The 144,179-nt window shown below is 37.3% G+C and overlaps 3 protein-coding genes and 1 long non-coding RNA gene across 9 annotated transcripts; 1 reads left to right on the top strand and 3 right to left on the bottom strand.

Annotated features, from left to right (window-relative positions):
- Window positions 1-34,279: 34,279 nt before the first annotated feature.
- Window positions 34,280-71,214, bottom strand: LOC117428452 (E3 ubiquitin-protein ligase TRIM36-like). Of its 4 annotated transcripts, none has more exons than XM_034924768.2 (11): window positions 70,852-71,214; window positions 65,661-65,898; window positions 63,946-64,008; window positions 60,091-60,434; window positions 55,107-55,253; window positions 54,471-54,566; window positions 52,117-52,370; window positions 51,013-51,131; window positions 43,663-43,956; window positions 38,181-38,475; window positions 34,280-37,103 (listed from the first exon to the last, which is right to left on the bottom strand). In XM_034924768.2, exons 1-11 carry the CDS (start codon window positions 70,912-70,914, stop codon window positions 36,743-36,745), a joined length of 2,274 nt encoding a protein of 757 aa, XP_034780659.2. In that variant the 5' UTR covers window positions 70,915-71,214; the 3' UTR covers window positions 34,280-36,742. The 4 variants fall into 4 exon arrangements, with proteins under 4 accessions (XP_034780659.2, XP_034780661.2, XP_033904478.2 ...); XM_034924770.2 differs by having other exon boundaries at window positions 63,979-64,008; window positions 70,852-71,213; XM_034048587.3 differs by lacking the exon at window positions 70,852-71,214 and adding an exon at window positions 66,904-67,159.
- Window positions 71,215-74,561: 3,347 nt separating this feature from the next.
- Window positions 74,562-103,881, bottom strand: LOC117427849 (geranylgeranyl transferase type-1 subunit beta-like). The gene is made up of 9 exons (XM_034924764.2): window positions 103,689-103,881; window positions 102,175-102,293; window positions 98,346-98,413; window positions 97,296-97,447; window positions 96,623-96,755; window positions 91,983-92,028; window positions 90,439-90,623; window positions 89,262-89,370; window positions 74,562-77,071 (listed from the first exon to the last, which is right to left on the bottom strand). The coding sequence occupies exons 1-9, from the start codon at window positions 103,814-103,816 to the stop codon at window positions 76,890-76,892; spliced, it is 1,122 nt and encodes a 373-aa protein (XP_034780655.1). The 5' UTR covers window positions 103,817-103,881; the 3' UTR covers window positions 74,562-76,889.
- Window positions 103,882-105,872: 1,991 nt separating this feature from the next.
- Window positions 105,873-114,403, bottom strand: LOC117416584 (coiled-coil domain-containing protein 112-like). Of its 3 annotated transcripts, none has more exons than XM_059022694.1 (10): window positions 114,131-114,399; window positions 111,273-111,401; window positions 110,455-110,576; window positions 110,059-110,148; window positions 109,771-109,846; window positions 109,026-109,416; window positions 108,053-108,469; window positions 107,630-107,725; window positions 106,822-106,940; window positions 105,873-106,696 (listed from the first exon to the last, which is right to left on the bottom strand). In XM_059022694.1, the coding sequence occupies exons 1-10, from the start codon at window positions 114,169-114,171 to the stop codon at window positions 106,666-106,668; spliced, it is 1,512 nt and encodes a 503-aa protein (XP_058878677.1). In that variant the 5' UTR covers window positions 114,172-114,399; the 3' UTR covers window positions 105,873-106,665. The 3 variants fall into 3 exon arrangements, with proteins under 3 accessions (XP_058878677.1, XP_058878683.1, XP_058878686.1); XM_059022700.1 differs by having other exon boundaries at window positions 111,273-111,397; window positions 114,130-114,398; XM_059022703.1 differs by lacking the exon at window positions 110,059-110,148 and having other exon boundaries at window positions 114,131-114,403.
- A 309-nt stretch (window positions 114,404-114,712) lies between these two features.
- Window positions 114,713-117,575, top strand: LOC117394153 (uncharacterized). Its single transcript, XR_009328511.1, has 2 exons — window positions 114,713-115,643; window positions 116,564-117,575. It is a non-coding gene; the product is annotated as an uncharacterized LOC117394153 (long non-coding RNA).
- The last annotated feature ends 26,604 nt before the right edge of the window (window positions 117,576-144,179 follow it).

Here is a 144,179-nt window from a genome sequence, read left to right as displayed (position 1 = left end):
ACAGTGATCTGATTCTGCTCTCTAAAGTTAGGTGGTTGAGTAGGGGGAAGGGTCTTGAGCACTTCAATGCATTGCTTCCCCAGATCAAGGAATTCCTGGATAGCAAAAACATCTCAAAATATGATGAATTTCTCACAGATATTGAATGGATACGTGATCATTTTTGACCAATGTGAGCAAGTTTTGTTGTATTAGTTATCTTTCCGTATTGGATAATATTATACAATTATTACAACGGTATATTATTACAGGTATTTTAAAAAAAAAAAAAAAACACAAACTCATAACACACTCATAATAGCTTCCCTCATTTAAAAAAAATGCTTGGGCATTACAGGGTTAAATCCGGGTAATTGTTAGTATAGCTCTTTGGTGGATCGCGGCGCCCATTGAGAGGCGGATGCCATAGCAGGGTGTCCAGGAGCAAGGGGCAAGGGACCATACGTAGCAGCACCAGACTGGATCGCAGGGGTGGTGGTCGGGCTCTCTCTTCTCTGACTGGAGACTGCCTAGAACAAACTCTTCCGATCTCCTATATACCCGCCTGCTAATCACAGGCAGGTGATAGTCATTACAGATTGGAGCCAGGTGATTCTCATCCTGGCTCCCTCCTGTGGCGTTCTGGGGGATGTAGTATTTTGGCCCCTCCTGGACTACATTTTTTTCTCTTCCTCCCGCCAGTCTGTCACACAAGGTTTCCCATCTGTCTGTTGGAATTTGAATGCATCCCTTTTCATTTGACTTGTAGGTACAGTGATAGATAGAAAATGTTTTCTTTTTTTAAATGGTATAAAAACCTGAAGCATTAGCTGAACAAAAAAAAAAGATTTACACTAAGGACCGACTAGCTGGCATATTTCACTCCATAAACAGATTGCACAGACTGACTGACAGGAATACTCACCTTTTTATAAGCACTGTTGCATAATGTAATTATTTTCTGATTTAAAGATTACTATCAGAGATGATCATACTTACCCAGTACATATAGCACCTAAAAAATAAATATACCAGGGAAAGAGACAACTGTATTCATACAACATGCATTTTCAAAGAGTCCATCAATTTTAAATGTACTTCAGTGCTCGGTGAATATGAAATACTGAGTGGGAGACGCAAAGTTTTATGTTCACCTAGTAGCTACAGTACAGCATGTCTTTCATAGCAGTGAAGTGAATTATCATCTATCATTGTAGCCGGAGATTCCAAGGTTTCTCTGTTTTCTGTTGAGAATAAAACATGGCGCAGCTGTGCCTCTCAAGAGTACAGCGCTATTCTATGCTGCTGTTGTATTTAACATTGTTTAGCTTTGACCTCAGCTCTTCTCCATTTGAACGAGACTGCAAGATAGATAGAAATCCACTCTTTCACAAGAGGCCTGGAAAAGGGACCTAATGAAAATGACCGCAATCGTGCACATCAAGAGAAACAAGCACAAACCATTTGAGCTTGATGTAGTCTTGTGAATTGGGTACAATGGCACTGCGTTAATGCTTGAGCCTGCTCACACTGTGGGTCTGTTTTGATCTAAACAGTGACAGGTCTAAATACCACCAGTCTTTAACTCTCTAATAATCCAGCTGGGGTAATGTATTGACATTGCTATATATAGATTGTTTTTACCTGAGCATCTGTGCAATACCACTGAAAGTGTACATGGGAACATTTGAACTTCAAAAACGTTTCTGTTTCTGTGCCATGTATAGTTCTCTGCTGGGCTCCTGCCCGAGGAGTCCTTAGTTAATTGAGCATAATTATTCTGTAGCCTACTTTCAAATGCTACATCAGTTTCTCCTATCCCTGTAACCCAGTACGACTGAAAGCTCCAATTGTAGTCTGGTAGAGTACATGTGATTCCCCTTTCAACGGTTCATTTTATTCTGTAATAACATAAGCACTGTGTAGGGTGGTAATGATCTTTAAATATAGTGCATAATGGGGTGAATAAGCAATGGAAGTCAGACAGAGGTATTATTTTCAGAAACATGAAGAGCTGTTGACTTGGACACAAAGATTTATTTGCTGGTAAATCTGTCAGTAGCCATGAATAAGTAATTGAGGAAGTTGATTGGCAAGCTCATCTTAACCTGAAATCAGCAGACTGGTGGATGATAAGGATGCAACGGAAAGCTAGCTTTTACTGAAATGGAGACCTCATATACAGTATCCAGAATTGTCCGTCAGGACTGAGGTACCTCCTCCTGTAATCTGTTTGGAACATCCAGGTGACTTCTTGGTGTCACATTGCCACCTAAGTGCTCTTCTGTTTTATTTTCCTTGTGTTGATTCCAACACTTGGAATTAAAGCAGACTCTGACTGCAGGTTTGTTTAAGTGTATTTAGGCACTTTTTTTTAAGTTGTCCTAATTTACTGAATTGCAAGTTTGTTCAAAATTTTGCTCTGTTTACATGATGTGAGAAGGAAATGCACCGCGTTCATTTTTAAAAATATATATATTTGAGCGTTCATCCAAAAGGAGTGCTACTAACATTTTATAATAATTTTTCTTACTTCTTATAAGCACCAGCAACATTATCACTGCTGAAGATATCCCTAAAGAAACACTACAAAATTAAGTGGCTGATTTCTGTGCTTTTGCTCCAAAGGTCTTGCTGCAATTACACCCTATCTCTTTAAAGGTCATACATGATGATTGTGGCTTGCTACAGTATATATTTAATGTGGAAAATAATACCAAAATCAATCTCTAAATATACTGTACAATTGCATGGACGTTTCAGAAATAATGGGAACCTACAATTAAGTTTTATTTCCTCTGACAAAAATGACAATTCCTGAAGTCCACATTTTGTGTCTGATTCATGCAGCTCCTGAAATGTCTATTATTGGGGTTTAATGAAAGAATTACAGATTTATTGCTGTTAATCTCAGGCAATATGCAAAATCAATAAAAAATATGTATGCCTTTGTTGGATAAGGTGAAATGTTTCCACTCCTGTTGAGACATGAAGACCAACTGTGCACCTCGGAAAGATATATCATTAATAATGCAAAGATTGTTTTGTGGTATAAATTCAGCCAATCCAAATCGTAAATTGAAAATGGTAAGGCTGTTCACCATTAGCCTTGCTGTTTGCAACATTTTCCCATGTCTAAAAAAAATGTATATACAAAAACAAGATGCCAAAACAATAAACACATAATTACTTGATACTAATTATACCTCGAAGTGTTAAAGTGAATTATTTTTTTTTTTTGCTGTAAAGACTATACATTTAAAGCATAACGTCCATCATAATTACAAACCATCTAAATAATAATATCTACTGTTTTCTACTTCTGGCACAACTTGCTATACATATGTAACTTCTAATATTTAGTAAGCCACTTGTATATCTCACTGTTGGTCATTGACAATTATATCTGCTTGTTACCCAGCAGCACAACACAGTACATTCCAAAGAGATGCCTGAGCTATCCTGTTCTTATAATTGGCAACCAAGTTGGAAAGTACTGTAATGTGAGAAGTGTAAACTCTTCACTCTATTTCAAAAGTCATGTGCTTGAGTGTAAGCTCTACACACTTTGATGCTTTGTTTTTATTTCAGGAGTGCCAAAGCTAGCAGTGAAAAGTTCATACAGTACCGACATGATCTATCGTTGAACCTCCATAAATACCCACCTTTAGTCATTGCGTAGATTAATTATGTATATTTGTGCATGTTCACACACAGGGTACAAAGAGAGCTCTACAGCTACATTTTCAAGCTTTGAGGTTACAAAGTTCTTGAATTCTCATTGGCAATCCCATATACTGAACAATACAGTATATAATGTGTTGCTTTATGAAAACAGATTCTCACAGGAATACCTGCAGCTTTGATTGCACTGATTTGTGCAAAACATCATGCAATATAAGTGTGTACAGTTCAAGAAATGCATTGCATTATGCAGTCTTATATGTGTATAACTGTCTTTTCGTGAGCACTTTCAGTGGGTGCTTCTGTTACCTAAAGTATGAGTGAGAAGACAGTGTTATTCCACCAAAGCCTGAAACCTGTAAAACGTACAAGAACAACTAAACAAACAGCTGTAATAATGATAACTGGTGGTTTGGGGCATCTTGTGTAGTGCTTGCGAGAAGTATTACCACATAGTTGAGGTCAGGATTGAAGTAAGAACCAGTTGAGAAAACATGGGTGCACCTGTTTTTTGTGCATTTCATCTGACCTTTACAGCTTGTTCTGGGTTTGTCTCCAGTTCACATTGGGAGTGGTATATCTCTATATAGTCGTACCATGGCCCTTATCTGCAGCATTCCAAAGAGAATTCAGTTTCTCGTAGGACATTCAGCAGCACAGGAGGGAAAAAAAAGCAGAGACAGAGATTAAAAAAAAAAAAAAAACACTTTCAGCAACAATCAATGCAAGACAGGTTTACAACAAAAAAGGTTTCCGTAAGAGCAGTCCAAAGCAGTCTGTCTTGACTGATGTATCTTGGGGTTATTTATGGGGGATATTCCATAGGGAATTTGTGGGTGATTTTTTGCCTTTTACCTAGTGGCAATCTTGTTTATTTTCACTATACCATGATTTAATGGGTCTCCATAGATTGCAGTGAGTGATTACCTTTTATAAACTAGTGAGCTTAGTGATGTCTTTATTCCTTTTACCACTAGTGTCTTGGCTTTAGAACTGGATTGGGACACCTGTAAAATGAGCCCCCTAAGGAAAATGATCAGGATACAGTTTTGCACAATAGAATACATATTAAAAGCGTATTATAAGGATAATGGTTACTTCCCTTATTATTATTCCCCCCAAACTAAATTAAACACCAGGTAAACTCACCAGCTTGTTGCTGATGCTATACCAGTTTGCTGATCTTATCCTCCATCACCTCCACTTTATTAGCAGGCTGTGCACTCTATGGAAGGAAATGCAAGGGTTTGTCATGACATCATCAAGTCAAATCCTCTTTCAAAGGACAATGGCTTCCTTCTTCACATGATATGTGGGACCAGCATCCAAATAAATAACTAACACATCATATACATCCCAAAGAAGTGTCAATTATTATTTTTACACTATTTTGGAATAAAAATGACCATTTGATAAAGTTTCAACCAAAGTTGGAAGGTATATAAGGCAGAAAAATGCTAATAATTCATTAAATATTTAGTCAAATAAAAAATAACTAAACTAAGCCAAACAGTTGTTTACTCAACTAATGGCTCCATTATTAAAACATGAATGTATACTGTGCATTTAGTCTGCTCTTTTAATCCTTCTAGCAGTTTTCAATATCAGTCCCCATGAGCCTACCACAGAAATACATAATACTGCTTACTTACAATAAACAGTGCAGTATAATTTGTTTTATAGTAAAGATGTCTAATCCATCATATGCTGGAAACTGATTAAATGACAATCTGATTAAGCTTGTTCGATTTTTTTAAATGTTAATGTTCTGTCCTATTTAATTTTTGTTATTTAAAGTGCCCAATTATTTTACTCCTGATTTTCTCCCAAATTTAGAATGGCCATTTACGTTACCTCACTGCTATACCTGAAGGTCAGTGGTGGACCAATTGCCTCTTTAAACTAAGAAACTTGAAAAGCTACTGGTTTCTGGGGACAAAGGCCAGCCCTGCAGGTGTCCACATGGACTCACCAGGCACCTGGCCAGTAGGATCATCTGTAACCCAATCAAGAGAACAAATTGGTGCTGGTTTTGCCTCCTAAACCCACTGGAGCACCAGAGGCAATGCAACTCTTCCCTCTGGAATCCCCAGCTGTTCTCCTCTGAGTGTATAATTCAACCAGCACACTATGTGGTCATGCTTTTGGCAGGTGAGCTACAGGGGCCCTAGCCAATACCCTGTTTTTAGCATGTGTATGTCAGTTTAGCTCAGCTATCTCCCGCACCCTACTATTATTAATATTATTATTTATTTCTTAGCAGACTCCCTTATCCAGGGCGACTTACAATTTTTACAAGATATCACATTATTTTTACATACAATTACCTATATATACAGTCGGTTTTTACCAGAGCAATCTAGGTAAAGTACCTTGCTCAAGGGTACAGCAGCAGTGTCCCCCACCTGGGACTGAACCACAACCCTCCGGTCAAGAGTCCAGAGCCCTAACCACTACTCTACACTGCTGCCCTATGTCTACTATACTAACAGAACTCCCTGATGCATAGAATATTATACAGGTACAGTGTCTGTAGTTCAGATTCTCTAGATTAGCTAATCCTTTCTGTATCCCACTTTCCAACCAAATTGCTCCAGTGTCCAGTGTTCACTCAGTCCCAAATCACAACAGGGGACGATATGACACAATGCAAAGCAAGAACTCTTAAGATTGCACTTTGCTTTCCATTTTTTTTTTCAAGATTGGGCCCCAAGAGTTTTGTATATGCATCATTAGGATTTATTAATTGAAAACAGACTGCCACTTTAAGTAAATTATATTACATATGTCTGTATTTTATTTACAAATCAAAGGAATTTGCACTATACTAGTAGCCTATGTGGAGAAGCTGAAGTCTTCTTTAGGACAGGACAGCATTAGTGTTTCATTTTGTATACAGTATTAAACTACAATGGAGATCAGTAAAGGCACTATCAATGGTAAAATGTGAATCTTTAGAATACCACTATCTGTAATTTACTATAGGTAATGTGGTGCAAAGACATGACAAGTCGGCCACTGGTAGCTCCGTTATTGCAAAAAATAGCACTGCTGTTGAATAGAGGATATAAAAGGAGTTAACATTATCTTTGTTTCAGTATGTCTTCAACAATTACATTCTTGTTTTTTTTTTTTTTTTTACAGTGGGGGATAAAATACAAATAGGGTAGGTTTGGACGATAATGACATTTTCAGCTATAGATTATCTGTAAATTATCACGATAACCTGAATTATCGGCCAAATAAAATATTAAAAATTCTTGTTATGTATACTTGAGCAGCATTACAACCACCAGTCTAAGTCACTGACTTTAGAAGAAAACAAAAAAAAAATACAGTCTATGCGCATAGCTTTTAAATTTCTGGTTGGTGCCCTGAACAAACATGAGTATAAAAATACAACTATTGTAATTTGTATATTAATAAATGATGTCGCTTTCCTATAAAATTATATATATATATATATATATATATATATATATATATATATATATATATATATATATATATATAGGTTTAAAAATAATAATAATTTGTGTGTGTGTCTGTATGTAGAGTATACTATTAGGAACATACTGAGTTTTGCACATGGCTGCTTGTATGCAGACTGTTTAATAAAATAAACCACCTATCCTTCCAGTAAAAGTAAACTCTCTTCTATTTATGCAAGTACCCTTTTTTACAATAGCGACGCCATGGGAACAGATATAAGAGGGTGCTGAGCACCCGCTTGGTTCCCCATGCGGTGCAGAAGCTGCAGTATAGTACTCATTACTGTAGTTTAAAATAAAGAAGCAACAGAAACAACACAGTTGATCAGGCTATAATAAACATTTGAAACTGATGGGATAGCAGCTTTATCCTAGAACTATTCTTTGTTGTATGTAGACAACTATGAACTTTAACCCACAATGAAAGGACTGAATAATGGGGTTCCTTTAATCCCCATTATGTACCTTCTTTAATGAGTGTTTATCCCTCAAATACACAGCTTAATAGCGAGTTTCAGAGGTTTATTAAGGGTTATTAGTCCCTTATATATCCCTGACGTGTCTTAAGGTGAATATTTAAGGGGTTTATATTTCCTAATTGACACCTGAAATGCAGAATATATAAGGGACTGATAAGCCTTAATGAACCCCTTAAATTCACTATTAAGGGGTGTGTTTAAGGGGTAAATATCCTTTATAGAATGCATGTAAAATAAGGGGAAATTCAGATTAAATTAAGGGAAAAAATACATTACTTTTCCCTTAAATATGATTGGGGAGAATTTAGAAAGTAAGGTGAAAGGAATGTAATTTCGGAGTAGATTAAGGGCTTTGGGTTCATAGTGATATGGTTGTGTTTTTTGTTTGTTTGTTTGTTATTGGGGTTTTTTGCAATTACATTCAATTTACGAAAAAAAACGGTGTCAAAATGTTTAATAGTCAAAAGTTCCACTTTTCTACAGTAATTTTACAGTGAGCTAGTGATTTTTTGGTTTTATTTTACAAACTACATTTGTGTTTTTATGTTGGAAAACCAGTCATGCTTTGCCAGAGTACAACTTATTATCAAAATGAAACCATGATGTAAAGTTAAAACCTGAGTACATTGTTTAAAATCAATACTTAACTGCCTAATGTACGCAGTGCTCACAGTGCTGCTTACTGCTCAATGCAGAGACGCTTCCTGCTTCATTGGGTCACGGTCGATAATTATGATTAACGATAATAATTCTTCAAAAAATGATCGCTGTAAAAAAATTATCATGACTATCGTTATTATCGATTATTAAAATAGGGTCTACTGAAAGAAAATTTAAGTTTAAATAGTCATAGATTTTTTTTACAAACAACTATAAATTAATGTTCTAATGCACTCAATACCAGAGCTTCATAAACACAATAATTATATTCTGTAGCTGAGTGCTGGAAATTTCTTAAGAAAAAAAAATCTCATTGATTTTGGCATATCTTGATGTTTTCAAATTTGGTATTACGTTATTAATGCAGTACATCTAACAAATGTATAGCTCTCTAATTTAAACGTTAATCCTATTCATTAAGCAGTGATAAATGTCAGTTTATTTATGTTTCCATCTTCCAAAACTGATACAGATTTGCATCACTGCATTCAATGGCTGGTAAATTCTTACCAGCAATTTTTCAAGTGTATTTTACTTTCATGTTGCCATCCATAGTCCAGTGTGACTATTTTTTAAAATGATTTTCCCTTTTCTGCAATTAATTTTTTATCTTTTTTCCTAAAAGCCAAGTCAGAGCTTCCTCTCTGTTTGATTGTGAGACATTCCACCAGTAGAATGCAGCTTTTGATGTTTTTTCCCTCAAAAATGCATACAGAGTGACATTGATATAGTTTTTTTTTTTGTTTGTTTGTCAGAGCATTTTTAACATCAATGTCTGAAAGGGGATTGTGATGCCTATTGGTCTAAGGCGTGTGCGTGTAGCTCTACTCCGAAGCTACACGTGTCCTTGCGCCTGAAGTAAAAGCCACTGGGCTCATGTCTTGCATTAAACATAAGACAATGCACTGAGACATTCAAGGATATTCAGTCCACCGTGTTACTGTTAAAAAAAAAAAGTACGCATTTTAACTCTAAGAAACATATTTGCACACCCCCAACACTCATGCAGAAGAAGGCTACATGGAGCAACTGAACTTATCAATGGAACATAATATACCAATGCCATTTTAATTAATAGTGAATTGACAAAACCTACACACTAGATCTTAACCCGGGCCTCCAGGACCTCCAGAGGTAGAGTGCATGAATGGTTTGTGAATTAGCCCCCTGCACCAACTATCTCCACATGCTGTCTTGTTATGGTTCAATGGATAATAGCTTAAAGGTACTAAACTGTGTTTTGTAGGAAATTCAATCTTCCATTCTACTGTCCGGACTTCCCATTAAATGTCCTGCATCCTGATGCATGATATTTTTTCCTAGGAATTCATTGCAGCTGTCTCTTTCACACCCGGCTGGAATAAATGTTTACATGCTCATAATATGTTTTTATTTTTATTATGTGTACTTTCATCACAGTTTGCAGGAAGGCAGTCTCGGCAAGAATGTAACATGTGCAGACATAAAGTATAAAACATTAGCAGGTTAGGTGGCAGGTTTGCAATTCAGTTTAATTACGCACTGTACAGCATTCTTGTCAATCCTACACTTAAGTATTACACTATTGATCTGTATTCTGAATGGTACCCTTTATCTTTGCTCACTGTTCTGACAGTGGGTCAGGAGAGTATGGCCCTGCTTTGGTAAGCATTTTGTTTCATAAACATGCATTTCTTTTAAAGTGTAGTTTTCAAATTCCCTGAGCTTCTGAGTCAGTTGATCAGAAATCTGAGCAGTATATTCTTGAGATCATGCTATTATAAAAAAAAAAAAATCCTAACCATAAATTGTTAAATAAATAAATAAATAAATAAATAATAATAATCAGGACTTTAAGTAACTAACCTCACTTCAGTGAACAGCAGGGTTTGGTTACTTTTATCTCAAGAAATCTAGACAGCACTAAAAAGAACAAAGCACCCTTTTTTTACGAACACAAAAGACTTCCTTGTCAATTCTGTAAAAGCTAAAAAAAAACCCCAAAAAAACATTATTGGCTTTTTAACATTAACCGGCAGCAAATTAGTCTACAACTAATTAAAACTGTTTTTACAAAAAACTTAATCGCACACAATCATAAAACCGAGCCTGTGTCACTGTTTCCATTGATGGCAGGGCTTGGGTCACTCTCTTCACATTGCTTTTTCCTGTTTTTTAGATTTCAGGCTACAACAACAATTTTAAAAAGCTCTCTTTCTTTTTTTATGAATTACTATAAATAGAGAATAAGTCTCTGTATCTCCAACCCAAGCCTACATGTTTTGAGTTATGTTCAATTCACTTATGTTCTCTCACTCCAGCAATCCCCACAGCTGCTCAGGAGAACTGAAGGTCAGTGGGCATCCTCTGATCCCATGACCAAGCTAACTGCTTCTTTATACCCAGGAGCTCTACAACAGATGTCAGCAAGCCACCGGCCCCTAGAGGACAAGTATTGTTAGTTTTTCATATATTTTTATATATATATATATATATATATATATATATATATATATATATATATATATATATATATATATATATATATTACACACTTTTGTTTAAGTACTGTATGTGGTCTATACACTTTATCTAAACAATGGCACATCTAAAATTAAGCCATTTTGCTTACTTTGAAAACAAAAACACTCACGCTCTGTTAAGAGACTCACGCACTGTTTGAGTTCACTTCTTAAAGTGATTTAGATCAATTGAAAATACCCCTATGTGTATAAAAACTTGAAAGGTACAAATCCCTAACACAAGTTACATTATAGATGCTTTCATTGAGAAAGACATTGTAAACACAGTTTTTGACAGTTTGGGGCTCTATATGGGGTACAAGAAAACCAAGAACTAAACCGAAAAGTTGTTTAACAGGATCCATGGCAAATGATTTTTTAAATGTATTTATTTATTTATTTAAGTCCCATGGCTCCTTCTTTTAATTTTATGTACAGACAGCTTGTGAGACACAAACAAGCCTATGCCATACAATGGGATGGTAAGTGGTATTGCTAATGTATTTTGCCTATGTGCTGTTAGAGTGCTAGAAAGTGCTTTCCTAAGTGGGTATGCATACAGTGATTGAGTAGAAGCTCCTTCATACACACTTCTTAATAACAGATATCAAGAGCAGAACAGGGAACATCTGCCTTCCCAGACAGAGCCTTGTAAGTAGGATGGAAAACGTTAGTAATCAAGTGTAACAGAAATGTAATGACAGGATTCAGCTGGGGCTTTTGTTCAGACCCCATTTACTCCTTTTACCCTTGCTCCATGTCCCACTCTGTCCCTGATCACTGGTATCCTCTCCAGCCCAGGCACTGATTCCCCATTGCTGCTACTGTGACAAACAAATTGCAGGCTTGAGTGCCTGCAACAGCTGAGCTCCCCTTCTAGCCGAGAGCAGTTGGTTGTTCAGTTAATTTGAGGCAGCTTGTGTTAATGATAAGGTTCATTATTTTTCTGCCAAGGCCCGGTGGCAGTCGCTCAATAGTTCCGACTGTGAACTAATGGGAGGTTTGAAGAAATGGCAAAGGGTTTCTTTGGAGAGAGCACTAACGCACCCACACACATAAAGAGCCTCCCTGGGAAGGCTTCATTAACCTTCAGACACACTCCTCTCCCTGGAGAATTAGGCACCACTCATATTCTTTAAAGAATAATACAGTACGTGCTCTCACAAATTACAGTATGTACAGGAAGTTCCAAGCCAAGCAGATTCCCTGTGAATATAGAGAGAGCCCCTGTGAGGTACCTCAAATGTATGTATTAGAAAGGGTCAGTCTACATTAAGAATCCAAATGCATGGCTGTTATGCTGTAAAAAGAATCATATTTAGCATTTAAAAAACTATTAAGTCTCACAACATCTATAACTTAAGTCAAGCCTTACACAGGGAGTGCATAGGTGAATGTAAACTAGGCCCAGACTATGGTGGCCCAAAAGGGCAAGTCAGTGTCATCTTAAAAAGGGCAGGCGAATCTACAAAGATGCATGTCAAATTTACAGAGAAGGGTGGCGAATACAGAAAAACATAAAAATGGGGCAGCATTTCATACATTTATATTTCCGTCATGCTTTTTTGTATTCACCACCCTTTTAAGATGCTGCCAAAAGCATGACAGAAATAAAAATATATGACGGAAATGCTGCCCATTTTTATTTCTGTCATACGTTTTTATTGTCTTGCTTTTTTGTATTCGCCACCCTTTTATGATGCCTCCCATTTTTAGATTCACCTGCACTTATTGAGATGACGCTGACTCGCACTTTTAGGCCACCGTACCAGACTGACTGCTTCTTGATAGCAGCTCGGGGCCCTAAAAATTTTTTTTTAAAAAATCGACTAGTCTTTAACAAAAACGTGTGTAGATGCTATGGGTTCCTGGTTAGGCAGGGAAGAGACAGTTTAACTGTAATTCTGAAAATAGCCCTCTGTCCACAGGTAGTAAATATGGCTTTGTTGAAAACCTCAATGAATTTCAGAGGAAGCCACCGACTGTTTTAGCTCCTGCTGGAGAGAAGACATGATGTGCCACCAGCAGCTTAAGTTCATTGAAAGCCAGCATGGGAAATGCTGCCGACCCTTTGTCTGCCTGCCACCAAAGGGGTGCAAGATACAGTAAAGTTATTGTACCAGCAAACTGTCCATCGGGAACTTTAACTTTGCATTCAAAACCCTTACAAAAAGTATTATATTAAATAAAAAAAAAAAAAAAATAGGTTACCTGATCTGGCTGTGTGCTTTTCTATTAAGAATATGATACACAAACTGGCTCTGATGATATTATTATTATTATTATTATTATTATTATTATTATTATTACTATTATTAGGTAGCGCAACACAGAGGACTGTTGATTTTGGATAAAGCACAGATTGTTATTCCACCAGCTGTTAGTCCTTAACAAACCTACTGGGGTTTTGCAGTTCACATTGAACAATGAATGAACTCACCTGGATTCTGCATCAGCAGGATTTGCATTTAGAATTTCACAATAAGGAGGGAACTGTCATGTTGAAAAGGAGACAACTTGTTCTTGTTTAATGTGGAAATTTAAATCTGGGGCACAATTACCAGGGAACAGTTTATTTAAATTTTTTTCTGTAATCATTCCTTGAAATTTTAAAAGGGAATTGTTGTGTTATGATACAGTGAACATGTTATCCACTGCAAGCTGTCAAGCAGTAAAACAAAGTAGTAATATTAGAGACTTCCAGAGACATTAATGTGTCATTGATGTGTCTTTTATACAGTTATGATCATGTTTTGTTAAGAATTTCAATGATTTTTCATCTGATTCTTCAAATAAATCTCTCATTAAAGATATTTTTGGAAAACTAATACCCAGCAGTATTGCTTTGCAGTTCTGTAGATTGTAACAATTTACCAACAAATTAAAGTTTAATTATAAACTGCTAATGGTCTGTATTTTCTTTTAAATGGTTTTCCTTGTCATTTTAGATTAGGTTGTGTCTCCTTACACACAGCCATCAATGGGTTAAGGCCTGCATGGTGCTGCCTTTGAAGCAGTTGTTTGTGTTTTCTGTGCATATTCTGTATACTTCTTGGTAACCATGGTGCACATCCTCATTGAATTCCACATACAGCTGAATTAAAGCTTTCTTCCACCCACTTATACATGCAGACCTGTGTTCATGCCCTGTAGAGTTCTGAATTCTGTACTTGACTAATGTGAAAAATATGGATTTCTTGAAGGGGTTCTATTCACACAATAGCAACAAAAGCCAAACAACTAAATCACCTGCTTTATATATAAAAATGAAAGCAGAACGAGAACCGATTTTCCAACCAGTCGCTCGTGTAGAGACCATTTTTGAATCTCTGTTGTATCTACAGTACTAATGAATCTGGATTTAAGTTGAATTGCTGTTATTTTACTTTGTTCTTTTTAACTTTTTACCTTTTAATTCAGATTGTACAGTGCAGGGAATATGCATCTAGTATAATTACACTGAAGCCTCCATCCTTTTTTGAGGGGGTCCATAATGGAATCTCCAAGTATTCACACCATTAAGCTGTAGCAAGGGAAACTACTTTAATTTTGACCATAACATAAAAGGGCAACTTATCCCAACATGTTTTTGAATCTGACAGTTAATGAGAGAACAATCTGAATTTGTTACACTAGATAATAAGCATTTTGGTGCTAAGGACAACACATTCATTCATAAAGGAAGGCCTGTGGTTAATCCCCAGAAGAGTAAAGCAGGCCAGGCATAGCAGAATGAAGAGTGCATATATCTACCTTAGTAGTATGTCTACTACCACCTACTGGTAGTACACGTGCTTCTGCACCCCCCTTTGTAAAATAAATCACATGAATAAAACATAAGAACATACAGGACAAAGTCACTTGTGGTACATCCAGACATGCTTTAGCTTCTATATCAGACATACAGTGCTGTATTTTGGTGCTGGCAACATACCCTATAAACGATCTAAGACTTCAAACACACAGCTGTTTGATATTTTTCAACATTGAATTCATCACTCTGTCGGCTAGATAAGCAACAGCATGTGTGGGTACACCACAAGCCAAGCAACTTTCTGCCGACCCTTTGTAGTGACATACCAGTCAGGTTCATTAACAGTGTATTTAATGTCACTGATCTCTCCGTTTATCAGCATATATGTTATGCATTCCTCATCATCTCCCCGTTCCTCTGCAGAAAGCTCTGTTTTGTTTTTGGGTTTTTTTTGTTTGTTTTTTAATTTGTAAGTTTCTTAAAAGTAGAGTCAACATAAATGTCATCTTCAATCTGAATAGTATTGACAGCTTGTGTTGACAAAGTCTTGACAAAGCATCTGCTCTGCTTAGTTGATTCCTTACACCACACATATACAAATCTTATTAAACCTCATGCAAAAACATTGAATTCTTTAGGAAACTGGAAGAGAATTTGAAATCGGTCAAGTTAAAGCAGAAGAACAAGACTTACTTTCGCTTTATAGTCGTTCTTATAGATCTTTTCTTTTGATAGTTTGTGATATGCTATGTATTTATTTGGCTTACCCATGTTGTATTTTTTTTTTTGTAAATTGTGAAATTGTAAAATTCTATTTCTCTCTCCCTAGAATTACTGTGGAACAAATTGTTGCTGTATCCTCACTTGATATGAGTTATTGCTGGGTATTGCACATTTCTCATTCGTCAAATTAAATGTTCAGTATTCTTTTTCAATTGGCTAGTCTCCCCTAAATTAAATAACTTTAATTTGTAATTGAAACTCCAACTGAATTGTTGCAGTCAGATTACACTCTTAACTGTACTCGCCAATTAGCTGCTTCTATACCAACAGCATTTGCAACTTTGCTAAATATGTGTCTTTTCCCAGAATGTTTTCACTGTCAGATGCTTTCATGTTATCAAGAAGCTTTTAACATCCAGCACATAGTGAGTCACGGGGCTATTTGCAGTGTACAGTACATTAAAGAGTATTATTAGTCAACTTCAACTGGAGTGAGGAAGATTTTGAAAGGTTTTTAAAAGCAGTAAAATTGTATTCTGGTTAATCCAAAAGAAAGTGCAGAAAAACAACATAGTTTTTGCATTACCATCAAAGCACATGTATTATTTTCAGTTTTAGTTAAATGCATTTATATGCTTGAAGGTCATTAAATATAACCTAAAATATCCAGGTTGTTTGCTGTACATTTTGTTTCAGCGTTAGCTTTATTTTATGTTTAACTTTTGTTCAAACCCTTTCAGCTGAAAATTGGCACAGTTCAAAGGGAAGAATCAGCAAGAAGCTCCAATAGCTAAACCCATATCAAAGCATGCCATTAGTCTGAACCAGTAGTAGAGCCATACTGTACTGTTTGTGTATCTTGATTAAGAGAATCTGTCATAATCCAGAGCCAACCCTTGGAGACCAGCGTTTAAAAAGTGAACGGACTGAACAATTGAAAATCACGTGGTCCGTACTGCAGCATATTTGTTCGTAAGCATGGGCGAGTCGCCATTATGAGTAAGGCCAGGAACAGCACTGATTGGACTTGGATGTTAAGAGATTGCTTCTGTGCAGACATGAAAGGTCACATGGCTGGATGAGAGCAAGGGCATACGAGCATTTAAATATTTAATATAAAAACATGGATTAGCCATAAGCTGTTTCTTCAGTTTGCGGTGTTCATGGTAGCCTGCAACATATATTTTTAGGTTTTTCAAACAACTGAAATATTGAACAAACACTGAATTGCAGCAGTTTTTGTGTCAACATGTTTAATTTCTCTAACCAACAGATAACAGGATATGATCTGTTTTAAGCCTTTGAAATGATTTCTAGGGGTCTGTGGCAGCATGGAAGGGTGAAAGCCCTGCCAGTGCATGTGTGTGTGTGTGGCTCTGGCCACAGGTGTATTTAAAGGGTGATCACAGGTGTTATTGAGTTACTGATGGTGGTATGCTGTGCGGTGGTTTTGTGTGTTTGTTTTGTTTTGATGTATAATGTAAATAAATGCAGTGTAGGCTTAATTGCAACGTTTCTGTTCTTTGAGTCTCCTTGCCGACGCACCCCGTCACAGGGTCACAAAGGGTGACATAATTGTACCCTTATGTGTGGTTCGGGGAACAGTAGCTAGGGCATCCTCTGATCCCATGACCTTTTTAAACCCTGGAATGCCTCCTTATTCTTTGTCTTGCTTTTTCATTTGTGTATTGTCATGCAACTCTCCAGACCCCTCCTTTTTGTTTCCATTTTCTGCTGTACAGTGCCTTGCGAAAGTATTCGGCCCCCTTGAACTTTGCGACCTTTTGCCACATTTCAGGCTTCAAACATAAAGAAATGAAACTGTAATTTTTTGTGAAGAATCAACAACAAGTGGGACACAATCATGAAGTGGAACGAAATTTATTGGATATTTCAAACTTTTTTAACAAATAAAAAACTGAAAAAATGGGCGTGCAAAATTATTCAGCCCCCTTAAGTTAATACTTTGTAGCGCCACCTTTTGCTGCGATTACAGCTGTAAGTCGCTTGGGGTATGTCTCTATCAGTTTTGCACATCGAGAGACTGAAATTTTTGCCCATTCCTCCTTGCAAAACAGCTCGAGCTCAGTGAGGTTGGATGGAGAGCATTTGTGAACAGCAGTTTTCAGTTCTTTCCACAGATTCTCGATTGGATTCAGGTCTGGACTTTGACTTGGCCATTCTAACACCTGGATATGTTTATTTGTGAACCATTCCATTGTAGATTTTGCTTTATGTTTTGGATCATTGTCTTGTTGGAAGACAAATCTCCATCCCAGTCTCAGGTCTTTTGCAGACTCCATCAGGTTTTCTTCCAGAATGGTCCTGTATTTGGCTCCATCCATCTTCCCATCAATTTTAACCATCTTCCCTGTCCCTGCTGAAGAAAAGCAGGCCCAAACCATGATGCTGCCACCACCATGTTTGACAGTGGGGATGGTGTGTTCAGGGTGATGAGCTGTGTTGCTTTTACGCCAAACATAACGTTTTGCATTGTTGCCAAAAAGTTCGATTTTGGTTTCATCTGACCAGAGCACCTTCTTCCACATGTTTGGTGTGTCTCCCAGGTGGCTTGTGGCAAACTGTAAACGACACTTTTTATGGATATCTTTAAGAAATGGCTTTCTTCTTGCCACTCTTCCATAAAGGCCAGATTTGTGCAGTATACGACTGATTGTTGTCCTATGGACAGAGTCTCCCACCTCAGCTGTAGATCTCTGCAGTTCATCCAGAGTGATCATGGGCCTCTTGGCTGCATCTCTGATCAGTCTTCTCCTTGTATGAGCTGAAAGTTTAGAGGGACGGCCAGGTCTTGGTAGATTTGCAGTGGTCTGATACTCCTTCCATTTCAATATTATCGCTTGCACAGTGCTCCTTGGGATGTTTAAAGCTTGGGAAATCTTTTTGTATCCAAATCCGGCTTTAAACTTCTCCACAACAGTATCTCGGACCTGCCTGGTGTGTTCCTTGTTCTTCATGATGCTCTCTGCGCTTTAAACGGACCTCTGAGACTATCACAGTGCAGGTGCATTTATACGGAGACTTGATTACACACAGGTGGATTCTATTTATCATCATTAGTCATTTAGGTCAACATTGGATCATTCAGAGATCCTCACTGAACTTCTGGAGAGAGTTTGCTGCACTGAAAGTAAAGGGGCTGAATAATTTTGCACGCCCAATTTTTCAGTTTTTTATTTGTTAAAAAAGTTTGAAATATCCAATAAATTTCGTTCCACTTCATGATTGTGTCCCACTTGTTGTTGATTCTTCACAAAAAATTACAGTTTCATATCTTTATGTTTGAAGCCTGAAATGTGGCAAAAGGTTGCAAAGTTCAAGGGGGCCGAATACTTTCGCAAGGCACTGTATGTGCTTCCCTGTGCTTTACCAAACTTTCGCTTTGCATTGTTACAGTTTTCAATGTTTTTACTGTGGGAAACTTCCACCCCCCCCCCTGATAAACACTCACTTACTCAATCCTTCCAGACCAACCGAACCATTTCAAAGCGGGAACCTCTCCGCTCCTGGGGTATTTCAATTTAACCATTTGCATTATTCCTCCAGGCAGGACCTTCATATCTGGCCCAATAGAATATTGCTAGTATGCTCAGAGTGGCATCAGAGGTTTCCTCCCACGGAAACGGGGGTCCACATAAAATCAGTAAAGTTCATTGACAAATCTCCTCAATGATTGTTTTCAGTACTACTGCCATTGTATGATGCTCTTAAGCACTGCACACAAATGAGTACACCAGAGAAAGATCCATGTACACTAGACCCTACTTCTCAAACCTTGTTTCCATGGAAACCTTCTTTGACCCAATAATACAATAAAAAATAAGGAGAGCTCCAAGGACAAGTATAGTTCTACAATATGTCAATTCACAGGAGAATGCCAAGGCATGCGTCAGTTTCTCGGTTTCTATAGCCTACTTCAGATTTATATCTAATACAGATGTATGGCACGGCATTAAACTTTATTTAACCCCATAATGATGGGTTGGCATTTTTGAAAGTGACTGTCACTCTGTAAATATTGTTCTCTTATTTTCAGCCAAAACAATAAGGAGACTGATAGAAATATTAAAAGAAACAAGTATTTGTTTATTTAGCAGACGCCTTTATCCAAGTACATGTCACAGGGTATGCTTGAATTGACACAGGTATGTATTGTATTACAGATTAACAGTTCTCTCTTTTCACCTCACCGGTTGTTTGGATCTCGTACTGACCACTGGCCTGACCAAAGAGCGCACAGGAGCCACACGGACCAGTAAGTAAAAGTATGTTTCTTTATTACAATGATAAATGCAGTTAACAATAAAAAAAGGATCACCACTATACAGCATCTATAAATGAATATCCTAAAAATGTTATAAACCCCTAAACGGCACAGTACAAGACTAAACTAAAGTGTACAGATTTTCAGCAGCAAGGTAAGTATTACAGTTATTACTGAACCAGACTATTTCCTCCAATGTTCCGAACCATGTACTTGAAAGGCAAAAGTATATATCCACTATACCGCTGTAAATCACCTGGCCTTCCACGGCCTCAGAGTGTCCCGATTCTCGATTCTTGTGGTCGAAGTTAACTCTCCTTCACTCGTTCTGAACGTGATACCAGAAAACCCTCAATACTGGGGTTTAATTGCAGTTAAGACCCAGTTGCCAACTCGATCCTTCTGGGTCCATGCTCCACTTCCAAGAGGCTCCTGCTCTCTCCCTCCACTCCAACGATGTCAACATGTTCTTTACTGAAGGATCATATGTAAACAACAAGCAAGCTCAAAATTAATCTCTGTTGAATTATTCTCTTTTTTAGTACTGTGTAGCAGCCTTTTCTTCTTTCCAGCCATAATTACAGTTCTCTCCTTCTTAAACAAGTGGGCCAGTCTGTTTCCTTGGTCCAGGATCCTATACCTGCTTCTCCACAAACAAAATGGCCACCTGTTCCTTCCGGTGCTTCCCCTGTCTCCTCCCCCTTCCTGAACTTTCAGTTCATCTTTTATGGTGGGAATAATCAATTTGTTTCTGATGACCTGCACCTGGCCATCGTTTCAGGCTGAAAGCCTTGCAACCGTGCCTGTGGTAAAACAATTAAAACAAAATGACAGCACACATATTTAACCCAGCTATTTGGGTCTCCCTTTGGGTAATTAATATAACAGTTAAAAAACACATATGTAAAATATAAATAACAATAAATAGTGTCATAAAATACAATAAAAAAAGTGTACTAATTATAACCATAAAAAACACTGTGTAGTAAAAGTATAGTATTTTTGGTCACTTGTGACATACATTTCTTTGACATTTTGACTCTGTGTCTAGTGTGTCAATGTCTTCTAGTCACAATGTTTGCCAAAGAATGTTACTAATTCACAAATGTTAAGTGATTTAGACTAAGCATTGGTTTGAAAGAAAGATCTAACTATAAATGCAACATGTTCTGTAACATTCCAGAAACAATGGTCTACAGCTCCCTCTATTGAAAAAAAAAAAAAAGTACATACAGTCAGTTAACCTCTATCACAGAAGCAATGGTTGGACACACACATTTCAAAGAAGATTATTCAAAATTCTCTTATAGATTATTTATAATGCACTTGTCATAACTGAATCAAACAGGATTAGCAGAAGGTTTTAGTTTTTTTGGTTTACTAGACATCATGTTTTTTTGTAAGGATGTTTAAATGGAAAGCAACGTGAATAAGGAAAACAGGATAGAAAACTAAAACTGACCCAGGCTTAAAAAGGTACGCACGTGTATTTCGACAGGTACTTTACCAGCATTCCTGTGTTAGAATATCTTCACACTTTAGGGGAAGGAGGGACAGGTACTGTATGTGGAACAGAATACCAAGAGCTGTACAGCTGACTGATAATAAGACCTTGCAGCATCTGGGTAGAGTCTGGCAACAAGCTCTGCATTGTCAAATGGCTGGATAACAAGGCCCTTTACCTGGCTTTGTGTGAGTGGAGTAAAGGAAGAAGATGACTGAAAACGATGGTCATGTAAAAAAAAAAAAAAAGAAATACATCGAGGTCAAGCGTCCAGAGATTGTAACGCAATACAATAAAACAAAATGGGAGGAGTTGACATGGTTGACTGCATCATATCCTGCTGTAGCAAAAGCTATGACCAGGAAATAGACAGTGAAGGTGATCATTCACATGCTGGATTTGTCAGCAGCCAGTGCGTGGTTACAACATGGGCGCCAGAACTGGTGGGGCCAGAGGGCCATGGACCTCCCACTTTTTAACAAAAGAAACACATGTGCTGTTGGAAAACATGATCTCATAATATCTTTGGATCAACTCTGCCTTTACTTCCACCACGCTGTCCGCAAAGGATCCCTGCATGCAGAGTTCACTCGAGCTCTCTTAAACCGGGATCCTTTGTGCACAGCGTAATGGAAGTTCACATTGAAAAGTGGTAAAATTGCATTAAGTTTACATTTTTTGCTTAATAAATAATGTTTTGCTTCTATCTGCTATAGCCTGTTGATGGTGTTTGTTAGGGTTTTTTAATTATATATATATATATATATATATATATATATATATATATATATATATATATAAACATTAGAAACAAATCATATTATACTGTGGCTCTTATGGGACACTTGTCTGCTAGTTCGTGTTGCTACGGTAAACAGACTGTAGATGGCATTGTTACATGTTACTAATCCTGTTATAGGTATTGCTCTTAACCCCCGGATGTAGTGGAGTTGAGGAGAGTAAGTGTTTGTTCAGAGTACAGCGAGTGATGGAGAGTAATAAACCAGCCTGAGTGTTAGCAACGCGTCTTCTCTATTTTACCAGTCTTTGTTCCGATTATACCACAGACATGTTTACCTACCCTCAAAGTTGTTTATTATTATTATTATTATTATTATTATTATTATTATTATTATTATATTTGCCAACGCTTTTTTCCAAGAAGATTTACAATTTATGGTTACAATTATTAAAATACGATACATTATATATAAACAAAGACGATTATAATGTTTGCGCACTGTATGTTACAGTTCAGTAATAATATAGTAAAATGATACAATGCAAGTGAAGTACAGTACATTAAGTGCAGAAATAAAATGCAGTCCAATGTTTAGAACTAAAGTGTGTTTTTTTTTGTCGTTTTCGTTGTTCGTAAATATTATAACGTGGCTACATTTTGTATTCTGGTTATTTATGCTATAGTTGTACTCGGCAGGATATTTAAGTAGCATGTTAATATATTTCTGAGAACTCTCTGACCTCGAACGGACGCTACTCCACCAGCCCACCAGCACACACACACACACACACACACACTTTGGTCTTGGCCCCCCACTTCTACAAAGATTCTGGCGCCCTTGGGTTACAATACCGACAGGGTCGCTGTAGCTTGGGGGATAGAAAGAGAGAGGTTCTGGAGTATCTATACTTTAAGGTGGAGCTGGCCCATGCTCTGATTGCTTGCAGAAAGATTAAAAGTCAGACTACAAGCCAGTCCAGTGATGATTCCAATGAGGACCAGCTGGCACACCGGAGGAAGATCACACCATTCCCTGCAAAGGGGTTTCGTCTGCAGGACGCCAGCCACATGCAATGGTAGAAATAAAGAACTCTACATGTTGTCAAAATTTTGGTTGCAGGAAAAAAAAACAAAGGTCCGTTGTACTACATATAATGCAGACAGAAATTGTCGAAGAATTTCACAAGTAGGAGGTGGTAATGTGGATTTGACGAAAGTTCAATAGATCTGTGACTCAACTTCCTGTGAACTGAATCTACGTGCTGATAGATGGATGGATGTAACTCCTATAAATCAGTCTGCATTCCACTCAACCAGGGGCGCAGTTGAGGGGACGCCACTTTATTGGTTGTCAATTCTGATTTACAATTTAAACAAAGAAAATAGTTGTGGGATTCTCATGTACAGTGTTTGAAAACAGCTTTGATATTCTGTTGTACATTAGAATTTTTGGTTTAAATATGAAAGGAATTGTTAAACTCTGGACGCCCTGTGTTATATGGTTATGTTTCAGATGAATATTTAGATTCCTCTGGAATCTACCACACTCTCTCCCTCTTCCTCAGCTAAGAACCTTGGAGTCACCCTGGACCCCTGCCTCTCTTATTCCCAGCACATCTCCACTCTGGCATGCACTTGCCGATTCTTCCTGAGCAACATCCGAAGAATCCGACACTTCCTCACCAACTATGCTACCCAGCTCCTGGTCCAGGCCCTGGTACTCTCCCGCCTAGACTACTGCAACTCCCTCCTGGCTGGCCTCCCTGCGTCCGCCACCCGTCCGCTCCAGCTCATCCAGAACTCTGCTGCCCACCTGGTGTTCTCTCTGCCTCGCTTCGCCCACGCTACTCCACTACTCCGCTCGCTCCACTGGCTCCCGATCACCACTCACATCCAGTTCATGACTCTTGTACTCGCCTACAGATGCCTTGACCAGACTGCACCCAGCTACCTCCAGACCCTCATCTCTCCCTACACCCCCACTCGACCTCTCCGCTCCGCCTGCACTAGAAGACTAGCTCTACCTCCGCTACGCTCCCCTGCCTCCAGAGCCCGCTCCTTCTCCACCCTTGCTCCGCAGTGGTGGAATGACCTTCCTACAGATGTCAGGACTGCCCAGTCCCTGACCACATTCCGGCGCCTCCTCAAGACTCACCTCTTCAAAGAGCACCTGTAGAACTCCTCTGTTTGTATCCTGGGACACTATCACCCTTCATGTAAATGTGCTTTATTTTGCTCTTATCTGCCCCCTATTTTACTGCATTTAATCCTGTACTTCAGAATACTGTAATCTGCCAAGTGTTTAACCTGTAGTACTTTGTATTTAATCACATCCTGATGTAACTATCACTATTTAATCATATCCTGATGTAACTATCACTATTATCTGCTGTATTATTGAATTGTGGTTTGTCACACTTGTACTTTGCTTGAACAAAAGTTATTGTATTTCTTGCTCTTATTGTATTACTTGTATTGTAACACTTGAAATGTATTTGCTTATGATTGTAAGTCGCCCTGGATAAGGGCGTCTGCTAAGAAATAAATAATAATAATAATGTAATGTTGTGTTGAACTGTTGTGAATGCATTCTGGTGTGGTTTATTTGTATTAAACAGGGTTTTTATTAATCATTGGAAATACTGAAGCAAGGCCAGCTTATCCATTTAAAAGGATATCCTGCCCCCAAAAAGTAAATGTAGAAATGTTAATTTAGTGACACATATCTGTTAACTCACCCATTAAAGGTCAAGAAGATACAGTTTATTTAAACAAAAAACTAACACGGGACCTTCGGGTCTGATGTTAGTTTGATCACATTTAATTGGTGCATGTTGGAGATACAGCAAAATATATTCTAAAATGCCCAACCAGTGGCAGGTTAATTTTAAAATATACAGTATAGTATATCGCACATGAAGATGCCTCATTTGATGAGAACATTCCAATGAATGGTTAGTGTGCCAATAAAGTCTCAACCAGGACCGGCGCCGTCTAGTCTACTGGAATTGGAAAAAGCAACCATAGCAAGGTACTATTGGCGGACTGTCAATGAAAACACAGGAGCAGTTCCACAAGGTGAAACATGGCGGAGCCCCGCAGGTACAGCTATGGACAAAAGTTTTGCATCACCTACATATTTTCTTTTTGGATTGAGACATAATAAAAAACAGATTAACATAATGTAGATATTTTATTGAACATCATGTAATCAAATAAATTACAGAATGATATCACAAAAGTCTACCGGAAGCCAAAATAGTAGTACAGTACTGTATTTCATGTTGGATTTCGAAATGTCACATTTTTAAATTGTCAGTTTTTCATTATGTAGACTTTTGATTACATGCCCATAGTAAAGGGAAACAAATTAACCATGACAATGCATAAATATTGACTGAATGTAGAAAAGTAAAGAAAATAATATATATATTTTTTTAGACAGTTCCCCTTTAATGTCTGATAAGTGTTTGATCCCCATTCCTGCCATATAATGCCAAAGTAAACCTGGAAATATACAAACAGCTTAATGAATAAATCAATCACAGAGAGCTGCCCTATGTTATTTTTGGACAAGAATAATTTCAAAGTCTTTTTAATACACTTTATTCTTCTTTGATCTGCACACCTTTCATGAGATCGCATATTGTAATTCAGATGTAAAAATACTTCATGTAAACATGACTTCTAAATATCCAACTGCACATAATTAAAGGTTCCATTAGCCCATTATGTAATTTCAAATAGCAAAAATTGTAATTATTTAAGAAATAAAAACAATAATTTAATAATTACTAAGTATTTTTGATACCACTATGCAGGGAATTATGGAGCTGAAAAACCTACCACCAGAAAGTAGTTATATTTTGTAGTAAATTGTGTGTTTTATAATTGAGTTCTGTTTTTACCATGTGTGCTGATCAATTACTAGAAACAAAATACCCTGAGTTTCCACACAGCAGTTTAATTATAAACCTGGCAGTGTATGTTTATTAACTAGGTGTTCACTTGTTTGTTTTGCAAGGTAATATCTGTATTTGTTTTGTGGTATACCTAAGTGTAGTTCCTGTTAGGTGTCTTGGTTAAAGGTGTAGTGGCCCACACTGTTTTAAAATTTGGTTTTGTATAGTTAGAAGGTTGTTACCATTTAAACTGACACACATACACATTATTCTTTTCTTATGACTTTTCAGCATCTGTCGCAGTGGTTTGTAGTGCTATGGCAAGCCAAATGATCATTTAGAGATCTCGAAATGCATTTCAAGATATCTTAAACTAACTCAATTTCAAGATATTTCAAACTCATTTTGAGATATCTCAAATTGACTTCAAATTGACTTCCTGTCCTGACTGAAATGTCTCGAATTGAATTTGAGATATCTCAAATGGACTTTTTGTCTAGTTTGAGATATCTCAAATTGACTTCCTGTGAAAATGCTCTATGTTTTGAATGGACTTCCGGCCCATTTCAAGATATCTCAAACTAGACAAGAAGTCAATTCTAGATATCTCAAACTAGACAAGAAGTCAATTCTAGATTAAATGAAATTCGAGATATCTCAAACTATTGTCTACAAGGTGCTAGAATTTTCAATATGATAATATGATAACCTAATTCTAGAGAAGTCTGGATTGTAGGTGAACATTCTTAGAGTATAAAAGGGTTAGGCATAGGATGATTGCTGTCATTACCAATAAGTCAGTATGGAGAAAAGTAAAGAGCTATCTGAAGACCTTAGGTATAAAATGATTTATTGTCATCAAGCTGGAGAAGGATACAAGAGGATTTCCAAGCATTTGAGTATCCCAATTTCAACTATTGTTTCTATTATCAAAAAGTACAAGACTCTTGATACTGTCACAATGCTCCTTCGGTCTGGAAGAAAGAAGGTTCTTTCACCAAGAACAAGTATAAGAATTGTGAGGAAGGTTAATAACAGTCCGAGACTGACTGCCAAAGATATTCAAAGTGAATTGGCTGCAAGTGGGACTGGGGTTTCCATTTCAACATAGGTTGAGTATTGTATGATGAAGATCTTAATGGTTGCAGGCCAAGGAAAAAGCCACTTTTAGGAAAACACCACAAGGACAATAGCTTAAAGTTTGCAAAACGGCATTTGAATGATGGATATGAGTTCTGGTCAAAGGTTTTGTGGAGTGATGACAGCAATTAGCCTATACCTAACCCTTTTATACACTCGAAGAATGTTCATCTACAATCCAGCATTTTCTAGAATTAGGTTCTGCATTATCATATTGAAATTTCTAGCACCTTGTAGACAATACTATCATAGCATCAAAGTGTATGAATACTTCACAATTAGCATTTTTTGAGTTTTGCAAATAAATTGCTGAAAGAAACAAAAATGCTGACCAGACAAAGGTATACTCTGACTTTAGTCAACTTGTAATACAGCATTTCATTTAAGCAGTTCAGTAGTATTTTGATTTGCACGCACGGCTGAATAAAATGATATATATTTTCAAAGAGTGATTTATATCATGTGGTTGGTGCAATGTGAGTATTGACTGCAGGAGAAGAGCCCTGCAGCAATTGACATCCACTGTCTGCTTTGCACGATATTTGAGGACGAGGCAAGTTTAAATGGCAAGATCTCCAGTTGGCTTACAGTATGATTAGATAGCAAGTCTGTGCATGAAATCTGAATCTGGACAGATCTGGAAATAGATTTCTTTGATTCATTTTCTGTGGCATACTGTAAGAGGGGGCAGACATGACAATTGTCCACCCTAGTGTCATTGCTCTCGAGGTTGGTACAAGTAAAGTCATCAATGTCCATGATAAAATGCATTGACCTTTAAACTCTACTGGACACATAATAATAACATGGAGAACTTGTGGCGAATGGAGTTAAAAAGGCACCCAGTAATGCGATTTCGCCAGGGTGTACTGAAAGGGAGCCGATGACGACCATCGCTGCATTGGGATTGTATTAGGCACAGATATGTAGCTTCTGATGCAGAGAAACATTCTGAAAATCCAATACTGGAGCAACAGAACTCTCAGAATCTAGACTTCTTAAAAACGAATCTGGGATAGGTGAAAAAAGAAATAAAGTAACATTCAACGTTACCGCTTAAGTAAGTGCAGCGCTACCATGTGGTTGCTGACCGTGACTGGAGTTATGCCTCCCGGGTCAAAGGGACCCTATTGCTATTAGAAAATGATTTTTCTCTATTAAAAAAAAAAAAATAAAACTTTAAACCTTACATTTACCTTGAACTTGTCAGGTACCCTTTCGCTGAGAAGCGCTTTAGAACAATAGTCCAAACTTTTTATATAAAGGATCACATACCCCTTATGCAAGTTTACCATGGTATTTTAGCACAGTATTTTTACACTTTTCCCATGCTTTTCCCATGGTAATACTGTGATTTAACCATAATGTACCCTGGTTTACCATGTTAAGTAATACGTTTTACCATACCTCACTGTTCTTTACATTGCTTTGCTATGCTTTACCATACTTTCACTGTGCTTTATTACAATTTGCTATGCTTTTACTATGGTAAACTTTTCTAAAGGACATAATTAGAGAAAAAATTTTTATTAAACAAATAACTTTTTTACTTGTCAGAGCAGCTTATAGATACGTTCACTTCTGGTAACCATAATGAGCAATATTAAATAAAATATGTGTTGCACGATTAACTCTCTGTTCAATTATGTATGATACAGTACTATCAGAAGGAACGGACCCATTGAAACTTTCAGATAACTGTATCCCATCATACACACTTACAACTGCAAACTCCACAGTCATCTTGTGCAGCGGAACATTTGCTATTCCCTAGACATTTTTATCAGTGATTTTATGCTGACTCTAAAACTTTGTGTAGACATGCTGAAATCTTAATAAATGATCTGCCAGATAAAAATGTAAACATCAATTAAGACATTAGATACTGGTAACAGCCTATTACATGTAATATATTAATGTCAACCATTGCTCCTGAGGGCAATTCAATTCAGGATGTGGCACAGGTTCAATCTGTAAGAGAGTCGTTGCGATGTCATTCAAGTCATCGAAAATAAAGATTATTATTTCAAAACAAGAATCTACACAATCTACAGCTGCCCACACATGTAAATGGCCTTTTCCAAAGTAAACAGTAGGCCAGGCACATCTATACAATGTCAAAGCATTGTGCCAAGAAAATATAATTAACACCATAACCTTTTTCTTTAAATCGTGTTGTATATCCTAAAAAAAAAAAACCCTTTAAATAAATCACTATAGACACTTTCAACTCCAAGATCAGAAAAAATAAATAAAGCGTAAGTAATTACCTAGCAGTGTTATGTGTTGTTTTATATTTGACCCAAAATACATATGTACACCAAGGCTTCCTGTGTGCCCCGCTGGCTCACCTAAAAAAAAAAAAAACTTTGTTATGATAATAAATAGTAAATGTCGCAAAGTGAACAGCGAAAACCGGGCATTTAATCCAAACTGGATGGCAGATTTTCTTTTTATTATGCCATCTCATTTAAACTCAAAACATTTGTGTTTAAAATGCAAACCACTGTAGCAGTCTGCAAGGTCATCAACTTGAGGTGCTGCTTTGAATCAAAGCACAGTAATTTCAAAGTGTCCTATCCTCTTGGCAGTGTCTTAAGACGTGACAAAATTTAAAGTCTGAAGTATTCATATCACACGTCAAATTTGATTCTCACAACATCAGTGACTGTAAAAAGCAACAGCTGCTTCTCTTCGGGTAATAAAAAGAAAAAGCATTTCCTGGATTCTGAGCTTGTGAAGGAGTGCATGTTGGAAATGCTGGACGAGCTGTAGGCCGGAGATGAAAACAAAGACGACATTCTGAACCGTGTGAAGCAAGTCCCACTGTCTGATTCCACAGCAGCGCAGAGTGGTGGTTATTGGTGAGGGTTGTCTGTCAGCACTGCTTTCCGAATTGAAAAATACCAAATACATGTCTCTTGCAGTTGACGAATCGTGCGATTTTACTGACACTGCCCAGCTATCATTGTTTGTTAGATTTTATGATGGTGAAATCTTCAAGCAAGAATTGTTGTGCTTAGTACCATTAGAAACCTACACTACTTTGATTCTTAATTATTCTTAATGAAAAGAAAAAGAATGAAATCACATCACATTATGATTAAATATTAAATACATAATTTAAAATATGAATCATTTTTTTTTATTCCTAAACAAAATTAATCGCATCTGCGATGTTGACATGCCAACTTTCTTTGCAACAGCAGCCTGAGAAACCACAGGGGACTCCAGCTCCTTCAAGAGCTCAACGTGGTTTACGCAATTTACACAAGTCACAGTGTAGTCACGTACTCACTGCACTGCGCTAAGCGAACCTGTCTTGCTCTGAAAAACGATCTACGTTCATCATTTGAAAATACTGTGTCCCAATTAAACGACATAAATACCATTGGGAAGAACCATCTCCCAGTTGTATCCCATTTAAGCAGCAATCACGATTATCAATACAGTAATCTGTCACATATCCGCCCATCACATATCCACCCTAACCGTTTATCTGCCATGATCAACCTCTTCAGCAACGTTAGTTCATTATTGAACAGAGAAGATTAGTTCAGATATTGTAGATCCTACCAAAGTTTTCGTTCACTGTTGTATGTGCTCCGTGCGCTGCCATTGCTGGTAGTGTCACGTGAGCTGTTCAGTGTGTTGATATGTAAATAAATCCTGTGTGCCTGAATCTCAAAGCAATAATTGTGTGAATATAGTAATTGTACAGCTGTGTATAATGGTATTTAAAAGAGGATTCATTCATCTGACTTTTTACATATCCGCCCTTACTCTGGTCCCACCGCAGTCAGATATGCGATGGATTACTGTATCTCGATTAGGCAGCACCGACTGTATATTTAAAAAAGTTATTTAACAAGAAAGCAAAACATATATAGAACTAAATAAAGGACTTACTAAACTGTGAAAAAGGGTATTGAAAGAGCAAGAAAATGCTGTTGTATATAAGTAACAGCAGAAAAAGTACAGTACCAACAAACAAAAATTGTTGGATGAAAAAGTGGCTAATCAAAAAAGTGCTGGTAATTATTCGTTTTTTTTGGCTGTAGGATTTGAGGCAAGGCAACTGTGGAGCACTTTGATTTACATTAAAGTTTTCCGAACTGTTCTTATTTTTTTAACAGAAATCCAAATAGTTTTTAAACCATCAAAACTTAAAAAATCAGTATTTAAATGATTCAGGCTTCAGAAACAGATGAATCTACATTTGTATGTAAATGTAGATTCATACTGGCTTGTTTTTAGTAGAATGGTCTTGTTTAGGTCGACAGCCTTTTCCTGTTAGTATGTATAAATGATTTAGTGGTTCAGAAATACCTGCCAGGTTCTGTGATGTGATTTCTTCAAACTGTTTTTTCTTTGTTTTTATTTTCATACCATTAAAGTACTATTGTGTGTCGGTGCCAATCTCCCTAAAGCACACGGCTAAATACTATGCATGAACAGACTGATGTCTTGTTAATAACAGTTTCCCACCAAATTCCATTCTTCTTTGCTGCTGAGAAATGTATTGACCTTGTTGACTAATTGTAAATTGCTCTGAAACTACATGCTTGATATGAAATGTTTTATCTTGTTACAGAAGATTTGTTTGATGGAACTTTCTTATGGAAACCTGTTGTAATTAACTTGTCAAGTAGTTTCAGATTCACAGTGAAAGAGAAAAATATGAAAGGAGCCCATAAAATAACTATTGACGTGTCATGCAGAGCCTCCAACATGAAAGAAAGTTTTTAAGAATAGAAGATTTTAATTATGATTGTGAGGAGGCCATTCGGCTCGTCAGTGCTTGTTCAGTTCCAAGTTTGGTCTCAAAGGACCTCAATGATTCAGCATCAACAACATAGTTAGGTGACCCATTCAGTACCCTCACCACTGTGTAAAGAAGGTTCTCCTACCCCTTCAATCAAGTCCCCCCTGTTCTTCATCCTATCTTCATAGCTCATTCCTTTCAGGCCTTGGATTAGTCTGGTTGCTCTTTGCTGGACTCTCCAGTGCCACGTTCATTTGTTACTGTTGTTACCAGAATTTAACACAATATTCTAAGTGCCATGTCACTAGTGCATTGTGCAGCCTCATCATAACCTAGTTTTATTTGTACTCTAGACTTTTGATTACATACCCAAGCAATCTGTTTGCTTTCTTAATTGCGTCTTTTTTGTGTTTCTCTTGGTGGACCCGTTCATGTTTTATACCATGTTTTGACTTTTCAGTGTCGAAAAAATGTGTCATTGAATTAAAGTTTACTTTGGTATTAATTTGTGTTATGGATTATTAATAGTTATGGATGAGCATGTTCTATACCACCTCTTTGGTATATGGATCATACATTTTTGTGGCCGACTTGTAGCGGTCTAGCCATTGCACGCTTCTTTGTTCAGCAGATTTAAGGCTGTGCTTCTGAAATGCATCAGTCTACTTTGTATTATCTAGTTGTTTCTAACTTGCTCTCTGCCTTCAGTGTTCAGTTTTCCACCCTTGTCTGATATTCAATTTCGCATTCTGAATTGGAGCAGATAGACCAGATGACCCAAAGATGAAAACAAGAAGCCATAGCAGCCATTCAATTGCTCAAGTCATTCTCAGTTTATTGATTACAACACTGAGTATTTATCGTTTTAACTGATCTATAGAAACTGATGTTCTGAATAGTTTCTATCAAATTTTAGATAAGTCAAATTATTTTTCACATTTTGTTGGCACCTGAGTGTACTCCACGACACTTTCAAATTAGACTTTACATGTAGAAACTACACAAACTACTCCACATTGATAAAGTTAAAAAATGCCCTAAATCAGCTCAGGTGCAAATGATTTGTTTGAAAGGTCACACAATTAGTGAAATGGTTTCAGCCTGTGTGTACTCAAAGTGGTTTAACTTGTAGATAATTTCCCTCAGGTATATAAAGACTTTCAAACTGCAACTCACATAGTGATCCAACAAAGCAACCATGAAGACCACGGAGCTTTTGAAACAAGTCAGGGATAAAGTGGTAGAGAGGCACAGAGCAGGAGAAGAGTACAAGAACATTTCAAAGGTGCTGATGATCCCTCTCAACACAGTAAAGTCCATCATTAAGAAGTGGAAGATGCATCATACCACCCAGACACTACCCAGATCAGGTCGCCTTCCCAAACTGAGCAGCCGGGCAAGCAGGAAACTGGTTTGGGATGTCACTTTGAAACCAACAATGACCTTGAGAGATCTGCAAAGTTCTGTGTCTGAGATTGGAGTCAGTGTTCACACATCAACAATAAGCCGGTCCCTACACAAAGCTGGCCTATATGGACGGGTGGCAAGAAAGAAGCCATTATTCAAAAAGCCTCATCTTAAAGCACGTATGGAGTTTGTGAAAAAGCATGTAGATGATACTGCAGACATGTGGAAAATGGTTTGTGGTCAGACGAGACAAAAATTGAACTTTTCGGTGTAAATTCCAAGCATTACATCTGGCGCAAGCCCAGCACTGCACATCACCCAGTCAACACCATCCCAACTGTCAAGCATGGTGGTGGCAGTATCATGTAATGGGGATGCTTCTCTTCAGCAGGGACTGGGAAGCTTGTCAGGATAGAGGGGAGAATGGATGGTGCAAAGTTCAGGCGAATCCTTGAGGAAAACCTGTTTGAGTCAGCCAAGACTCAAACTGGGGAGGAAATTCACATTTCAGCAGGTCAATGACCCGAAGCACAAAGCCAAAGCCACACTGGAGTGGTTGAACAAGAAGAGAATTAATGTTCTTGAGTAGCCCAGTCAAAGTCCTGATTTGAATCCAATTGGAAATTTAAGGTGAGACTTGCAGTCCATCGACGATCCCCAACAAACTTATCAGAACTGGAGCAATTTTCCCATGAAGAATGGGCAAACATTTCACCATCCTACTGTGCAAAGCTAGCAGAGACCTATCCAAAAAGACTGCTTCTACCAAGTACTGATTTAAGGGGCTAAATACTTATGCAACCAGTAAACTTCGTTTTCTACATTTTCTTTGCCAGTTTTGCTTACATTTAACCTCCTCCTCATATAACAGTGTACAGTTTAACCACTACAGCTATAAATAAAAAAAAGTTTGTTTGAAAAACTGTGCATTGTAATTCAACAAAATGTGAAGGCTTTGCAGGGGGGTGAATACTTCTCCAAAGCATTATATATATATAAACACATAAATACATCTTTTTATTATGTCCATCCTACCCTACTGTTGATTCTATGTGCGTCAATATTTTAAGTGATGCCATTCAAGAATATGAGCATCCAGTACTTTGGTTTAGTTTATTCAATACAGTACTGTAAGAGAACACAATAAGCATTGCACAGATATCTATATACAATCCTCATGAGGGGGATACTAATCCATGAACTGTATGCAGACTACAATAATCTACAATACAGTATTCATTCCAAAAAACAGCCACACACAAATACAGCATGTAGTTTTTTTTATTTTTTTATAAAAACCCCAAACCATAAATTATGCAAAAATGAGTAACAGTTTTTTTTGTTGTTTTTTTTACAGTAAGAAATCCAAACTGTATCAGTTTTACAGACAAGGCTCATTTTTGTTAAAGCTTTTACACAACTGTTTTCCTCGTTATATAGTTCAGTATAACAGACACTAACAGAGTATATCAGTCTATCGGCCATATTGCACAAGAATTCACAAAGGCCTGCACAGCGGTTAGCGAAGTACATGCTATAAAGTGCTAGCTTTACAAGTTATAAACATACAATGTTGACATCCTTTGAATATTTCGGTGAGTATTACCTAACTGGTGGCCCAAAAGACAACAAACACCCTTAAAAAAAAAAAATAATAATAATATTGCAGCTGTAAAAAAAAAAAAAAGCACGCACACACACACAAAATATACACTTATTTTCAACTCACTAAAAGTTGATTCAAAATATAGTTCTCAAATAACTCTAAGAAAATGCCATGCACAAAGCACACTATGTTTATAAGGTTAATTGTTTTGTCTAAAGAATTATATATCCAGTTTGTTCCCCTGATCTTGTACAGTGTGAAACTAAAATATGAAAACAAACAAACAAAAGAAACCCTGATTTGGTATAAAATTGCCAGAGCTAATACAGTGGCAATACAGAAATCTCCAACTATACTATATATAAAAAAAAGACTTAAATATGTCAGCTATGTTCTGGTTCTCTTGTTGGCCCAGATGAGTATGACTGTTGTTTAGTGTTCTGAAAATCTTTTCTGGGCATCTTTTCTGTTCTTAAATGCCACAAAAACACAGCAAACCATAAAAAAACACAATAAAAGCAATGGTAGACTTCCGAGTATGTGTGTATCTATAGTTCACGTGAACTTTAAACCACGTGGTTACTGCTTTAACCAGATATGAAATGTCAGTGTTTAGTGAATAGTAAGCCCACCCACCTTAAACCATCAGATTTTAAAATCATGCCCAGCTTGTCCAGAAGTGACAAGGTAACCAAAGGATAACATTTTCCCTTTTTAAGTTGTGTATGCTTGGTCCCTCTGACAGCCCACATATGGTTAAAATATCAACTGATCCCGTATGTTAAGGTAAAAGTTATAAGTGAAGTTGCCATACATTTTGGCTAGTGCCTTCATGAGCGCATGTTTCTACAAAGATATCAGTGAACTGCGAAGTATAAAACTATACTTAAAAGAAAGGCTAAAAATCAGTTTATCACAAGCCTCCAGCATTGAAAGAGCGAATAGCTTTGATAAAAACCAATTAAAAAGTACATTGTTTCTAACAGCGGTTAAAAAACAAAAGAAGAGGTAGGCAGTGAGTGGCCCCCTAGGCCACATTGTGAAGCACCGCTATTAAAATAAAACAAGACATATTGTACTAATGTTCAAAGTCTTAAAATGATCACCTTTTTTACCCACTCACACCAAAACACACATGAATACTTTCCTAAGAAAGAAATGGCTTACTATTCCTATGCTTGATGCATACCAGTATCATATAGATTAATAGTGTATTTAGATTGGAAATGGACAACAAATGGACAATACCCTGAGATGCACGGATATGCCATTCTTTTAGGTTTTGGAAGACCATAGATCAATATATAAATAAATGATCTTGCTATAGCTGTGAATGACACAATAGTGGATACTCCATTGTGTTCTGCAGTATTCCTTAAGTCTCAAGTAGTAGATTTAACTGCCACAGACTTGATCAGGCTACTAATGAAACTAGTCTAGTTGTCCCTATACTTAAAGCCAAAAGATTTTTATTTTACATATCTTAAGTGTGTGTGTATTCAAGTAAAGCTTCCCCTTTATCTTTTATCTGTTTGGATGAGAGAATCCATGATATAACATTTAGTATAAACATGGATTTGACATCAATTTAGTGTTAGTAAATACATTATAATCAGTGTGCTGGCATTTTCTTCATTACTGATGTTACCTAGAAGACAAAGACCAATGTACTTTCCTCACTCAAGGTTTGATTTGTCTCCATTTGCTAATTTGCAACCATTTTTTAAAGGCATCATTCTTGTTGCTCTCCATTTTTGAGAAATAGGAAGGAGGAGTGTTCCCTTTATAACATTGTAAAAATGTAACCAAAGGCACGTGGTTCTGACCTCACACTTAATGAGCTGCATTTTAGATTTTGTGTCACTTAAAACTGTAGTGTTATAAAAGAAATAGACATAAATAGGTATCATATATATAGCTAACACATGTCACAGCAGCAGAATTTGTAGCACCAAATAGATCTAAAACATGCTTTTTTTCCCCACAAAAAGATTACTTAAAGTCACAATGTTTTTGCACATCTATTAAAAACAAAGTAATAATAAACGGCTTGGGAACTGGAGTTGTATGTTTTTACTACTAATGTTGCTCAATAAGGTGAGTGGTAGTGACTAAAGTTACTACTGAGCGTCTCCTGTATATCCTAAACGCTTGCCTAAGATGATTTCCTCAAGATGTACTCCTCCACTACCCATAAGGCCAAAAGCTGGATACATAGTGCCAGTGCAATCCACCTGACGCTCCCAAAGGCATTTCATGTTGTCTGCATCATAAAAGTAAACCCTCCCTTTCTCGTAGTCAAGACAGATACCAATACGTTGTGGCGTCGGCAGGACACGGTTGCTATAGTCACTGGTGGTGGCAGTCGAGCCCTTGGGGATGATGAACTTGCCCATTCCTATGGTGACCAGAGTGAAAGGCTGTGAGCTGTCATAGCAGGTATCTTCACTGCCGCTGTCATGACCACTGTCATGATCATACCTGGAAGACACAAAAGATCCCATCATTTAAATAGCTGGTGTATTTTTGTATTTATTGTATTACGTATTTTAAAACAGTACACAAGAAACGTGTATCCAACAGCAACGCAAGCTCAAGATGCAATGTTCACCAAATCAGACGTTTTCAATTAATATAAAAACAAATTCTGCTGTAAATTAACAGAAAGGCTTTGTTATCGCCGCGCCCTGCTCATGACAGATATTTTGTATGCCATGGTTTTTCATGGTTTGTATCCTCTATGAATAAAATATTGATGAACAAAGCATGCATTGCCCACGTCTCACTTAAAGTTTACTAAAACATACTTGAGCAGGTAACCCGATTACATTTTAAAACCTTTATTAGTAAATTATTCAAAATGTAAGTGAATATAGATTTTTCTTTTGGGTCATGGAGCAGTGAAACCAGTACAATTTAATCTTTAAGATTCTGCATTTTAACACTGCACATCAGTACATGATGAAATCGTTTTAAGAGATTTATTTTCAACAAATATACAAGGACTGTCAGTGAACTCTATTTTTAAAAGGGTTATTAAGTAAAGAAGAGTGAAGTTAAGATTACATGTGTAAATACTCCATTGTACAGGTTACTAACTGGAAATGTCAAGTTTTGAAGATGCAACACAGGCTTGATATTTTAAATTACACATACACAAGAAATGCATTAACCAAAATCAAATGTATTACTTACTGAAATTTAAAAAAAAAATACCAGGAACTACTGTAACCCTTTTTACCAGCATAATTGAAACTAACCCTGCTTAATGACTAAAGGCTGGTTTATACTGCAGTTTTTTCGACCACTGAAAGACGGCCATGAGAAAAGCCTCTGGCGTTCCAGTCTCCCTTGGATCGCCAGACAGACACCCAACTAAAGAGACTAGAAACTGCAGCCTGCAACGGTCACACAAACGTGTCAGTCAGCAATTCTGGGTCACATGTTTCCTGTGCCATCATAAAGTAAAATGCATCTTCAAGACAGGTCAGCATTGGTACATTAAAGTGTAATTTTGTATCCTTTACAGTTTATCTGGCCTGGAATCAAAGTACTTACCTGGGACTGCTGGTGTCTCTAGGGTTGTGGAACCATTCCTGTAGTTTAGTATCTGAAGCAACTCCTACTTTAACCAAGTAAGAGTGGGGCTCCACACGGAAAACCCAGAAGTGACTCCCTCTGTCGATGCCGGTGTCCCCGATAATGTAATCCAGACACATGTAGCTCCCCATCTGGATTCTCTCTGAGCCCAACAGCAGGGAGAGGCCAGCCACACTCTCCACAGACTGCCGTCTGTTCAAGATGAGGTGCTCCGTGTTGAAGCCACACTTATCATCAAAGAGAAAACTGAAAACTAAAGAAAGAAGGAAAAGGCTTTTAGTAAAACAGTACAGGTATGACATAGCACAGTTTTCTTAACTAATGTATTTCCTTTTCTGTTTCAATCATCAAATCATTGTAACTTTGTAACCCTCTTTTAAATTTAAAGCACCTGTGTATCCTCTCAAACTGCAGCTGGTACACCAGAGTGTATCCATTAACCTGCAACACCCTGCCATAGTGGACGTGAGCATATCTGAGAGCTCCGTTGAGTCCACAGGGGTGCTTTAGACTGCTGTGTTTTAAAAAGTCACAAAGCTTTGGTGACTAAAATAGAAAGGGATATACACTGGTTAAGATAACAAAAAAAGTTAGAAGGCAGTGATGATTGAAACAGAAAATTATATACCAAGTCAGTCTAAACAAATAGAATACATTAGTTAAGACAACTGATATTTCATACCCATTCCAAGTTGTTCATTAAGGTGATTAATCATTCATGACATTAAAGAAGAAATGTCTGGTTATCTACCACCTAATGTTACTTTGGATAAAGTAGTGCACGATTATTGCTAATGCAGTTCTGTGAAACCAGTCATTTGTTATAACCGAGTTTCTTTGTAGTACTGTTTAACGCGTTTAAGAACCCCGCCCCCCATCTGAAGCCTAGTTGTCACTAATGATTCAACATTATTTTGTTGGTATTGTGTCCTGTAGTGCTGAATTATAGAAGCATGCTGGTTTTGAGCATGTAAAATGCACAACTTGTTCATTGTATCATTGTAACGGCTTTACAAACTAAAGGTTAACATCAATCCTGGGGTTATAAAAAATGTAATTCAACAAAATTGTATGTGTGATTTAACGAACACACAATGCCACCAGCAGGGGGCGCTCTTGTCTATAACTGTAGAATGGTTTACATCCAATACCTTGAGAACAAAGAAAAACTAATTTCATTTAAGAGATAGTTACCATTGCTAAAATTTGACACAACTCTTAACGTGTGATATAAAGCCAGTCATGTATGTGTCTAAATAAAATGTAGTTCATAGAAGACCTATGCAGTTTATGTCTAGTAGCATGTTTAATGGTGAGTTTTTAATAGGCTTGCCCTTATAAAAGTGTCCCATGGTAAATTTGCAGTTCACCATGCTTTTTTATTTACATAGAGTTTTATACTATGATTTGCCATACTTCCATTACATTTACAGTGTTCGCTTGCCTGTGCATTACTACTTTGCTATGCTTTACTTTGGTTTATTGCAGTTAAATCTCTGGATATTCAGTTTTTTCTGTTCTAGTATCTTCTTCTTCTGGACTGGTAGTGAATTTGCACCATGGAACAGAACTGATTTAAGATATACAATCAGCCTATAGTCAGTGAATCTCTATTTTAACCACTATTTGACTAATCAAACTACTATATAAATAATGAATCAGTGTCCTTTATTATAAAGCCAAATGGAACATAAGAATTGCAGTGAATGAATGCTTCACTTAACATGGAAATCGTTTATGTCAACAGACAGAATACAATGGATGAGAGAGACTTGTTGAAACCACAGCAGAAATGCAACCATCACTCTTGCATTGTCTATGGAAACTTGGGGTCAGTAGGGAAGCTTCTATGCATGATTGGCAAATTCATTGTCATGGTAACATGATTGGGCATAAGGGGCCCTGGATGTAGCACACTTAAGCACCTAGTAACCCAATTTAAATTTTCCATAAAGAGACACATCTTCCATCACATTCAGATCAGTATTCAGGCACTTATATATATATATATATATATATATGTATATATATGCTAAAAAAAGCTTATTATTTTAACCACTTCTATGCTGCCTAACATATCTGTTACATTCTCAAAAACGCTTGCTCAGTGCTGCCCAACGTAAGAGATATGTCCTAATTAAAAACATGTTAAAAAAAAATAATAATAATAATAAAAAAAGGGAATTGCCATTTTTTCACTCAGGATCTATCTTATTTTTTTCACTTGGGATCGATCATCTACAAGTTTTTACAGATAATATGTGGTCTGTGGTTCTAATTTCATTACGTTACAGTGATAAAATACCTTCGACGAGACACAGTTGTTAGACCTAATTTACAGCCTGCTTGAATGTTAGCGCTGGCCAGCACTATGATGCATTTGTTTCTCTGCAATGAGGATCGATAATAAAAAAGATCTCCTTTGATTAGGAGCTGTGTTACCAGCTTGTGTTTCGTGGAATTAGCTTTGAAGGGAGGCACGTGCATTTCTCTGCACTGTACTGCATTCTCTTTTGTTGACAATACAGAAACACCCTCCTACTTCTGAGGTTGTCATGTCGACATTATTGAAGCTTCGCACATGTGTGGGGAGGCACTTGAAACATGTGTCCAAAGATACTCTATGATGTGGCTTCATTATTTTTTTCTCCAGTGATGTTTGAGGTCAGCAATCAGAGGCTCAAAGGAACCTCTTGTTTTTTTTGTTACAGTCCCTATGCTTGCATTGAGTCTGGTTGAGTTGGTGTTGGTCCGCTTATGTAAAATATAATTTGACTATTTTAATTTTTTATAATTTTATATTTGATTATTGATTTTTATTTTTTTTCTCCTCTCCCCCACCCCTCTAAACCTTTCATGATTACTTTTTTTTTCTCCCTTCAAATAAATAAATACATAAAATAAATGATTGTAATTGTTGGTTTCAATACATGGGTGGCGTGGGTAGGTCAAACCAGATGCTGGAGCCGTACAATGCTGCAGGAAGACCATGGCATGGTATAGAAGCTTGGCAGGTACATGGTCCAGATCTCATTTCTTGAATTTCAAATTTGAAATTCCTTCGTTTGGAGGAGTGTTAATTCAAAATGGTGAAATTGACTTTCAACTGCACATCCGGCTTTCACTTGGTGATCAAAATACGCATGCGCCAGCGTGCAGTGTCGAAGCTCATCAAGTGAGGAAATGTCCTTGCAGTGAACATGCAGGCTCAAAGAAACTGAAGACAGACAAGGGGAGAGAAGAAACAATAATAAAACACCAATGAATAAAGAGAAGCAAAATAATAAACTTGTGTTTATTTTTACTTTCTCTTTTTCTTTTCGTTTTTGTTTATTATTCGTTCTTCAGTTCATTCGGGCCGCAAAGTGTGTGTCACCCAGCATTTCACCGGAAGCCACACGTGAACTGCCTGGGAGCCGTGGGTTGGCCACCTCTGCCTTAGATCATCTTATGCACTCTGATGCTTGTTGCACGTTCACAAAAAATGCACAAAAAACAAGCAGCACTTCCTTGCCACAAGCTAGTTTCTCATTTCGTCTACCTTACCAAGCAACCTGTATACAAATGTATACAAATCTAATTTTGAAAATAAATCTAATCAAACCAATCGTGGATTACCATTACCACCAGTTGTACCAATTTAGAATTTCAGGTCCCTGCTCATTTGCTCTTACAAGCCTAGAGGAATGAAAGAATTTGGATATGCTTCTAACTTAATGAAGACTGGGCTCTGCTCCAACCTAAGCTCACAGAAACCCTGCCAGGCACACAATTAAAAAAAAAAAAAAGCATTTTTGTTTTTTGTGGGAAGCCCAAATCTTTAAAAGGTGCCTTTTCATTATCCCTTTGTGTGTCAAAAGAAAGGAATTGCCGCTTCACAGGATCCACATTTTGACACAGCTCTCTAAAGGCATGAGCTGGCGTCTGCTCTGTCCAGCCGCTCACTGTGGTGGTTTAAGTGAACATCCCTCCCCAGAGGCCCCTGGGATTCAGGGTTGTAAGCAAGCTATAGAGAGCAAGATTGCTTCGAGAGTTTTCGGGCAGAAATGCCAAGGAGAGGCAACCAATAGGTTATTATCTTTAACCCTTTGCCTATGTCGGACCTGGTCCAAAATTGGAATTTTCTCTTTCCGGTCCAATGTTGGACCCTGTCCGACATCATCAAAAAGACGTAAAAAACAGGTCTCTAGTTGTTTTTTCTCCGGAAAAAGCCGAGAAAACCATTCAATGGCCGAGTGAGACCGATAGGACCCGAGAGAAGCCAAAAAAAATAAAAAAAAATAAAAAAGGGGCGTATCTCACGAATACAGATAGCCCCGACACCACATAGATAACACAGACATAAACAAACAAGATAGCTGCTTCTGCATCCAGCGCTCAAAGAATATCACAGACATTTGCAGAGGTTTTTTTTTAGATGTTATAGTAATAAAATAATGACTTGGATCGCATTATTGAGGAGTTTGGTGATAAAACGAGTGATCAGGAGATGATTTATCGGTATTGTGACCGAGCTGTTGTTGCAGTGACGTGTGGGTAGTGATGTCACGGAGCAGGAAGTAACAGTAAACAAAAGGCAATGGATGGAATGGTGGAACCGTTTTATTAAATAATAGAACGAAACAAAAGGTTTAAACCAACAACAAAACAACACAACAAACAAAAAGGTGCGTTGGCCAAACAAATAAAGTTTTAGCAGTTGTTTGGTTTTTTAATTTGTTTTCTCTCTCCTTGCTCTCTCCGCTCCCCGTACTCTCCTCTGTACACTCTCCCCGCAGCACGGACAGCTGCAGGTTCTTATACTCTGGCCGAGGGGTTAACTAGCTGTTGATTATCTTATTACCCCTCGGCCACAGTCTGCACGAGTTTAGTAAGGATGCGTGACTGTCAGCTAGTTAAATAAATCAGTAGCTGATGAGCCACGCATCCTCACGAGATTTTTAAAATATAAAAACAATAACAAACACACAGCGCTTTTATCCGCGCCGCAAACAATAATACAAATAATAATAATAAACAGTGCACATATAAATATAGGGGCGGGACACTCTGCCACAAGTATGTACTATTATTAAGAGGTATGTGAAAAATATAGCCAACAAGCGGTGGGGCGGGGCTGGAGATGCAGTACTGAGTGTCCTGTTGATATGCAGAGCCTTTTAAACCTGTTTTACTGTGGAAAATACTCTCTGTTGAAGGTACATGTATACTGAAAACCAAAAAGGTTTTTTTTTTTAATTTTTTTTTTTAACCGAACCCCCAAAGCTAGAGAATTAATAAGGCATCTACAGTATGATTGCAAGGGGACTAAAGCAACTGCTGCAGTCCGGTGACAGTTATCCATGTAAGCTTTGTGCTAAACATTTTTATCTGCAATGTTATAAAATAAAAATAAAAAACAGCAAAATAAAAAGGAATTGGAATCTGTTACTGTCCATACCTGGTGCAGGGGGTGTGTGGAAAGCCACCTCTTGACTGTACGAACTGTAGACAGACTTCTTGCAGCTTTTCACCCTGAAGTTGTATAAGCTGTTAGTGTCAAGATCGCAGACCACTTTGCTGTTGCCGTATATTTTCTCAGTGGCCAGCCATGTGGTTTCTGCTTTGTCATCCAGCTTCTTGTACTCCAGGATGTAATGGTCAGTTGGAGAGGAATCTTCAGGTAGCAGCCAGCAAATCAGACCTTCGTTGTAGACACGGCTCAGGGATTGGTCAATAACTGGTACATCTGGAACTGAAAAATATATCACGTTAATGTTGGGGAGGTATAAATTCTGTCCAGGGCACTACTCCCAAATACAAGTCTGAGACAGCTTTTGGCATTTACACCACAGTTTTTCAACCAACAATACATGTTGCAAAATGTTATGTTAAACTAAACATTTCTTCATCTTCTCATGAAAACATATTAATAATTAAAAATAATAAAAAAAAAAAGAATATATATATATATATATATATATATATATATATATATATGTATATATATATATAATTTTTAGTTCCTTTCCAAGAAAACTAATTAGAAATGAAACAATGGTAAAAGTGGGATTGGACAGAGTTATGAAGTAAATTAAACTGAATAATTTAGATTTTCAAACCTTAGTTGCCACACCTTTAAACATATTATCAAAAACAAAATAGTCATTATTTATCATTGAAAGAGTTAGCCGATTTCAAGAAATGTTAAAAGAATCCAACAGCAATAATTCTGGGTCTCGGCCGTGGAAAAACAATTCTTTGTTGCAGAACCAATGTTTATATTGAAACCGGCTTAGACTGTCAGTACAACTTTAGAGCCAAAAGAATGAAGCTGCAGATGTAGCGAGTGTTCAGACTGCACAGCATAGCTGTTCTTTCATGGCTAAGGAAGCTGATGTTTAGCCTTGAGGCAAAGAGCAGGTAAAAGCCAACTTGGAAAACACCACAGATGCTCTGCCAGCCACATAGTTCAAACAAAACCCCATTAGAACATTTTGGACAGGAATGTCATTTAAAGGCCTAATCCATCATAAAAACGAACTGTAAAATGACCAGTGAGTGGAGGATATGAATACAAGTCACTTCAAACAACATTAGGTGAATGATTCATCAATCCAATTCAATTTAAAAGCTGATAATATTTCATTCCTATATTAAATTATTTGTTGTGAGCACTGTGTTTATGTGTGCCGCTTTCTCTCTATTTCTCTTAGTGATGCAGGGGATCAGGTCCCAATAGGTTTGCACTGCAGGCAATACAAACTCTCCAGCATCAGCAGAGAAAAGCAGCAGACTCATGGTACTGTAAATTTGTTTTTGTATACCTTGGAAGTGCAAGAAAATGGCCTGAAATCATGCACACTTTCCAATTGAACCTTCTGGCTTTTACTTGTGAGTATATATTTTTTAGAGATTGTTGTATAGCCTGCATACACTGCTTTCAATACAGTGTGTTAGGGGTGGCAAGTAACCATTACACCAGCCATCTTTCGGGTTATTTCATCCATAATTATATAATAAATGTATTAATTTCTTTGAGTTATTTCAGTAAATTTACCAAACAGTGATATTATCAAGCAATTTTCATCAAGTTGTTCAAACCAAAATATATTTAATGTTGTAGCTTAAACTTTACTTATGTGACAAATGACTAGGAAATGTTCCAGACAGCATTTAATCTTCCTACACAAAGAGCTTTAAGATGCATCATCGACTAAAAAAAAAAAAACTTGTTTAGTCAATAGTTACAGGCAGACAACTAAATGCTTGTTTATTTGATCAATAGTAACCTTTAAACTTAGCTATTGGCTCTTGTATTCTGTTTTTGTCTTCTCTGAATCACTAATGCACTCTAATTGCACCATTATTTCAGTAGCCCTGTTGCTAAATGCTGCCAAAGCAAAATGTTCCTGGAAGCACATGGCTCTCATCCAATGAAAAGGGTAGTACTCTTAAAAGCAGCACTAATCTAACTTCAGGTATTGATCTGAACTAGGGACACTTGAGTAAACAGTAACATGTGTGAACTCAAAATGAGTTTCTATTGTATGTAGCTACCTAGAATTACTGTGGTAGCAGAGAGAGCACTATTTTAGTTTAGGACTGACACAAAAGAAAAAAAGCAGAAATTAAAAGGGGTTTTCTTTTCCATGTCTCAATTTAGCAATGATGTAGCAATAAAGTGAAACTCCAATTTCCCGACACACTATCTTGTCGGCAACCCCTGGAGATTTACCAAAACAAGAATAACCCGTCTTAAAGAAGTATTCAAATTAACTATATACAGCAAGGTCTACTGGGATTTGGTTAAATTATATATATATATATATATATATATATATATATATATATATATATATATATATATATATATATATATATACACACAGTACTGTGCAAAAATGCTGTAAAGTAAGAATGCTTTCAAAAATAGACATGTTAATAGTTTATATTTATCAATTAACAAAATGCAAAGTGAGTGAACAGAAGAAAAATCTACATCAAATCAATATTTGGTGTGACCACCCTTTGCCTTCAAAACAGCATCAATTCTTCTAGGTACACTTGCACACAGTTTTTGAAGGAACTCGGCAGGTAGGTTGGCCCAAACATCTTGGCGAACTAACCACAGTTCTTCTGTGGATTTAGGCAGCCTCAGTTGCTTCTCTCTCTTCATGTAATCCCAGACAGACTCGATGGTGTTGAGATCAGGGCTCTGTGGGGGCCATACCATCACTTCCAGGACTCCTTGTTCTTCTTTACACTGAAGATAGTTCTTAATGACTTTCGCTGTATGTTTGGGGTCGTTGTCATGCTGCAGAATAAATTTGGGGCCAATCAGATGCCTCCCTGATGGTACTGCATGATGGATAAGTATCTGCCTGTACTTCTCAGCATTGAGGAGACCATTAATTCTGACCAAATCCCCAACTCCATTTGCAGAAATGCAGCCCCAAACTTGCAAGGAACCTCCACCATGCTTCACTGCTGCCTGCAGACACTCATTCATGTACCGCTCTCCAGCCCTTCGGCAAACAGCCTTCTGCTACAGCCAAATATTTCAAATTTTGACTCATCAGTCCAGAGCACCTGCTGCCATTTTTCTGCACCCCAGTTCCTGTGTTTTCGTGCATAGTTGAGTCGCTTGGCCTTGTTTCCACGTCGGAGGTATGGCTTTTTGGCTGCAAGTCTTCCATGAAGGCCACTTCTGACCAGACTTCTCCGGACAGTAGATGGGTGTACCAGGGTCCCACTGTTTTCTGCCAATTCTGAGCTGATGGCACTGCTGGACATCTTCCGATTGCGAAGGGAACTAAGCATGATGTGTCTTTCATCTGCTGCAGTAAGTTTCCTTGGCCGACCACTGCGTCTACGGTCCTCAACGTTGCCCGTTTCTTTGTGCTTCTTCAAAAGAGCTTGGACAGCACATCTGGAAACCCCTGTCTGCCTTGAAATTTCTGCCTGGGAGAGACCTTGCTGATGCAGTATAACTACCTTGTGTCTTGTTGCTGTGCTCAGTCTTGCCATGGTGTATGACTTTTGACAGTAAACTGTCTTCAGCAACCTCACCTTGTTAGCTGAGTTTGGCTGTTCCTCACCCAGTTTTATTCCTCCTACACAGCTGTTTCTGTTTCAGTTAATGATTGTGTTTCAACCTACATATTGAATTGATGATCATTAGCACCTGTTTGGTATAATTGTTTAATCATACACCTGACTATATGCCTACAAAATCCCTGACTTGGTGCAAGTGTACCTAGAAGAATTGATGCTGTTTTGAAGGCAAAGGGTGGTCACACCAAATATGGATTTGATTTAGATTTTTCTTCTGTTCACTCACTTTGCATTTAGTTAATTGATAAATATAATCTATTAACATGTCTATTTTTGAAAGCATTCTTACTTTACAGCATTTTTTCACACCTGCCTAAAACTTTTGCACAGTACTGTATATCATAATTTTAAAAAATAGCCAGTTGTTGTGGTGAATAAGAACACCCAGTTCCAGAATTGAAATCCCCCTAAACGGTCACCATGGATTGAAAAAATATTTATCTGCACATTAAAATACTGCCCGCTAAACCTACAGGAGGCTACAGAGCTGATTGTTAGCACAATACACAAACAAACAAAGACTACAATTGGTAAGACTGGTTCAAGTTTCCATTCTGTCACAATTTTCAATTATATTCAAAATTCGCTAAATTCTCCATTGAATTTCCCAGGAAGCCACTGTTCAGACAATTCCTGACAGTGCTGGAATCATCTTAAAACCCCACGAGCAGCGTTTCAGTGGTTCAGAGCAGTTAAAATGGTAATGGGGGTAGTCCCTTTTGTTGCAGATCTTTCAAAAGGGGTGGTGGAGGGGGGTAACATTCATTTTAAAAAGTCTTCAAAAGTCACACTGTAAGGGCCATTGTAAATGTATCTAACTTCAGACCAACTTCTGTGAGTACAATTTACCCAACTGTTTTGGATCCCTTCACATTTGTGACCAATAACAAAACTGAAAAGTATTCAAACTGACAAGCATTGTTTTTCTGAATCCCTTGTGTCTTTTGTTGACTTCAAAGTTCCCATGCTGTAACAAAAGAGACTGATCTTCATTTTCCCCTTCCTCTGTCTTTCTTTGATCAGGACAAAATAATGAAATGCTTTCAGGTACAAGAGAATGGGTGTCCATGTGCCTGCCAGTTCTCAACATCACTATGAAATAATTCATTTTGCTAAATAAAAAGAAAGACATAATCTGAAAAGAAAATGCCATTTGATCAGTGGCCTTTTTTTCGTTTGTTTTAAAATTAATTTTGGGAAACTGGTACAATTCCCAGAATAGCAGACAGGGTTGCCTAGCAGAAGGAATGGAAGCTGGGAGGTACTAATCCAGAATCCAAACTCCTGTTAATGACAGTCTTGTTTTTATAGCTTGAACCTTCTTAGTGCTTAGTACTATTTCCTAATTTGGAGGGTTTGGTTAATTCTATTTTTTATTTTCTAAATAAATTCAATGTTGTATGTTTTTTTTTAAAAATTATTTTTATTGGTTGTAGGTCGAACCATTTGTCTTTGTTACTTCCTCCCAGACTTGTAGTCGAGTCCTCAAACCTCGAGTCCGAGTACCGAGTATCGAGTCCGGGTCCAAGTCATCAGGGTCCGAGTCCGATTTTCGATTTATTTTTTCTAGCTAGATTATTCTATTTGCATGCCTTTTTCAACTTGTCTGTCACTGTCTTCTTTTCTTTTGGAAATGGAACACTGTTTGAATGTACCTGAAGTTTATAGATAAGCTTTAAGTTCAAGTTTGTGGACGTTGTTTCTCACTTTGATAAAAGCCATGATCTGGATTATAGAGCTGGTGTAGTGTTAGAAAGTGGTACGTCGAGAGAATGTGTGTGGTATGTGCACCAAAACTTGACTCGTGTCATATCAGAAAGTGGTACACAGTGATGCGCTGTCAGATTTTGGTACAGGTGCAATCAATTGCGATCTGATGGGTGTTTTCCTATTGTCAAAAAGAGGTACATTCACCACTAATTATACATTAATTTCTCTAAAAAGAAACAAAACAATTCACGAGAAGTCCACAACAAAGTTGCACAAGTAAAAAAAAAAAACATGTACAAGACCCAATGTATTGCATATGATAAATATGCTCATACTATTTTATTAATGGTGGAAAAATATGATAAATTACATTAAAAACAATGTAAAAGACTGGAAAATATGATAAATTCTATTAAAAAAAAGATGTAAAAGACCAAAAACAGCATAATGTACCACATTTGAATGGGCGCTTCCCTGCTGACTTAGCATAAGTTGTTTAGAAATGCACAGTGTGCCAAGTACCACTTTTTAACATGTACCTGAAAATAACACTACGCAGTTAAGAAATGAAAGTTACTTTCACCTCTGATTTATAGCATCTACTTTGACTTCAATTCAGGTAAAATCTGCCAATCTGATTTAGACATTGCCGGAACTGTATATGTATATATATATATATATATATGTATATATATATATATATATATATATATATATATATATATATACTGTGTTCTTAAATAGTAAATTTAGTATTATTTGTATTATTTGTTTTGCAAAACAGAAACGTTATGTTTCACTTTCACTGCATTCACACTTTTATTAAGTCTGTAATACAATGATGCATTTACGAGATTGTGCTTCAGATCATGTATTTTTTTTTATCTTTTCTCTTTTACACAAAAACATATCTGTGTGTATTCCCCTTTGTGTAGGTTCATAATGGAATGAAGTTCCCACAGACAGATTTCTAGGTTGATGCTGCACAGCACATTGTTAATGTGTTTTATCACATCCGTAATAAATTGTTTTCGATTTGGTAAATGAAGAGGTATTAAGTTATTCTGTCGTTCTTTTTTTTGTTTTTGCTATCAGTCAGTCCTTCTGTCATATCAGTCTGATATATCTGCCTGTTTGATGGTAGGCAATTTTTGATTTGAGACTTTAGTGCCTAGTTTTACATGGAATTTGTCAGGTGAATTCATTTACGTTGTTTGCAAACAGTGATGGCGTGTGCTGGGAATGAGTGGCTATTAGATGCAAAGCACAGAATATTTAACCATACAGCGACTTTCTGATATGAATTAAGAAGCTCTAAAAGTATGATATAACTTTTCATTCATTTTTGTTTTCAGTAAACTCAAAATTAGTAAGGTGACCAATGTTCTATTGTTTTCAGTGCAAACAAATACATTATATTCTAGAGATTCAGGGAGCTCAGCAAAATCAAATTACGTGTTTTTCAAGAATGCAGTTTTAGAAATGTATTTCTACAGGCTCATAATGTAAGACACAGAAGTCTCATGAAGTCTAAAAGTGGAATGGTTTTAGGACAATGACATTCAAATAAATCAAGGCATAAAACATGACAGAATGTGTTGCATGCCTTACTTCTTAGGGAAGCATGACCTCATTAGCTTTTTCTTTTGTACATTTTCATTTACTAAGCTCAGCATCTCTGACATAAAAAAGTTTTACCAAAGATGGGCACGAACTGCTAGATAGAAATGAATGAGCACCATGCCTTAAAGCAGCCATTAAGATGAGTACCTCTGAAATTCTGGCTTTAAGCAAGTAAATAGCTTTTCACCTCACTTTAATTAAAATTCTCCCAGCAGTGCAGACACACAGACTCAAAGGGATTTGGTGACTAAGTAAAAAATGCCTAACAGCAGGAGGTCAGAGTAAAGAAGATTATTTAAGGCCACTGCAGAGAACCAAGGAAACAGAGAAAGAGAGAGAAATGAGTTGTAGAGACACTTACTGCTGAAGCCCAACTCCTTTAGGAGAACTTCTTCCTTGGAAACATCAACGGCAAAATCACCAAAGGAGGGATCGGCAGCTGGGTGGAATGACCTTAGAGCCTCTGTGGCTTTCTGGATTCTGAACAGGAGGAGATGAACATTTTATTAGCAGGTTTTATTTGTGCTGGGACAAAACAAATAGGTAAGACAACATGAGGGTCTTCTCCAATGATTGAAACAGTGGAGGATATAAAAACTGTCACCTGTCAGCTCATAAGCCCGGTGTAACATGAACCTTATTACACTGTATTTGTTGTCTATGTATTTAAAGTGGGCTGATAATTAAACCCTGTGAGACAACTCAAATGGGATTTATATCAAGTTAAAGAAAGACAGTATGTAGATCTGCCACGGTTTAGATCATTAAACTAGACCCCACAGTTTTGTTATAGGTACACAAACACAGTAGTATTAACCCTTTAACACCAATATTTGACAGTTATCCTTTCAGAATTAACAAACAAAATATAAAAGTGCCACCAGTCCAACCTCATGCATCTGCTGCAACAAATTAATGACAATATAAAAATCCCCAGACCAGGGCACAAAAAATGTATTTGTACACCTATATGCAGCCATGGTCTGAGCTTTTTATTAATACATTTTTTTTTTCAGCCTTATTTGATTTACCAGTATATTGCAATCATGAAAGCAGAAGCAGGTATACACCATAGAAAACTAGACAAAATCAAGGGTGATGCTGCTAGACTGTCACATTAGGGGACAGACAGTAACGATAATGCCAATGGAATTTTATATTCAAAAGCTTTTTGTACTTTTGTACCTTCAAACCCTAAAAGAAGTAAATCATTAAGGAGATGTCTAAGGGCAGTGCTAGACCGAATGTAAAACATCGGATTGTGTTTAAAAAATGTATTGTTGTGATACGGACAACACAGGGTACTGGAGTTCTGTAACACTTTTAGAATCACCACTACTCATGAGCAAATCTCAAAATCTAGAGGATTAGCAGGCATTCGGAGGGAAGAATGTTTGGCCCCCAAGTGTACCACAAAGTTTACAGCATTCTAATGCAAACCTGCGGATCTTATTTCTTCCCCTACCTAGGGTACAGCTGCTTTGCAGTCTGGACGAAGCAGGACTGATCGGTCTCTTTCAGCACCTCCTGGGCGTAGCCCACCAGCCCGCTGTTCTCCAGCATGCCCTGGTACTCCTCCCTCTGACTCTTCAGCTTCTCCAGACGGGTGGTCTGGTTCACCTCAATGGTCCGGAGCATCTCAGTCTTCCTCTCTTCCAGGATGTTGAAGAGCGTTTCAAAATGAAGATTGGCTTCCCTTGTAGATGTTTCTCCATTATGCTGCCACCAAACAACACACAGACTTAGGAACAAACTGTACACACTTTTGTTAACTGAAATATTGTAAGACAATTAGAACCTGTTACTATCGGACCGTGTTCAGATTAGTAATTTGTTCTGGGTAATGACTGTAAAATGTACCATACTAAAAATACCCTGTCTATTATTGGTTTTATGTGTTGTTTGTTTTTTGTTTTTTTAATTCTTATATTTAATTAAAAAATAAGCAATAACCCATTTAAAATACAACACAGTTATAAATGTTATAAACGGTTAACAGTTCTGATATTGAAGTTTTATTTCGACAGCTGCTATCAGTATGCGATTCATTATGACAGCATGGTTCTGATTATATGTCATTTCAGATTACAGGGGTTCCAACTATTCTCTCTTTGTACACTCCATGTGCCTTGTACTTATCTCTTAAAGCCACTGTCAATGTGACCTAGATCAGTGGTACTCTACTTTTCAATGGCCATTCAGTTCTAGACAGGTCATACATTATTTACTTGAACTTTATAGGAATAACTAAATAATGTATAACTTGGAGGACCAGAGTTGAGTACCGCTGACCTAGTTTTGAATGCCCTCAAAAACTTGCTCGAAGTGTCCACATTAGTGAGGCACCAAATTCATGCTTCTTAATTGTTAATGAAAACAATTCAGGCTCACATGGTTTAGCTTTCTCTGAGTTCCACTCCCAACGTTTGAAGATTTGGTGGTGGCACAAACTAAATAATGAATTAGCATCCGAGAATGCATCCATTATGATGGCATCGGAGCATCCGGAGGTGAACCACTGTGTAGCTTTACTATCCTATTACACAGAGAACCTTCATGTGGCTTTACACTGTTTTGTCAAGCTTGGAAATAAGCCACACAATGTAAAATAATTTATCACATTAACACTTGTACAATAATGTTCATTCATGTAAACAATGCACATAGACAACTTTGTTATTTTTTTTTAAAGTATAGATCTAAAGAGAAGACGGTGTTTGAAATCCAATAATTGGTCAATTGATGCACTAAACCGATATTGTCATTATTGTTGTGATATTATCATCATCTAAAACTAAATATTCCAGTTTACAGCACATGTGTAACTGCAGCAGGGAGATGTGCAAGCCATTTAATTGTCTTTCGAAATCAAGTTTTAGAATTGATGATTCATACAACAGGTGCCAGGGATTAAAGCTTTGAAGTACATAAAAGCCTGTTTTGTAGAATGTATTAGACAAAGCGGCATCATCACTGGACAGAACCAGGGGTGGAAACTAAAAATATCAAAACACACCAGTTAAAAGAGCTGGCAAAAGCACGGCACAGTAAGTATAGCACAGTATTTCTGTACCACTAGCCCTATAAGAGATGCTTTTTGGTAGCTGACAATCTACTTTAATATTTCATACTGCATGGAAATATCTGTTTAACACCCACAGTAACCAGCTTTGACTGTACTGAATATACTTATCTAAGTATACACATATACCTAACATTCTCCTGTGAGGTTATTTGCATATATCTTTAGTCAAGCCATTACGAAACAAACAAGCCAGTTCATAAGACCTGGTTTATAGTAACTTGCTTTCCATAAATTTGGTTACTTACACTGTACAGCATATTTCCTCTTTTAGAGGTGCAAATACAGGAGTATAGATGGAATTTCCACTACACAGGACTGGAAAAATCCATAACATGGTAATTCAAATATGTACTTGGTCATTATTCTATCTAATCTTCCGAAACAAGTTTTGAAATATTAAGAAAAACACTATTTATACTTCTGTACATATTATGAAATGAAAGGGAGCTTTCCTAACAACAAAAACAAGAAATCATAATAAATAAATTCACCCCCTCCCAGTTTATCTTTATTTGACCAAATCTTTATCTGCAATTGCACTGCTGGAAATAAAGCACCCTTTATCCATGTCTAGCATAGTATCCAGAAATATTAACAGCTGGTTTCCCAGACGTTAATTAGCAATAAACTTGGACTACCTAATCTTGATTATCAGGGTCAGTGGAACCAGCTAAACATGTTCATGTAATCCTAGTCTCAGGAACACTGCAGAATCCGGTCTATATTCATCCTACCTGGGTATGAGTAATCAATTCATCCAGCTCGGAGATCTGAGTCTTCACTTGGTCCTCCTTACTGATGAGGTAATGGATACTCCTGGATAGTTTTTCCTGTTGGCATAACAACAAAGTACATGTAACATGACAGTGGAAACCCCACTGCTTCATTCGGACTGCATACAGTCAGAGCAGATCCATATTGTAAAGCAGAACTCAATATCTTGCAGGAGATGAATACTCACTATCTGGATGCAGCCAATACATGAAACATGATCATCTAGGGGAGAGGGGAGACTGGGTAGCTTAAGCATTTTATTATTATAATTAAATTATTATATATATTTTGTATGCCTAACACACCAAGCTATTAAATATTCAGGAGCTTAATTGTCTAGAAAAAGGAACAGATTAAGTTACAGAACAGGAACTTTTCATATGCTATTGAACTCTGAAACCCCAAAACCCATCAGGGGTTAACATTGTTCAGCAACTGTAAATACTATATGTAAACATGTAGCAAATGGAAAAGGCTATTATGTGCTCGGGATTTGACTGCAAATATTTATAATCAGATTAATTGTATTATGTTAAATAATTTGGAATGTCATCGTGCAACATAAGCAGTTAAGGACTCTGTAAGATGAAACCAACCTTAAGTAGTTTGTAGGCGCTGCTCATAGATGTCACTTTGTGGTTGGCATGAGAACCACCAAGTTTGCAAAGGTGGCAAACGGGCCTCCTGCAAACTTCACAGTACATGTTGACTTTCTCCATTTCATGTTCCGGGCACATCAACACCTGCAAAAATCAGCTTGCATTTTCACAGGGTGTCTATGGCTTAACTTCTTCAAAAGATTTACTACATATAGGCATTTATTCTGTAATGATCACATCAGTCCTGATTTATCATGGTCTTTAATATTACGATCATGCATTGCATTTTGATGTAAAGACCTTGATACATTTTTTATTTAAAATGTATTTTACCTGTATTCAAATAATAAATAATAACCTGAAAATCATCTGGTTTCCTGGGTAATGGCGCAGAATTCACAGGATTTACTGAACTTAAGCACCCAAATGCTTTTTTAATTTTTTTATTATTACACAAAAAACAAAAACAAAAAAATTATTCACTTTAGTTTTTTTTCCTATTAACCTGTATGTGAAGCCAACAACCAAACTCCAAGATACAGTTTACCATTAAAAGACTTTTGATAGTTTTTTAATATTTCTATAATGGCTTACTAAGACACGTTTATTTTTTTTATTTTTTATATATATATTTATTATTATTAGAATTGTTTCATTTTCGTCCTACTTTGATTAAAGATCATCCCATTTGTATAATCTATCATAACCCTATAATCATAAGACTATGAGCCACATGTACTAAGCTTTTGCTCCAGTGCATGGTGTCACCACTTTTAATATTTAGGTTTTAAAAAATAAATCACCCGCCCCCACCCCACCACCACCAATCAAAGTCCACGGCTGCAGGTCTCTTTAATAATCTGCTCAGCTAATACTCTTGTCTGACAGGCTGAAGGACTATGTTTGGCACACATCCACTGCTTTGTGCAGCCTGATTATTTTATGGTTGTCAGGGCGTAGGCGGTAAATGGTCTCACACCTAAACTCTCTGGTAACAGCAGCCCTCAGATCTGCACTCCTTTTTTGTGTTCCCCATTTTAAACCTCCGATTTATTATTCATTTGCTAACTACCCTTTTATATAAACTAATCAACAATAGTATTCTAGCCTGTCCTGCAGTTTAATTCCAGTCAAATCTGATGCACACTTAAAAAAGGGTTTTGGTGATCCTCCTATCCAAGCAGAAGGGTTATCATGTTTTTCCAACACGCCACTCAATTTTATATTTAAAAGTAACATTATAAAATTCAAGGATTTTGGCCCTCAATGGGATAAAAATAATTACTGCAGCTGACAAGCCTACATCAAGTCGATATAAATAATGATCTTGGTGTTTGGCTAGATCCCTTGCTGCACATTGCGCAGCCACAGTTAAACAAAAATGGGTCTCTTGTATAGAAACAGAATAGGGTATTAAATGCCAAGGCAGACTGGCCATCAACAACAGGCTGTCCCTTTTAATTACTTTGATTATGCTGCACATACATACCCTGGTGCCAAATTCCTGTTGGTAGATATTTCGTTTTACAGCATTGCAAGGCTTTATTTCAAACTGTGATTTTCATTTCTATTTGGTCCTTGAGACAGACCACTGGCTCAGCCAGGTCCGACAGGAGTACATGGTACATGGTACAGTAACCCGGATATAGCATACAAGCAGGAATGATTAAATCAGGAATAGACAGGTGCTGTAGACAAGATTACCCCCCCCCCCCTCCCCCACAGCTAAAAACTGATCAGCAGCTTCTGCCTTTCAAGCATTGCCCTTAGAACCGACTGCCCACTGAACAGACATTATTAATATCTACAAGTTCTCATGGGAGATGGCTGTTCAAAACCTAGACACATACTCTTAACTGTGGTTTGTCCAAGCTCATTTTTAGTTTGGAAATCTGTCATTTTATATACATTTTTATAATCAATTTACATTAGGTATGCAATCTCTTTCAAAATGTGAAGTAAACAGGTTATTTCCTGATGCATTTGTAAAGAACCAAACTGAGAATCCAGAAGCTATTGCAGTGGAATGGTGTGGATGAGCGATTGCCATCAGGAACACTTAAAGGTGACATTCCTGAGGAGTTGATTAAAACATACTGGAGAGCAAAATATTGTTTCATAAATGGATGTTTTAGTATTTTCTTCCATTACTGCATTACGGAATGGCCAAAATAAACAAATAAATCATATCACACATCCCTGGTACAGTACATATGTAAATGTGAAACAGTGACATACATATATATGTAAGTAACGACATCTCCTTCTCAGATGTTGATACTTTTAATAACCTTTGATAAATAATGTACACATCTAATGTGGGAATATACACTCCGCAAGTTAGTTGTCAAGGCTTGTACAGAATATGAAACCTTAATTTTTTTGTGAAAATGTTATTAAAAAGTTTCTCACATTTGTTTCTTTTTTTTAAACAAATTGAAAGACCAAACAAGTTAATCTTAGCCTTGGACAGTCTTCTCTGGTGGAAAATTGTAAAGAAGGCGAGGCTTCATTTTGTTTCATCTAGCCTGAATAATTAAATATATATTAAAAAAAAAAAAACAGTTTTCTATTTCCGCAAAGTGTTTTGTTTGGAAGAAGTCACCATATAAAAGTAGTTCTCTATTTTGCATAATGTATACATACACACAATTGTAGATATACAATTAACCCAGTGTTACTTTGGGAAGGCTTTCAGAGTCAGGTATGACATTACCAGAGGCAGTAAAACCATTATCTGAAGCTCTGTGCAGCACAACAATCTGTCTGCAACATCTGTTCCATGCAGGCTATACAGCTGCACTAAGTACATGTAGTATTGGCATGAGGGGAGAACCTAACAGCCATTCATCATCCTGATGATATGATCACTTGTTTTATATGTCTTCTCATGATAGGTATTGAATTCTACTTCATTATACAATTTGAAAAGTATAAATATGGATACATGATACATATCTCATTTGTTTATACTGTTTAAATATGTAAATGCCATTTAAAAAGAGATTTATTCAATATTAAGAATTTTAAAATGCAATTACTATTATTTTAAATAGTCTCGTCATTGTTGTTACCCGACCCCCCCCCCCCCCCCCCCAAAAAAAAAAAAAATTACATACCATGATTTCTTTATGAAGAATACTGTATGTATGTGTCTGGGAAATTTAGTTTCAAATAAATCATTTGTAGACAAGAGGTTTTAGAAAAGACATTTGAGAAAGCAAGCCACCAAGCACAAAAAAAACAAACAAAGAATGTGATGAAAAATCATATGCAAACTTGTTACGGATGTCTGCTCTGGGCAATAAACAGATGGCGATATCTGTTATCTTGGGACTGATATCCCATAGCTACATAATGGAAGGGTATTTTATTACACTAGAAGTCACTAATGAAAGCACGTAACTTTTTTCACAAAAGCGAACTGCCTCTGACAATGTTCCCCTAATTCTATTATCATGCCAATAAATGCATCAATGTAAATTTCTGGGGGTCTGGGAGTAACTGGCCCTCTAATTTTAACACAGAGAGTAAAACGTATTTTAGGTGGTAAAATGAAACATTACCTTGAAGTCATGAGTAATCTCGATAAATACTGTACAATCTTTAGTGGTCATAGGGTAGGCATTAAAAAAGAGCCTTCCATTTTAACTGCAATATTACTTTGAACTACTGTATAACCACATGTGTGTTCTACAAGGTTATTTATCGGCTCAGCGCATTTTTTCGAGGTATCACACTGACTTGACAAATTAAGTATGTTACTTATATTTTAACATTCATTACACTCAGCGAACATGTTAAACTGAATATAAAGCCATAAAGATAAATAAAATAAGGCAATGCATTAATAAGTTATGAAACAGTCCATTTAATATTATAGGCACCTTTTTTTAGTGGTTGCCTCTGACAGGTTCCAGTTGGATTTGTAGCTGGACTGGGGTGTTTATGCTTCAACCTGTGTAGCTTCGAATTTTTCTTATTCTTACTGTGATTGGCTGCAAAGACAACAGGGCTAGCCAGAAATTGGATAATGTTTGTTGGGTTGTTTTTTCTTGTGTACAGTTTCCTAGTAACTGAAGACATTGTTTTCTGGGAGATGTAGTTGTTAGTGGAATTTTTAGGGGAGGAGGGAGGGAAGGCAGACAAGCTGTGCAGCAAAATTGCTATGCATATTTTTACGCATTTAGTTTAAATTTGGTGTGTATTTCTTATTTTTTTAATGCATAAAAACAGAAGGTACGCAGCTTATCTGAACCACTGAGTAGAGGTTTAATTCACTTTGTTTGCCAAGGAGCTTAATGTGCTACAGGGACAAGTTCAGATCAAGTCCTGATTTTGGTTAGCTCGTCACTGGACATCTACTTGGGTATCTGAATAGGTTTTAACCGTTAAACACAGATAAATACCGTCAAAACAAGTAAAACCGTTGTTTAACATAAATTGTTCTGATCAGTGTTTTTATCCTACAGTATAAACACTGAAAATAACAGCAGATACTACTACTTATTTTGTGTTTACTTCTGTATTTTGTGGCAATACATGTATAGCATGCTCTGTGATGCCTGTTTTTTTTATTCAAGCAGTTATTTTGAAGCCATAACACGTCAACTCCATGAAGAGTACTTTTAGGACATTTCTGAAACAAAACCCAAACATTCAATTCACTGTTTAATGAGACCCTTTCTGGGGAGGGGGGAGTAAGTTTCTATGGCTACTAGCTATAGCTTTTTTAACATAAATAGTTTGTGTTTAGTGTTGGACACAGATAAGGCTTTCTGGAGACAAGTATCTCTCCACTTCAAAAAATGTTCCTATCACCTTCCCATACTACATAGCTGCAGTTCTTTTGTGGCAGTACTTTTGGTATCAATACTGGTGCAAGTAACCCACATGCACTGACCATGTGTCACCTACAGTATACATGTGCAGTGCATGCATGGCATTCCTCTGCAGTGAATACCAAGGCTGAACTCCATACCTTTGGTCTAAAGTTGGTGGTTGGTCCCACATACTCATGCTGGGCTTTTGGGGTCCCCCAGGGATGGTGCATCTTGAAACACTCGTTGCAGTAGCTGGCCTTGCAGTCCATACAGCTTTTGGTGGCTTCGACAGGAGGAGGCTTGCACAGGTTGCACATGATCGCCACAGCTGCCCTAGCTGCTTGCCTGTACCTCTCAACAATGTTCTCCAAAGTGAAGTTTCGGAAGAGTCCGCTGATCCCACGCTCCCCTAGATCAATATCATGTTGGCATCCCGGGCAGGGGAAGTTGGTAACCCGAGGAATCAGGGAGTTGCGCTTCTTTCCAGTAGGGGTACTTGATCCTAATTTAGCACAATAGCAAAAGAACAATCAAAGTATAGAAAACGTGTGGCACAAACAGAGAAACCTCATTCCCAGGCACCTCAGCTTACAAACTCTTTCACACAGGTTTTTACAAGATGAAAAATAGTGTTTCAGGTAGTCACAGTGATCTGGACTTCATGAGAGGTGTTGCCATTCTGTTTATTTATTTCAAAAAGCCTCCCAGACTTCTACCATTGTGAATTTCCAAGTTTCATCTCCCCACTTGGCTTGGAATGCAAATTAAAAGGGAAATAACTACATGTATAACTATAGTAAAGACTTAAGAGGCTCTGTTTCCAAAAGGGTGTGATATAACTTTATCCACCCCCATATAAACAAAACAAGGTAAAGTTTGACTTGACGTTAACATGTACTGTATGTTAAGTAACTAGGGAATCATCTTTTTATTACAAACCTACTTCCATTATACTTATTTTCAGGTTTTAAATGCATCCTTTTTTGTATTTTTACAACTTTTAGGTTTGTGTTTTTTTTAACCGCATTATTAATCCTGTGGCATTCAAAAGACATTTAAGTCTGTCACTAAAACACATGTCATACCAAACTACCTGTTAGAAAATAAAATATGACTGAAATGCACATTCTACTGTGAGCAAGCAAATTCACAAATCTAGATATGTATCTAAATATATATGTTTCGTGACAGTTCAGGATTTATAATAAAACAATACCACTTTATATTTCACGCATTAAACTCTTTCTGTTTCTAAACAATCAGATTATATGCTTCTTGCAAAACTTGTAACTTGCATTTAGTATTTCAAACGCAAGCAGAAACATAGCTCAAACAACATAATGCTCAGGAGAACAGCACATGTTTAAGTCTTAATCTATATATAGAACTTTGAAATCCCTCATCTCCTGGGGACCACCATGCACACAAGCTATGCTGTGGTATGTCACAGTGTTAACTTTAGAAAGATCTTTTTCACTTTCTTTCTCCTCAACACTGCATTAAACCAAATTAATATTATAAATAATTACAGGGTGTGGCCACACCCTAAATACTTGGTGAAAATCCAGCTTGGAAATAACTCCCTTCACACTGTTCTGGTCAATCAAGCTTTCTCATTCATGCATGCATTCATGCAAGCTTTTGGTTATCTCAAAACTGGTAAATATGTTCCGGGTTGGACCTTAAAGATGTGCAACAGAGTGGTCTGGTATTTTTTCTGGTGTAGTAGCAATCAGAGATAAATATGATCTGATGCATCATATACCCAATATCATGTCTTTTCAAAATACTGATAAATCATTGATTCTGCCATTTTACAGCCAACCATCAGCTCTAGTTCTCCATCGTGAAAAGATAGAGTCCTTGAGCTGTATTTAACCCTCCCATTGCAACTGTCCAGTTCATTGTAACAAACATACACTCAAAGTTTCTGTAAATATCGAATGAGAAAATGCAGTCTCCACACACAGTAAGACACACACTTCAAAAGTAAAAACAGTCCCAAATAAAAGAAATACAGGATACATGTTATCGGTAAATGGCACTGAAAGCACGAGGGTTGAGCAAACAGGACTGAGCAGCACAAAACCATCAAATAAATGGAGGTCTAACCAAGCACAAAAGCAGGAAACTGAAAACTAGCACTGCACAATATCACAACGCAAACATGCTGTGAACACAAACACCACAACTCAAGCAAGTGCGCATGTGAACATATGTGTGCCATGGATAATGACTCTGTAGTGGTCAAGTTGAAATAATGCCATATGTAATTAACAGATGAACAAACAATAGAGTGTACTTAGTCTCTTGGGTATGCAGCGCAGGAAATTGGCTGATACTGCTTACATCACACTGTGCTAGGGCTTTCTGGTGCATCTAGATTCAGTGGTGCTTTGCAGTGCAAAGAAAGAGTTCAAATCAGATACACAAACATGGAAACGCATGGCAGCAGTCCCTATGTAGAGCATTAGAAGTAATGAATATTTGGCATCCTGCGTACCTAATAGGCACTATATAATAACCAAAACAGTAAGGAAGGTTTTGAGATGGTTGGGGCATTTTAAGATATACGGTACGTATATTAATTTTGAACGCCTTTTCTAAACTCCTTGAAATAATGTTCTGGGATCAGTGCTGCCTACCTTCAGCCTCTAAGTAAAAAAAGCAATAACAAAAACCTTTAAACCTATTGTGTTATTTAAGCCATTAGACAGTGCGTAATTACAGAACATAATCTCATCATGTTTTGCCTGCTGTTTCCAGGCAGCTATTGCAGAAATCCTAACTAGAGTCAGACATTGCATCTGAGGTTTCACACTATGGCAATTGGTTTATTTTGAACTGCCACTACTTTGCCGTCTTAATAAGCCTCAAGGTATTTATTTTGCACAAATCAAGCCACTGAGATAACTTTAAACCAGTTTAGTTGTGAATGATTATTTCTATAATATTATAAAGTTAGAATCACAGGGCCCTATTTTATATGAAATTAAGGAATAAAATAAGTTGAACTGTATAAAACTAGTAAATGACTCTCAGAACAACAAACAACAATGTAACTGTTCCTCCTGCACATTAACTGTTTCCTCTTAGTTTTATACCATTGCAATTATTATTTCCTCTCAGAAAATGTGCCCGCCTTTGCACTTACACTAGTTTAAAATACAAAAAGGTACAAATCTAATTATGTCAAGACCCCATGCACTACTTGAAGAGCAGTTTGCATCCTATAATTGGTGAAACATAACAAAAAGCCAAGACTTGGCAGCCTTATGTTCCAGAAAGCTATAAATGCCCATCCCAATCTAAGAATGAATGGGCTTTGATTATTTTAGCACACACTGTTTATGTGCATGTTCATGGACCTAAAGCTAATAAATTTTACTTGAATGCAGTGCTCTTCACTACTACTCAAATCTAATTCTTAACTGTGAAACAGACTTCATGGGAAACCTGGATTTATTTAGATTAACCAGCAATTTTATATGAGGAACTAGCCCCATGACTTCCTGGCTGCTAGAAATCACAAGAGTGACACAATCACATCATAGGAGACAGACCTGGGATTTAATGTATATTTCCCAGGACTCACTGAAAACAGCCAGGTTATAAAATAGATACCATTCCCATAATATCTGAGACAAGCATACTGACCAACACTGCATTCACATTAAGATTTATTAAAAACAGATTTATTAGCTTCAGTTCCTTTGAAATTATTATTAGTCAGGTGGAAGGCAAACTATATTTTACTACATTATCATAAACTACATACAAGATACAAAGTGTAATAAATAAATATATTTAAGACTTTGGCCTTCCGTTAAAGGAGCGAAAGCCTGCAAATGGGAGCACAGATACCCCAGAAAAGAAGTTAATGGTTCACACCTTGGTTCTATTACTTGACCACTGTTAGTTTTATGAGATAAACTACTGTGTCAGTTGTGTGAAGACAGATCTACACAGTTTATCATGTGGGTGTTTACAGGAATTTTAAACACTGTACTCACTATAGCTACTAAATAAATGGAACCCAATTCTACCTCTCCTTCCAAATGACCTTCTCAGTGAGGCTGCAATCAATGGACAGAAAGCTGGAGTAAGATGCAAGCAGATCTGTCAGCACAGTTCACACTGATACAAGAGTCCCCATCCCCCTGTGATAAAACTTAGCAAAGGAAGGTGAAAGCAAACATTTCACATAGAAATGAATTGACATGCGATTACATTTGTGATCTTTAAACAGCCACATTTGTGCTCATTGATCTGAAACAGGAAGGGTGTTAGTGGTGAACTGCATGCTGCATTCCACTCAGTCTCTGTGATACACTACAATGGTAAGAGTTTAGTAAGCTTAAAAACAGAAAGTCTTAATAATGTTCATGTCTTCATTGTCATTACGAAGATCCGTTTATAATATAACAAACAATGGAAGCTAGACTGTTAGGTTGTTCAGTAGGTCCTATAACTTTGAATCAATGACATTTGTTATCAGAACAAAGGTTATATCGGTTACAATGAAGTACTGAATATAAAAAAAGTTTGTAAACACAGGCGAAAAGATATAACCATTCTATTATTTTTGTAACCTTTCACCATATCTCAAAATAAACATGTGGGTTGTTTCACTGGCAAGTAATTGTGATTAAAACAACTTCCCTTCCAGGTCATATGCACATGTATGCAGCTTTATTGTTTGATGAAACACAGCTAGGTTTTGACTTTACTGTACGACAATTACATTTGCATTTATTTCCATGTCTTGTAAAACATTATTTTTATTAGTTTCTTTACTAATGTAAAAGTGTCAAGGAAATAAACAGAGTGACTGGACTGCCTTTTTATACATACTCTGAAAGCTGTTCACTGCAAGCAATAAATGATTTACAGATACCAGCATAATTAACTTCTGCACCTGGCTTCTCAACATCCTGATACACACCTTGACCTTATTTAGCACTGTACTATCTACAGATGTGTTATTCCAAGGTATTATTCTGCACTTTAAATGTATTTTTGGTATAAGGTATTCACATCCAATCTATTGAACTAGGTAGACTCCATGTTCCTGTATTGTTAATAACATACATTAAATGGGAAAAACAAACAAACTCAGTCTCTACCACTAAAAAAACATTTTGGTCCCTCTAGACTCCCAGTAAATAAGTGGCAGCCTTATTAACAGTTGAAATGTGAAGAATGAGTGTATTCAGGTTGTGCTTGTGTAGTTTGTTTTCTCTGTATACTCTGCAGCTGTGGTTAGTTGGGTGATGGCAGACCCAAGGCTCAGTAAAAGGCTGCCCTGTCTATCACAGACCCACACTGTTCTGCAGCTGTACCAAGACACATATAGTGAAAAATCTACATACATATTAATGTGTTCAGAATCTCATGAAATGGGATAAACTGTATGCTCAAGTCTTTTTTTTTCGGGAAGTGTAAATCTGTTTTAGTTTCATTCTTGCTATTATGCAATAGACACATACAGTTAGGACAAACTTCATTTAACATTAAACATTAAAATTGGAGTGGACATAATCGACATGAAAAAGGCTTAAAGACTGTGTAGCTAGTAAAATATGCAACAGTTGTATTAACAGAACTGCATGGCACATAGAAACAAGCTGGTAGGCATTTACATACTGTTCAAAATAATATGATTTTTGATTGTATTACATTTTTTTATAACACTGTATTCTAACAAGAATACAAACCTGGCACCCACCTGATCTACCAAGACGGTCAAGTCTGTCAATGCTGGGAGATGAAAGGCGCGAGCGAGGGCTACCCGAATTGGAGCATTCTGAGCCCGCATCTGTAAAGGAGTCCTCATGGGTCAGAAGGAGCACCTCTTTGACACACTTGTGACAGACACTGTGCTGACAGGGCAGAATCAGGGGATGCGTGAAGAGCTCCTTACACCCTGGGCAGATCAGCTCCCGCTCAATGTTTTTAATGGGAACCTGAAGAGAAGGAGAGCATGCACAGTGAACACTGTTACAGGAGACAGAGCCAGGCCATTACATTGGCACACAATCGACTTGTCTTTATATACAGTAATGTACAATTCTTTCTTTCAATCTGTTTTTTTTTTTTTTTTTTGGTTTAGGTAAATGAAAAAGTGTATTGTTATTGGTTTTATTGTCATGCTGTTTTGTTATTACTGTACTTAATATTGAAAATACATTTTAGTTGTTTTATGTAAATGTTTATGACAGAACAGCAAGTTTTCTTACTGGATTGTCCATAAATTCTATCCTGGACAACAAAGTTGATTTTTTGTTTGTTTGTTTTTTTTGTATATAAAATAACTAATACACAACACCTTTATAACAAGTTGCAACAGAATGGTTAGAAGTCTGGCTATTTGGATTACAAAATGAATAAACTTTAAATAAATAAAGAGATACTCTTGTTGGCACTATACGTTCTTTTTAGCAATGTGGGAGTTCTTTTCTGGTTGTGTTGGTCATTTTAAAAACGCTCTTCCACAAATAGTAACAATGCTTCAGAAACAACGGCTTTAAATTAAAGCAAAAGGATGGCTTTTACAATTATAATGGTTTCATTACAAATACATTATTTACTTGTCTTATGTATGTATTGTGACTCACGGTTTGTTGAAATGGGAGTATTGCGTTATGAAGATTAAAGGGCGTCCCATGTACAGAATTAAGAACAAACAGAGATTTGACTATACAAAATGAAACTAGATCTATGAACATGTTGTCCTTATTTTGCCTTTTTATACTTATCCAGGTAAACTGTTTTTGTCAACAGAAACTTTTCAAGAACACCTTTTTCAAAAAATGTTTACATTTTTTTCAAAGCAGCGTTAAAAAAAAAAAAAAACATTCAGTGCATATTATGTTTAAACCACTCCTGCGGTTTATTGCAATACTGCTTTTAAAACAAACAATACAAGCCTACCAAGTCAATTTAGGATTATAAAAATAATCGTTACTTACCGATGACTGGCTACTTTGTACAGACCCAACCGACATTGTAGATAATAATAAGGCGAAACCATATAAAGTTTCACAACGCAAACAAAATATACAGGACTGGATTCACGTTCCCATCAGCAGAAAGAACTCGAATGAATTAAATAATCGATGAAGACCCAAGGCTGAAGCGAGCGAACAGTCGTGATTCAGCACTGAAGACAAACTGGCTGTTTAAAGAGACAGGCAGTTGCAGCAGATACTGCGGGCAGACTGGGTGGAGACACGCCTAGGAATCTCCATAGAAACAGCCACTCTCGCTCCAGCGCTAAGTAATGAAGCAAGGGGGTTCCTAAACCAGCACGTTGACTGATGCAGCTTTCAATCACAACCGGTGCTGTAATTTTACATGTTTTATTTATTTATTTTTTAAAAACATTTGACAGTGCGTCATGATTTCGTCAAAATGGCATGTGACCTGGGAGCTGTCCAACAGTACTGAACTTTTCCTCTTACTATTTAAAGTATGATGTTAAAAATAGCAGAAAATGTGCCACGGCCGAGACAATTATCGTTTGCTACTGCAGTGTGGAACGTGTAAATCTACCCCCACCATTGTGATGTATGTGTTTACTTCGTTCTACACAACTGTGTTCTGTAGTTCTTACACACATAATAGTACTAGTACAGTATTTTCAGTTTTTGTTAGTTTTTCTTTAAGTATATGGAAAACAACTAAATTCAATATGTAACGTAACATTATGCAGCAGGTTTCATTCGTCTTTAAAAACAAAATTGTTTAATTATATAGGGTGATGCAAAATTGCTGGTCATATCTGCATTTAACGACTGGTAGACTGAAAAGACGAGCAGGCTACAGTAATCTAGATACATAAATAGTGTACAGCCTATAACTTATAAGAAACCTCGCAGGATCACCTTCGTGTAATTAATGATGGTTTTAAATGAGTGAAGTGACCGTGTTGAACTGTGACCGGCAGATAAAGTAAAGATGCGTTACATGTGACATAACAAAACAGTGTGACAAATAACAGGTTATACCTTGTTCAAGTCACACCTCCTCGAACTCCAGCCACACACATCCGAATTTATTAGATGGCTACAAGTTTGTATTTTGAATTGCTGCAAGCGCTATACAATTATCAAGTTGGATGCATACACATACAAATATATAAATATACAATACATTGAGAACGTGAAATGTAAAAACACAAGGGCACTGCTAATATTAAGACAAATATTTTATCACATGATCCAGCAAAACTCTTCCCCTGTTGTAATTAGTGCATTCTACATGCTGCATATTTGAATGTCTCTTTTTTTTGTTGTTGTTGTTTTTTAATTTTAAGATATTTCATTTTACAGGAGGATAAAACAAACTTAAATATACTATATAGTTGGATATTACAATTTGTTTTATTATAGGGTTGCAGGAAGTAGCCTTTGTAAGCATAAATTACATGTGACAGGAGGTATTATAGTAATGCAGAAATAACACCTTGCCTATATCGGTCAAGGATTTTTAAATAATCTTCCCATTGAAAAAAACCCTGTCCTAGGTTTACTTTCCCACCATTTATGGGATAATAGTCTTAATAGAGAGCTAACAGGAGGAGATTTTCAAGTTGTCTCCAAATCGAGACAGTGAAGCTGGTCTTCATGTGGACCCTGTCACAATGCTAAAATGCTTTTTTTTTTTTTTTTTTTTTCTTACAGGTATACAATTTGTAGAATTGTATTATCCAGACTCGGAGATACTGTTAAACATTCTCTCTGTATAACATTGGTTATTATATAATCCTACACAAATTTGGTTGAATACTTTTTTTCAGTCACTGTACATGTTTCAAAGAATACTTCTATGAGCTAAGAAAAGTGGTTGTGACCTTATTCAGAGAATGAATATATATATATATATATATATATATATATATATATATATATATATATATATATATATATATATAGTTGCCTAAAACAAAACAAAAATGTCTGGAAGGAGAATGGTATCAATGTTTTTATATTTTATTTGCCAAATGCTGACCTATGGCCAAACAACAAGATGTTCATCCAAACAGTTATGACTTTCACTTCAATAAAACTCCACTGCCTGCAAGAATTGCCTGTGAGCACATTCAAATTATATGAAGCAGGGTAGATAAGGGACATAATGTAACCTTACAAATGGCAATTCACCACTTAAAACCACAACACATGTGGTACTAAGATGCATCCTTTGATCACACTCCCCAAGCTGTTTTCTTCACACAGAAGGGCATAAAGCAAGCATTTGAATCCCGTTACAGTGCAATACTAAGATCCTTCCAAAGCCTGCAGGCTCTCAGGACAAGCACTGTTAGCGATGTTTCTCTCCTTGGCCTCAGTACAGGCCGGGGGTGACGTGGCGAGTGTCATGACTGATTACCGTAGACCCCTCCTGAAATGCAACAGGGAGGAGCAGTGCAGCAGTAATAGGATCTGGTCTTTCACCTCTTTTCACAGATTTGTTTCCATTCCAGGACATTCACAATATATTTTAAACCTTGAAAGAAACTTAGGGGCTGCACTCCCTAATTTCCAAGTTGATTTCTAATTAATGTACTGTTAGCTAAATGAGACAATGCCATGTCCTTGTAAGACAGCATCAAAGACCCTGGTACCTTTCTGAGGCTTTTCATCGCAGTCAATAACTATCCTGGAGAGAACTCATAAACAAACACAATTGTGGACAAGGGCCAATGTGAACCAGATCACAGGGGTCTCAACTCAGTTAAAGGAAACCAACTTGTACGACCTAACAATGACAGGCCGTCGATGAGAGTGCAGTCCCTGCAGGGTGTGCCAGACAATGAGGATCCTCACCCTGCTGGCTATGGCTAAGCCCAGGACTGCAGTTATTGGTTTCTTCACATAAAATAAATAAACACTTCCCTGATTCAACAGCAGGTGTGCATTCTTCATTTTGACAACTTGGGATGGGGTCTTCTTCATTACAGTTCTACTGCATTTTAAAATAGATACTTGACTTTAAATATACTTTACTTCATATATATATATATATATATATATATATATATATATATATATAGGCCTAAGCATGTGTGTATATATATATATATATATATATATATATATATATATATATATATATATATATATATATATATATATATATATATAATCGCCTGCACAGTGGCTCCTTCTCCCAGCTTCAATTGGTACTTTTTTTTCACAAACCTTTTGTAAACGAGCCAGTCAAATACTGCAGGACTAACATTTGTAAATGCATTTGTTTTAGGTTTGTTATACGATGTTAATCGGTGATGCTATACAAAATCGTTACATGCGTGTCCAAATTGAGAAGTTGACACATTCTGCAATGGGTTTGGTTTTTAATTTGCATTCTGCTTGTTATATGGATGTATAATTGTGCGTATTTGCTATTATCTTACTGTAGGCTACAGGAGAGAACTCGCCTGTAGAATAACATCATTACTTAATTAATAATCATGTGAACTACACTACTGCAGCATGGGCGGCACATCTTCTGGTGTTTCAGAATTTAACTGTTGTAATGAACCATTAAACTATAAATTGCTCAAAAAATGCACGTGCAGCAGCTTAACTGACTATTACATTATTCAACAGGTAGAACGCGCTTTACCTCGTGAATTTTGATTACGACCATATTTAGTAACTACAATAAAAATACAATTGTGTCAAATGAAAAGGTTTTAATCTGGTGTAAAATATATTTCACAGTGGATGGACGCAGAATTCTGATCTTACATGTCAAAACAGCTGCATTTACTATTACAAACCACAGCAAGAAAAACACACTTGTAGTCAACCTATAGATATGAATCAGAAGACAATTGAATTAGATATTGCGTTCTGGTTAAGTAATTGCGGATTTATCTGTAATTACACAATTCTTACAGTTCCACTTACCTCGTCTTTTGTTATCCTTTCAATAATAGAACCAAGCTCACTCATGTCATCTGATTCAGACATTTTGAAGAATAAAAAAGGTTATACAGTAGGCAATGTAAAAATGTATAAATACTGTCTGCTGTGTTGTCTATATTCAGCACTAACTCTCTCGTTCCACCTATGTGCTACTGGCAGCAAGGGACTCAAGCGCTTAAAGATGATGAAAGTCCATTATTATATGTACTATAAGATGTAATAACGGTAAACTGTGCTATGCTGTCATGACGCGAACATTTTATTAGAAAAGGAATCATTTTGCTCAAGAACCTCTGCAGTCGAAAGGGGCGTGGATTTCAGCCTGTCCGATCTAATCAACTGGATCCAAGAAAGCAGCAACCAGGAGGAGCTTGTGGTAATTGTGTGGATTACCTTTCAAGGTAAATTAAACCAAACTCTGCAACTGACATTAAACACATGGAAACGTATTGCTATACAAAAATAACGCTTTGTCTCACCTCAAGTGACACTATGTTACGTAATTTAAAGATGACGCTACTAAACCTATAGACTAGCAATTTCAACTATTAAAACTGTTAAAGTGATAATCATCCTTACACACTTAATTGAAGTAAGACATTTGGTCCAATGTAAGATGTATTGGTCAATTTGACAATCGGTTCTACATTGCCGTTGCTGTTTTTAACTTAAAACATATAAATCGTACAAGACGCATTATCTCATGCTACACCGGTAACGATGAATGAATTTATATTAAAAGTGTACATACAACCAATTCTACCCTCGAACACATTTCAGTTCTCTATGGGGAATAGTAAACTTGTGCATTCTTGTAGCTTGCGTCAAAGCCACATTGAGCAATAAAAAGATTAGGCTACTATGCAATGTTTTAACACGACCTAGTGAACTTTGCATCTATTGCAACATTATTAAGAATGTTTTTAGAAGCTCGTGCTTAATATTGCATACTAAGCAATTTGTGTTGTGAATTACTTTTTTAATTTTTTTTTTTTAGTTTCCAGTTTTTCACAATGTCATTTTAAATGTTTTGTTTCTAAATCAGAATATCTTACCCTGATTGTAGAGTGAAACCAATGGTTTAGCACACACATAGATTTGACTCAAGGCTCTGGACCAGGACAGCAGATGGTACATTTTAATTAAAGGGGTGTAAGATGTTCTCCAGCAGGTTGCAAAGTATTACTCCTCTTACATTGGTACAGGGAATAGCACTGTTGGAAACACACACATATGTCCATGGTTTAAAAGTATTTACCTTCAGAAAGATTTGTTATCTCTGGATAACGGGTTTAAAGATCTTACAGTGGCTATGTTATTAATAAATACTACTCAGCATGTCTGCAGGTTACACTTCTTGCATACAGAAGTAAAATAGATCTGTACATGTAAAAGTATTTAACAAATGCACAGTTTTTTAAAGGTTTTGAAACTCACATTTTAACCAGTATGCATATACCCTTTTGTCTTTTCAGAATGGTGTGCCTTGATCTACTGTAACATAATAAGGCACAACACACCAATGGTATAACATTACTATTTAACTGCAAGTCAGTGCTATAAAATATTTACACCAGACTCCTGCATCATCAGATCTCTTTTTCTTTATTGATGTTTCTTTTCTTTTTTGGGAGAGAACTCCAGTGTAGAATTATATATATATATATATATATATATATATATATATATATATATATATATATATATATATATATATCTGTGTGCATTATGAGTGTAAAATCATTTAAAATTGAGACACACATTTTCATAAAAGGGATCAATCAAGTTGTTATTCTTCCTCGAAGGTTTTTCAAATATGACTCTCAAATTTATTTCTTTACTTATGTTTTATGAACATGGAATCATCTCTCTGCAACTATAGGGTAGCCCTCTCCTTAATTCACTTTTCTGTGTGCTTATATTTATCTTATCAGATTCAAGCTGCCTGTTCGAGGAACCGATCCCCAAATCCTCTGTACAGTATGTTCTGCATGTAAACCAGTCTGAGCTGGAATCAGGTTGCGGGTTCAATCAGATTTAAGTGCACGCAGGTTCAGAAGCACTGATTCCTCCAAACCCAGTTGGGTTTGGCATGTAAAGTGGTCTGTATTTCTTATCAGATTCACAACAGTAGGTTAGAAAACGACTGGTTTCTTGTGCATGTAAACATAGTACATGCTGGTCTACAGATTCTAAGTGTCGCCCGGTGATCTTTGGGCAGGACATTCTCCTTCCAGTTTAAGAAAAGCAGGCTAGCGTGTATTTTTAGTGGCGTTCTAAATGGGAAAGGAACTACCTGGCAAGACTCTCTGTCCAGCATGGAAAGCATGGGGGACTAGACTTGGATCAATGTAGGCGAGAGGGCTGTTTTATAGAGGTGCAAAGGCAAACTGTCTGAAATCAATATCTTGCTTAATTCATCAATACCCCTAAATATGTACACCAGAAACTCAGTTCAGTTAAGTCATGTTTAAAGTATTTGCTCAAAGTAAAGTCTGTATCATGCATGTCATTGCAAAATCTAAATTTCACATGTACAGCAAATAACTTGAAGTTGCCATATTTTACATATGACTCGCACACAATTGTAACGAAACATTGCTATAAAATTAAATACAATTATTTTAGATAGCAGAGCTAGAACAGGCAAAAAGCTGTGACAAGTTTATATTTAGCATGTGGTGATTTGAAGAAAATAAATTCTTCATTGTTTGTTTTACTGCACTGTGTGCATGTTAATCTATATACAATCAATGAGCTTGTGGCAGGCTAGACTGTTCCAACTTAACCCTCATTAAGCTTTTGAGTGTTCTTCTGTTTTTCAATTTTTTTTTTTTGTCAGCTTACTTCCCAGGCCCTCAGAAGTTTCCAGCAATACTACAGGGACACTGAATTATTCGTGCCCCTTTGGAGTGCTTTTGTGAGCAACATGTGAAATACAAACTTTTTAGGAAGTGATGGGAGTCACCTTCGAGAGAAGGTTAACTACCACCCCATCCCTTTTTTGTTTTAATAGTCAGTCTAGTTCTTAAAATTTGGTGCTTCTAAACACTATTGGCAGTAGAGTTATTATTCTACATATAGTTTCAGATTTGTGCATTAAGTCGTATACATTTCTGCATTACCAACAATTTACATACTTTGATTTCTTAACTAAAGCTTCTGTGAGGGCTGTCTAGCATTCTAATTTATATCAACTGGAAACATATAGATTATTAATTACATACTCCCTCATAGCTTAGTTAAGTGATTATTTTTTTTTTTCTGCTGACTAAGAAGACATAGACAGAGGCGCTGTCAATAGCCTATAAAAGATGGGAGAATCTACTCTATATGCTAACCCAAGAACACAGCAAAGTCCTAATACTAACCTTAAAAGGGTATATGAATCAATTACCTACAATTCATGGTTAGCTTATTTTTTTATTTTAATTTGTGTAGTGTAATTAATGGTGTTAAAAGTAGAACAAATACAACAGTTCAAATACGGGTGAACCAATTGTTTGTTCCCAAAGTAAATAGAGCAATATGGAGATAGAGTAGAATTTCTTAGTAATTACATTTGTGAAGTACAATAACAACTAGAATGAGGCTTGTCTAACATGGCAAATCACACCAATAAATGATGATTCTTATTCCCCCATTATGAAGCCAGACACATTTTCAGGTCATTCCAACGAGGCAGTCAGAAATGTAAGGCCACACAAGCTTTATTAGAAACAAACATGGAAGCAATAAAATGTATAAAAGCAGATATGTACAGTGACTGTCGTTTATTGAAATAACAAGGTCCAACATGGAGGAATTGTCAAAGTTCATTCTACTTACTCATTGGGCTAGGATTTAAACTGAAGTACAAAAGGTGGGATTTAGTGTATCTTTTGCACTTTAAACACATTTGAACCACTTTAAGACTCAAGTGGTACACACATTCTTGTGCATTGATTCCTGTACATTGATTGGTTCATTTACTTCTGACCCGTGCCCTGAATCTTGTATTCCATTAAGATTATGCCTGCTGCCATGGGAAGACCATATGACTTTGCATTTCCTTTTTTGTAGACCATTACTGTTTTTTGTAGACCAGACCATTTTTTCCATGCGACATGGGATCTTGGTTGTAATATTTAAATATATCAAAAAGTTCCTGAAATACACAAATTCAATTGGGAGTTTTTGTGGATAAGGGGATGTCATATTAGATCAAATGGTTGGGAAACATAAAATAAAATGGACATGTGAAAACGATCATATCCTTGATATTTTTTCAGTGGCACTGATAGTTCACTGGATGCTACCTGTAATGGAACTTTATTGAGAGAATAATACAATACAACTCTGTGTACCCACTATAAAAGATGTCAAAGCTTGTGGTCTCCATCATTGATAAAGCCTGAATTTAAAGCAATGCAGCAATGAATAATTACTGGACAACACTGGTAATGGAACGGAAGTAAGACCAATCAAAGAATATCCTTGTGTGCCAAACATTAAGACAATGGTGGTGTTTTATTCAAGCAGATTCTTGCAGATCTGTGCAGCCAAGAGCGAGTCATGGACAGCTGACTGACATCACACACAGCTCAAATAAGCTGGCTGCAAAGATCTTGGAGGAGAACACTTCGGTTCTTTGCTAGTAATATATCCATGTACAATATTTTGTATATATTCTTTTATTATTATTATTTGTTATCTAAAACAGGTCAAACTGAAGGTTGCTGCTTCCCCTGGCAATGGGTTGACAAGCTCATATAATCTCATATTATAGGGGGTGGTTCATTAAATAAGAAACCACTTTTCTATAGTTCAGAAAGCCTTTTTAAATGTACAGTATATTCTTAACATTCTACTGTTACAGAGTTAAAATATACTGCATCTCAGCTGGGCCCTGACTGATTTCTAAATACATGCAGTCAGTACTCTCTAAAGATAAGTCTACATATACACTCAGAATCAATGGATATGACAAATGCTTGCCTCTTAATTTCTTACAAAAGTTTACTAGAAGTTTTTTATTAAACAAACAGACTAGTTTGAAAACCTATTGTTTATACTAATTTTCTAAAGTAATTTACATTGATGTAGAATAGGTAAAAAATAATGTTTGTTATACATACCACTAATTGGAGCAAAACATTTGCATGTCTATTAGGAAAAATGCCTAACAGTAGCAATACAGACTAACCCTTTATGATTTACTTTGGGTAGCATGCATGTCATTATTTCTGGCTGAGGCACATTCAACATTAAATACATCATTTATATTGTTATCGTAGGTTATTTTAGGAAGAGCTGGAAACAAAAACATCCTGTATAAGTGCCTCAGTGAAATACTGTATGAGTGATTGAAGTCAATCAGCTTGGCATGCTGTCTAGGCTGTGTGACCCAAGCTTGCTTACAAAAATAAATAAGGTATGACTTTGGGACAAACTTCCAGGATTGAGATTTTTTTTTTTTTTAGATCGAGAACACAATCAGGTTTTTAAGCCTATTTTGTTTGCAAAAAATGAAAATGTTTGGCAAAGTATTTTTGACACAAATGTTTAAACAACTAAAATGCTCTTAAGAAATGTATGAAGGCAGAAAGTCTGAAAACAGACTCAAAATTAAACTGCCAGAAACTTTTACAGAAAAATTAGGTAGATCAAGAATCCTGAAAAAATATATATTCCTGGGTCATAAAAACTTTAAGTCATGAAAGATCCAGACCATGAATCTAATAAGTTTGTCAGGTCACCAAAAGGCCATTTTTACCTACAGTACACTTTCATTAACCTATAAAAGACGTTGCATACATGTTATTCATAATGTTCACTCCTTAATTTCAATCACAAGCAATTATGAACATGCCACCCACTAACCCTTGCAATACTGATATTATTATTCACAGTAATTGACTTGGTACATAACAAAATCAAACGCTAGTGAACTGCACACTTGGTTACACATGGCTTTTTAAATTGTTGCTCTAATACATTTCTTATTTAGATTTTCTCGTTCTCATTAGTCCATCGAAGTGTCATGTGCAGATGGGCACAGATTCTGTATGGGGGTTACTGTTCTGTGCTCTCCATGTCTGATGCAGGTGCTGAAGATGTTCAAAAGCCCTTCTGCTCACATTCAAAGCAGGGTGCACTTTACGCAGGTTGTACTCGCCAATCAGAGACAGAGCACAGATCCCAAAATATGCATGCAGCGCATCTGAAAAAGACAGGAGCTCAAATTAGAAAGCATTCACTTAGGTGCACATTCTTTGTAATTAATGCACAACTAAAAGTTGCCAGACAATCATAAAACAGGCAATCAGGAATGGGACACCTAGTATTTGAGATTGAAATTATGTCTAAATCCTAATATTCTAGGCGATACAAAACTATTGGCCATAGCTGTACATATATCTGCAGATATATTATACTGGGCAGATCTTGTGCACCAATACATACTTTGCCAGTATGGTGTCCCTAAAATAGAAATAAAGACATTTTACATTTTGAGTGAATTCTGACCTACATCATGAACCTAACATAAAATGAATGGAGAATGTCATTTTTAATTTCATATTACTTTTGTAACCTCAAAATTACTTGGAGTTCCACTGAAAGGTTATATAAAAATGAATTACTATAATACAGTAGATTTCCATTACACGAGAGTAGATGTTAAAACTTCATGCTGATTTGAACTCGGCTCTCGCCAAGATAAGCACCAACTAAGACGTAGCTTTACAGTAAACTAATGTGATCCATATGCGTCTCCATCCATTTACGTTTCCTTCCATATGATGATGTAGATATCCTTCTGTCTGGTGTTAATGGCTGAAGTGTAATGCTGGCTCCAGGGATCAGCTTATTTTGCCTCCCTGGCGCATCAGCACACACAACGGCTGCGATGCTGGCTCCGGGGATCAACCAAAGTGCGGCCTCCCCAGCGCATCAGCATGACAACCGTCTGGATTGAGCTAAGTAGGGTACATCTCTGGGGTTTTCAAGTGGGCACCTTCCATCCTCAGTGTTTCGTCGACTAGCCCACGACACCTCAAGAGGGCTCGACGGTGATTCTGGCGTCCCAGCATCACCCCCCTCCGTCCCCCACTCAACTCAGCCCAGCTTACTTACCTGTCCCCAGCCAGAATCTTTCCGTCTCAACCACAGCCAGTTGCTGCTCCTCTCTGCTGCTTCAGATAAGTTCTTCACTGTGCGACGCAACTCTTGGCCACTGAATCCGACGTCTCTGAGAAACCGGGTTGTAGAATGTGCCACAAATCCTCGACAACCCACTTCCACTGGGTAAACCCGAACTCTCCATCCTCGCTGTTCCGCTTCAGTGGCTAGTTGAGCATACCGCAGTTTCTTCCTCTCATACGCCTCATCTACAGCGTCCTCCCATGGCACTGTTAACTCTACCAGGTGAACAAGGCGTGCTGATCCAGACCACAAGACAATATCTGGTCGAAGGTTAGTGGTGGCAATCTCAGGTGGAAAAATAAGCCGTTGACCAACATCTGCCAGCATATTCCAGTCTCTAGCAGCTTCCAGTTGTCCTGGGCGAGGATTGGTTTTAACACCTTTTCTTGGTGGTTGCTCTCCTGGGCGGAGGAATGTTGTCTTTTGTGTGTAATGTTTTGATGGAACAGGTGGCAACTTATTGGTCATGTTACGCTTGTCTTCCAATGCTAAGGCCAAACATCGCAGCACCTGGTCATGGCGCCAAGTAAACCGTCCTTGGCTAAGAGCCACCTTACATCCTGTCAAAATGTGCCTTAATGTTGCAGGTGATGAACACAAAGGACATGAGGGATCCTCTCCTACCCATAGTTTTAGGTTCTGTGGTGATGGGAGAACATCATATGTTGACCTGATGAGGAAACTGATCCTGCTCTGTTCCATTGACCATAGGTCTTGCCAGCCAATCTTGCGTTGTTCCACATTCTCCCATCTCATCCATTCTCCCTGTTTGGCCTGGGAAATGGCCTTTATACACCTCATCCTCTCCTCCTGCTTTTGCACCTCGTTGACTACCAGCTTCCTTCTTTGAGCTGGGGCCGCCTTGAGCCATGTAGGAGGAGTTGAACTGAAACCAAGACCCCCTCTTCCATGCTGAACTTGCCCCATGATATCACCAATTCGAAGGGCAGCCTTTGCATCTTCCACAGCTTTCTTTGCCGCCCACTTTCTTCCAGTTTTCAACACAGGTGCTGCCTCCCTTACGCATTTATCGCGTGACTCTACTAATGTCATTTCCAGTCTGACCTTGGCGCACTTAAACTCCTCGGTTAGAGCAGAGACTGGTAGCTGCAGTATTCCTTTACCATAAAGTCCCACTCTGCTGAGGCAGCGTGGAACTCCCAACCATTTCCTGATGTATGAACTGATTAAAGCTTCCAGCTTCTCTACTGTTGTCAAAGAAACCTCGTACACAGTCAGTGGCCACAGCAACCTCGGCAGTAGACCAAACTGAAAGCACCAGAGTTTTAGTTTACCTGGTAGAGCGCAGCTGTCTATGCTCTTCAACCCTTCCACTGCTTGTTGTCTAACTTCTCCCACACGAACTGTGTCCTTTAGATCCCCGTCGTACCATCTCCCAAGACTCTTCACTGGCTTCTCAGACACTGTTGGTATTGCCTCACCATTAATGAAGAATGTTTTATCTACTACTTTGCCTTTAATTATAGAGATGCTCCTTGATTTAGTGGGCTTGAATTGCATTCGTGCCCATTCAATGTTATTGGTTAATTTGCCCAATAATCGATTAGTGCAGGCTACTGTTGTAGTCATGGTTGTCATGTCATCCATGTATGCTCGAATTGGTGGTAGTCGCATTCCAGAAGCCAAGCGCTCTCCTCCTACTACCCATTTTGATGCCCTAATGATTACTTCCATTGCCATGGTAAAAGCCAGTGGAGAAATGGTGCATCCTGCCATTATTCCAACCTCTAGGCATTGCCATGTAGTGCTGAATTCTGAAGTTGAAAAACTGAATTGCAAATCTCCAAAATAGGCTTTCACTAAATTTGTTATTGTCATCGGTACACTGAAAAAATCAAATGCTGCCCAAAGTAGTTCATGTGGCACTGAACCATATGCATTAGCCAAATCCAGGAATGTCACATGGAGCTCCTTCCTCTCCTTTTTAGCTGATTGAATTTGTTGCCAGATCACATTGATGTGTTCTAAGCAACCTGGGAAACCTGGAATGCCCGCTTTTTGTATTGAAGTGTCAATGAAGCAGTTCTTTAATAGGTAAGCTGACAATCTCTGAGCAATAATGCTGAAGAAAATCTTGCCTTCTACGTTTAATAGGGAAATGGGACGAAACTGACTGATGCTTGTAGAATCTTTTTCTTTAGGTATAAAGACTCCACCTGCTCGGCGCCATGCTCTTGGTACAACCTGTTTTTCCCATGCCACTTTCATCAATTTCCACAGAATTCGTAGAACTCCTGAAGCACTCTTGTACACTCTGTACGGAACTCCATTAGGCCCTGGAGATGATGAAGCCCTTGCTTTTTTCACAGCTTGCTCTATTTCTTTCCACTTAGGTGCACAGTCCTCCATTTGGTATTCTGGTGGATTGATAGGTGGGATGTCTGACGGAATTGACATAGGCTCCTGCCTTTTTGAATCTGTATGTGTTTCCTCCAAATATCTCTCCAGCTCAACCTTAGATGCTTTTAGTGTGCCATTCTTCTCACTGGTGAATAACTTCTTTACAAATTTGAATGGGTCTTTATAAAAATTAGCTCTCGCACGCTCCTTCTTTTTGTAGCGTTTCCGTAGGCGCTCAGCTCTGCGCAATGTTGCAAGCTTATCTTTTATGACCCTTTGTAAGAGATTGAGTCCCTCCTTCTGACTTTGTTCTGCTCTTCTCCATTGGTTCCTCAGCTGTCTCCTTTCTCTAACTAAGCGTTCAATCTCCTGCTGCCGTCTAGACTTTCCAGGAATAGTTTGTACTTTTTCCTTCCTTTTTTCAACTCCAAACCTCTCACTTCCATATGCGTAGATGATGTCCCCAAATTTATCCAGCTTCTTTTCAACTGTTCCACTTAATCTTTCCAATGCAACGCAGAGATCTGTGTTTACTGTGTCCCATGCAGTTTTCTCACAAGCTCTTGGCCATTTAACTCCAGGCTTGTGCCCGTTGAGGTTCTTTTCTTTCTTATGCTGGTTTGTCTGACCAGGTTCACAAGGATCATTAGGTTCATCACTAACTGTGTCCATGCAAGTCCTCCTCACATCTATGACAGGGGTGCTGATATCCTGCGAACTGTGGTTTGCTTCCTGTCGCTGGATTTCATTCGACTGACTTGACTGACTTCGTAAGAAGTACTGATCAATGCGAGGCCCTTGTCCCTTCTCCCTCAAGCATTTCATTCTCCCTTGATGAATCTTCAAACCCCTGACCGTTGTCGCCTTGCTCCAGCCGCAGACACAAACCTGGAGTTCCATGTCTTTGTTAACTGCAGATCTTGAACTAGTCTTTTGTGAAGTACTCTCCATACTCATATCCGTTTCCGTTCCTAAGTCGTTAACCGTGTTGTCCAACGTTGAGTCATCTTCCGCCCCCGCTCTCGCAGACTCTAGGGGTATTTTTCTCTTTAATTTCTTAGAAGCCTTGGGCGGGTGTCTCCAGCATCCTGTAAACACAGAGCTGGATACTGCCGACAAGGGTAGCTAACCCTTACCAGCCCCAATGGGGTCTCTTTCCTCCTGTCAGCTGTCTCTCCAGGCTGTCACAAGGTCTTTCCCTTGTTGCCAGCTGCACTATTCACAGCAGTCACTGGACGTATCCAGATCTTCATGATTTCCATTACACGAGAGTAGATGTTAAAACTTCATGCTGATTTGAACTCGGCTCTCGCCAAGATAAGCACCAACTAAGACGTAGCTTTACAGTAAACTAATGTGATCCATATGCGTCTCCATCCATTTACGTTTCCTTCCATATGATGATGTAGATATCCTTCTGTCTGGTGTTAATGGCTGAAGTGTAATGCTGGCTCCAGGGATCAGCTTATTTTGCCTCCCTGGCGCATCAGCACACACAACGGCTGCGATGCTGGCTCCGGGGATCAACCAAAGTGCGGCCTCCCCAGCGCATCAGCATGACAACCGTCTGGATTGAGCTAAGTAGGGTACATCTCTGGGGTTTTCAAGTGGGCACCTTCCATCCTCAGTGTTTCGTCGACTAGCCCACGACACCTCAAGAGGGCTCGACGGTGATTCTGGCGTCCCAGCATCACCCCCCTCCGTCCCCCACTCAACTCAGCCCAGCTTACTTACCTGTCCCCAGCCAGAATCTTTCCGTCTCAACCACAGCCAGTTGCTGCTCCTCTCTGCTGCTTCAGATAAGTTCTTCACTGTGCGACGCAACTCTTGGCCACTGAATCCGACGTCTCTGAGAAACCGGGTTGTAGAATGTGCCACAAATCCTCGACAACCCACTTCCACTGGGTAAACCCGAACTCTCCATCCTCGCTGTTCCGCTTCAGTGGCTAGTTGAGCATACCGCAGTTTCTTCCTCTCATACGCCTCATCTACAGCGTCCTCCCATGGCACTGTTAACTCTACCAGGTGAACAAGGCGTGCTGATCCAGACCACAAGACAATATCTGGTCGAAGGTTAGTGGTGGCAATCTCAGGTGGAAAAATAAGCCGTTGACCAACATCTGCCAGCATATTCCAGTCTCTAGCAGCTTCCAGTTGTCCTGGGCGAGGATTGGTTTTAACACCTTTTCTTGGTGGTTGCTCTCCTGGGCGGAGGAATGTTGTCTTTTGTGTGTAATGTTTTGATGGAACAGGTGGCAACTTATTGGTCATGTTACGCTTGTCTTCCAATGCTAAGGCCAAACATCGCAGCACCTGGTCATGGCGCCAAGTAAACCGTCCTTGGCTAAGAGCCACCTTACATCCTGTCAAAATGTGCCTTAATGTTGCAGGTGATGAACACAAAGGACATGAGGGATCCTCTCCTACCCATAGTTTTAGGTTCTGTGGTGATGGGAGAACATCATATGTTGACCTGATGAGGAAACTGATCCTGCTCTGTTCCATTGACCATAGGTCTTGCCAGCCAATCTTGCGTTGTTCCACATTCTCCCATCTCATCCATTCTCCCTGTTTGGCCTGGGAAATGGCCTTTATACACCTCATCCTCTCCTCCTGCTTTTGCACCTCGTTGACTACCAGCTTCCTTCTTTGAGCTGGGGCCGCCTTGAGCCATGTAGGAGGAGTTGAACTGAAACCAAGACCCCCTCTTCCATGCTGAACTTGCCCCATGATATCACCAATTCGAAGGGCAGCCTTTGCATCTTCCACAGCTTTCTTTGCCGCCCACTTTCTTCCAGTTTTCAACACAGGTGCTGCCTCCCTTACGCATTTATCGCGTGACTCTACTAATGTCATTTCCAGTCTGACCTTGGCGCACTTAAACTCCTCGGTTAGAGCAGAGACTGGTAGCTGCAGTATTCCTTTACCATAAAGTCCCACTCTGCTGAGGCAGCGTGGAACTCCCAACCATTTCCTGATGTATGAACTGATTAAAGCTTCCAGCTTCTCTACTGTTGTCAAAGAAACCTCGTACACAGTCAGTGGCCACAGCAACCTCGGCAGTAGACCAAACTGAAAGCACCAGAGTTTTAGTTTACCTGGTAGAGCGCAGCTGTCTATGCTCTTCAACCCTTCCACTGCTTGTTGTCTAACTTCTCCCACACGAACTGTGTCCTTTAGATCCCCGTCGTACCATCTCCCAAGACTCTTCACTGGCTTCTCAGACACTGTTGGTATTGCCTCACCATTAATGAAGAATGTTTTATCTACTACTTTGCCTTTAATTATAGAGATGCTCCTTGATTTAGTGGGCTTGAATTGCATTCGTGCCCATTCAATGTTATTGGTTAATTTGCCCAATAATCGATTAGTGCAGGCTACTGTTGTAGTCATGGTTGTCATGTCATCCATGTATGCTCGAATTGGTGGTAGTCGCATTCCAGAAGCCAAGCGCTCTCCTCCTACTACCCATTTTGATGCCCTAATGATTACTTCCATTGCCATGGTAAAAGCCAGTGGAGAAATGGTGCATCCTGCCATTATTCCAACCTCTAGGCATTGCCATGTAGTGCTGAATTCTGAAGTTGAAAAACTGAATTGCAAATCTCCAAAATAGGCTTTCACTAAATTTGTTATTGTCATCGGTACACTGAAAAAATCAAATGCTGCCCAAAGTAGTTCATGTGGCACTGAACCATATGCATTAGCCAAATCCAGGAATGTCACATGGAGCTCCTTCCTCTCCTTTTTAGCTGATTGAATTTGTTGCCAGATCACATTGATGTGTTCTAAGCAACCTGGGAAACCTGGAATGCCCGCTTTTTGTATTGAAGTGTCAATGAAGCAGTTCTTTAATAGGTAAGCTGACAATCTCTGAGCAATAATGCTGAAGAAAATCTTGCCTTCTACGTTTAATAGGGAAATGGGACGAAACTGACTGATGCTTGTAGAATCTTTTTCTTTAGGTATAAAGACTCCACCTGCTCGGCGCCATGCTCTTGGTACAACCTGTTTTTCCCATGCCACTTTCATCAATTTCCACAGAATTCGTAGAACTCCTGAAGCACTCTTGTACACTCTGTACGGAACTCCATTAGGCCCTGGAGATGATGAAGCCCTTGCTTTTTTCACAGCTTGCTCTATTTCTTTCCACTTAGGTGCACAGTCCTCCATTTGGTATTCTGGTGGATTGATAGGTGGGATGTCTGACGGAATTGACATAGGCTCCTGCCTTTTTGAATCTGTATGTGTTTCCTCCAAATATCTCTCCAGCTCAACCTTAGATGCTTTTAGTGTGCCATTCTTCTCACTGGTGAATAACTTCTTTACAAATTTGAATGGGTCTTTATAAAAATTAGCTCTCGCACGCTCCTTCTTTTTGTAGCGTTTCCGTAGGCGCTCAGCTCTGCGCAATGTTGCAAGCTTATCTTTTATGACCCTTTGTAAGAGATTGAGTCCCTCCTTCTGACTTTGTTCTGCTCTTCTCCATTGGTTCCTCAGCTGTCTCCTTTCTCTAACTAAGCGTTCAATCTCCTGCTGCCGTCTAGACTTTCCAGGAATAGTTTGTACTTTTTCCTTCCTTTTTTCAACTCCAAACCTCTCACTTCCATATGCGTAGATGATGTCCCCAAATTTATCCAGCTTCTTTTCAACTGTTCCACTTAATCTTTCCAATGCAACGCAGAGATCTGTGTTTACTGTGTCCCATGCAGTTTTCTCACAAGCTCTTGGCCATTTAACTCCAGGCTTGTGCCCGTTGAGGTTCTTTTCTTTCTTATGCTGGTTTGTCTGACCAGGTTCACAAGGATCATTAGGTTCATCACTAACTGTGTCCATGCAAGTCCTCCTCACATCTATGACAGGGGTGCTGATATCCTGCGAACTGTGGTTTGCTTCCTGTCGCTGGATTTCATTCGACTGACTTGACTGACTTCGTAAGAAGTACTGATCAATGCGAGGCCCTTGTCCCTTCTCCCTCAAGCATTTCATTCTCCCTTGATGAATCTTCAAACCCCTGACCGTTGTCGCCTTGCTCCAGCCGCAGACACAAACCTGGAGTTCCATGTCTTTGTTAACTGCAGATCTTGAACTAGTCTTTTGTGAAGTACTCTCCATACTCATATCCGTTTCCGTTCCTAAGTCGTTAACCGTGTTGTCCAACGTTGAGTCATCTTCCGCCCCCGCTCTCGCAGACTCTAGGGGTATTTTTCTCTTTAATTTCTTAGAAGCCTTGGGCGGGTGTCTCCAGCATCCTGTAAACACAGAGCTGGATACTGCCGACAAGGGTAGCTAACCCTTACCAGCCCCAATGGGGTCTCTTTCCTCCTGTCAGCTGTCTCTCCAGGCTGTCACAAGGTCTTTCCCTTGTTGCCAGCTGCACTATTCACAGCAGTCACTGGACGTATCCAGATCTTCATGATTTCCATTACACGAGAGTAGATGTTAAAACTTCATGCTGATTTGAACTCGGCTCTCGCCAAGATAAGCACCAACTAAGACGTAGCTTTACAGTAAACTAATGTGATCCATATGCGTCTCCATCCATTTACGTTTCCTTCCATATGATGATGTAGATATCCTTCTGTCTGGTGTTAATGGCTGAAGTGTAATGCTGGCTCCAGGGATCAGCTTATTTTGCCTCCCTGGCGCATCAGCACACACAACGGCTGCGATGCTGGCTCCGGGGATCAACCAAAGTGCGGCCTCCCCAGCGCATCAGCATGACAACCGTCTGGATTGAGCTAAGTAGGGTACATCTCTGGGGTTTTCAAGTGGGCACCTTCCATCCTCAGTGTTTCGTCGACTAGCCCACGACACCTCAAGAGGGCTCGACGGTGATTCTGGCGTCCCAGCATCACCCCCCTCCGTCCCCCACTCAACTCAGCCCAGCTTACTTACCTGTCCCCAGCCAGAATCTTTCCGTCTCAACCACAGCCAGTTGCTGCTCCTCTCTGCTGCTTCAGATAAGTTCTTCACTGTGCGACGCAACTCTTGGCCACTGAATCCGACGTCTCTGAGAAACCGGGTTGTAGAATGTGCCACAAATCCTCGACAACCCACTTCCACTGGGTAAACCCGAACTCTCCATCCTCGCTGTTCCGCTTCAGTGGCTAGTTGAGCATACCGCAGTTTCTTCCTCTCATACGCCTCATCTACAGCGTCCTCCCATGGCACTGTTAACTCTACCAGGTGAACAAGGCGTGCTGATCCAGACCACAAGACAATATCTGGTCGAAGGTTAGTGGTGGCAATCTCAGGTGGAAAAATAAGCCGTTGACCAACATCTGCCAGCATATTCCAGTCTCTAGCAGCTTCCAGTTGTCCTGGGCGAGGATTGGTTTTAACACCTTTTCTTGGTGGTTGCTCTCCTGGGCGGAGGAATGTTGTCTTTTGTGTGTAATGTTTTGATGGAACAGGTGGCAACTTATTGGTCATGTTACGCTTGTCTTCCAATGCTAAGGCCAAACATCGCAGCACCTGGTCATGGCGCCAAGTAAACCGTCCTTGGCTAAGAGCCACCTTACATCCTGTCAAAATGTGCCTTAATGTTGCAGGTGATGAACACAAAGGACATGAGGGATCCTCTCCTACCCATAGTTTTAGGTTCTGTGGTGATGGGAGAACATCATATGTTGACCTGATGAGGAAACTGATCCTGCTCTGTTCCATTGACCATAGGTCTTGCCAGCCAATCTTGCGTTGTTCCACATTCTCCCATCTCATCCATTCTCCCTGTTTGGCCTGGGAAATGGCCTTTATACACCTCATCCTCTCCTCCTGCTTTTGCACCTCGTTGACTACCAGCTTCCTTCTTTGAGCTGGGGCCGCCTTGAGCCATGTAGGAGGAGTTGAACTGAAACCAAGACCCCCTCTTCCATGCTGAACTTGCCCCATGATATCACCAATTCGAAGGGCAGCCTTTGCATCTTCCACAGCTTTCTTTGCCGCCCACTTTCTTCCAGTTTTCAACACAGGTGCTGCCTCCCTTACGCATTTATCGCGTGACTCTACTAATGTCATTTCCAGTCTGACCTTGGCGCACTTAAACTCCTCGGTTAGAGCAGAGACTGGTAGCTGCAGTATTCCTTTACCATAAAGTCCCACTCTGCTGAGGCAGCGTGGAACTCCCAACCATTTCCTGATGTATGAACTGATTAAAGCTTCCAGCTTCTCTACTGTTGTCAAAGAAACCTCGTACACAGTCAGTGGCCACAGCAACCTCGGCAGTAGACCAAACTGAAAGCACCAGAGTTTTAGTTTACCTGGTAGAGCGCAGCTGTCTATGCTCTTCAACCCTTCCACTGCTTGTTGTCTAACTTCTCCCACACGAACTGTGTCCTTTAGATCCCCGTCGTACCATCTCCCAAGACTCTTCACTGGCTTCTCAGACACTGTTGGTATTGCCTCACCATTAATGAAGAATGTTTTATCTACTACTTTGCCTTTAATTATAGAGATGCTCCTTGATTTAGTGGGCTTGAATTGCATTCGTGCCCATTCAATGTTATTGGTTAATTTGCCCAATAATCGATTAGTGCAGGCTACTGTTGTAGTCATGGTTGTCATGTCATCCATGTATGCTCGAATTGGTGGTAGTCGCATTCCAGAAGCCAAGCGCTCTCCTCCTACTACCCATTTTGATGCCCTAATGATTACTTCCATTGCCATGGTAAAAGCCAGTGGAGAAATGGTGCATCCTGCCATTATTCCAACCTCTAGGCATTGCCATGTAGTGCTGAATTCTGAAGTTGAAAAACTGAATTGCAAATCTCCAAAATAGGCTTTCACTAAATTTGTTATTGTCATCGGTACACTGAAAAAATCAAATGCTGCCCAAAGTAGTTCATGTGGCACTGAACCATATGCATTAGCCAAATCCAGGAATGTCACATGGAGCTCCTTCCTCTCCTTTTTAGCTGATTGAATTTGTTGCCAGATCACATTGATGTGTTCTAAGCAACCTGGGAAACCTGGAATGCCCGCTTTTTGTATTGAAGTGTCAATGAAGCAGTTCTTTAATAGGTAAGCTGACAATCTCTGAGCAATAATGCTGAAGAAAATCTTGCCTTCTACGTTTAATAGGGAAATGGGACGAAACTGACTGATGCTTGTAGAATCTTTTTCTTTAGGTATAAAGACTCCACCTGCTCGGCGCCATGCTCTTGGTACAACCTGTTTTTCCCATGCCACTTTCATCAATTTCCACAGAATTCGTAGAACTCCTGAAGCACTCTTGTACACTCTGTACGGAACTCCATTAGGCCCTGGAGATGATGAAGCCCTTGCTTTTTTCACAGCTTGCTCTATTTCTTTCCACTTAGGTGCACAGTCCTCCATTTGGTATTCTGGTGGATTGATAGGTGGGATGTCTGACGGAATTGACATAGGCTCCTGCCTTTTTGAATCTGTATGTGTTTCCTCCAAATATCTCTCCAGCTCAACCTTAGATGCTTTTAGTGTGCCATTCTTCTCACTGGTGAATAACTTCTTTACAAATTTGAATGGGTCTTTATAAAAAGAACATGGGTAAACGTTTTCAGAGGTTTAAAATGAATTCTGGCGAACACCAGTACTTTACTAAGAATATGAATAAATTAAAGAAAAGCAGTACTCTGGTGTGGGTTTATTTGTCAAAATGTTTGTTCAATTCTTAAGACTGAACTTGGTTTCAAGCTAATTTACTACAGTAAATGTAATATGAACCAGTTCCTCTCACTTACTTATAATGGCAAACTATTTGACTCCCGCAAAGCATTCAATTACTCTGTGGCTTCAGTTGTCACTTTGAAAATGGAAAACTTCCTCAATTCGTTTTTGTTGTTGTCTGAACCATGATATTATTTTACCTGGATGGCTGTCCGGCCATTTTGCAAATCCACCAACAAGCCGGTCCTGAGTTGACAAGATGTAGTTCCGGTTCTTTTCAAAATTTGTGTACTGGAAAACTTCTAGCAGCTGAAAAACAAGTAGTTCAGAATTTATGTTACAACATTTTCTGTTGTTAAATATCATTACAGTACAATACAAATTTTCACAAAAGTTAGGTATGTTAAGCTTTTAAAATATAACGTTGACTAGTTACAAAAGTGAAATTTACAGTCACTTAACAAATGGAGTATGTAATCCCTAAACATAACACAGTACTTTTTGTTCTACCAATTTTAAAAGTCTTAACTTTATCTTTGAAACTGTCATTTTTATAAATTCACTTTTTATTGGGAAAATAATTATTGCTAGTCAGTTCTCTTCAAAATAAAGAGTTTATCATAAATGTATCAAATTAACCCACACAATAAACAACAATTGTCATGCCAGTCTGTCTAGTCCCTGAAATATTTATCCTCTTGGTCTTTCTACAGTATTGATTACACTACATATCATTCTCAGTAGTGGTAAACAAGTGGCTTTGTAATTCACTGGATGTGATCAGTTCATTCAGGTTTAACTGTATGTAAGTTTAGTAAAGCAACTGGTAAGAAAATGTGTAAGAGGATATGACTAAGATAAAAAAAATTGTGTATCAGCATGCCAAATCTGTCAGGCTCTACCTGTGTACTGTATAATCAAAATGTAAAATGAGTATTTGACATACTAGTACAAACTAGTATACATTGGGCATTTAAAGCCAGTAAGGAATTTAGAGTCAAAATTCAAAATGAGGTGATCCAGGATTTAAAGTGTGACAACTATGGTTTTAAAATCCATGTTGTTGCCTTCAGGTTAGGATATACAGAAAGACAATTCACTGTATTTGTTGTAGTTCCAAAACACAAATGATACAACTGCTATTAGACCATGTAACCTACAGCAAAGGTACCAGCATGCACAGCAGTTTATCTGCAGAAAAAAAAAACAGAATCAAAATATTCTCAGCACTCCTTTACAATAATAATAACCGATTAATGATAGGCAAAAGTTTGTGCCACTTTACCAGATACAAACTTGAGCAATAATTAGCTACACCTTAAAGATCGCAGTTCTTATAGCTTTGATATGAAGGTGGAGGCTTTCTTTGTGATTTACCTCAAGGGTAGCTCCAACCCAGAAAGAGTAACATGTATCCACAGGTTTGTTGGGCCGCCCATGAAAACCATTTTGCTGCCTCATAATGCACCACCTTCTTATCCTGTTCAGTTCTTTCTCTGTGAAGATCTCCTCAAGTTTACCCATGAGACAGAGGGTAGCAATGGCACAGAATGTAGATCCACCTGAATAAATTAAACACACTGTTAGTCTTATGTACATCAGGAACAGGCTAGGTACTTGAACTTAAATTGTATTAAACACGTTTAATGAACAACTGTACATTTCAAAGCTTTAGATCACAGAGACTACCAATATTTGGTCAAATGCTGCTGAAGCAACCAATAGTTCCCTGATGCAGACCACCGCCCAAAGTCAAACATACACAGTCAACATAAAGAGTCCAGAGAGTATCATGATATTATCAATATTGTTTTAAATCCTCTTGTGAAATGGGAGTGGTCTTCGTGGAATTGGGATGGTAACTCGACAAGAAAATGTGTAAAACTGATTGGTTGTAAAGTTGAAGTAGTATACTCTGAATAAAACTTTGCAGAAAGACTACCCTCATTTGCAGTTTCTTATACAGAAAATGTAATACATTTGAACATAAAATATATGTATTAGTAAATAAGATTAGTTTACTGATCTGCTACAAGAGGATATGGACGAATAAAGACGTTATACAAAACCTGTTAGGATTCATACTGTATATGCAAATGTATAATCAAATGAGTACTTAAAATAGGCAGAGCTAAATCGATCCTAGCATGTAAAAATTAGTATACATTATGTATTGAAAGCCAGCAAGGAATTTTGAGCATCTTACGAGCTAGAATTCAAAATGAGGTGATCGCAACATAACTGGAGGTCCAGGATTTAAGGCGTGACAACTATGGTTTTAAAAATGGAGTCACCTTTCCTAGTCTACTTGAGCCGTGTGCAGTGTTGAGTGGAGTCATCTTTCCCAGACCTGTATACAGGTCTGCAGGATACCAGAAAACAGCAATTTTAACACATTGGTTCTTGCTCTAACAGTAGTAATTACTTGGGATAACAGTATGAGCCCTTAAAAAGGCTTACCCAGATTATTAAGTGAACACATAACTAATTACAAATCTTGTGACATATCCAGATGGATTATTTTAAGCAATTATGTACTTAATCTGTCCCAGGTATAATCCTACATGCCTTTTTAACACTTGTGCAGAACAGCATATTAAAAGTAGAGAGAAACTGTTAAATGATATACTTTGTATATTGAAATAAGCCTGGCCAAACATTATTTAAAATTCAGTACAGTGACCTTTAATAAAAGCTCTCACTCTATGGGCTGCACACTTGTCAACAATACACATAAAGCATGGTTATAAAATTAAATGGCACAATGTAAGGTAGCTGACAGCCCGCTTAAGATTATACCAATGCAGTCACATGACCATACTAAAGCAAACTTTAAACTGTTTAAACAAATCAGATATTAAACAAATATTCAACTGTAAGGTAAATCCCATTAAAGTAGGCTTTCATAGCTTGCTACTTACCATGTGATTCCAATCCCGCTCCTTGTGAAACACCATTGTCATAGGACTTAAAGAAAATACATTCATATAATTAGACTATTGTGAAAGTGATATAGTACAGTATGTTATATAAATGAAAATCTATTAAAACAGACAAATACATGAAAAATAGATTAACATGTTTGTAAGGACAGACAAAAACAAAAGCACAAGCAAACCAAATCCCCACCCACCCCCAAAAATAAAATCATTTTTCAAATGGTATATATTCAATGCCTATTTAGTGTGTGGGTTTCAGATCGACAAAGTGAGCTCAGATTCTTTTATATTATATGTTCGAGGTGTTAAGAATTATTAGTGTCCATGAACCTGCCCTGCCCGATCATACTAAGCAAGCTATTTTCCCTATGTAGTGCCAGTACCAATACCCACTCATAAAAGCAATATCCATGGAAGGTATTCAGGTACTACGGGTCATTATTACCCTGTCTACCTGGTCCAGAAGGTTTTGAAAGGACAGTGAAGCTGCTATTTACAACATCATAAAAATATTGGATCAGGATATACTAAAAATGCAAAAAGACATGGGAGGCATCATCAACAAAATGAATAGGAATCATAAAAAAAGATTCACACAGGAATTTAGTATAAATAGGAGGCTGTGTGGTCCAGTGGTTAAAGAAAAGGGCTTGTAACCAGAAGGTCCCCGGTTCAAATCCCACCTCAGCCACCGACTCATTGTGTGACCTTGAGCAAGTCACTTAACCTCCTTGTGCTCCGTCTTTCGGGTGAGACGTAATTGTAAGTGACTCTGCAGCTGATGCATAGTTCACACACCCTAGTCTCTGTAAGTCGCCTTAGATAAAGGCATCTGCTAAATAAACAAATAATAATAATAGTATAGTCTGGTTTGACATTATAATAACCTGAAGGATAACTACATATTTGTGTTGTTTAGTAAAGCATTCATCCAGCAGGCTGAGTGAAAGCACAGGGCTCATATCCTTTGGGTTTCTAATTAAATACAGGTCTGCACCTTACTGCAGGTAGAAATTTTGTGGGTTCATAAGCAGTGCTCAACAACAACATACCTGAGCATGTGGACTGTGAGCTTTAGAAGTACAGCTTATATTTACTTCTTGTGCAGCTGGTATTTGGTTAATTTGATCACACGTTCAGTCCACTTTGCAGCACAGAAACAACTGGTAAGCTGAGGTTTGGTCCACAAGGTTAACGGTAAAGAATCAAAGTTAAAATAAAGAATCAAAGTTAAAACAATGTCTGTAAAACAAGCCAAATATTTTGTGAAATTCTACGATGAGAGGTATTTTTATAAGCCTTCATTATTCCTTTATGTTAGTTTTTAAATTATTTTATGTCCCATTGAGAGTTTACTCTCATATAGAATGGTGTTCTGTTCTGTCAGATATCAGCTTGCATGTAGTTTATAAAACATAACTAATACAAACCTGAACGAATACAAACTCCTGGCGTTTTTTTGTAATGACTGAAAACAGATTACAATGTATTGCATGGGACCATAGCTCGACAGCAGAATGCTTGGTGGTTACAATTAAAGAACCACCAAAAAACAGATATACTATGACGTTGAGTGATGTGAGAATTTCAATTAATTTGCTTATGAAAACTATGCTTTGTTCAAAAGTACTCTTCAGCTAGACAATCCTTCCAATTACCTCTTACAATAACAGCAATTCTGGTGCCAACAATGTACTCCCTCCCACTACTGGCTGCAAGCACTGAGGAGCACAATTGAATTACAAACTGCATTAGCCGGCATACTTGGCCTCGCCTGTCTAGAGCCATTATAATATATATATATATATATATATATATATATATATATATATATATATATATATATATATAAAGATAGATAGATACATAGATAGATAGATAAAGATAGATTTATATACACACACACACACACACAGATATAGATATATACATATATATATATATATATGGAACTTTGTTTATATAAATATTCATACCAAATATGATGCATGATGATAATCATTCACCTTAGTTGAACTGTATCATGTGATTTAATTTGGAATCAGGAAGAACTGAAAAGGAACCATCTACTACAGTTCTACAAGCACAGCTAGCGTAACGTTAGGCGACAGAGAGAACTAATAAATATTGGAGCACCTCAGAACTGCTCAGGATGATTGTGAACACAAAATAGTAAAAAAGGTGAAAAAAGAAAACAGCATTTAAACAAACTGACTAAAAACACACACTAGTTTGAATCGATTGAACAGATGCAGATATTGGGCAAGAACTTTGAAAGAAAAAAGTTAATTTAATGAGCTCAAGAAAAACAATTACATATTAAAACAATATACCTTTAGTGTAGGCTACATGAAGTTCTAGTAATAAAAAGAGAATTCGGGGGGGAAAAAAGCTTTTTTTTTTTTTTAGGACCCCTAAAACCAAACCATATTCACAAATTACTTATACGTGTGTGTGTGTGTGTGTGTGTGTGTAAAATAGCATGGGTAGGACGAATCTGGCTTTGAGCAACTGCAGTAGTGACAAGACTAAAAATGAACCCGTAACAGGATTAACACACTACGAGACCTTACACCACTGCCAATTAAGTCAGTGAAGCCTATTTATAGACAGCCAAGAATAAATCGAGATTATAACCTTGTTACTCTTTCCACACAATCACACATTTCCCTTCCCCAAAAAGTATGACAACAAAATTTGTAAACTCTACTGAATGAATTCCATAATCCTTTTTAAACAATGAAACTTCTTACATCTGAGATTAAGAACTGAAGGTCACTATGAAAGTTTCTTAGCCTGTACATTAAACCTCATGAAATATCCATTAATAAATTATTTTACTATGTACTTACATCCAAGCATTAAGTTTACCTGTAATTTACCTGTATATGCTTTCTAGACCTACAATGTAATATAATTTAAAAAGTTATTTCCCCCTCACCCAACCCAAAATCAGGTCTTAACAGACCATTTTGTAGCAATAGAAAGTCAAGTGTTTATTTAATTTAGTATGGCTTATATGAAATAATTAATTTTAAATATCAGTACCAGCACCAGTTTTCGGTATTGGATTTTTAAAGGACCACTATAACCAAGAATCAATGAAGAATACAGACCTAGATTAAAAAGAAAATATACATATAACTAGCCATTTAAAATGACACCTATATGCAGTGTTTTTTGGTGCTTGAACAAAATCAGGAGCAAGTGTTACTGAAAAAGGGACACATTTAATTCTAGATATATCCTTGAAAGGTGAAACGGTGAAGAAATACAACAAAAGAAAACAGGACAACCCCCACGGGAGATCTGTCTCTGCCCTACAAACTACCACAGCCACTCCTCTGCAGCTGCTTGTGTTCGTTTATACAGTACTGTATAAGCAAAGCTAAGGTTTTCATGAACACAAAATACATACTTAAGATACATTAAATGTGTTTATTATGAACAAAAACAAAAGTATCCCCCATATTGAAAGAAAATGCACCAACTTACTGATCCCTGCACCAAAGCACAGCAAATAGAGACATATATTGCATTTGACACAAACATTGGTAAGTTAAGACTACCATATTGAACATAATTTGAAGGAAATCCATTAACCTTTTTTGTAGCTGTTCAAATTGCCGGACTTAAATTATGATGGCTACCAACTGGTCATAAGTTAAAAAATAAATGCAGCTAGAACTTGGAAAACAGAATATGCACAGATCGAAAAACAGCACGCACATGTTCATTGCAGTTAAGTTTTTTTTTTTTTGTTTTTGTTTTTGTTTTTTTTTAAATCAGAACTAGGGGCCTACATGTCACAGACAGAAAATAAGGGTCTGCTGTTTATGGTCCCTTTTGCACAGATACTATCTGATTTCACGAAAGACGAGGGGATACGTCAAATTTAACAAATAAAAACCATCTCAATCTGCTGTTATATTTGTTTAGTTCTTTAACCACTGTAAGACTGCAAACATGAGAGAACGTGATTTATTTTATTAAATTTACTATGGGTAGCCAGTGTTAAGGATAATACTCCCTTTCCTATGACCCAACTCCATTCATCTATGTATGTTCTGAAACACTGTAGGCATCATATTTACAACCCAGAACAGTGATAGAATGGATAGAGGGTTGAAGAGAAAGCAGGAAAGAGGAGATAAGAAGAAAACTAAACGGGAAGGCTTGTTGGGCCTAATGGCCTTTTTGCTGTTCATTAGTTCTTTCTAATATCTACTGTTACCATTCAGTGGCTAGAAAATATAAATCAAAGTATAGGTTTCTTTATAGTATTCCCAATTTAACATTCACAGTTTATTTATTTTTGAAGGCCCTTGACATTTTTTAACAGACACTTAGAAAACAGGAAGCCAATTTTATAATGAATGTAGAACAGACTTCGCCTCACACAAAGCATGGCTTTTTGGTTTTAAATTGGTGGTATTTTGTGTATAAATCGATGCAGATGGGAAAAATATAATCAGCTATCAAACACAGAAAGTAAAGGTTGTCATTCAAGCAGTTACATTAACCAAAATTGAGCCTCTATCATTTACACAAAATAACTATCAGTATAAGGCGCCACGGTCTGTATTTTTAAACAAGCAAAAATAAGAATATCATATCATTACCATACTTCTCCTGATGTAATCTATTGCTTTCTTGATATCCATGCCTGACCAGTCATCAAGCATGTAGCATATACAGGCAGCACAGTAGACAAACCGCATGTCATTCTCACTTCCTTCTGGGACAGCGTAGAAACTAAAAGACAAGCAAAGTCATTATTAGACTGTGTAAAATGCACTGAAATACACTTCCGTACGCCTGTTTGAAAGTTTCCTTAACCTCGTACTAGGATTTAAAAAAAAAAAAAAAAAAGGCATGCGAGTTTCTGTGAACAAAAACAAAGCACCACATGGGGACATAATGTAAAGGGAAGGGCATATCAGATCAAATGGCTGGTAAACATGAAGTAAAATATCAATCTCATGGATATGTCTAGAAGTTAAAATTATGTGGCAAGTGCAGTGGTTAATTTTAATCAATGATAAGGAAACTTTATGGAGAGAATCAAAGAATACAGCTCTATAACCGCTATAGAGACCCAAAGCATCTGTCTGTATCATGGATATGGCCAGAAGTTAAAACAATGTGGCACCAAAACACGTTATATATAAAGTATGAATGTGGCGGCAGATGAATAGAGATTTTCTACCAGACATAAAAAGCTTTAGAGACAAGCTTTACAAGACCCCCCTGTGTATTAGCTGTCTGAAATCCATGAGGTCCTGTACACTCTACCTGCCATCCTCCAGCTGGAGTGCTTTTAGTCCTGACAAACATGCTTCTTTATTCACTCGACTCAGATCATCTCCCAAGATAATCAGGCAAGCAAGACCTGTATAGGTCATTGCAACATGGCCACTGTCATAGGGGTGATTCACTCCAGGACCCTGAAACAGAAACAACATTAATAAAGAACATGTATGACTTCAGTGGAAGTCTCTGTTGTAAAAGGTGTCTAACCATTGCCATAAAGGGCAATTCATTCCAACAAGGAAATGTGTAGCCCAATTAATTTTAATTTGAGATTCAAAATGAAAAAGGAATTTCATTTTGCTGTTTTTATGCTAAATGTAAATAAAAATCTTAAATTAACACACGTCTTGCCACAACTGCAAATACAAAATTAGAGCCACCATTCTACTGAAAAGTAGATCACAATAATTTACATTAAGAGTTTACCTAGTTCCACAACAACTGAATGTGCAGTTCTCTGTATATATCAACATAAAATGAGCACTTGCTGCATGTTCAAATAAAATGGCTTATGTTTATAACTTACAGCTACAAGGATGAGTGTAAACCCAATTGGAAAGTTGCTGTTGTTTCTGTACACCGAATACATAATCTCTCCTTTGCAAGACTGTCATTTATTTTTCCATCCCAGTAAATCTTGTTTTCAGGACCCTGAAGCCCAGCACAGGGTACTGTGTTGTCATGTGGGGGACTGGACACAATGTAGCCCTGGGGGCAGTCCTCACGTGATGGTAAGAATATTATTATTATTATTTTTATTATTATTATTTTGTCATTTAGCAGATGTTTTTATCCAAAGCAATTTACACAGACTAGGGGATGAACTATGCATCAACAACTGCTGCTGCTCCTGCATGCAGAGTCACTTACATAGCCTGGATTCGAACCTGCGATCTCCAGGCTATAGGGCGCATCCTTCACTCCACGTGGAGTGCCTTTACTGGATGCTCCACTCGGAAGCCCTCATCCGAAGATTATACAGTAATAAAGGGGGACAGGCTGATCAGGGCTGACAAGCAATGTATTTCTCACCTTAGATGGATTGTATGGAATTCCCAGATGTGAAGACCCTCTGAATCCACAGCGTCCTAGATTGGACTCTAAAGGAACATTCAGAACAAGAAAATTATTATCCATATCAGCAGTTCCAGCACATTTCAAACAAAGTAGAACCCCCCCACCCCCTCCTCCTCTCCCAGACAAGAATATCGGCCTCTCCATTATCCAATACAATTAACTGTCACCTTATACAGTTTACTAAATCATATTAAATAGACCATCAAAACACTCGATTATTAGATCAAATTGTGTGCAGCCAGAATACTTTGGATTACTGAGTATCTACCAGGTAGCACTGCAAGTCAGTAGGACTGCATGATGATCTTTCTTAAGTATAACACAGTATTGAACTCCATATGTATTCATGTTTTTGATTACGCATCTGGTTCTCTTCTGCTTTCTTGTGTTTTACTCTTTACTGTTTTTATGTTTTGCCATTTTTCTTTCATCAATCACTTTCTTCTTAAACGGTGTACTCCAGAGGGATATCCCTATAGGTTACCCGAGTTGGACAGACCTGGGTAATTTTAAAAGGATTGTCTATTTTTAATAGCATACATCTTTTGTAACACAAATGTCAGTTTCTCATTCATAATGTAAGAATCATTTACAATCCCATACTGCCACCTAGTGGCACAGATACATAACTCACATTTTTGTGGTGCATGCTCTGAGACTATGGGCCTTATTTAGCAATGAGCAAGGCACATTTTTTTCAGAAGAATAAAAACATTTTAATGGTATATTAAAATTATTGTTCAGTGCAATCACTGGTATTTTTAACTGTTAAACTGTCTTATGTTCAGAAAAAAATGCTTTTGCATTCATTGCTAAATAGGAAACTATGTTTAATACTGTTTAATCCTCTATAGAGTATTTCCTTGTTATAAATTGGTGTATGAGCAAGCGTAGTAGTATATACATTTAATTTACAGCTACAAATGCATTCTTTGAAAAACTGGTTTAACTGGCATAAATCATGGTCAATTTTAACCCTAAAATGGTCATATGGAAAGCATCTAGGAAATGTACATTCACCACATGTATAGGTTGTAAGTGAGAAAGTCAGAGGGGTGTGTGAAAGGCAAATATATAGACAGAAAGGATACATACAGTAAACAGAATCAAAACCCACAAAATACTGTTAAATGCATGGAATAAATTATGATTTTGTGCCTCATCGTTTATATATATACGCTACCGTTCAAAGGTTTGGGGTCACTTAGAAATGTCCTTGTTTTCGAAAGAAAAGCAAATTTTTTGTCCATTACAATAACATCAAATTGATCAGAAATACAGTGTAGACATTGTTAATGTTGCAAATGACTACTGTAGCTGGAAACGGCTGATTTGTAATGGAATATCTACACAGGCGTACAGAGGACCATTATCAGCAACCATCAGTCCTGTGTTGCAATGACACGTTGTGTTTATCATTTTAAAAGGCTAATTGATCATTAGATAACCCTTTTGCAATTATGTTAGCACAGCTGAAAACTGTTGTGCTGATTAAAGAATCAATAAAACTGGCCTTCTTTACACTAGTTGAGTATCTGGAGCATCAGCAATTGTGGGTTCGATTACAGGCTCAAAATGGCCAGAAACAAAGAACTTTCTTCTGAAACTCGTCAGTCTATTCTTGTTCTGAGAAATGAAGGCTATTCCATGCGAGAAATTGCCAAGAAACTGAAGATCTCGTACAACACTGTATACTACTCCCTTCACAGAACAGCTCAAACTGACTGTAACCAGAATAGAAAGAGGAGTGGGAGGCCCCGGTGCACAACTGAGCAAGAGGACAAATACATTAGAGTGTCTAGTTTGAGAAACAGACGCCTCACAGGTCCTCAAATGGCAGCTTCATTAAATAGTACCCGCAAAACACCAGTCTCAACGTCAACAGTGAAGAGGCGACTCCGGGATGCTGGCCTTCTAGCAGAGTTGCAAAGAAAAAGCCATTTGACCAAATGAAAAGATGCTGGAGGAGTGCTTGACGCCATCTGTCAAGCATGGTGGAGGCAATGTGATGGTCTGGGGGTGCTTTGGTGGTGGTAAAGTGGGAGATTTGTACAGGGTAAAAGGGATCTTGAAGAAGGAAGGCTATCACTCCATTTTGCAACGCCATGCCATACCCTGTGGACGGCGCTTGATTGGAGCCAATTTCCTCCTACAACAGGACAATGACCCAAAGCACAGCTCCAAACTATGCAAGAACTATTTAGGGAAGAAGCAGTCAGCTGGTATTCTGTCTATAATGGAGTGGCCAGCACAGTCAACGGATCTCAACCCTATTGAGCTGTTGTGGGAGCAGCTTGACTGTATGGTACGTAAGAATTGCCCATCAAGCCAATCCAACTTGTGGGAGGTGCTTCAGGAAGCATGGGGTGAAATCTTTTCAGATTACCTCAACAAATTGACAACTAGAATGCCAAAGGTCTGCAAGGCTGTAATTGCTGCAAATGGAGGATTCTTTGACGAAAGCAAAGTTTGAAGGACACAATTATTATTTCAATTAAAAATCATTATTTCTAACCTTGTCAATGACTATATTTCCTATTCAAACTCATTTCATGTATGTTTTCATAGAAAACAAGGACATTTCTAAGTGACCCCAAACTTTTGAACGGTAGTGTATATATATATATATATATATATATATATATATACACATACACACACACACACACACACACACACATATACACACATATACACACAATAAATACAATATTATGATCCTGGAAGTTTCCAAAAACTGTTTAACTTGTTCTTTGTTGTGCAGAAAAATATATGAAAAAAATCTACCTACCTACCTATTCAACCTTAATCTTAACACTGTGACACTGCTATTACATGCGACTAGAACAACAACAAATGCTGGCAGTCAATTCAGAATGGAGTGATCGGTGAAAGGCAACAGTGGGCGGTAACTGCAGCTGTTTAATGATGAAAATGATGCCTTGGCAGAATGGTCTCCCTTCTTATGCGGAAGGGATTCACAGCGAAGGTCAAAGAAATCAATGAGCTGCTTGACAGCAGTTACATTTCTCATACACATTGATTCCCCTGTTATTCCATGACACAGCACTTTTGTTTCTTATTCACCAAAATGGTGACCTGGGGGCACTTCACTAAAATTAAATACCTTTAAATGTGCAACACACTTTGAAAATGTAGACGTAGTAAAATAGATGGCTGTAGGGGGTTTACAAGTCATTCTCTGACCTCATAACCAGTATAGCTCATTTGGGTAATAAAGAAATCCGAATCACTAAGATCAGATCGTAAAATTGCCAGCACACACTTCAGTAGATACAACATTAATGAGATCACTTTAATATGAATTATCTGATTAAGAGGATAGCCTTCTTGGGAACAATTTTCTTTGGTCATTAATGTTTTACTGGCTTTAAATTAGGGTAGACAACCAACTGTATAGACTGACTACAACACTCTAAAGTGTTTGAATCTGTTTTCAGCACGTTAAAACAACAAGAATGGTATGGCTTATAACCACACTATAGTGCAAAAACTAATCTGGGTGTGCCTATGTAAAACCTAAAATACATAATCATCAAATATACAAAGGTTGATGTTGCAAGTGTATACTGTATAACAATGTTATACTAGTCTCTTTAAAAGGTAATTGTAATTCTCTGCATTATTATATTATAAACTGTAATGTTCTTTGTGAATGACAGTATGTTGTCTAGGATAACTCAATGCACCTGATTTGATTAAGAAACAGAAATCTTCTCTAAAGAATGGTCTTTTGATAATAACAAAGAAAAAATAAACTTACTATCTTCTGTGGGAAGGACTTGTAATGAATAGACATATTCTATTAGGCTTGGCTTATCCACCACATCCAAGGTATTCAACATGTCCAGGCCAGAAAGTGCAAAAAATACAATGGTTAGCCTGTAAAACAATGCATAGAAGAAAAAAGTTTTACAGTAGTGCAGAATGGAAGTTTAATCTAAGTACAACATTTCCATGCCTCCTTTAAGATTATCGTTTACAGTACAGTATCATTATTGTCATGGTACTGCAAGAAAAGGTTTTCTGTATTAATAATACATACCCAATCTACCTTTGAAGATCACTGGCTGTAATTCCAGTGATATTCAATAATGGTTTTTAATAAAAAAAGAAAATACAGTAAACTTCCAAAAACAACAAGCAGTTTGAAATTTACTGAAAACATTATATCAAATTCTATTAACGGATGAGTTGCTACAACAGGGTCTTTGTACACTTACTATTGTACAAATGGATTTAACACTTCAATCTGAACCCTCTATCCTCAACATTTTAGGGGATATGGACTGTCCCAGTAATTATAATTTTGGTTTTTAGAGATGCCTAATTACTGCCTAACACCCCTAGAAGTAAGTTTTCAAACCACCTCAGATATTTGGCATAGAAGTCATCCGAGCAGTTGAAAAAGATCGTTAGTTAGTAAGCCTGGTAATGATCTAAGCAGAAACAGCAACAGAGAATTATGCAAAACACAAAAATGGGGCATTAAACAGCTAAACAGCTGGTATTACAACATTTAAGCAACGTGCATGTTTGAACATTGAAACGACCATACTGCAGTCACCATCATCAGTTCGTTGTGCATTTAGTCTCTGGTCCATTGTTCGCTGCATGAATTCAGACCTGTGCAATGTGAAACTTATCCAGTTGAAAACGAGGACAACATTATATTTATACAGTATTATTGTTCAGAATAAACGAAAGGTCTACTGTGTCACCACAGTTCCAGGTCTTCTGTGAACGTAGTAATGTTAAAACTGTAACTGCTTCCTGTATGAATGGTTTCGCTACACCAGTGACATTTCCGGAACTGAAGGCAAAATAAACATTGATACCCTGCAGCACGTTCTCAATAAGTTTTCTTTGTTCCGTGTATGCCCACCTACTGTACTTTTGATACTAAATATGAAGTTGTTTTTAGTACCCTTTATATAATAATTAACACAAACTCTGCATTTTAAAAACTATTTATTATTTTTCACAACACAGTATCTCAACATTCGCTACCGAGAAGTGTTGTTTGGTTATATTTGTAGCGATAAACTGACGAAACGTTAATCCGACTTATTCTCCTTGACCCATGCAACAAAATACATATATATTATTTTAAATGTTAACACAATCGGATAAACACCTACTCATTTCAATCAACAAAAGGCATGTCATTCACTGCTGAAGAGTTAAAACAGAAGAAAGCTACTGTCACATTACAGCTAGCCCTGACATTGCATTCATCATGTGCAGGTACATAGTGTACACAGCGGCTTCCCTTACCTGCTGGTTTCCAGCGAAGAGTACCTCTCCGGTAAGATTTGCAAACATCTCTGAAAAAAAATAACATGCCGGTCTTTCAGAAAGTCGATTTCTTCAAATTCTGCTACCGGATTCTCCTCTTCAGCCATCTTTGTCAAAAAAAAAAATATCAAACTCCTTGTCAACTTCCGAAAACGTCACTTCCTGAGGTTAAAAGCGCAGATTTCTGGTCAGTGAAAATATTATATTGACTGTTTGTTTGTTTTACATAAAGTAGTGCAGTGTCATAGACCAGTCTTGGAGTTGGAACATGGTAAAACAATTTCAAAATACTTTGTTTATGTACTAGGCTTAAGGCGTCCTTCCCATATGTTAAAATGATTGTTATACAACATTGAAATGTCCATTGTTGATATAATGTCTTATATCCAAAATACCATAGATGCTAACAGTCCCTATATGGTCAAAACAGTCCCGATTTCCTAACAAATGTTCCGCGTCCCTGTGCATAGGAACAAAGTCCCTATATTTACCCATAGAAAAAAAGAATAATTTATTCTGCACAGTAGTTAGTGAAAACCACACACTGTGCACTTCATGCGGCTGATATATCTGCTGATCGCTAACTACAAAGCTAAGAACGCTTCATTGTGTCTATTCTTACTACCATGATGGTCGTGTGGTGTTGGGGGGGGGGGGGGGGGGATACTATTATATGATAATGAGTGTTTTTTTTTGCGTATGCACTCTCCCATGTGTATGATGCACATGACGACACCCTACCCCCCTCAGGTCGGAGCGTCCCTCCTGAACAGTTTCCAAATGTTGGTAAGTATGAAATACTGATTCAAAAGCTGATGAAGATGTCTCTAGTTCGCAGTCTGATGGGACCCCTGTGTTAAAAAAAATAATCTCAAACTACGATCTTTATATTTCTAGCCATGATCACGCCAAAACATTGCATTATTCGTGTATTACAAATGCACTTATATCACAGGATTAGACTGTCTGTAGTCCTGATTTCAGCATGTGCAGGTGCTGTATGAAGACCTGTCTTGTTCCATGAACTTTGTTTGTGTACAGTAACCAAGGTAGTGAGTATTTGGGGAAACAATCAGAACAGTCACAATAATTTGACTGGAGTTAATCAATTACTTAAAGCATAAACCTTATTTTTGACCACATCATCATAATAATAATAATAGATACATACAATACATAAACGGTAATTTTGGGTCAATATCTATATTAATAGATTTGAATGCAAAACTTCACTCTCATTTCTAATATATTTAATAATTATTAGATACACCTTTCTACTTGCTTCCAAAAGGTTTGTATTTGTAGATTTTTATAATCTGTAAACCTCTCGACTATACTGTACCAATACTTGCATCAGCTTGTACTTGCACTGAACCGCTCCATATCTGCCATATTCTACTACTGCTCTTAATTATGTCTATTTTCTTATTCTTATAGGTATCCGTATTCGCGTTTTTTGTAATTGCTTTTATTTGAAATCGTTGTTATCTATCTACGGTACTTAATACATGCGCTTAATGGACTTTACTCATATAAGCAGATATTTATACTAAGTTTAACTGGTCTTAGTCAAACTCGATCTTAAATGTAATTGACGGTATTCCTTATTTTGCTCTTATTTGAAATTGATCTTATTTTCTACTGATTGTACTGTACTTATCTGTAATGTGATATTTTGTAACAACTGTAGGTCACCCTGGATAAGGGCACCTGCTAATGAATAAATAAATAATAACAGAGCATTGCCTAACAGTGGAAATGTGGTATTCATGCTAATGCGACAATTGAACACGGTCCTATTGTGTCATAGGGGTTCATACCTCAATAAAATCAGTAAGTTACAGCTGCAGAATCTATCACAGGTTTTTGTTTCATTTTTACAAGTAATATAGAAAGATAAATCATCAACCTGAGCTGTACAAAACTGGCGCTATCCGTAATATTCAAACACAAAACACATAATTTGTCTAAAAGGGCAGATGGACAGACAGACAGGAAAGGCTCTGTCATATATCCCCAGATCCTGATAACCTCAGTAAATTGTACAAATGATTGTCTTAAAACATTGTCACAATTAGATAAACGGTACTGGATATTTGTAAAACAGTGTGTGAATCCCCAGCAGTAAATAATAAAACAAAACACACACAAATAAAGGCAAAATTGAGCAGTTTGTTTTGCAATTTTAGTATTTACAAGATTAGATATGACATGGTGCAAAATACACAAAATTCATAAAAATAATTTACAACTCAAAGTGCATTCATCTGTTTGTAATATGGTTTGACCATTGTAAAATGTTTCTCATTGCACACCAATACTTCAGATTTAAATGAAAACTACTTCAAAATGTAATAGTTGAATGAACTGTAAGATATAACCTAGCACATATATATTTAATAATATCAATTGCATTTGTGGATTTCAGAGCTGGAATGTTTCTGATAGAAACACAGAATCAATTTGTCTACACACTGCTACATCTCCATTTAGTTAGAGATCTAAGAAACTCAACCTGGCAGATAATGGATTACGAATGTAAAATGACCAGTTTTCATTGATATTCACCATATTTCACCAAACCTTTATCATACACTCCTACCCTCGAATAGAAGTTTCAGACTGCATTCGCATTTATGATCCAATAAACAATTGATTTTGTACAAATATCTTTAACCTTTCAGGTACTGTGCAATTTGTACGAGTTTATGAGGACCCTCTGTATCTGTGTACACTGGTTTGTTATGGTGTTATGAATTTTCACATTTGATTCCAGAATCAAAGTTCTTTAAAAAATAACTTACACATTACATAATTCCAAACATATAGAATACCATTTCCATAAAATGTTTGATGAGCTCAGCCTTGATATCATTTGGACTAATACATTTCTATAGTATGGTACCAGTTTATGCTGAAGATCTTGAAGTTTATTTCATTGTGATAGGAACCCTGACTATAAGCCTTGTCTCCAGCTTGGCACAGCTCTGTTAAAAAAAAAAAAAAAAAAAAAAAAAAAAAAGGTGCAATATATTAGTAAAACAAATATTATTAAATTAAATCTATGTTTTGTTTTACTATCAGTTTATTTTTTTATTTTTATTTTTTTAACCTTTGTGGTATATGTAACAATGGTCCTCCCCCAGTTGGTCCAATCTGTTTGGTGCGTTCTTCCCATCCCTTTGTAGGTCTCCATAGTCTAGATGGGTCTCTGCTTATGTGAACTTCAACCTAAATCAATAGTTTAGAGATATACAAATGATATTGGAGTGTCTTGATTAATAAACGGATATCAAATACAGACATTTACAAATATAACCCAAATGTTTAATTCAGGAAATAGAATTTATAGAACTCAGAAAAGACTATGTGTATTTCATTATTCCCACAGTTAATATTACATTAAGTAATGTTCTTTATTTATTTTTCTTTAAATGAACATTTAAATGTGTTTATCCAAACTTACAGGACAGCCATGGTAAAGTTTCTTTAAACTCTATTAAATAAAACATTTGAGAAAAGTAGAGACAATATTAGCCTATCTGCAAATGTTGTCACAATAGTATGTACAAATCATGAAAGGAAAACAGTCTACCTAATTTAAAGCATAGTGTGTCAGCTTGAATAACCAACTAAATAAATCGAATGCCAAGTCATGAATTTATAATAGATCCAACATTAGCAAGAAGTCCTATTAATGCAGTTAAAACTTTAACACTTGCTTTTAAATACAAATGTCATAGTGATGGGGTTTTACAATATGTGCATTTCAGTTAAACCAGACATATTTGAGGCTCCTGAAGTTAGGAGTCCTGTTGGCATCTGGTTTGCATGGATATTTCTTTTAGGCTGGGTACGGGTTCTTCAGGTGTGTCAATTACTTTACCATCTGTCATACAGCTGCTATTTTATGTCATTACCTTCTCCTTCAACTTGGCCAGTCTGTCCTCACGCTCAGCAGCTTCCTCCTCTTTTGCTCGTTTCTCCAACAGCTTGGCCTCTAATTTGTGCAAATCCTGGGAAAAATAAATAAATAAAAGTAAACATTTAAAATTGTAGCCTTCACTTGCAATTGCAATATTGATCTTCTAACCAGTGTACTCCACTACATAAGGAATACTAGGTTTCCAATACTGCACAAAGACCCTTTAAAAAAAACACAAATGGACACCGTTAAAAATCACATTCTGAAAATCAGAGGCTTTGCAAATAAGTATATTTTATTGTTGTTTCTACAGACAACTGTGCCAAATGAGGCTACAGGTTAGGCCAGACTCAATATTTTAATATGTATGCAATATCCCCTTATTCCTTGTGGTAATAGCAACACTGCTAAGGCTTACTCTTTCTTGAAACTTGGTGATTCCTCTAGCAGCCTGTCTCCTCTTTTCATCCTGCTCAGCCTGCTCTTGCATCTCTTTTTCAAGACGAAGAAACTCCTCCTGCTCCTTCTTCTGCCGGACATACGCCTCCACCTCTAGCTTGACCTCCAGCTGCCGCTGCTGCTCCTCCTTGGCCTTCCTCCTTTTCTCTGCCTCTTCTCGGAGCTGCTGCTTCTCTTCCATGGTGCGCTCCTGCTCCTTCTGCTTCTTCCAAGTGTGGAGTCTTGTCTGTCTCTCTTTTCTTTCCTGCTCAATTTTCTGACGCTGTGCCTCTACATGGGCCAGCTGCTCTTGCCTCAGCTCTTCCTCTGATTTATCTTTCTGCTTAAGGAGTTCTTCTTTTTCCAGTTGCTTCTTAGCTTTCCATTTCTGAATAGCCTAGAAGACATTTTTAAATAGCTTTGATGTAAATGTATTGCCTCAAAAGAACCTTTTCACAAAAGTAGATTAATAAGATTAATATGAAAGATCTCAACATGGACATCAATTACAGTGACACATAAAATAGTAGATGTTTCGATTAGTTCCACTCCTTACTATTTGATTTTTTTTTTTTCGCACACACCTCTGCTGAATGAGTGATGACATATTTTCTTAAAACAGATTTTTCATGACCATGGTTAACTGTGATCAGTCCCATCATTTTTAAAGAAAATAAATCTGAATGTACAGTACATCAAAATCACTGCAGTCATTTAAAAATATGTACAGCTCACGAAGCTTTACAAACTAACAACATATGAAAAGTTCAACAAACACTACATTAATTAGAACAAGTATGTTAGTATGATCGATCTTTCACAACAACTGTAAAGCCTTCATGAAAAAGTACATCACAACAACAGACATCCACTGCATGCTAATATGCAAGACTGGAATCTATATACAGATTCAAATATAAAAGAATGTCCTGATTAAAATGTGTGTCCCCTACCTCCTTTTTGCTTTCTTCAAGAAATAGAAACTCTTGATACCAATTCTCATGGAGCTGAATGTCTTCCTGGGTTCTTCCAGGCAGATACAGCAAGGCCTCCTTCATATACCCAGTCTTGCCATTGTGCTTAGTCCAAACTTTTAAGAAGTTCTGATGATCGTAATCATCCCAGCCTCCCTGTCGCTCTCCAGTCTGCTGCAAGAACTTCTCAAACTCCACTACTTCAGCTGGTAGATCATCATCAATGGTTTTGGCTAATGGGACCTTAGCTAGGAGAGATGGGCAGTTTTTTGGAGCAGCTGACACAGCCAAGGCCCACGTCTCAAACTTCTTTTCTAGAGCAATGATTTCCTGAGAGGAATTCTTCTCCTCTTTCATGAGCTCCTCATAACTGAAAAGAGACAGTTGATCGTATGAGTTCTTAAAATCAACAAGCTCCTACTTTTGTATTGATCAAGTAGGACAAGACTGAAAAATAGCAAATTTCTGCAGCATGTAGCATCTATGTACAGTAGATAAATATTATATGCAAATAAAATATGTATGCATCAATATGCTTTCCTTCCATGACTTCATAATGAAAAAATAAAAAAAAGAAAAAGAAAATCACTGGTCAATTTTTATACAGAATGACGCATGAATTGTTCTCCACACAAGAAGATATTGTAAAATATGTATTCATTTATTTATGAATTACTACATGTTCTTCATCATGTACAGTATTATTATTTATTTAGTAACTTACCTTTGTCGTTGCACTTCTTTGAAAGCATTTATGGCATTTTCAACTTCCTCCATTATTTCCTTGAGCTTTTCCACAACTATAAAACAATATTTCTGTTCATTTAAATACAGCCAAATTATTAAAATAAAAATATTCTTTTTTTTTTCTTCCCCATCTTTTACAATGCTCAACACAAATATTCTCCTTTTACCAGCATACAATGCTATTAAAACCTAAATCACACTTTCACAAGCCATGCATATATATATATATATATATATATATATATATATATATATATATACGTACACTCTGGGGTTGGCTTTACATCCTTCAGCTGTCTTTGGAATCTCTTCACACTGTTATGGATTTTGGCAAGTTGCTGTTGAAGCTTAGCCTCTTAAAGAAAACACACACACACACATCATTATATATTATACATATACACATTATATCTATATATCTATATATATCTATATATATATATAACTATCTATCTATCTATCTATCTATATAAACAAACAATACATGGGAACAATAAGTAAGTTAATATTCAAGAGACTATCACTGAAAACATACATACAGGGTTAATGAACATGTTGTAAGGCTAGACTTCATCCTGGAGTACTAATGCTACCACAACTAGATTTTATGGCTAATCTGTTTCTTAGCACTAGCGTCCTCCATTTAAAGTATTAAGCTTACTTTCCATTGTTCTACTATTTGTCAGTTTGAGTTCCAAGTCTTCCAGTGTTCCAAACTCATTTCTGACATCTTTCTTTTTGACATAAAGATGTGCATTTTGGTCTTTTTCAAGTTTTGCAATCCTGTAATTAAAACAATAAATGACAATGAAATCAATGGATCAATTAGGGCAGCAGTGTGGCGTAGTAGGGCAGCAGTGTGGCGTAGTGGTTAGGGCTCTGGACTCTTGACCGGAGGGTTGTGGGTTCAATCCCTGGTATGGGACACTGCTGCTGTACCCTTGAGCAAGGTACTTTACCTAAATTGCTCCAGTAAAAACCCAACTGTATAAATGGGTAATTGTATGTAAAAATAATGTGATATCTTGTAACAATTGTAAGTCGCACTGGATAAGGGCGTCTGCTAAGAAATAAATAATAATAATAATAATAATAATAATAAAAAAAAAAAAAACGTTGTACTGAATTAGTTTGGAAAGCATCGGAACTTCATTCTACATTAAACATTTAACAGAACGTATGTGTGCCTCTTAAGCAGGACCTTAGTCTTAAAATGTTTCGCATGCTACAGAATGCAGTATTACTAATTTGTCATTTCGCAGACACTTTTATCCAAAGCGACTTAGACACGAGGGCGCAAACTATGCATCAACAACTGCTGCCTCGGTTATACGTCTCATACGAAGGACAGTAGATGCAGTGTGTAAAAATATATGGAAAGGGTTATGTAGAATTATGTATTTATTAACCAGCCTTTCATAGACCCAGCTATATTGTTCTGCCCACCGGACCTGTATATTATTGTATGAATGGACATACTGTTTTTTCAGTTTTTCTGCCTCCCGGATGAATTCAACCTTCTTAGCCTGTGCTTCTTTCTCTCTCCAGTTCTGGATATAAAAGTGTTTGTCATGACGGCCAGCGGGCTGGAAAGCGTCATCATCCTCCAACAAATAGAAGTTAATACAGGTAAAACAAATAAATACATTGACAATTTGGATTGACATATTCAGCCGTTCAAATGTCACCATAATTAAACAATTTTTCACGATTTATTAATCAAAGCTTTATTAAGTTTACAGTAACTTATATTCACAATAATATGCATATGAAATAAAACTATTGCCAGAATGAAAAGGTAAGGATAATATAACATAAAACGAAACCAGAAGTATAGGCTTGCTAATTCTTAATCAAATCCACTTTTTACGATTCCCTTTTCAGAATGTATCAGTTAACTCATACCCTCCAACTGTACCGATTTAACCGGTACAATACCTGATTTCTAACTTTGGTACCGAATCCCCACACATTGATTGTGTGTACTGAATGTTGAGCTTTATCTGAAGACTTTTTTTTCCTGCACAGCCCTGCCAGGTCTCTAGAGGCATGTTTGTGCTAGCGTCACATCCCCATGGTACTGCCTGCTAGAGACAGATAGTTACCAGACAGCAAAGATATTGGTAGAGGCAGTCCATTCATATATATTCTGTTATTATAGAACCACCCTCATTAAATGTATTTATGTTAAGGCAGTTCAGTCATTGCCTTCCTCACCCATTTAGATCCATAATTATCCCCGAGTTACGACAAAGTAACGACATTTAATTTCTGCACCTTATGACTAAGGCCCTTTGTAAAATCATGAAATTAGCCCAATACCACGTTTTTGTTTTTTGTTTTTTTTTTGTTTTTTTACAATATTCTTAAGAAATAAAAATAAATTTCATAATTATATGTATTTCATACAAAAAAACACATTATCGAAACTGTACAGCTCTGCTGTCTGCCTGCGTGTACTATTAGCAAAGCACATAGTGCTGTACAGTGATTATGTCATGTGACTATATGCAATCTAGGCGGGAAATTAAAAAGGATAAAAATGTGTCTGCAGCAGATCACGTAAAGGAGTATCCAGCAGGAGTTTTACACAGCGATGGAGGTAAGCTCTTCTGTACGTCCTGCAATGTTACTGTAGCTCACTACCGAGAATCGGCTGTTGACAGGCATTTAGATTCAAGTATTCGCCGAAAAGAGAAAGGCGGAAATCCAGAGCAGTACTGCGACTGCTTTACTTGCAAAGAAACAAAAAACGATGACTTCCATGTTCCGAAAGTCCACTGAAAACCGTTAAGCACTAAACACATTACATTTTGACCTGACAGAGGCATTTGTTTGCGCAAATATCTCTCTCGAAAAATTGGACAACCAAAAAAGTTATGTAAATTCTTCAGACTGTGTAGCAAAAGGTGGAATGGTTCCTTCATCAGCCCAGCTGAGACATGAATACTTACCTAAAGTTGCCGAGAGATTATGGAATTGGTAAAACAGTCTAGCTGCTTGTCAGTGACCACTGACGAGTCGACTGATGCCCAAGATCAGTAATGGGTTACACATTGTATTTATTTTGCAAAACCTAAATGGTGAACATGCATCTGACGTACTGGAACTATTGTAAACTATGAAGCTATTGTAAAGTTCTTGAATAACTTTAACGTTGATTTTGATGATGACAGTGCATTTACCTCTATTTATTAAAGAACATTCCCGTGATTTTCAAAAGGGCCTTAATTATAACGTTACAGCTGTATTTTATTTTTCTTCTTTAAATGAATATAATAAAGGTCAAGGATGAGAAATTTGTGTTTGAGTGTGCGAGTTAAGTTATTTTGCACCCTCTAGTGGCTACTCCATCCGATACTCACCGCCCTGTACTGAAAGGTAATACGCAGTAATGGTTTTCACCTATATTTCATAAATAAATTAATAATTTTTGTATTTCTCTCTGTTGTTCTTAAAATCACGCATTAAAGCTTAACGACAAAATTTGGCAGGATTTTCTATTTTTGAATGCGATTAAGTGGTCCGTACCCGTAAAATGTAATGGCAGCTGGCAATATTGGTAATAAAGAGGAATGCAATGAACCAACATTAAAAATGGTGTACTTATTCTCTGGTTATACTAAGTAAAATCCACATCACATGCCAATTCTACAGATTAAGGAGCTATAATACAAACTGGTAACCTACTCAGTAAGCTACCAATTTAGTACTGACAGTACTACTGTTGCAGTCCTGCCACAATTTGCTTCTCATACAATGTATCCCAACAAAAAACAAAAAAATACTAATAATGGTACCTGTCATTTCTTCTCTATATAATTTGTTAGTGACATTTTGAGAGACACGATGAAACAGATACAGACTTTTGTTGTATCTAAATGTAAAAATGTACATTCTAGGTTGCAGGAAATTGCATATTTTATAGTTAACATTTTAAAAAATGCTCTGAGAGGGGTATGTCGTGTCAGACCCGCGTGGAAGCAGGTCGCTCACTACCGTACGAGCCGCTTGTTCTCGTAATGTCACACAAGTGGACCTATTTTAATTTCAAATGTTGGAGGGTATGTTATCTACGTTTATAAACGCAACTGTGCAGAGACAAGAGACCCACCAACTTGTATTTAACAGACTTGCTCTGGTAAACTACACAATACAACAGTGCCTAGCAGCTACTTGACCTAGTCATATTTGATTTTATAACAAATCATCGTGCTCCCAGTCAAAATATTTACCAACAAAAAAAAAAACACGTTTCAGTTTTAAACTGTATCATTAAATACTGTATTGGACTATATTTTAATTCAAAAAAAGTTAAATATCTGATTATGTTTACCTGGAAGGTATCATTGGACGCTGTGGTCGTTAGGGCAGCCATTTTTATTTTGAATTGTAAAACTTTATTTCCACTAAATCGTGTTGCTGACGGTTAGCGCGTATTGATATAACCTGTGGTCCCAGTTCCTGTTTTGTTGCAACGCACAGAAACAACGAGAGTTAACAAGATATTGAAATGAACAACACCTGTTCCCATTGAAAGCAAGCGGTATGGGTGCGTTGTTAAATTCATCGGTGCTCTGCATCGCTGCGTCGGAAGTGACATCACTTGGTGCGCAGCGGTGCGGGGAATTTAACAAGTTTGTTGAATCAACATAGCAGATATAATGGAAAGGTTGCTGCTGCGGCATGCAACAAGGCTGTGGTTGACCTGTGGGGGCTGAAAGCTTATTGGAACGAAGGTTTAGTTATCTTTAACCGACTAATTAGGAGCTATCTTGTAGTTACATTAAAATGTAGACAGCTAACCTGCAACTGTATATATATATATATATATATATATATATATATATAATATATACATATAAATATATTAATGGATACACTTTCATATAGTTCGCCCACTTTTCGCAACTTTGTGACATTTGTTTTAAGTATAAAATGACAAAAAAACATACACGATAAAAAAAAAGCTGTTTTCTCTCTCATTTTCAAAATATATGACGTATCTGAATCTACAATTACATTGATAATAACTCCGTACAAGACAAACTTCCACAGTGGGAGCGGCCGTTTTGGTTTTGCTGCAGTTCACCGACTCTCAACCCCGCTGAATTTAACAATTTCGTTGAGCAACCCCTGGTGAATTTAACAACGGTTTGGTGAATCTGGTACACCGGTGCATGCAGCGGTGAACTTAACAACGCACCCTTTCATAACATGAAACTTTGAAAATATTTACTAACGCTACCGGCGTAGTGTCTTCTGGGAATAGTCGTTTATCTGGTACACGCGGAAAGGTGTTTCCAATCAGCAGGAATGCAGAGGAAAACTACAACTCCCGTCATACACGCATGTCAACAACATGCTGGCTTCGTATTTAACTTCCTGTCAAGTTTTAACATTTTTCTTGCTGTTATGATGAATTTTTTTTCTGGTCACTTTCTAAAATCTCCTTCAGAAAACTGAATGCGAAAACAGAATAATGCAATTTCCATTATTCAACACCACTCATCATCATACTAAATTGAGGTTTTTCATGTGACGTTATCACAGCACGGTGCGGCCACTGGAGGTCAAAAATGCATTGGCGGGCAGACAACTTATAACTAAGAGCGGTCGTTACACTTTTGATTTTACAATGCCAGATGTGTGTTGTGCTGTTGGGTGCACCAACAGAAGAGGAAAACAATTCAGAGTATCCTTCTACAGGATTCCTGCTGAGCCAGACAGGAGGGAAAAGTGGATTTCAGCCATTAACAGAGTAGCAAAAACTGATTCACGGAACCCAAAGTCGAAAACCGACTGGACCAACTCAGTACACACGTTTGTGTAGTGAGCACTTTATAAAAGGTTAGTATCAGCAATATATTGGAAGGTAGTTAAGGTCTTACGTTATTATTATTATTATTGTTGTTGTTGTTGTTCATATTCTTAAAGTGTAACACGCTTAATGTATAACCGATTTTTCAGAAATATTTATACACTTACGGAGCTTACACGGGTTGTTGATTCACAATCTTTACTTAAAATATAACAGAATGCATTAAACTACATTATTTTACTTAACTTCAGTATGAAATCACAGAACCCTCAGTTTATAACATATTTAAATGCCCAGTAATGAAAACTGCATTCGCCTACATGTAATTGTAGGCTACTTAAAAAAAGCTGTTCTTGTACTGTGATACTTGAAATGTATTTGCTTACGATTGTAAGTCGCCCTGGATAAGGGCGTCTACTAAGAAATAAATAATAATATTACTTAGTTGAAAACTGAACAGAAATCGTTATGCACGTACTTTAACTAACATATTGTTAATGCTGCGCTCATTTTTACACAGCATAGTTTAGTAGTACAGTCTCTTGGCTTAAACGTTTACCTGTCACTCGCTGAAGTTGATTTTACGGGAACATAAAATCTACAGATTAGTTAATGATTCTTAGTAGAACAAATTATGATGTGTTTTTAAAATCCCCATACAGTTATAATACTCTAGTCTGTACTAAAAATGCCATATACATTATTTTAAGTCTATTTGACGAAATATGTTAAAAGTTTACATACAAACAACATATAAATACTGTATATAATTCACTTTAGTACTGTATTTTTAAACAAACTATTGACCATTTGTATTTTCTTAATTGGTAACATATAAGCAAAGGGGGGGGGGATAATGCTTACATTTAACATAAAACTGATATTTCTGAGCTAATTGCATTTTGTATGTCTGCAAACTGTAAATAAGTAGTGTCTCTACCTTTTGCAGGGAAGAAGTCTGATAACCCCCTGTCCCCTGATTATGTGCCGTCTATCTTCAACCATACACCTTCTACTAGGAAGAATAAGAGGGCCAGAGACATGGAGAGGTTTGAGGGTAGGGAAATGAAGAGGAGGAGGAAGAGGCGAGAGGAGGAGAGTGAAGCAGTGGCAGGGCTCCTGGATCTATCAGCCAGACAGCAGGAGTTACAAGACCCTGTACCTCCTATGCAAGAAGTAAAGGCGAGGGAGTGTGAAAGTGAACACTGTAGAGACTGTATTCGATCTTTAGAAAGCGAGCGTCAGGCCTTGAGAGGAGAAAATGATCGTTTAGAAAGCACAATCAAGTCATTTTCATTTGATGAAACATCTTTTAAAGATAATGATTTGAAGGTGAGGAAAATGGCTGGACTACCTTCATTTGAATAATGAAATGCTGTCTTTCATTTTATTTGTTATTTAAAAGAGCAATCATCGAAAACTGCTACAATCGAAAGACACTTTGAAATTTTGAGGCGGCACTTTCTCCCTTGCCTTCTCTAAGGAGCTTCCACTGATCTGATGGTGCCCGCCTTTTTGTAGTGAATGCCATTCACATTGTGTTTCTTATTGCCTTCAATTACTTGAGCTTTTCTACTTAAATACACATAATTATTTGATGTATAGTACTGCTACTGGCTAATTAAACACCCAACTCTCAAATAAATCATTTTCAGAGAATACAATGTTTTTACCCATTACTCCAAAATAAAAATGAGAAAAATATATAATTATAAATGTATTATTTGCATCACAATGCAAGATGATTATTTTAATTCCTTAAAGAGTAAGTAGCGGTTTTCTGAAAAAATATATCATTATACGCAGCTACAACTGTTTAAATAATGGACCTGTAATATCCTAGTAACTTTTTACACTTATAACTAAAGTCTGTTTCAAGGCTCTTTTCAAATGGCCTCTCTACTGCACTGGGGTTAGAGATCTGTCCTCTAAATCACTGCAGGAAGAACGAATAAATTTTTTTTAAAAAAACATTACATGAAGTGCTCTGGCTTTTCTGTTCGTACCACATCATGGATAGTTATTGCTGTGTTACCTGTTTGACAACATTTTGAAAACAGACTTTAAAGTTATGTGTAAAATGTTGTCGAGATGTAGCAATGAAAAAAAAAATTACAAGTATGTTATTTAAACAGTTCTAGCAACACGTGGGGACATGTAACACTATTTTTTTTCAGAACCCTGTTACTTACTCTTTAAGATTGGATTTGTAAATAACTTATTCTAAAATAAATTCAAATATTTTCCTAGCTTTCTTTAAATGTATGTTGCAGTGGCACCTTCAATCCGTTCTGGTCAAGGGGTTTGTTCCAACCAATTACTGAATCGAGCTGAAGAGAGTCTTACTTTATTTACCTAGGTGTTCAAGTAGTTCAATGTCTGTTTGGAACATGAGAAAGAGCCACGCGTGAGTAGCACCTCATCACTTACAGCAGGACACATGATCTTCCAGCAGGGGGTGCTGATACATAAGCATATTGAGACCAGTTTCACAGCTGAATGTTTGTTTTTTCAAGCAGGTTTAGCAGACATAGGCGTATTAAATCTTCATGACAGTTTTTGTTTGTTCTTTAAACTGCTACAATTATTTTGGATTACTGTGGTTTGGTGTTTGGTGTTTATTTGAAGTTATTACATTGACCTGGTTAATGAAGCACCTTAGATTGGGTCCTGAGGGATTTACCAAGCGGTCTGATGAATTAATTTAAACTGGTTCTCTACAGGATTATTTGACTAACCGTCAATTAACAGTGTGGTCAAGCCTCAACCTTAACAGTTTGGCGAATCTACTTTATCCACACAATGTAAACAGCAGGAGTTCTCTATGGGTCTATTTCGTCACAGCTGTAGCACATCCTTTTTTTCTGTCTGCACTTCAACACACATTAATAAAACTGGATTAATGAAACAGACTCCTGCCACGTGCCCACAGGACCCTGGTTTGGATCCCAGCCCTCTCAAAATCTAATTGAGCAGTGACAGACTGCACACTAAGACTTCATATCTGTCATCCTGTAGCAGAACCATAATTGACTTGTGTGTGTGCACTGCTCCCATTTAAATGATTACTGTCTCACCATACCTGCTTCTTGACTTCTTGACTGGCTGATTTCAGTACTAAAAATAGAAATGAGGCCAGCCAGGAGAGGACAACTTAAGCATCTGGTCCTGTACCACTGACAAAATGGAAAGCATGGTTTCAATACATGAGTACACAATAACTGTTTCTGCTTAACACTGTATTCAATAAAGACAAAATACTTTGTGCTACTAAATTTAAAATGATATAACAATAACATTCAGCACAAAAATCTTAATGTAATATTCATAATGCAATATTTATTTTTGATTCTTTATAAACAATAAAAAATAACTTTAACATGTAAACAAAAAACATGTTTACCTTCACACAATTATTTCAAGATTAGTTTTTGATTTCACAACCTTCAAATCAACATTATCGTGACTTATTTCTATTAAAATTACAAAGCAGTCTTGACTTGCGCTGACACTGGCAGCATTTGTGATATTTCTAAGGTGTTTATGATGATTAATTTTCTAAAGCTGTAAACCACATTCATAGATAAAAACAGAAAGACTGTATTGTACTGGAATCATTTGTCTTTTTATTTTATGTTTCTTGATCAGGTTGAAATGCCAGGTACAGTCCAAGGTTTCTTTTCAATTACACAGGCATCCAAAACAACTGTGTACACTACGGAAATCTACAACAACATGAAAGGCAATAAGTACTGGTATTTTAAATTACAAGGAATGTGGGTTGCACAACTTGGGTCTGGCAGCTGACAAGGCATGCCTATCACATGATCACCACCTAATTTAGAGCTATGCCATTTTCCTCTTGATGAAGCAATACATATATAGTAAATGAAGGTGAATATTCATGGAACTCAATATAGTTATAAAGATTGATATGAGTTGGATAATGTAATTGAATTCTGTAGTACTTACATTTTGTCCATGATGTTAAAGTTTACTTGGCCCCCTGTGACTTTTAAGGACTCAAGGCAGTGAATAGCCAGACTATAACAACCTACTGTACATGGCCTTGTGAGAACATGTTAAGCCCACAGTGCTTTTTTGCCTTTTGCTCAATTTAATGATTCACCCCGTAGCTACTCATCCAAAATCCCTGCTTAGAGCTTTGTACTTCAGTTTCATGAAACTAGACTATAGCTCCTCTTGAGAGTTTTCCTTCCTTTTGTAATAATACTAATAACCCACAGAGCTAAATGGATTCTAATTTAGAACATCAGTCAGACCACTTTAACCTCCTTATAGCATTCTCTCTTAACGTATTTTCTAGCTCTGGTGCTCATTAACTTGCACAAATTTAAAATATGAATATCTAACATATTAGAGTTTTTTTTTTTTTTTTTTAAATTATGTTTTACTTAAAATGTCCTTGGAATTGGACTGTCAATAACGATAGCTCAGTACCTCTGGAATAGCTTTAACTCAACTCAAAGTGATGCACTTATATTTCAGATTTAAGCTAAATGTCAGTCTGCTAAGTTACTGAATATGTAAAAAAAAATATCCAGTTTTGCCAAAAATCCTGTGTAGTCTACAATAAATATAATAATAATAATAATAATAATAATAATAATAATAATAATAATAATAATTATTATTATTATTATTATTATTATTATTATTATTATTATTATTATTATTATTATTATTTTAAAATTATATTTTGGGTTTTTTGGTTCCAGTCAGTATCCGTTTGTGAATATATTGGTGAAAAGTAGACAGCCTTGAAACAGATCTGTTGAGAAGCATGGCAGAATATAACCCCCAGACTTGTGTATGTGTATGAAAGGCTTGTAAGTTGTACATGCTATGCCAAATCATTTAGATGTTTTAATAAAGCCAAAGGACCTCACATGTTTGCACTTGCTAGCCAATGGGATTGCTCCATCTTTATTTATTTATTTATTTATTTATTTTTTTAAGATGTACTGTATATATTGACATCCTTAGGTTTCAGATAATCAGTCATTTGATTGTCTGAATGTATAGTACTGCTACTGGCTAATTAAACACCCAACTCTCAAATAAATAATTTTCAGAGAATACAATGTTTTTACCCATTACTCCAAAATAAAAATGAGAAAAATATATATTGAGTAAAGAAAAAATCAGAAGGACTGACAGCCATTCTGTGAATCTTCTATGCAATTTGGTACGACTCACTTTGGGATTAGTGTGCCTTCTGGAAAACGTGTTATACCATGTACAAGCTATTTGTGTAAGCCTGGGTGGATAAACTGTCATTTTCCATACTTCTCAAGAGATCGGTTTTAACTGCTCAATAATTCTTGTTTTCACCAACCTCTTCTACTCGATTGAGTTAAATTACATTCAGAACTGGAGAAACGTGATCTTTCAACTCCAGTGTTAAAACATTAAATGTTAAACATTACGTTTTAATCAGAAACAGCAATCACTGCATGCATTAATATTGAAATTAATAAAATGTGTTGATACTTGTGGCCACTACTGTATATTAATCTAGGTCTAAGATGGATTTAAATTGAAATTTAAATTGTGGTCCTTTGTTTATTGATATTGTGATTTAAAGTGTGGTTAGTTTCAGCTTGTCAATTAAAGCTGAGTTCCCTAAGGTGTATTGGCACATTTCTATACATCATTAAACGAGTCTGTAAAGCCCAAGCACATTCCTATATAAATATGGGCTTCCACCAGTTCCTGTCTGCATTTAGATATCAAATAAAGGTTACATTCATCACATTTTTGTTTCATTTCCATTATGTTTATTCACCTACATAAAATATTTCCCTCATAGTACATATTTTATTGAGATCCCTCAGGTCTATCAACATTTTTTCTGTTCAAGCTTTAACAATGTCTCTGCCATTTATAACCCCAATATTAGAAGTTTCTTAATTTAAAAACAAAAAATAGAATCATGACTGGGGAGTACCCAGTGGCTCAGCTCGTAAAAGCAGCCCTGCTTGGAGTGCCGATCTTGGCTGAGGGAGGATCATTCAATGGGGATAGTTAAGCTCATGCTTCAGCGACCCCTATTGGTCAGGCATATGGGTAAATAGCAACAGAGATCACAGAACCAGAAATTGCCTGTGATGTACTTTATTACATGTATGTACTTCAAGGGCATTAAATAAAATACCTTAACGGTAGTCATTTACTTACAGGAGATAACCTTTCTGAAAGTTTACCACAGTAAATTTTCACAGTAATTTTTCATTTTCCCATGCTTTTCTGATGGTTATGCTCTGCATTTACCATAGTTTAACATGGTGTGCTGTGTTTGTTTTAATATGCTTTACCATACCTCTATGGGCTTTCCAGTGCTTGACTATGCTTTACCATGCTTTCAGTGTTTTATTACACTGCTATAATTTTACTATGGTAAGCTCTTTTAAGGGAACTGCTGCAGCAGATGTTAAAGTACAGTAATTGTAGCCAATCAAATAATTAGCATTAGAGGATATCTACCTGTGTGTTATTGCCTTGGCACTCCTTAGATTGGCTGAGGCAATTGGGGAAATAAGCTACAACCAACCTGTGACACTAATATCTCCAGCTGCATGCCTACTAATAGATAGCTGACCTATAGAACCCCAATCCTGTTCAATGACCCATCTATCTGATACAACACTGCCCATTACACTAATGGCTGGCTTAAGCTATAGTCTTATCTGCAAAGTTGTAGTTTGTGTATGTGGAGGATGTTGTACAGGTGTGGTGGGAATGAGTTCAAGTTTATTCCAGTCAAGAGCTGTTGTTTAGAGTCACCCATGCTTCAAGGCATTTCCTAACACAGGAAAATCTTACCATGACTTTATTTTAAAACAGCTTGGGTGTCTTGAGCAAATAATAACATATGCCAGTAAGATTAGATATTACATACACTCCATTCCACTCAGTAAGTCAGTATATCTCTGCATAGCCACATAATCAGAAACCGTGTGTTTCCACTCCTGGGACTCGGTTAGCAATTCATATTTATGAGGCATTACATTTTCTGTAGTGTTTTTCTATTAGCCTACATAAAATTATCTGTGTCTACCCGTGTTTCAGCAGCTTAAAACTGTTAAAAAATGACATGGGTGATTCACCTGGTGAAGGCACAACTGCATGGTGCGAAGGGTGGGTGATACAGTCAGAGTAAACAGGTAGCAGGTTTATATCCTAGCAAAGTCACTGGATATTACACAGAGAGTGTTGCATATGGTGCTCCTGCAGGTTATGGAGGTAAAATCAGGAGTGACTGGGTCACCTCACCACACTACAGCAAGCCTTTCTGTCCTTCAGGGGCCAGTAGCTCACTGTAAAGGACATGAATTCTCATTAATAGATCTCTTGAGTTTAGTGCTGTAACATAACAGAATGAAACTAGGCCATAGAAAATAATCCTAAGGACCTGCTAGGTTTTTAGAACCGCCCTTAACAGGATTCTCCAGTGGCTCTGTTAACAAACTTGTACTTAGAGAACAACATCTCTTGGAACTAAATTCTTTGAAGATGGATCACTCGGCTTTCAATACGTGACTGCAAGTAATGCTTTATGCTTATAATCATCCTGTCAATATGTCATTTTAATAATACTACTCTACCACAGAGCTGAATGGTCTTGACTGACAAATACCAGCTATTTAAGCAATCAAACACAGTTACAGCACTCGGTTCAATGTACAAAACTGGTACAGACTGGTTCATTCTCAAGAGGTTGTGAGCGTTAGTCATGTATTCATTATGCAGGGTCCCTGCAGGTTTTTTTTTTAGCTGTGTAAATGGTACATTGTGTTAGTGTGTTCTGAATCCGTAAGTAGGGGGTAAGTCATCTCTGTGTTAAAGGAACATCTAATGATACTAAAACAGTATGTAGGCATTTTTAATCATTTTCTTCAGCTAACTATGCCTGTTGCTTGGGTCTTTAAAGTAAGATAGCTAAATATTTTATGAGAGAATAACAAACATAACTAACCTTTTTTTTATTTCTTGTTAGTACTGTTTTAAATGACATGCAATTGGATTTTTTTTGTTATTGTTGAAAGGCTCAAAGGTGCATAATGACTTTGCAGGAAGAATTGAAGTTATGATGTCCAATTACAGCATTATTGCATTTAAAGTTACACATGAACTCAACTGAATTGCATGCTGTGCATAGACTTAAAGGAAACAGTCTAAATATTGATATATTGAGTAACCCAATGCTGCGTATTTTCCAGCCTATTTATCTCTGTTCATAGATTCATTACAGACAACCTTTAATTCTGGCCTAAAAAAAGCTCCTAAAAATCTTGTCGTCAATCTCTAATGTTCACTGCTCTTGTAATTTCTACAATAATAGTTTGCCTACAGCAGAGTCTCTTTTAGTATGTTGTGTTCCAGGACCTTGTCCCACCCAGGTCCCTAATTATTAAATTGAACCCCTTGCATTTAAATAGTATATACTTATCTTAAATAAAAAATATGTAATATTATTCATGAACCATTTCTTTGTCCTTTCTTCCTTTGTCTTTTTTGTGACTAAAGCTTACAGGCACACCTTAATATTCTGTGTCTGACTCACTCGAGTTTTCTCTAGTCGCCTTAATGATGTGTGAGGTGTTTCCCAGGAAACAGGCAATTTCAACAACATGATTTCTACATCTGCACTTTGGTTTGTTTTCTGTAAACTCCCACACTGCTTCCAATGTTTGAATATAAATGAGGGGCTAACACAAGTCACTGGCTTAGAAAAGGCCATGTGGTTCAAATGCAGCTCAGGCATCTCTTTGCGTGAAGTGTGGGGACAGTAATGAGCACTTGCATACACATTATATTATATTGTTGTGCAAAATCAAAGAAAAACATTTTAAGATGGCTTGGACTGTGCAAATGGAACGGCTTGGACTGTGCAGTGGTTGAGTTAAAAAGGCCCTTTCGTTTAAGTTAAATAGTCCAGTTTAAGGGATATGAATATGAAAATAAATGTAATTTGCAAGTAAAAGGGAAATATGAAACAAGTGCGATTAAAGCATAATATTGACCTACTAAATTAAATAAGCATTCCTTATTACAGCACAGTGGTAAATTCTCACGTAGGACAAAATTAATTCTATAATTTTCTGCCATTTTCCAAAAGACTCACTGAAAATTGCAGTTATCTAATTAAGAAATATATCAAAGTGTAAAAGAATCCGAAACCACTGATGCTTGAGGTGTGATTTACTAGTTACAAGTGATAATATTACGTATGTTTTTTTTTGGATAAAGGCGTCTGCTAAATAAACAAATAATATAATATATAAAAAGTGGTCTAGACCACAGGATGAAAGGGGTCTTGTACAACAGGTTTAAATTAATGCAATAGACTGATAGTGTTCTGAAATGAACTGGTCTTTCAAGACATGTGGTTTTGTACAACAGGTGGTTTTACACATGTTGTACTGTACCTGTATTTTAATGTCCAATTTAAACGGCAGAAGTTAACATACCGTAGCAATCTCGGTTTACGCAGACAGGCACCTCACACAGAGCGAGATAATCTACATACAGGCAGAGGGCGGGCGCGAACCCGGGTCCTCTCGCACTAAAGCATTGCGCCGATACCGCTGTACAGAAGAGCCGGTTCCTTTGCAAGGAGCGTATGTGTATTGTGGCTCCGCCCCCTTTCCAGATGGCCAACTTCCACCTTTCCCTGAAATGAATTGTCAGACCATCCAGTCTGGGGCACACTGTTCCCTTTCCACAGCGCCCTCACAGGTCGGGAGGGAGATTTATAACCAAGATTCATTCTCTCTCTGTTATATTAAGTACAATGTGATCTGTGTGATTCTCTAGTGTTGTTTCTGCTTAGATCATTTTTTGCCAGCAACTTTTCCAGCAAAGACTCAATTGTGCGGATTGTGGGGCGGTGAGGTCGAGAACATATTAGGGTTACAATGTGCACTGAAGTCCATAGGTGAACCATTGTACCTTGAAGCCTATGCAGCACTGATATGCTTTCTCACCTCACTTCCCTACAAACAGCTTTGAGGAGTATTTTATTTTTGCTGGAATAGTTAGTAAGCAATGGCAAACACTGTAATTACTCACAACTTGATTATTTTTTTAGTTGAAACAAGTTGGAATAAACACTGCTGTCACTGTGTGAAGCTTGGTGAAGCCATGATTGTGATGTTACTTCTACAATCTGGCCATTGAGATATGAAAAACAGATATGTTTTGGAACACCCACACTAATCAGCTGCAGAATTCAATATTATGTAATATAAATAATATAAAGCATCCCTTTAAGTTCTGATATAAAATACATACTTTCTTGATTAGCAAACGTAGTGTAGCGTGCACGGGGGAAGGCAGCAGGAGGGCTGGTAGGTGACGTAATCACACACGAAATGTTCTCTGCACTTTATTTGCACCCTGGTAACTGAAGAGTCACGTCAAGAGCCGTACAGCATTTCTACGGGCTCTGCCAAGCGCTAGATCAAGTTCTTGTGCTGACAGAGTTAACATGCTCTCAAATGTTGTTCACTGAAATTATGAGGAATGGACACAGTAAACATATTAATATAAGTATTGCATCCCTTGCACTCAGAAGCTTATTGAATCAGTACTCTTTTTTATTATTATTATGGTAGATTTCAGTAGCAGTTGTAGATCAGATTTATAAGCCATCAATCCTGTGGTTGTGAACACTAACGCATCAGCAAAACATTAACTGTAGTCATCACAAAGCCTGCCATGTGAAAAAACTCCTGGGTGCATTGCAGAAGACAAATCATTCAAAAGAAAGGTCAGATATAAAGCAAAAGATCCATTCTGCAGCCACAATCAGAACACAATCATTGCAGTTTCTATGCAGCTGGGCTACAAGAATGCCTTTGTGTGTTTCATGAAACAGTTGCTCTGATGGAAGGGCCAACGGAGATGGGAATGGTGGTGTCTAGCAAGTTTAAATCTGTTTCCTGGCCTCAAACAGTCATAACAAAGGGAGACCAGCACTTCAGAGTTCCAGGTTTCCACATGAGCATTGTATCTCTTGGTATCAACTAAAAATATACAAAGTGGGGGACAATTTGTTTTTGTCTCAGGAAATTGATTTTGAAACTTAGAAAGAAGCATCACAGAAACAAGCACAAACACCTCTAGAAATTTCTGATTGTAATGCTTGTGATGTTTGAGTTTTATACAATATATCTAAAACATAAATGGTTAAAAAAATGCAGTCATCTATGTTGTGACAAAAATCTAAATGACCAGTGATATACAGTTCCACTCACTGGTACAGTAAGGTACAGGGTGTACTTTTGTTTATAAAGCTGAAAGGGTTTTTCCATTTTTTCTTTTTGCTTTACCCCAGAGTGTGCCTTTGCTCGATGACTGCTGGTAAATTATATGAATAACAGACTGCGCACGAAGGGAGAAATTGCTTTTTTTGTCATTTCAAACAAAAGCAGTAAATTAGTTTGGATAACAACTCAGATATCAAATATTTGTGAAAATATTTGTGCAAGTAATGTTCTCATAATAAGAGTAAGCATGATGCTGTGATTACAATGGGTACTATAAGTACTTCTCTAGAGGGGTTTGATACTTTAACACATGAAACTTCAGTTCTATACTAACTTGAGCCACTTTGTTTTGTACTTTGGCTAATGTAGAATTTTCCTTGCACATTAAAAAAAAAAATACCTTCAAACCGACAGTATGCATATGTGATGATAAATACATCAACAGTATGGACAGTCGACAGATAGTTTGCCAGGTAGATGGAAAGACTTTGATGGGTTCTCAGCAACCGAACCAAAAAAGTTTCTTTACACTTTTCCTGCATTTCCTATTTATTTTGATGAGCGCCTTTCCAAGCCTGACAAACAACTCAAACAGTGAGATGCTTAGCAAACTGTTTGGGTGATTATCTTCCTAACATCAACAGCATAGCTGTGCGGACTGAGGGACTGTGTGAAGCGGCAGTGAACCCATAGCTGTCCGAGTTAGCTCTGTTCCCTGTCAGTTAGTCAACTCATTCTGGAACAAAAGTGCTCTGTTGTTTGGGTCTAATAGGCAACAACACAAAGTACCTCCATTAGGGAATAATCTTTTATAGTCTACCAAGCAAAGCCTTCTCCTCTTGTTAACAGTGTCAGATCAGATCATGCCAGTTTCTGCAGGCTTTTTAATGAGTGAGTCCATGCGATTCTTGTGGTGTCTTCTCCTCTATGGCAATGTATTTTATTATAAACCCTCATTGTGTTAGTCCACACTATAGCTTTGTGCAGTGGTTGTACTAAGGTTCTTAAAAGTGTGTTGTTAATGGCATTGGAAATCCAGCTGCAGGCATGTAACACCATTTATGTGTCTGGGTCTGGCTTCATATGGTGATTGATAGAATGACATTCTTCTGGTTAGGCAATGACATCTGAACAGGCAGTCAACTTTGTTACATAATTTCTACAATGGAGCAGTTGAAGAAGGGCACTTGACAGATTGAGAAGGTCATACCTTTATTATGAAAAGCCTTGAGGACGTTAGTGCTGGTATAAAGTTAGTAGAAAGCCTGAAAAAAGTTTTAATCAGAGCTATGAATTGCTATATTAGGTTACAGAAAAGAGAGTTTAACTACAGGACACGTGAATGAATACACAAAATCCTAATGGAGCCCTGTAATAATATCCTTATGTGGTGGTATTTTACCATCTTTTACGAAAATGCTGTCGTCTGCTGCTGCACACAGCTATCCTGCATCGTTACAATTTCTGTGCAGCTCCACCAGTCTTCCGTTTGCCACACTTTCCTGCTGCTAAAATTGAATTTAAAGCTAAATACCCTTTAAGGAATGTGCGATATAAACAATAACAGTCTGGCTTTGTATAACTACCATCACTGAAACACTGTCTGTGTAAAGGCTTAGTATAGCAATACAGTTTACTGTATATTATGCATACAGTTAAGCCTACTTTGCCCTCACAGGTTATTAAAATAATAAATAGCATTATAAAAATGCAATTTCATAAATTAACAAACATATAGCAGGGTGTAACTTTGTGTTCCTTATGAGAAAGCAGCTTTTAAAAACTAGCCTTTTGTTTTTAAAGGTATTTTCCATTTTCAAACAAATAATATTAGTGTGCCTTAGCTGGCATGTTTCATGCATTCTCTTCCTGTCTCAGCTCTCTGTGGCGACTGTAGTATAGCTGGCACCAGTGTACCCTTTCTTCAGTGACGAAAACCTCCAGCAGCCATAAATGAAATGGTTTTATATGGGAATCTGATTCCTTACAGCGCTGGCACCCCCATGTGCGCAATAGATGTGTTTCCAATATGATGACTAATGTCATTTATAGCTTTTCATCAAGTGAGCTAATAAAACACACCTGTTGATATCTAAACCCAAGTACGTTGTCAAGGATGGGACAGTGTTTTATATCCCAGAAGGATTAAATATGTGCACGGTGGGAAACAAACATTTTGTGGAAACTATTTAACCTTAGCGAATTAAAGCAGGATATAAGGCGTCTACTATAACATTGCCAATAATGCCATTCGTGACCAATTGTAAAAATAGTCCTCTGTTTTCTCAGTTTCACTGGTGCAGAACGGCATGCTGTTGTGTTTTCAGTGGCTCGGGTGTCTTCCCAGACCCGTCTCATCCTTTCTGTTTAGATCCACTGCTGATGCCACTTCTGCTCCTCCTTTAACTGAAACTGCATTCCATTTATGGCGCTGTTCTGATGGATATTAAATTAATTCAGAACCAAAAAGATGAAAAACAGAAGTGATTTACAACAGCGTAACATATGGAGCTGGTAAATGTAGATATTTAGTTTATTTTGTTTATTTTTAAAGTTACCAATGCTGGTATAAAATAAATGGCAAACAGTTGTAATGCATGTAAATTAATCAATCAATGGCAAAACCCTAAAATGATAATTAAGAAACCTTCCAGAGAGTCTGCATACACTGCTGTGTCGCCGGGTATCTGCAATATTCTTTATTGAAATTAAACTAAGACTATTTCCACATGTCACAAGAAGCTCTTAGTAATATGTAGAATTCTGTAGCTTCTGTAATATAAAGACCATTATGGAGAACCTGGAATCCTTTACGGGTTTGCCCTGTATACACCATACTTGTATATCAATTTCTTAACAGACTATATCTTATATGGAATACCTTATGTGGAACTCTTTCACTCAAAATGGCAGTCAGCCAGTGCAGTCTAGGTAAAATAACTCCACCAAACACAATAGCTCAGTTTATCAGTCCAGGTCTTTGGTTTACCAGTACGAAATCTTGCTGCAATTTAATTCCTTTCACCTTCCATAATATAATTAGTTTTTGTTCATTTTAATGATATTATTAGGAATTTGTGGTTAACATTATATACTGATACATACATACACTGAACTAATGATTCCCAAGACACTAAATGTAGCACAGAGAGAAGAACAAGGGGGTTTCGTGGAAGCTGAGTAAAAGTAATTTTATAACAAACGGTAGGAAGCACTTTTTAACAGTTAATAATGCATGAAATAGCCTACTAGGTGAAGTAGTAGGATCTACACTGGGAACAAAAAGACTAGATTCTGTGCTTTTAAATGAGCTCCCTCCAGTAGGGGAGTGTGCTAACAAGGGATGAGCCTTGATGGGCTGAATGGCCTTTTCTCGTTCTCAAACTTTTCTTAGGTTCTTATAATCTAAAAAGCACCAGGGGTCGATTCAATAAAAAAAGATTAATCCCTTCATTCATTCATTATTTTATGCAAGGTTCATACATTTACACAGATCTGCAAAACGAAACAATAGTGATCACACAAATGCACCTGGAAATGAAAATGTTTGAGGTTTAAAGATAGTTTAACAGGGATTACAAGCCCAAATTGGTTGTATGAATTTATAAAAAAAAACCTAAAGCATGGATCTATGGAAATCCATAAAACTAATAAAAACCTAGTACCTATTCAGTATGTCGTTATGGGGTGGGTGGGGGGGATACATTTATTTGATACCTTGCCTGGTCTAAAGCACATGCAAGCGGAGACTTGCTCATTCCCACACAATCCTCTACACTTTTCCGGAAGTTGCCAGTGACAAACAGATGTAAAACCCCCAGCAGTTTCTCAGCTGGAGAGTGACTGCGTGGGAATCATGTAAACTAATAATCTGCAGTGCTTGATGATGATGATGATACAGATTCCTTGTCTGTTCTGATTTTGCACACGTAAATTTGCTGCAAAGTTAATTACACCCCTAGGCTGAGGCATATATATATAGCTTGTTGAAGCCTCACAGTGACCCACTAGGACACAAAAGCAATAAAACATTGCAATGAGACTCATCAGAATTCTGGTTCCTATGAGGAGGCTCCAGTCTATGCTTTCAGTTTCTATCAAAGATGCAGTTGTTGTCTTGAGTTTTCCTCAACTGATTGAAAAAGCCTTCTGGGAGATCGACTTCTGGGACCTGGTCTGAATCAACAGGTGGACACACTCGTTCTTTCACTTCTTTAGAACTGGCAGGTTAGATAATAACCAGCTTAGAGGGGATTTCCATTTGCTGGGATACTTTGCACTGACTTCGACCAGCTTTCCATTGTCTCCCAAAATGTCTGTTCTTCAGACCCTTTAGTTATGTGGATCCTGCTGTTTATACAGAATATATAGTCTGTTCTCATCTGCATAGGCAAAGAGCCCCTGACAGTATGTTATTCAAGGTCGTGCAATATTCAAGGTTGTGCAATCTATATCGAAGAGTTATGTGTAACCTGTAAATTGTGTTTCTTGTTAGTCTCCTTTTGTCCTCATTGGCATTCTACATTTGCTTATTTTGTTCAATGTTGATCTGTGTTAGTGATGGTGGCAGGTGCAGTGAGGCTTTGAAGGATAATGAATGGGAAACTCCTTGTGTCAATCCCCCTTAATTTCTGCAATTTCACTGGATCTGACACCAGCTGACCAAAGGGCAAGCCACTGAAAATATAAACACTGATGTTAACAACAAGTCTAGTGTGATAACATATTTTAAACAGAATTGTACACAGTACACTATAAAACGCATTACCAAAGTCAAACCTGCAGGAGATACTGTATCTATTTTAAACATACTCCATAATGTAAAGAAAAGAGTCAGTCACTCAATGAATGAAAGGGAATACCACTTCATTAATCTAGATACACTTAACCCTCCTAAAGCCCCAGCAGCTGTTAATAGTTACAGTAATGCACACATAATGTGTAACAGTCCACCCTGCAGTTTTTAAATGATGCCAGAGATACCTTGCAATGCCTGATATTCCTGGAATTATTACATAAGGTAATACGAGTGTGGGGTTGAGCTTGAAAGCAAAAGTGCTCTGTGTAGAAATATTAGATTATGGCTGCTTGGATTTAGTGTCAGTGGAATGGGTTATTTATCTTGAATAAAGAAATAGGAGCACGCTGTAAAAAGCATGTGCAGCAATGTTCTGTATTCACAGGGAGCTGAAGGCTCAAATAAATGTTCAAAATTAAACAATCAAACACCAAGCACTCACTAAATGTGAGCTATACAAGCTTGATAGCTGACATTTGGTGAGTTCTTGGAATTTGATTATTTCATTTTGAATATTTAGAACCAGCTGGTGTGTGACAAAGCAGAGAATTGGCTCATCACCTTTACTGGTGATTGGGAGAATAAACAGTTGGTGCCATCCAAGGAAGTTAAAGTATTGATTGATCCATTTATGCAACCACTTAAGTACTGAGGCAGTGGAAAAAAACAACAGAGCAATGATACCTAGTAGGCAGAAGCGCCAGACAATGGGTAGCATATCTTGATATTTTTGATGTTACCCTTAAGATGTAGTGCACATCATGGCTATGGTAATTTACCAAGTGAGTTCAGCCTTTGCACACAGGTTCCCTAACATTCACTTCATCGTCTTACAGCCAGTGCCTAGTTCTAACCAAACTGTTCACATCTCCAAATAACTTTCATCTGTTTGTCTTGGGTTAAACAAATTGAATAACAACAACACTCATTATAACAAAAACACAATGTTACAGCATAGAAACAAATTGTGCCCCTCTGTTTTGCATTAGGAGAATGTGCCAAGACGTTTGTGACTCCTTTACATGTTAGGTTATAAAGTTATTGCTTGTAACTACAATACAGAACGTGTTAAAATTAGTTATTTAACAGATGCTTTTATCCAAAGCAACTTACAGAGACTAGGGGGGTGAACAATGCATCACAACTGCTGCTGCAGAGTCACTTATAATAGGACCTCCGTTTTACACTCATCCGAAGGAGAGCACAAGGAGGTTAAGGTTGAGCTGGGATTGAGCCGTGAACCTCCAGGTAACAAGGCCCTCATGTTGTGGATACCTTGTTTTGATTTTATAGGTTTCAACTTCATTACTTTCCTCCACACTTGTGGCAGCTTTATGTTTTTTAATTAAAAAGCAAAATGTGACTTTTATATAGATATGATGGTGTCATGATGTATGTTTTTATTATTTTTTTTTTTTATTAAAACTTTTAAATGATGCCCTCTCATGTTCCAGCTCAATCTAGAATGTGTCAAAAAGCAACTTTGAGATTACTGATTAGCAACTGACAGTACATCCCATCAACATTTAGCTTAGGCAATCAGTTATTAAGGTAGGGATCAACACAGCAGCTAGTCAAGAGACTTAATGCTGGTTAAGCTGGTCCAAGGAAAAAATGGTCTATTAAAAATCCATTTACTGTAAAGTCAACTGTTGTCTAAATCACTGTATTTGCTGTAAACCTTGCCTGGGATTGTATATACATGCTGACTGGCCAGTTACAAGCTAATAAGTAAATGTTCCATTTCCCAGCTGTAAACTGGTCACCAGTAGTTGCTTGAATTTTCAACAGGGAACTGGGTTATTTTTAGAATTTACTACTTTATTGGGATTCATGTTGGGAAATAGCTTTCCTTTCCATATATCTAGGTACTTGGATTTGGAACGTGATATTATAGGGCCATTATATGAGGAAGTTAATGTAAGTAATTATATAGGTATGAAGCCATTTGGGTAACATATGGTTAGAATGTCTTAAAAAATTAAAGGATAATTCTAAAAAGCCTATAATAATCATCATCATTACTGAAGCAGGTTATAATTAGATTGTTGCAGAGTTTTAAAAATGTGTTTCTGACATTTGCAAACAAAGGAGTGCTTTGCCCACAAACAGAAAATAGTCCAATTCATTTGCATTCATAATTATGTGGGCTTCTGACACCTGCATGGATTAGAAGAATATGATTGTTCAAATTAATTATATATTTTTTATTGCTACATTTTGGTGTGTTGTTTTCATTCATTATGTGGGGTTCTTTACCAGCATTTACGTGAATCGCCTTTCCTAGCTTTGAATGTTCAGTCTCCACGGTAACGAACTGTCAGTATTTTTCAGTATGTTGCATTTACACTAAATAATGCAAGTGTTTTGAATAAAAAAATCATTCCAACCTACCCATTTGTAGTATATGCTATACATATACCAATGCCCTGACATTGCCTGGCTGGTCATGTCTCATAGAGCTACAGAACGGTCACTACCAAAATCTTTTCTGTGCACTTCCATTTGCTATATAGGCAAGCAAACGTGTATTTTCATATTAAAACATGATATCTCAGGGTTAAAGACAGTTCTCATTTTTCTTGCTTACTTTTAGGAAGTTTGGTTCCTCGGTCATTTGACCTCAGCTATAACTCTGGTGTCAAGGCATGTTAGTGGCTGAAAAGAAGTCAATCAATAGGGGAAGCAGCTGGTTTGTTAATGATTGGAGAGGCATTGAAGGAGTGGGGGACAATTACTCCCTCTGGGTGAAATGACCAAGAAAGTGGACTACCTGAAAGGAAGGCCTCCAAACAGAGAGCTCTAATGTCTTAGCAGATATCATGTCTTAAAATGAAAATAGTGGTGCACAACCCTACGCATGTTCAATTCACTAATTTAGGACCTGCTTTGAAGACAGATCTGGAGTGGAATATATCTCAAGGGACAGAGCTACGAACCTCCGACATGCTAGCAGCAATCTTTTAAAGTGTCAGATTGTGAATAAAAGTGACACACAATAGGGAGATGCAGTTTTTATATGGTGCTGGGAGGGAAAGCTCATTTATCCAGGTGTCTGCTACATAATACACATACTTCACATTTCTTTCCCACCCTTCATGACTGCAAACACAAATAAGGCACTTACAGCTAAAACCCAGTGTTAGTTTGCAGTTAAGTGCTGGGCATGAAGAGAGTGGGATTGCAACACAATTTTAAACTCAAGATGTGGATTTTACCTCTGTTTATAAAGTAAGTATGAAAGTGAGCGGATGTGAAATTCTATATTGCAGAATGTGAAACAAAGGCTGCTGTGCTAGTCAAGGACAATGATGTAGTCAGAGACCCTTGTGGAGAGATGAAGTGTAGGCAACTACCGGTTTAGGAAGAAAACTGCAGTGGGAGTTATTTAGCAAACAATGACAGAGGGAAGATATTTTCTGTATAAACTCTACATATTAGGTAAGGCTATGATTTTGTTACTGAGGTCATGAATTTGAATAAAGCCTTGGAAGAAAAATGGATGTAAAAACACATTTGATTAGGCCCTTCCTTTATTTCTATCAAAAATGCAGTATGTCATGTACTGAAAATACAAATCTGTAAATTGTTTGATTGTGTATGTGTATGCAAACAGCTATGTAGGTCAGTGAATTAGATTTGTAGCTGAGCAAGCAAGCATGAATGAGTGGAGTGGAGGTTAAGGGGGTGAAGAAATGGTGACAGAAGTGCAAGCAAACTGACAATTATCACTGCTAAGCAGAGAAGTGAAAAATATCCAAAGGAGACATTTCATGAAAGTGGTGGTATGATGTTTTGTACAGCACGTAATGTTCTTGTGGATTACAAATGAAAAGCAAGCTGTGACAAACATGTTGAAAGCGCTTTACATAAACAGAAGCTACAAGCCATTGAATCCGCAGTAGGAAAGACAGCCATACAAAAAAATGGTGAGTGAGCTCTTTTCTGTAAAGACAGAAGAACAAATGCATCGGAGAACAGAAGTTTACTGACTTACAGAGGCTTTCTTTACAACATGCTGTTTCAGAATCGTGGAAAAGTCTAACTGTACATTTTGTACTCTAAAGTAACATTTAAACTTGTCAGTAGTCAAAAGCAATAGTTTTTATATTATTGGCTTTGGTGTACTATTTAAAAGCTCTTGTGTATGTAGATGTAGCTAAAACTACATTATTTGGTGACCTTTTCGTGAATTCTTGTTCTTTAGCCACACCTCGCCTGTGAAATATACTAAAAATGACCGTGCCAAATTTGTAGCCTTAATAATAGGTATGCAGGTGCTAAACATCCATGCAGTATTAACTGCAATAGCCCGTATAGCTCATGTCTTACAAGCATAGCAAGCTTGCATGTCAAGAAAGTTTAATTGCCAAGTAAAATAGTACTACGCAGTCTGTGCCTGGCTGTGTTGCATCTTGTTTTTGAAAACAGATCTCTCCTCTGTTTCACATTCTGTCACAGCCAGGACTGGAACACATTCACACTGCAACATGGAGAAACTCACATTGGGGTTGAACAAGACATTCCTGCTCGTGGTGGAATCAAGGCCTTAATCACTAGCATCCAAATCCACTTGTGCAATAAATACTATACTTGATCTAGCAAAAATATGAAACCACTATAAAGTAATCTTATTTCAAGAGTTCTCTCTTACTTTGCTTTACTTTAATCATGTGTCATTTGTTTGAGGCACTTTTAGTTTAGCACAATGTATATTTGGACTTTGGATAGGACATAAAAACCTAACATGAGCCAACACTAAATTGGATGTAGCTATTTAAGACTTGTGACTAAAAGTAGAACACCAAGAATAGTTTGAGGACAGGTCCCAAAAGACACTGCAGTGTTAACTCATCTCTGGAGAAGCTGCAGGCACATGTAATGGGTGCTTTTCCAATTATAATCTTATTTGCATTCACCATGGCTGCATCAATGACATCCTGAATCGTGTTTAAAAAACATAAAATACATTTGTTTTGCCATTATTTACAATCCTTTCTTACAATTAAAAAGGATGGTCACTGCTGTCATTTCCCTGTATGCTTTTTGTATGGTTATGCTTTCAAAAAAACTTCACAGCAATGGACAGCTCTGTTTCAAACTGACAGCAGTTGGTCATTATTGTTGAAGAGCTTATTCGTCTGTGGTGCATAAACACACACACATTCAGACCAAGAAAAACATATGTTAGATCAGTCTCTATTGTCCACAGATTTAAAGTGACTTCATCCTTATATAATAGTTCAGCAGTGCTGTCAATTATTAGTACACTGAACTCCACCCACAGTCACAAAATGAATCAATGACTGACCGGAAAAAAAGCTCTTTGGTTATTAGAAATGATGAACTGGTGGGAGGAGAGTTCCTTGGTTCCTCAGATGGAAAACATCGTACTGTGTAGAAGGCATTCACAAACCGTTTTTAAAGATATTAGTTTCTTAAGATAAAAGTGTGTGCTGGAGTGTGTGGTCATAAAAGCAGAACCTGTGATGAGATGGGAAGGATATGCCCACGCAGTGAGGAGCTAAAGGGCTGATGCATGAAGCCTGTTGAGTGTCTCACCTCTCCTCCACTGAGACCCACCATCACATTATCCTGCCTACACTAATTGCAAAAAGTGGGGGGAAAAAATAACCATCAGCCTATGTAATGAAATCCTAAGCAATTCAAACAGTATAATTATGGAAGGTATGCTAATTCTGCCACATAAATAGGGTCAAGCTAGGAAAAGGGTTTACAGATAAAACAAATGTAAGATACTGTATGCACAAAACACACGTGGAAACATTTTAATTTTGATTCAAACGGCAATAATGTGTTAAATGAATATAAACAGGCTTCACTTTTATTGCAGGTATTTATATTTTCTGAAAATGCCTTTTCACTTGCTAAAGGTTAAGTGAATAGGGCTCTAAAAACACCTTAATTAACTCAGAGGGAAAGATTAATGTTTATTTAGTGTTGGGAGATTGACTACCCGACAATTTTAAATTATCTAAATGTTGTTTATTATAGAACATGGTCCACAGCACTATGGTGCATACACATGCATACAATGTATAATTTATATAACTAGCAAATGACACACATTTCATACTGATGTCATTACAGCACAAAATTGAATTAGAGTAATTTTAAATAGACTTAAGTGTTATAAGATACTAGCAAAACAGTGTAGTTTTGTGCAGCGTTAAGTACACCTGCAGTCATGTACTTTCAATGTGCATTACTATTTGTATACAGTAATATTAGGGCCATCGCCTCCTCAGCTAATAATATGTTGTAGTGTTTGTTTTTGTCCATTTCTAAGAATACATCAAGGCAGGCACAGAAAACCACACATGATGACCTGACCCCTCCAGTAACCTACAAAAATGGTTATGCCACAGTAGATGCATACAACTATTTTTGCCATTTCTCAGTGCTGCAGAATGGATTAGTTTGCCCTCAGCTCTGCAGAGGCTGTGATTATCACATGCTGTCTGGCTCTCGGGAGTATCACTTTATCTCGGTCAGTGATCACATTTCTTCTCTGCGTGCATGGTGGAATCTCAGCAGCTCACTGCACGTGGATAAGGCTTAAAACAGGCTCTATGGAACCACACACTGTTTTTTTCTATTGGCAGATGTGATAGATATAATGATCTCTTTCGCTCTCAGCAGGTTATGGTGCTTCTGAAGGCAAAAAAAAGCATTATCTCCTCTACCTCTGCAACACAGATAAAATGTTAATAACAATACACACGACTTTGCTTAGTTTATCACACTGGAGAAAGTCTTGTCTCTTAGCAACATCACAACCCACGACAATATAAAAATACACACAAACACATACTTGTAGTTGTTTAACTAAATGGTGGATATTTTCAACAGACCTATAAGACCTAAAATGCATCCCTGAGAGCAAAATGTAAGACCAGCATATCTGATGGAATAAAGGAAAAATGGATACATGAAAAAAGCTGTATCATGGAAATGGCCAAAGGGTAGAACAATGCGGAAATGAAATGTTATTTTTTACAGGCCACCAGCAATAGGTCTTCAAAGAAAAAAAAATCATAGAAAACAGCTTGTATAGCTTTGTAGTAAATTGTACCAAATGTAAAGACAATATTTCCAAGTGTGCAGTCTTTATCATTTCTATGAGTTTAAAACAATGGGTCAGTTCATTTTTACAAGTAATGGAAACTGAGCAAATCATAAAATGCAGGTGTGTACCAAATATTAAGATAATAACTCCAAATGTTCTATGTCTATATCACAGAAACACAATCAGAGCCTCAAATGGTATCTCAGGATTTGGCATGTGGTGGCAACAAAAAGGTAGATTTTTCTTGTACAATGGTTTTTGCGATATTAACAAGTTATATTTTTATGGTTTCTTGAATCATTTGAAATATCATTAATTTGCTCTTCTCTTTTATTAATGCTTATACCTTAGCCACACTACCTAAATAATGTGTGATCAACATGCATTGAAACAATGTTATTGTCATTCACTTAATTCACAATCATATTTTCGCACAGTATACATGTAATGTGAATAGGATACAACTCTTGCACTTGAACGCCTTCAAATTTGAATCCAAGTTTACACTGTGGCAGTTAATTATTAGTATTGCAGCCTACAAGTAGTCTTTGATTACAAGAATGTATCATAAGGAGGCTGTGTGGTCCAGTGGTTAATGAAAAGGGCTTGTAACCAGGAGGTCCCCGGTTCAAATCCCACCTCAGCCACTGACTCATTGTGTGACCCTGAGCAAGTCACTTAACCTCCTTGTGCTCCGTCTTCTGGGTGAGACGTAGTTGTAAGTGACTCTGCAGCTGATGCATAGTTCACACACCCTAGTCTCTGTAAGTTGCCTGGGATAAAGGCGTCTGCTAAATAAACTAATAATCATCTCTGCAACACACATAAGACATCTCAGAATTCTGAGATTAAATCAGCCGTTCCACTGTTGCTATAAAAGTTGTCTAGGAAAAGGGCAAAGTCCTATTGGCCACTTGAAAAATACATACGCAGATACCAGATAGTGAGTCACCAGCTTGTTTGATCTAGAAATTATATTCTGGTGTACGCTCTTAAGTATGTATTGTTTCTTATTCTCCTCACACTTGAGTTTTGTACGTATCTACAGAACCACTTATCCAGTTGTGGTGAATCATTCTTTTTTTTTTGAGGGGGGGGTGGGCAAATTGAGTTTGAACTGGCACACTTTATTATTGTAGCTTATGAGAGAAACACAACAAATTACATATCAGAAGCATTCATTTCAGAATTTTTTTTTTTTGGTGCACACCCAAGAGTTCTGCTACCTTCCAACAATCACTGGGACAGTATTGACGTCCCGAATCAAAGAAAAGCGTAATCCATGAGTATAAATGATCATCCATAACTATTAAACACTCAGCAATGCTAAATTAGGAAATACTAAAAGAAACAAAGATAAAAATGAGTCAAAATGAATGATTGTTTCATTTATCTACATCACACCATAAAACACAAGAGTATATATATTTTACTAAAAAGACGTTATTTGTTATTGTGACGTCAGAAATGTATTATGTTGGTGGTTGGGAACGGCCTAGTAGTATAACCATGGGTAACACAAACCAGTCATGCAGTATTTAGATTTATAGACCTCACGGACTGTCTCAGCCATACGTTATTATTATTATTATTATTATTTATTTCTTAGCAGATGCCCTTATCCAGGGCGACTTACAGTTGTTACATGATATCACATTATACATTATTTCACATTATACAGATATCACATTATTTTTACATACAATTACAATACAGTTGGGTTTTTACTGGAGCAATCTAGGTAAAGTACCTTGCTCAAGGGTACAACAGCAGTGTCCCCCACTGGGGATTGAACCCACAACCCTCCGGTCAAGAGTCCAGAGCCCTAACCACTACTCCACACTGCTGCCCTGCATTTCAAGTGGACCAAGACAGGGTTTATGTCATTAAGGCAACATTTTAGTTTCTGTACAGAATTGTTTTTGTACAGAATGGTCAGAAATCTGTTTTGGTCCCCATGTTCAATTCTACATGGGCTTTTAGTCTCTGCTGTGACTGATGGGGATACATTCCTGATACAGTTCAAGTATAATGACAAAAGACCCACCTTCTAGGGACTCTGTCAAATCCAGTTTCAAATCAAAGCTTGAGATCAAATAACTCTCATTACAAAAGGAGAGTCAGTGATATAAAATGCTGTGATATAGTATTGGTTGATATATTTTAATTTAATTTTTCACTTTGAACAAATGCAGATTGTTAAATGTGGATATATTCCACAGTGTAAGGTGGTTCCAAATGTACTAGACTTGACCAGTTTATGGATATAACAGGAATAAAAAAGTAGAGAATTGAAACTTGGAAGGTACAAACAGTGTTTAAGAGGGTGGTATCTCTGGGCACCTTGCAACAGAGATGATGTCATAGCAGGTTTAAGGTTGCCAGTATAGCCGCTCCCTCTTTAATACTAGGTGCCAGCCATACCACCCATTTCATTTTTTTACTGCAAATAGTGTGTGTGAATGTAAGGTTGGCAGGGATGGGGTTAAATCTTTCCCTGCCAGCAATCACAGGTGTGGCCATTCCCCAGTTAGGTCATTGAAGCTAATTGGGGAGTGGACACATGTAGAAAAATAAGCAACGTCCTTTGTTTTGGGGGGGAGGAGAGAGTGTGAGTGAGTGAGTGAGTGAGTGTGTGTTTGGGCTGTGATATTGTACCATTTTGAAAACTTGCCTTGTTTATTTTGTGTTCCTAATAAAGTGAGCAACAGCGCTTTAAAACTGCAGCTTTCTGTCTCTGGGTCTGTTTCCTGCCGGTAACATCTTGGGCCGTGATGCTACCCTGTCACAGAGATATACTTTTCATGCCCATAAACTTGACAAGTGACTGAATATCTGGGATAATGATCAAGACATTCAGACCTCTCATAGTATGACTTTCTCTTCTATGTTTTTTTTTCGTTATTTCGTTTTTCAGGTTTTAATTCCACTACTGAAAATGTATTTTATTTTTCTTATTGATTTAAACTGTATACAGTTCATGTAAAATATTACTAAATTCTCTTTTAGGTTATATTTTATTAATAGCTTTCTAAAGAAATTGCAAAATGATCCAAACAGCATGACCTCACATAAAAAAACAAAAACAAAAACACAGCGACAGTCTCCTGGAAACAAGAAGCAAAAACAAATACGTGCAGTATCTGAATTCCTTCAGTGTGAGGCATGCTATTTAAATCCACTGCTGTCCCTGAAGTGATTTTGTTCTGGGGCACCTGTTGGTTTGAACTTTGGTTATAATGAGTTCTATCTGCAGCCTGAAACTCCAGTTGTATAAATAGATCAGCCAAGCAAGGGGCTGAGCCCCAGCACAAAGGGCTAGGTGTTGGGATAAGCACACATGTCAAACACTGTATCTTCTTGTAGCTAATAAAACAAAATGAGAGACTGTAATGGCTGTTTTAATTTCTGTTTTTGAAATGTAGACAATCATAGGTTTTGTGTGATTGTATTCACTCCATTTTCAGGTTTGCATAAACCTGTTTTCACAATTTCCTTATTTGGCAAGAAAAAAGTTAAATGTAGGGGCCCAGATTCACAGATGGAAGTACAACATTCACCAGGCTTACATTTTTATGAATAGGGTTGTTTTTATAAATTATTTAAATGCTAACCATCACCCATGGTATTAAAAAAAAAACCCAAATTACACCGATGAGGCTAAAATGCAATAGTGTACACGCTTGCGACGTATTTTATGGTTTCTAAGATAAAACTGATGACTCTTTGCTGCTGTGCACAGAACACCTGCTGAAATAAAATGCTGCGTTGTGCTCTTCTTATATTCAGTGGTGTTTTCTGCTGACATCTGAAGCTGGCACTAGATTTTCTAAATAAAACGGTTTGCTGTACTGTGCAAACACATAGGTAATGCTGACACTCCTAATTTATATAGGATCTAGATTTACAGATGAAAATATAACTAATGATGCGAAAGTATAAAAAAAACAAAAATGTTAGATGAGGTCCCGAACAAGACTGAACCTGGAATAAGCAGTGAACCAGGCGAAGCTGCCGAACAAGAGAAAGAGCTGCACCGGACCCGGACACCGTCATCCGAAAACAACTTGATAGTAATTTGAGGAAGACCATGCTTACTACCTGGTTTCAAAATTAGTAAACTAAGCACCTGGATTCAAAGGGACATTGTAGCCTTCTGCTTGGAGTCCTAATACAAATACCTGGAAGATGCTTCTTTGAGCTGGACAGTTTATACTTACTAGGCAAGGTGGTTTCATTTACTATGCACATATTGGAGACATGAAATTAGTTTTGCTTGTCTAATTACTTTGTTACTGCATTCTTTTGGCACATTGAGTTCAAGATTAAGGGCATTTTTCATATAGCGTCATAAAATATAGTAAGGGGATGTAATAAACTACCACACAATGTGTATTTTGCATTTTTTGGGGGGGCAGCAGTCCTGCTAGTTAGTACAAAAGGTTATATTTTGGCAACTGCAAAAAAAAAGTATATTGCATTTTCTAGTCTGATTTCGCAATGAAACCGATTAGTATTGCATCACTGTGAGATTTTTAGTAATAACTGTCTAGTTGTTCTTATATTTTCAGTTTACATACAGTATACAGTATAAACTTTTTGGAGAGGTCTCACTGCTATTTGTACAGTATCTCAAACAGTTTCTTAGACAGACTAATTATTTGAATTGTGTTTGTATACTGGAGTGTAACAAATAAAATAAATTTCCACCATAGTACAATTAATACTATTTTCTTTTAATGTTGATACTGTCTTCTATCTGACATTCAAACTATCACCCATGATATACTGTTTGTGCTGAACAGATTATTAAGATTGAGCTTGCCACAGAAACCAAGTGCTGACAATTGTGGTTTCAGCATAGGATGTAGCCAAAACAAATGATTTTTTTTCTCTTTAGAAATATTGATTTAGAATGTATACAATTACATAAATACAGCTTGTGTTCTGAATTTTTCAAAGAAAAAAAAAAGTGGAACTTAATGGTAAACTCTAGAGTTTATATGCCCTCTTTAATCGTGCACTTAACAATTTAATACTGTAGGCTGCATGTATCAGTTCTGTTCATTTTCATCCTGTCTTTAATGCCAGTTTAACAGCAGTTTTGTTTTTTCAGTGCGTCTCTAGATTTTGTAATTCAGTGACCTAACTTCATGAGCTATCACTGGGGGATACACCTTGTGTCTGGCGTATCTGAATGTAGGGCATAACGGTGTCTGTATTAGTGAGGGACTACTGTACATTTATTTTGGAAATAAGTGAGACAACTTGGGAGTGCAGTTCCATCCTCTTCACAGAATAATTCTGTTCATAGTCGTGTTAAAATGAGAACTAAAGCAAAAGGGACTGCAGTCAGGAGCTTTGGTACTGACCTTCTATAGTG

This window comes from Acipenser ruthenus, chromosome 1, assembly GCF_902713425.1.
Source record: "Acipenser ruthenus chromosome 1, fAciRut3.2 maternal haplotype, whole genome shotgun sequence".
Taxonomy (NCBI): domain Eukaryota; kingdom Metazoa; phylum Chordata; class Actinopteri; order Acipenseriformes; family Acipenseridae; genus Acipenser; species Acipenser ruthenus.
Note: the sequence above shows the minus strand (reverse complement) of the source record. Positions and strands in the feature narration are given on the sequence as shown.

Bases quoted from the DNA above. Each gene is read 5' to 3' on its own strand.
- LOC117428452 (XM_034924768.2), bottom strand. From the start codon at position 70,914: ATGTCTGAATCAGATGACATGAGTGAGCTTGGTTCTATTATTGAAAGG. The intron at 55,254-60,090 runs GTATGGAGTTCA...TGATTTTTGCAG, and splicing joins CCACCAACTTTAGACCAAAG to GTGTTGATGTGCCCGGAACA. The intron at 52,371-54,470 runs GTAGGATGAATA...GTTTGGTGGCAG, and splicing joins AATTGATTACTCATACCCAG to CATAATGGAGAAACATCTAC.
- LOC117427849 (XM_034924764.2), bottom strand. From the start codon at position 103,816: ATGGCTGAAGAGGAGAATCCGGTAGCAGAATTTGAAGAAATCGACTTT. The intron at 96,756-97,295 runs GTAGAGTGTACA...CTTGTCTTTTAG, and splicing joins CTCCAGCTGGAGGATGGCAG to TTTCTACGCTGTCCCAGAAG. The intron at 90,624-91,982 runs GTAAGTAGCAAG...TAATTTATTCAG, and splicing joins AGCGGGATTGGAATCACATG to GTGGATCTACATTCTGTGCC.
- LOC117416584 (XM_059022694.1), bottom strand. From the start codon at position 114,171: ATGGCTGCCCTAACGACCACAGCGTCCAATGATACCTTCCA. The intron at 109,847-110,058 runs GTACGTATATAT...ATTGTTTTATAG, and splicing joins TGTAAAGCCAACCCCAGAGT to TTGTGGAAAAGCTCAAGGAA. The intron at 108,470-109,025 runs GTAGGGGACACA...AATGTCTTCTAG, and splicing joins TTGAAGAAAGCAAAAAGGAG to GCTATTCAGAAATGGAAAGC.